Source organism: Nyctibius grandis, chromosome 9 (genome assembly GCF_013368605.1).
Source record: "Nyctibius grandis isolate bNycGra1 chromosome 9, bNycGra1.pri, whole genome shotgun sequence".
Taxonomy (NCBI): domain Eukaryota; kingdom Metazoa; phylum Chordata; class Aves; order Nyctibiiformes; family Nyctibiidae; genus Nyctibius; species Nyctibius grandis.
Window position 1 is genome coordinate 3,536,500 of NC_090666.1, and position 144,179 is coordinate 3,680,678.

Below are 144,179 nucleotides of genomic sequence, written 5' to 3' on the forward strand. Positions count from 1 at the left end.
ACAGATGGGCAAGGAAGATGTTTGGGAGGGAGAGGCTGTGAGATTTGAACTGAAGCTCTCATGCACCCAGAGACAACAGAATAACCACCGAGCTGGAGGGGAGTACCAGAACAGGAGAGAAAGGAAAAGGTCTGTGTGGAAGGAGGGTGAAGGAGATGCATCTTAAGCTGCTCCACCAGCCTTTTGAAAGAGCAAACATTCAGCCCAAATGTAAATGCCTCTTCACAGTCAGTCTAAAACTGAAGTGCATAAATCTAAAACTGTTGTTTGAAAAAAACATCTTGTTCAGGGGGGACTTAAACCATCAATTCCTTCTTTGCCTCCCATCTTAAGCATCCAGAACTGCTCAGTATAAAGAGCTCTCTGCAAGAAGGCTCTGATGCAGTAGGGAGGCTATGATCACATTTGACGTATGCATTCAGAGCTGGGCTCCTCTAAGAAATACAGAAGGACCAAGAACTCTTTTTTAACAATATTAATAATTACTTAATTATACAGTATATAAAGCAATATTAATACTGCCCAGTTAAACCATGATGCACATTAACTGATGTATTCAATAAACAGTAACACTGTAATCAGTTCTGTCCTCTGAATCTCTTTCTGCTCAAAATAAATGAAGAGAAAATGTCAAGCAGGAATAAGAGACAAAGCCTTGGAGAAAGCATTATTAAACTCCTTATAAAATATAACACCTATCTAACATAAAGGTGAAAGATCACTACAACTAGTCAATAGCAAAATAAGAACACGCTCAACAATACTCAAATCTCAATTCTGTTTCTCTGCAAGCACAATGAACAAAAACTTCTTCACGTCTGGGAACATTTAGCACAAACTCCAAGGCCCACTAAGCATATCTGAAAGACCTTTCACTTTTTTCCCCCCTCAGCAAGAATGTATTTTTCAAAGTTTTAACTTGAAAGAAATCTGAAAGTACAATACACCGTAAAAAGGGGTCAGTGTTAGGAGACACTGCTTGAGAACAGAAATCCAATATGGATTCTACTGTGCAGCTGTATAAAATCTAAGCTGTGAAGGTGAAAAATTAGTGTTAAAAAACCTCATAGCCCTATAGACCAAAGCTGTGGCTTTTCATACTTGGCTGCTTTTTTTGTTCTTGGTGACACATGAGAAAGGATAGGCTCCCATTCCACTGACAGGGCCCCTCGCACTAGCAAGCTCTGCTCAGCCCCAAGCCTGTAATCAGCTGTGTAGTTACATACAAAGTCTGGTATTTTATATCTAGAGTTCAGCGGCACAGGGATAAAAGCATGACAGTGATGATACAAGCAAAACCAGATGAGCTGGTTCAAATCAACTTACAAAAGAATCCAAATGTCTTTGTCTAAATGTTCAAGCTAAACTACCACATCATCAACTCCACCACTGATGTAAACATAGAGTAAGTGCCAAACTATGAGCAGTGAATAACAGAATTTTACCTTCTAGATGAGATTTTAGTGAACAGCTGCCACACAACTACTGCACTACTGTTTTTGAGAAACCAAGAGAGAAGGTGTCAGCTACTGGCAGTCCTGGGGTTCATTTCTCACTGAGGACAGGTCAGTTATAGAAAACGGCAGCAATAACTAACTCTTCTAACTCAAATTTAATTTAAATGCAGTCTCTGATATTACCATAACCACTCTAAAGTGCCTTTTCTACCATTTGCAACAAAGACAGAACTCACTAAACGTCACAAATAGCTGATATTTACTTAATGCTACTTTATAAATTAATCAACCTCTTGCAAATTATCAGCTCACTCATTCAAGATTCATGAAATTAAAGCTGTATTTACACAAGGCTATGCCACATTGCCTGGGTAAGAGGTAAAGCAGTTTAAAGAAGTGAAATTCCCCCCACATTTTGTTTTTTTTCTGCTTAAAAAGATTCTACAATACTTTGAGGAATGCTTAAACAGATGTCTCTGTTTATCCTGCACCCAGGGCTAAACAACAACCAGTTTTTCTATCCCCCAACATTCCCTCCCTGAGGGAGACTCATGGGTTGAAATTTAAATAGATTTAATAAAATAAGAAAACCAATATCAATACTAATATAAAAGACACAAAATTATACTTAGCTCATAGAGTGGTGGCAAGTCCCTCCAGGGACAGCAATTACTGATGAGAAGAAGGAAAAGAACAAAGCAAAGAACCCCACCCCTCCCCAGCAGCTTTCCCATTTATAGTGGACCTGACGTTAATGTTACAGAACACACCTGAGGGCCAGACTGGGGCAGCTGCCCTGGATTTAACTGCTAATGGCCTTGATCACCATCCCACAGCTGGCCACAAACCAAACCAAAATGTAACAGAAAAGTGATTCTAGAAATTTTATCCCTGCAAAACCAGGACAGCAGGGAAAGAGACATAATACGCATGTATGCTAGAAACATAGTCAAGAGAAGAAAAAGCATGTCCAACCACTTGCGTTATAAAGACTCCTCAGTTAACTACTCAGATTTCCTGAGAGCTCACACTTCAAGTGAGCTCTTTTTCAGTGCTCAAGGCACCCGTTTGAGGAAATACTGCACATATGGAGATAGAGACGCAAAGAGAGACTTGAAAAGAAAAAAATAAATGTATCCTTCATAATGAAATACTCTTCCACTTCAGCAACCTCACAAAACATTTATGCTAATCATGGATTATAACACTCTGCTGATGAAAATCAGAGATTAAAAATAACTTTCAAATATGCATCTATACTCCAAATGTTATTTATTTTGTGCATCTGGAGAAATGTTCTGTAGAGGTATGATCACAGCCACCAGATATCTACCTTTGCATGACCGTGATGGAGTGAGCCATTACACCTCAGATTATTCAGTGAAAGTAACGTTATCTAAAACTTCTCAAGGATCCAATGTGATAAGTGAACCTGAGTCACATGTTTATAGAAATTATTTCATGCTAGTAAAAAAGAAATCATAGAGTTCCTGCTTGGGTAACAAAAGCAAACAGATAACGTCAGCATGAACCTGTCCACTTCCCTGTTCCCAGTCCCTGCCTACCCTGGATGGACATGCATACAGCCCACCTGGAAAACTGCAAAGCTCCTGCCCTTTCAGAAGGAGGAAAGGAACAGAAATTCCTGCCTGCCTTGCTACAGTGCAACTTTATGGCTTGTCCAGAAACTGTTTTCTATCAGCGATAACTCACATTGACAGTGGGAATTGGCTAAGTCACATTTTATTCAGCCTTGAATAAAAATTCTCTTTCTCTGGAGTCTCAAACAATACTAGTTAGGCAGCTTTAATAGGACTGCTGGTGATTGCTCCATACAAATTGACACCTATCTTGTAAAAACTGGCACAAAGAGGGCATTATGCAAAATACCTTTATATTCCTCTGTGTAAAATACTTCAGGAGAATGCATTGCAAATGAGTTATTCAAATAGCAACAAAACAAAAGTTAAATACTTCTATTTTTTAATTTCCTGGAAATGAACTGATATGGGACACACTGGAAGGAATTCTACAAAAAGGAAACCACTTACATAGCAAGAAGCATGTATTTAATGAAATGCTTTGCAAAGATACATGAATAAAGCTATGTGCATGACTTTCTTTAGGGATGGCCCCAGCTGTTTATTTTTTTTTTTAAAGGAACAAACAAAAAACGTGGAGAGCACAGATGCAATAAAGAAACAAAAAAACTAAGTAAGTTTGTACCCACATACTTTACAAAATAAAGCATGTTGGCGGTACGAAACATTCTATATACTGTATGACCAACAAATAAATGCACTGTAACATTGTTCTCTCAAACACCATAAGCCTAACAGCTAAGCTCTGAAAATGACATCGGCAGCAGGCATCTTTCACCAGCCTCCTACAGAGTCATTTAGCACCATCACTTTGTTGTCGTTTTTGCCCTGCCTATCTCCTTTCTCAAAATAACAACAGAAGCATAGCACCTTTTAATATCTAAAGTAACAACAGGAATATTAAATGCATCCCAACTTCCAGAGATGAGGTAGCTCATGCTAAGAAATGATGGAACTTTCTTGCCTTGACAGCTCAAGGCCAATAAGTCAAATTACTGGTGATGCATGTCTGGATGTCAGCTAAAACCAATGAATTTCTAAACCTTCTGTCTCTTTATTAGCAATTGGTCTGGTACACATGTGAATGATCTGCAACATACATAAATTGGCACCACATATAAGGCATCTGTATAATTTGATATGTAATGGCTTCTTAGATGGGCAAGTATTGGAAAATCAACAAGTATTGGGTTTAAGATGTATTTTGAAGATTAAGGATAATTTAATAGAATTACACAGATATATTGTGAGAAGTGAAGTCTGGCCTTAAAATTTAAGATATAGGACACCCCTACCTAAAACTCGTATTTACCCCAGTAGTATTTTTACTTCATAAATTAATCATGGCTATGGAATACTCTTCTGAGCAGACATAGGAAAGTGCAGGAAAGACAATGCCAAATTAAGATGATCTTGTCTGAAGAGATTTTTTTTTTCTACAAAAGACATAGGTTTCTGTTAATGGCTATCCTACTGCCAAGCACGGGAAGATAAACTGGGGTTGAGGGAGTAGGTATGATTGAACTATAGCCAACGGTTCACAAAAGTGCTCTACTTTTCTGTAATACAGTATGCATCCAAGCAAAAGAAATAATCCTTAGAGCTTTACATAGTCCCACATTAAAACTATCTGTTTAGAATACCTGTAAATTTCAAAATATTTTGAAACAAAAGCAAGGAAAAAGATTCATATTACTTTTAAAAGGTGGTCATCAATCCTCTTAAAATTGTACTCTGTTGTACTGAAAAGTCGGTTTCAATTATTTAAAACGTAAGGTTTGTAAGTAAAATAAATACTCAAAAGGAGGCCGGGCATTTAAAAAGAACCGTATGTACAATGCTGATCCAATATCAGCCATTACTTCAAGAGTCTCAGGAATAACTTCAATGAGTCTAAGTTCATGTGTTTGATTGCTGCTGTTGCTGGGTAGTGTGTTAATTTACCCCCTTCCTCTTACACAAAGCAAACTCGCCCAACTTCAACTCCAAATTCCTGGTCAGTACTCCCAATGTCCACCGGTGCAATGTCTATGATAGGTAAGCGTGCCACGTTCTGCGTTCTGTACTCAAAGACAGTCTTGCCCACATTCCCATTACGTTTCTGGAGAAAAGAAAAAAAAAAAAAAGACAGACTCAGGCCAGAGCTCATGTCATAAACAGCCTGAACTCCAGCTGGCGAGTCAATTGTCTGCTGGTTCAGAAGGATCTCACCATACCTTCACTGAGCAACACACCCCTGCCTGTACAGCACCCTGGTTATTTAAAAATGTTGCTTTTACACTGATGAACAGACCCGTCAGATTGACACAGCAAGATTTCCCCCTCGAGCTGGACTGATTTTTCTTTATATTATGAAATTCTCCTTTATACATTAATACGTTCCTGCACACATATTCTTGGGCTATATTACTTTAAAGCACAGAGACTACTCTAATATATTTCAAATGCAAAACTAATTTTAGAAATATTTTGCCAGTATCTTAGATTTGGCTGAGAATGCTAATGAACATGAAAAAATTTACTACTTGCTGGTTTTTATGCCCACTAAGAATTTTTGGGGGGATCATTTTCCTTTTCAACTCAGTCAGTCATAGTACCAATGAGTTTCCTCCAGCGTATTGCTGCAATAATCTTACCCAACTGTCAGACAAATGCTTGAGGTTATCTGACCTCTTTGTGTGGTTCCACACAGAGGAACACAAATACTGGAAAATGCAAAATGGCGAGATATGCGTCTCAGTATACTCACTAATAACTACTAATTTGTAAATATCCTCTAAATAGTGCAGACTTCTATTATATGAAGCTAGAATTGTAGTAAAATACCTGTTTGATCACTTAATTCTACAATTCATGGTGAAACTGCAGCATTTTAATTACCCCATTCTATGGATTTTTTATAAATTAAGGAAGAACTGAAACCATGAGAAGACAAAAGTCCTTTTTCTCCATTACAAATGACAAAACCCCAAACTTACAGAACAGCTGTCATGCAGAACAGTGTATCTGAATCGGCTGTTTCCCTCCGCTTTGATCTCCAGGTCATTGGCCCCTTTCAGAATTACAGCTTTTTTCAGGTTCTTAGTCTGGTCATCCATGTACCCAACACTGTTTTTGCAAAGGTAAGTGATATTCTGGGAAGCTTCCTTTGATAGAAGGCGGAGGAATGTCATCTGAGTGACAGCTGTATCCCCGTACACAAACTGTGAAGATAAACAGATCAACATATATTACATGAAAAGTCATTAAGAGTTCGTGAATTTTAGAAATATCTGTCATTGCCGTAACCCTTTCCAGACATGACTAGCAGGAGCCCTATTACATAAAATCTAAGAATGGTTTCTTTTGTAATTTGCTGCCAGTTGAGGACAAAGAAATGTAGACATCCTGTAACAGGGATCATTCTGGAGAATTTTGACTGTAAACCTCTGCAGCTGAACAACTGAAAGGCAGTCGGGTCTCCACAGACATGCCAAGTTTTGGAATGAATTCTGCCTTCTTTCAAAAAGGGATTCAGTAGGAGCTAAACTTTATGTATGAAATAGTGCATTAAAGCAACCTCAAACTAGATGAGAAACATCAAGCACAGAGAAGCCCTTTTATAGCGTGCCTGCTATATTGCAACTTTAGCAGCTTGTTTTCTATAGGCTTTGTATTGTATTCAGAAGCATCACAAACAGTCACAGTCTGACTATGTAAAAATAACTATAGATTTGCATATGGACTTTAGCAACTAATTAACTTACACAGAAGTTTGAAAAATATTTTACGATGTGCCACTGTTTCTGTAAAAAACAGAAGCAATTTTTCTACCAATAACAAAAATTCTAAAATTCCTGAGATATTTTCCCTACCTGTGCAGGTTTCATTTTATTCATGCTTTTATTCATGCTTCATGGAAATAATTGCAGCATAGAAAAAAACAGTCACAAATGACTAAAAATGTATACATTACTCTGAAACTGGTGAAGAAAAAAGAAAATCTTATGCACTGACACTGCCGTTTTTTACAGAACGTGTTATCTCTGTTTAGCAATCTTGGACATATTTATTATTTAGAATCTGTAAGGAGTGCATATGACTATTACACAGATCATACTGTTATCAAATCAAAAATGAAATATTCTTTTATAGTATTCCTGAAGATAATTTCTTCCTCCAAAGAGCATCTGACTTACAAAAACCCTACGTGTAGCTTTGCGGGCAGCTAAATGTCAACTGTGACATCTTGGGTCACGGCAAGTTCTCCGGAATTTAATAATAAGTGAAAGCATCTCAATAAAAGCAATCAATATCACATCTGTTCTCAATATCACATCTGTTCTCAATTGCTGAAGTTCTGAACTGTCATCAGGAATTCAACTGATAACAGCACTGTTATTTTTACACACCAAATACTTACTTTAAAAGGTATTTAATTGCTTCCTATGAAATAACAATTGAAAGTATTTTCCGTGCTTTTGATTTGATAAACTAGGAATAAAAATGGCACAAGTCTGTTAATCAATTATATACTTTGCATAGCATAAACTTCTGTTATTTGGCAGGATCATTAAGCCTCCTTTTAGAAGTTACCACAGAGGCAAAACTGACAGAAAGCCGAATGGAATTTTCATCTGCCTGGAGACTGATGCACTCAGCACGGGGCATTCTGACACATACAACAATCAGACTTTTTTAAAACACAGATTCGCTGAGAGCATTTATAAAGTAAGCTTTGTAATTTTTAGCAGTAAAGAGCTTTGTGAAAAAAAAAGGGAGAATTCAATTAAAACAGCGGTGATTTAAATCATATATTAGGGTAAAAGTATACTTTTTAAGGACAAGGATAGCAAGTTACTGAAGTAGACCGCTAGAGAAGTTGGAGTTTTTGGGATCAAGAGAAATAAATCTCTTCCAGCAATGGTATACTTATAGCCAATCCTGCCTTAGATGCACCTACATTGTTTCTCCCAGGTCTTTCCTACAATTACTGTATGATAACAATCAATTAAGTATAAGCCAGTCAATCAATAGTTACAATGTTCTGACCAGAGCAGAATCTGCTCAGAATAGCAGATGAAGTTCTAAACCAGAAGGAAACAAGCTTCATAGAAGTCGATTCTTGACATTAAATATATTTAGTTACCTGTGATCCCCTGTTCATATCAAGGCCGTACCAAACAGGCTTTACGTCAGATGACCTGCTGGCCCACCACGTTTTAAGTGGTATAGTAGATGGGTTTGCAGAAATACAGGTCTCTCCAGTTTCCATGTTGCAATATACTTTAATAGCATCTTCAACACATCCCTGGTTAGGATCAATCCAATATTCACCTACAAAGAACATAAAATGTGATTCCGTTACATTATTAAGATTCTTGAAATAATTGGGGAGATATAAGCAAAAGTATGTCATGACAGTACAAAACACAAGGAAAACAGGCACATGTTTCACATAACCTGACACGTATTTTGATGTGTGCATCAGGTATACACTCTGTTACTTCAAGATACAAGCTGATCAGTATTTCAAATATTTCAAAACTGGGGAATGCAGACTAGAAAGCTGCTTAAGTTTAAGGTTGTTTAAATCCATTGCAAAGCTCCTGGACACTCCAAGTGCGTAAAGAACACACAATGGCTAGAAGACAGTTCTCCCTACATATGAGAAACCAATGGCAGCCCCTCCTAATGTTGATGTTGGAGGCTGGTAAGGCCTGCTGCAAATTATCCCTACCTTCCAGTCTGTTCTGATTTATCACTGGTAATCCATATAAATTAGGGAAAGTCCTAAATGGCATGTTAGTGCATTACCACCTACGAATTGCCACTATGGAGCAGCAGCAGAGAATTCTGGATGGAAAGCACAGGTTATCAGCCCACAGGTAACGCTTTGAACTAACAGCAATTAAGTAAATACTCACAACTGGAGTATCAGCCTAGCTTTGCCATCATATGAGTGGTACTCCATGGTGAAAACACTTTCAGAAGTAGTGTTCCATGAAGTATAAAATATTTCAGATTTTAAAATACATCTGAATAAATACTGAATAAATAAACACGGGATATATTAGAATATATACTTAATTGGCAAGAAGTTGTTTTCAAGCCCCTAGTGTGAATGTCAGTTTAGACCACCAAAATCTGTATTACACTTTTTTTCCAGTGACCAAGTATCTGCTGGCAATAAGACAGAATCACACGGTACATATAGGAGATGGTGTGTTTATACACACCGCTGCTCTTGGATGGGTGGCACAGCTTCAGGTCATCGCAAGTCCGTGCTGGGTGTTTCTTTGAACCATCTGGGCTGCGCATAGTCTCAATCTGGCTGCTCAGTGACTTCAGTGTAGCATGGACTCCTGGGTCTGTTTTATTATGGTCATCTGGGGCTGCTTCATCTTCAGTAAACTCTGGTAGAGGATCTGCCATAGCATCATCGTAGTGCCCCATAATGTCACCAATGGCAGCAGTGAGATGGCCTGGAGGTCCTGGAGGGCCAGGAGGGCCAGGTTCACCTGGTGGACCCTAAAGGTTAAAAAAAAAGAAAAAGGCAACAGAGGCACAGCAGAGAAAATGCTATGCAAAATGATAGCAAAGCCAGCCACTAAAAAAGCAAAACGTCACGGCCAGTCACCCTAATGTGCAGGGAAAATTCAGGTACAGATAAACAATTCACATCTCCAGGAACAGGGGTAAGAGATTAGAACTGCATGTGAGGTATTCTCTCTCTGCTTCGTGCCCTCTCTGCCCACCTTGCTCAACTTTGGCTTACTCCTGATTTCGGACTTAACAGCTGGAAAAAGTCATCAAGGAATGGCCTCCTCATTGCATTTTTCTAAGCCATCTGTCCCTCCGTGTTCAAATCCTTGCCTAATAACTTTATTTCTCAAAATTCCCAACAGCTGTAAGTGGTTTTTAGAGCATCTAAAATTCCTGCTTCCCCTGAGTCGCCTCAGGCACATTTTCAATTAGTAAAGCCTGGACAGAAAATTTGGCACTAGAAATATCTTTACATTTATCCTGCACAGCGCTGAGCTTTCTGGCCACAGGTATGAGAAGCAGGATCTACATCATCCTTACTTGGCAGAGCAGGTGTTTTCCTGAACGATCTGAATTGTGACACTTGGGGAGGTAACTGAGTCTTGAGACAGAATGTATCTGTTAATAAACATATCTCCACCTGCAGGCTCTGTCAGCTCTTCTTTGGCAGCAGAAAGTCTGTATGTAAGATACCTTCATTGTAAGTTTGATGCTCTGATGCATCAGATGGTATATCAGAACGTGGCATTTCCTCTGAGAATAATTACTGCAGAATTCACAACTAGTGCTCCAAATGTTTTCTACAGAGCACACACCCAAACTAACACATGCTGCATCTGACGAATGAAATCTTAACTTTTATTTCTTGCTTTGTGGTTCCAATTTATAGTTGCATGCAAGCCACCATGCAAAGCAAAACTGAAGTGACTGGTATACGGTATTTCTTGTACTGTCTCACTACACAGATGAAGGATCTGGGTACACGTTATATTCTTATGCTCTACCATCGACTATTCATTCAAGTCTTGGTGCCTCAGCAGAAGTGGAGACTCCAATAATTGGCAGAAATTCAAATGAAATAGGGTGAATATTAGCACACGATAAACACAGGAAACACCATATATTACAAGACAAAAAAACAGCAGAAACTGCCTTCTCTGTCTTGCTCATTATTATATTCCACCTTTACTCCATGTTTTCCACTTCTTCCCCAAAATAAGCAATACCAGTCTTCTAACTCTTCACCTGATCATCCACATCACCCTTTTCTCAAATCCCTCTAATTTTCTAACTTCTCTTCCCTGAGATAGCATAACTTACATTTTATGACTTAGGGCATTGCGAATTGGTAAACGTGGAATATGTCCGGGGCAGTTCGCAAAAATTTAGGACTTTCTCCACGATGGTCAAACTATTTTTCGTTAGTCGCAAATCAGCTTGCAGTTGATGTCTGTAAACCTTAGATCAGGCTGAAGGTCAGCTGAGCTGAGTGTTAGAGTTTGGGCTGTTTGTTTGCACTGAAGGATTTCCTTAACGCAAGGCATGATGGAGTATGCTGCTGGCAATGGCTGTTCTAATTCAGTGCCACCTTTGTGGGACTCCTGACTTTGAACTACTGCTGGTTCCAGATACACCGACTGACCTATGCTTAAGCCTGAGGTTTTGGGACCCAATTTGCCAAATGGCCATGTTGAACTGCAGACCCAGCAGGATTCAGTGAGCTAACTGCAGAAGTAGCCACAGGTTGGCCTAAGGAGAGCGTAGGTGGATGAGACTGTGATTGTCACAGGTCTGGAAGATGAAAATGAGTAAGAAATGAGCCCTTTCAATACAGCGTTACACTGGCTATTTATTGGAGAAACTGTATCAAATCTTACCATTTGTCTTGAGCTCACGGATGATTGAGAAAGTGATGCAATGGAGTGTAAAAAATCTCACTATTTGAAGGTAACCTTTTCCCTCCATATTCCCATCAACTTACCTCAGGTCCAGCTTCTCCTACACTCCCTCTAACACCAGGAGGCCCAATTGGCCCAAGTGGACCGGGACTTCCATCTTTGCCAGAAGGACCAACTGGACCTGGAGGACCCTAGAAAATATAAGAGAAAGAACGAATGTATTTTAGCATTTAATGAGAAAGCCCCACCCAACCTGGCCTTGAACACTGCCAGGAAGGGGGCATCCACAACTTCTCTGGGCAACCTGTTCCAGCATCTCACCACTCTCACAGGAAAGAATTTCTTCCTAAGATCTAACCTAAATCGACCCTCTTTTAGTTTAAAACCATTACCCCTTGTCCTATCGCAATAGGTCCTGTTAAAATGTTTGTCCCCACCTTTCTTACAGACCCCCTTTAAGTACTGAAAGGCTGCAATAAGGCCTCCCTGGAGCCTTCTCTTCTCCAGGCTGAACAACCCCAACTCTCTCAGCCTGTCTCCACAGCAGAGGTGCTGCAGCCCCTGATCATCTTTGTGGCCCTCCTCTGGACTCGCTCCAACAGCTCCATGTCCTTCTTATATTGTGGGCCCCAGAGCTGAGCGTAGAACTCCAGGTGGGGACTCACCACAGTGGAGTAAAGGGGGAGAATCACCTCCCTCGACCTGCTGGCCACGCTTCTTTTGATGCGGCCCAGGATACGGTTGGCCTTCTGGGCTGCAAGCGCACATTGCCAGCTCATGTTGAGCTTCTCATCAACCATCACCCCCAAGTCCTTCTCCTCAGGGCTGCTCTCAATCCATTCTCCGCCCAGCCTGTATTTGTGCTTGGGATTGCCCCAACCCACATGCAGGACCTTGCACTTGGCCTTGTTGAACTTCATGTGGTTTGCACAGGCCCAGCTCTCAAGCCTGTCAAGGTCCCTCTGGATGGCATCCCTTCCCTCCAGCATGTCGACCACACCAGATAGCTTGGTGCCATCGGCAAACTTGCTGAGGGCGCACTCAATCCCACTGTCCATGTCGCCGACAAAGATGTTGAACAGCACCAGTCCCAATACTGAACCCTGAAGAACACCACTCGTCTCTGGTCTCCACTTGGACATCGAGCCATTGACCGTAACTCTTTGAGTGCAATCATCCAGCCAATTCCTTATCCACCCAGTGGTCCATCCGTCAAGTCCATGTGTCTCCAATTTAAGACAAGGATGTTGTGCGGGACAGTGTCAAATGCTTTGCACAAGTCCAGGTAGATGACATCAGTTGCTCTTCCCTTATCCACCAACGCTGTAACCCCGTCGTAGAAGGCCACCAAATTTGTCAGGCACAATTTGCCCTTAGTGAAGCCATGTTGGCTGTCACCAATAACCTCCTTATTATCCAGGTACCTTAGCATAGTTTCTAGGAGGATCTGCTCCATGATCTTGCTGGGCACAGAGGTGAGGCTGACTGGCCTGCAGTTCCCCAGGTCTTCTTTTTTTCCCTTTTTGAAAACATGGGTTAAGTTTCCCCTTTCCAGTCAGTGGAGACTTCACCAGACTGGCACAACTTCTCAAAAACGATGGATAGCAGCTTAGCAACTTCATCTGCCAGTTCCCTCAGGACCCGTGGATGCATTTCATCAGGTCCCATGGACTTATGCACCTTCAGGTTTTCAAAGATGGTCTCAAAGAAGGAAGTTTTAATGCTGTTCTTCTGAAGTTAACCACCTCAGCCGATATACCTTGGATCAGCTGTATATTTTTTCCTAAACCATTTAAGTGGGTTCAATTTCAGGTCCTATGCAGACTGGATTAGCTGCTGTACGCCCACACGTATACAGACTCAGAGATATACTGTCACTTGGGAACATCCAAGGGAGTCATATTTCTCCTTTACTTTTAGATGAATGACATACATGGGGGTATGAAAGGCAGAGTATCAATTAGCAGAGCTACCACATATATGGCTTTGCATCAGATGCAGCAAAAGTGTCTGTAAAAAGACACTGCAGCCCTGTAGTTACTCTGAACTGACCTTTTTATCTAGCTATAAACTACACTTATGTCAAAGCTTTACCACATTAAACAAGGTAATGTCTTGCAGCAAAAGACAGTAGGGTAATCACCATATGATACTGGAGTCAATAAAAGCCAGTGAAAGAAAAGTGAAGAAGAAATAGAAATCTGATTGTGGAAAAAAACAAGCAAGAAAAACCTTAAGCCTGAAACATACTCACCCGAGGACCAAATGGACCTGGAATGCCAGGACTGCCCTGTTCACCAATAGGACCCTGAACAGAAGAAATTATTGTATCACTGTGACATTTAAAGCATAATCCTTTAGTTTTAAAGAATTAGTGTGTGACATACACAATTCTGTATGAATAGGATTATAATACACACGAACAACGGGTAGTACCTTTCCCTCTTACAATTCAGTTTCATTCTATTGCTTTCTTTTGTCACAGAGTAACAACCGTAATCAGAATTTAGATTAATACAATTTGCTGGTGCTTTGCTGTATATAAAGTTGTTTCTGCAGAAAAGCCTTGCTTTCATGACACTTAGAATCAGATTGGCTTACAAAAGACCAACTGACAGCTATTATGAAGTGGAAAGACACTTTGCGTGTTGGGTTGTTTTGTTGACTCTTTTACTGCATGTTGAAACTTCCAGCTCTTGCACAGGATCAGTGAACAAATGTAGAAAAATTAAGTTTTCCACAGCATTTCTGTTCAATTGCCACTGAAATCATGAAGTTATCGGAAATATTAGCAAGAGATACTATCACAGTCCCCATGGGATTTTGCATTTGATTCCTTGACTGTGAAGAGTTCAAACACTGACAAAAAGCATTTCACACACTAATGTGCTTATCTGAAACTATCACCTTCAGTTATCACCTTGTGCTGACAGGTCATAGACTGTCAGTGATCAGTCACTGCAGGAGTGGCACAGATGGAACAGGAGTAGGAGAACACATATCTTGCAAAGCACAGGTTTGCCTCATCATGCGATAGTATGGTAAAATTGCATGAAGAATATTAGCCAGGCCACTCACAAACACCTTGTGGGAAAAAAATAACTAATGTTTGCTTTTTTCCCATTTTAAATAACTGTGTTCCTGATACATTATTTAACTACCAAGGAAATAAAATTATAGAACAACTTACAGGAGGACCAGGAAGACCTTGAAGCCCAGTGAAACCCCTGTGTCCTTTCTGGCCCCTATCGCCTCGATCTCCATTGTCACCTTTGTCACCACGAGGTCCTTGGGGACCCTGTAAATATCAGTGATGAAATGTAAAATTCTGAACTGGAAAAAAAAAGCCAACCTCAAAAACCCCTCATTTGCTTTTAGACACTGCATTCAGACCTCCTTCACTTCTAAAGCTAGAGAGAAGGTAATGCTAGGGCAGCTCCAAGAATCTTAATTTTTTACCAAAGAATAAGTAAATAATTACAGAAAACTGGGTTGTGCTTAATTATAGTTGTGGTAAATTTAGTCTACTTAGCTTCATAATACAGCCAAAACAACCCTGTAAAAATGACACTAAACAATTTACATAACAGAATTTTCAAGACTGAGAAATTTCTTTGCTTTACTGGATATGGCAAATGATTTTCATAGATGAGGTTGAAATATTGTGGATCTCTCACAGACTCATAACAATAAAACGTATTTTCAGTATCAAATCCTCCATGTTGCATCTTTACTTCTCACAGCTCCTTTCACCTTCACTGTGATTAAAGTACAAGTGAAGTTACATTCCCTAACTACAGACAACAACGTTCAGGCTCCCCAGTACAAATAGCTTGGTTCTATTACCGTCACAATTTCATTCTTGGTATTTTTTTGGTAGTTTCAGACTTTTCATACTAATTCAAGAATCATTGTAAAAAAATAGCTTCTGCTTTCAATTCTATATTTCTCAGTCCAAATTGCATGCTAAATTTCTCAATGCTAGATTCCAAATAGTTTATCAATGGCATCATTATCACTAACTACTCAATAAACTTTTCCTGTCTCTCATATGACATCTGCTTAGGGACAGGACAACATTCTTTTGAATTTCCCAAGTTTGCAATTAATTTTTTGTTCCAAGCTTGGACTGTAAAAGAGTTATGTAACACAAAAAGATGGGGTTTGTTTGTTTTTCCTTTTGGACTGAAGTCAGAATCTCATGAGTTGAATTAAGGCAGTTTCATCATAGCAGGTGATTTTGTTACATTTCTGCCATTTTTATCTAGAAATCTGCCATTTTTGTTCAGCATTCAGTTCTTTATCCCTTATTTGAACTGTTAAACACAGATTCCATCCAATTGCTAACTCAGGTCCTACCATCATCTGGACAGCAACACACTCCAAATAAAGAGGCTTCCAAAGCATTTTTTATTTCTCTGCAATGTATTTTTAAATAAAGTGTAGAAATACTAGTGTATTCAAACAGATTGGTACAGCTTTGCAGCTCAGAAGACTACCCGCATCCACTTGCAGTCAGAACCCCAAAGGTTGAAGCCCTTTTCTAATTTGGGATCAGTTTCTCATACACTTTCCTGCAAAAAGTATCTCAGATAAAACCACAGTGACCATGGAGAACTTACAGGCAAACCTCTCTTTCCTGCACGACCTGGGGGACCCATCGGACCTCGAGAACCCTACAAAGATTGCATACAGAAGATATGTGAAGCAATGCATACAGAATATTTTTTAATAAACAAAATATTAAAGAAAAAAAAGTCTCACTTACAGTTTCACCTCTTTGACCTGCATCTCCTGGAGGGCCAACAGGACCTGGAGTTCCTGGACCCCCTGGGGAACCTGGTAAGCCTGCAGGGCCAGGTTCACCACGATCACCCTGCAAAACACAATTTCAACACTATTTATCTACAGAGGACTGGACTAGACCAATGCAACAGGACTCTAGCATTGCTAATCTACTTTCTAGCAATTACAATCTACAAAGATATTCCTTCTGTAAGAACTCAAGTCTGAATTTGTGGAGGCAGGTGTTCTTAGCCTTTACCCAGGTTTTCTCAACTTTGAGAGGTACTACTTACTCAAAGCTGTGATACACTTTCAGAACAAGTTCTCCATTCAAGTTAACTGAATGAAGAGAAAACCTACGATAAGTCAATAATAAAATGGAAATTTCCAGAAGTTACTTAAGAAAACAATATATTCTTACACGTTCTCCAACAGCTCCATCTCGTCCAGGAGTACCGTCATTACCAGCAGGTCCCTAGAGTTATGGAGTAAAAATAGGGCTATTGATTAGCTCTGTAATCTTGCATTTCTATAAGAAGAATGAGAAAGTTATTCTTCACCTCTAACTTCAAGTCGAGGAGAAGAACCACTAGACTGACTTTTTTTGCGTGTTACAAGGCTCTATACTTACTTCTGGACCAGCTTCACCTACAGGTCCAGTGGCACCTGACTGGCCAATAGGTCCTGGGGGACCTTTATCACCAGGTGGTCCCGTAGGACCTTGTTTTCCTGGTGTACCCTAAAAAAGATGAGAAATATCATATCAAAATTCTAATCACAAAACAAAGCAAGCACAAAAAAACTGCTGCCTGCAAAACACTACTCATTAATCCAGAATGCCCAAGGCTGGTGGTATATGGACTTGATCGTTACTTACTGCAGGACCTGGCAGCCCTGGCATGCCTCTTTCTCCTCGCTGTCCTGGCATACCAACAATGCCTCTTTGACCAGTAGTTCCTGCTGGACCAGGGGGGCCATCTGGGCCCTGAAATCCATGAAGGATAAAACAACGTTACTATCATTTCAGTAGCAATAAGTATAAGTAACAATGAGACCAAGCCTAGAGTTGGTCTGGGGAGAATTAATCACGTCAGCCAGAACGTACCGGCTGCCCATCTTCCCCTGCGTCACCCTTGTCTCCAGGACCACCAGGCGGACCGGCTGGCCCTCGATCTCCCACGCGGCCATGAGAACCAGGATCACCACGAAGACCCGGGGGACCTTCTTTTCCTGGCTCACCAATAGGCCCAGCAGGCCCTGGAGCTCCCTAAGAAGATTAAAACACCTCGTTACATTGGACCCTTTTCTGATCAGGACAATTAAATTCTAAGGACTGCGATTTGATTAACTGTAAATATGCACACTCTAAGGAAGGCCCAAAGTGTGAATGAGCTAAGACCTGTTATCATCTCATTTATGATCAAATAAATGAGATGAAATAAACATCTCATCAAATTACGTCCAGCTCCACCCACCCCGCCAATTTGCAATTCCAAACTCCCTCCTTTAAAAGACACACTTTTTTTTTGTTTCTCTCTTTTTTGTTTTCTTTTTTTTCACCTCAGGTGTACAACACTGCTAGAAAACTCACCCTTGTCCATTCTTTCCAATATCATCAAGCTAAAGTCCATATTCAAACTTTTAATTCATGTGGTACAAATTAGTGTTTTAACAGACTTCTGCTAATTTCTCAAATACTTTTAAAAGACTTCACATTTATATTATGTTTTCCATAAACTTTACCTTTTGATACGGTAAATGACTGCAAGTTATTTTTGTCATCAAAACATAAAAGGCATATGAAGAGAGTGTCACAGTTTTCTGTGTGCAGTTGAATCCTCACTTGTTGATCCACAGCTAATTTTTTTTTTTTAGTGTTTCTGAAAATGTTTGGACATGAGAGATTTTGTGGGGTTTTGTTTGGTTGGGTTTTTTTAAATTTATTTTAATGGATCTTATGAGTAACTCCACCGATGAGATAACCCGGCAGAGGCTTCTTCCTTTTCCAAAACTCTCCTAACTTCAGTCACCACTGAAGACACAAAAAAGGAAGTAGTACAGGAAGATATAGGTTGTTGTTTTGTTCCTGTAAGCAATTAAGTCATTAGAGCAACCTGAACAGCTCAAAGCCTACTTAACTCAGTGAAAAGTCTTGCATTAATTTGGTCACAGACACTGGATCAAGCCCAAGACTAATGAGTTTTATTTAATGAAGTTGGATGTAAGCATGCAGTCACAGAAGTCAGTGCTGACAAGCTGTTCTCTTCTATAGCATCAGGCCATAAACACTGCTTAACCTTTCCTGCTTGATTTGGACTTCAAGTTTTCAACAACTGGTTTACAAAACACATCTATTAGGAATATGACAATTGACTTACAGTAGGTCCTGGAGGCCCAACTCTTCCAGCAGATCCTGGGAATCCAGTAGCACCCTAAAAAATCATTTAATGTCAACTTTATTAAAAGAAATACAGCACTGGTTACTTCAAATGTTCTCAGCTGAATTAATGAGCAAATGTTATAATTACAGACTGTGAAAAACAAGATGAGATGAGGAATGACACACACATTACATAAAATTTCAGTATTAGATTATCTGCAGTCAGGTCACAAAAAACAAAATCTACTTACAGGTGGACCCTGAGTTCCTCTACCACCTTTCAGGCCAGGAACACCTGGAGGACCCTAAGAGGAAAGAAGAAAGAGAGGGGTGATAGTGAACACCCAGGACATTTTAAATAAGAAAGATCAGCCAATGCCACTGGTTCTCTGATGATGTTATTTATACTTACTGGTGGACCAGGAGACCCAGCAAGACCCTGTGGTCCTGGAGATCCAGCATCTCCTTTCTGTCCAGGTTCTCCAGGTTCACCTTTCACACCTGGCTGACCATCAGGGCCCTATAAGAAATAATATTTAGAAGAGACATCAGGTCAGAGAATACTAAATCTTTCCATCCCACAAAGTCATTTTGCAGGGAATTTCTAAAAGGCAAAAAATAACAGAACAAATCAGCCCAGAAAACAGTGCATTTGCTCAATGGTTCAGTTCAAGAGAACTGTAACAGTTCAGCACAGTCTTCAGAAGATCACAGATGGGATTTTCTGAAGTCTGTGAAGTCAGAATTTCCATTTAAAATATTTTCTTATATAACTCACATTTTTCTTTCCTTTAGATTTTCTATTTTTCTCCGCAGCTATTACACACCTAAAAGCAAAAGGGACTGAACAAACATTGTCTTTTCTAGTCTGTTTTTTCCCACTGAGGGAAGCAGGTGCCTGATTCTTTGTGAAAGGTCTGTCACACAGTATTTAGGCTGTGGGAAAGTTTAGAGTATTCACTGAAAAACTCACAAACCTTCCATTTGGTCCATCAATTCGTTCCAGCCTTCACTACTCATAGAGCAAATCTTTGCTACCTTCAGTAGATGACACTTTATAATTTGCCTCATTTTAATCTCAAAGGAGCAACATAGCATATTCATGAAAATATGAAATCTGTTGAACAATTACATAATCTTATCAACAAAACCACTGCTCAAGTGCCTAGGGTATTTATTGGCCCTTTTCTTTACTTGATACACCGATGGGAAAAAGAAACAGCTCTTTTTGCAACAAAAATGTGACTCACGTTCCAGAACACTGCAGTATTATTCATAATGAAGGAAACTAAGTATGTCAAAGTATGACTAAAGGAAGCTCATTAGTGTTACAAAACACATACCGGAGGACCAGCAAAACCAACAGCGCCAGTTGGGCCATTTTCTCCTCGGGAACCCTGGTCAAAAAAATTAGAATAACTCTATTTAACATAAAAGTCTTTCTATATACATTATAATTTGCAGATAAATAACAAGAAAGGATGTTAACTATTTGCAGTCATAAATGGGATTATATTTTTGATCTATTAATCAAGATTAAATGATCTTTTAATCACAAAATAAACAATGTTAACTATGATGTTAAGATCTGCCGTGTGTTCACGACTATATGTAAGCTTTCAGAAATTAGAGATGGAAGCCATGTGCAAGCACTAAAACCACAACAGGAGAAATTCTGCTCATAACCACTTCCAGTGATAGCAGGATTAGCCGAAGCGCACATACTTTATGCAACTCACCATTCCAACCAGATAGACCGGGGAAAAAAAAAAGAATAGTTCAAAGATGTATTCTTCTACAAGGTCAGAATGGGCTATCAGCTGCTTCAACTGAGCTTTCCACAGAACGTTTGTTTGGAAAAGAAGCAGCTGAAGGCTGCCAAGCTCCAGCACTCCCCAGAGGGGTGGAAGCTATTCCAATTTACACTGGAAATAAGTCTGTTCTGATTTATGACAGACACATAATCAATTCCAAGCAGTATGAAGGATCTAGAAGGGCTGAGCCTCTAATTCCCTAATCAAAGTCAATCCTTAAAATCACAAATAGATCAAAGATGACAAAAGTTAGCACAGATATACTTCTGTGCTTTGTCCATCTAAATATTTGTATGTGTACAGTCATATCTGGTACAGGCATCCTTTTAAAAAGATGTAAACAATTAGAAGTGGTGGCATACTTTCAGGAGTGAGGTAATTCAGGGTAACTTTATGTAAAGATTGCCCTAAACCAAGTGTAGGACAGAGGAACAAAATCTGCCAATAGTTTTGCAAGCGCACAGCATCAAGACAGAACTACAGATTCTGGCTACAAAGAAAGGGGAAGAAAAAAAGGAAAATATATCAGTAAATGAGACAAAACCTGGAGTTTGGATCAGTGTTAGATACTGTTAACTTACGCCAGGCAAAAACCAAACATGTTTACTCACAGGGTTTCCACGGGAGCCAGGAGGACCAACTAGACCTCGAGGACCTGGTTCACCCTTAAAATAAAATTAAAGGTTATTTCCCAAGTAACTTTTTAGACAAGTAGCAAAAGTGCCAATAAAGTATGGTAATATTAAGAAAATTCAGTAGGGAGTGGCATAAAAATCTGTTTACCTTTTCACCAGTGGGACCTGCTGGACCTGTTGGGCCTATTGGACCAGGGAGACCCTTTTGAAAAAATGAAGATAAAAGGAAGTTAAAAAAGTGATGCTTCAAAACTGTTAGTTTAAAACTTCTCATATGTTACTATTTCCATACGCTTTTTCATTCATTTAAATTCTTCTCCTTTATCTCTGAAATATTGTTGGGTCTTTTTTACCTAAAATTTCCTTGCATTTCCTCTCCCAGTGACCAAAATCCTCCCTCTCAGAAGCCTTGCTTTCATTCATTCTCACTTTCTTCACTAACTTCATCCTCTACTTTACGCAGCATTTATGAATAAGGCCAATGATAAAAAAAGCCCCGGATTTATTTTACTCTTGCAGAAGGAAATGATGTCCTTTCTTCCCCACTTGCACAGAAGTTCTCTATTTGTTTTATGCTAGTATTTCATTGCTTAAATTAATTTTCATGTGTCCATCATCACTTTTGAAGATTAATTTATATCTTGAAAACTCTTCAAAAGTGTCCTTTTCCTCTTCATAGGGCATTTACGCAAATAGGTTCCAGTATCTCCATTCAGACCCATCAACTGCACATAATAACCCTGCAGCACTATTCATATTACCTTCTTGAATATTTAGATATCCCAATCACAATTCTCTTTCCCTAGAAGCAGACTACCACAAACTTGCACCAAGTTTATCTCGAACAAAATTCCCCTTCCCTGAAAAATCTGCACTGTAACTTTTGTTCAAACTGAAGAGAAATACAAAAAAGACAGCATTAACAAAGGACACTGCATCACCATCAATGCTCTAGTGACCAGTAGCAGAGATATCTGCAGATATCTAGCTTTAGAAGGGGGACGTACATTTAGTTCACCATTACTTTATCTGTTCACAGTTACTGTAAGCTACAAACTTGCCTTCCAATGACTAAGAACTGTTCTGTATCTTTGGATACTATCTGACTTACAAACAAATTCCAGCTCACAGCTGCTAATTGTGAGTTAGTGTTGCTGTATGCTAGGGTTTCTCCAAAAAACTTCTCCTCTTTAACTAGAAATTTAGTCCAGTCAGAATCCTCATCTTTCCTATGTATCTCAGATTTCAAAATGCCTAGCAGTTAGTACTCCAACTGGTTTGCAAAACCCAAGGATCTCAGATAGATGCGATTTATGTAAGAACTGACTCCAACAGCTTCTGGGAAGAAAATATAGTCAGTGAAGATATAGCAAACCCACTACATTTGGGATTATTGGACAGCTGGTCTATGCAGAACTGTGCATGCAACCTGTCTTGAACATACTGGATTTATTGCATGTGAGCAGAGCAGCCATGTTATTTATGCACAGGAGGGTCAAATCTTTCCACAAGTGTCAGCAACTTACTACCCATATGGGGCTCAGTACATTTACAGGAATTTTCGCCTGTGAAACTCAGGACAGACGGTGGCCAGCTCAGTCCAAACAATAAGGAGGCATCTGCCATTGTCCAAGAGTCAGAACTGGTGGGTTTGCTTTTTGGCTATTGATCTCTGCCTGTCCCTTTTTTCATATTTTCATTATAGTCAGCTTAGCTGAATCCCAAATGAACACGTTACTTCTGGGAATCCTTTCCATTGACATTCTAACTCCCATTATTGTTTATACAAAACACAGGCTTGGAACACAGACATCCCAAAACATTGTCTTGAAAAACTTGAAGATGAAATTTGGAGGGTATGGGGAATGAGAATGACTGTCAACCCATGGTATTTTCAAATTGAGTAGTGTCTAACTCTATGAGCTGAGTACCTCTAGCACAATAAACAATGTGGAGTGTGGAGAGTAGGTCTAAAAAGAGTGATAGATTTACTTACTCTTGCCCCGTCGTTACCAGCTGTACCTTCAGCACCTTTCTCACCTATGCCGCCCTATGGAAAATACCCAGAAAGTCGCAATTATGACACTGAATGCTGAGTAGTTCATACCCTGGAACAACTACAGTATTAAGAGACAGGTGATTCTACTCAGCACAACAGAAATAACAGGACTTACTCTATCGCCCTTGGGGCCAGGCGTTCCAGCGATCCCTCTTTCTCCAGGCATACCTTGAAGACCCGGTGGGCCTGGATCACCAGGTGTCCCACTAGGGCCTGGGCTTCCCTGAAACAAATGAAGGACAAGTTGTTGTCTATTCATCTGAGAAGAATCTTTGTCTCTAGGCTGCAGAACACGCTGTGCCTGTGTTGAAGTCTCTGGGGTACAGTTTTAAGTAATAATTTTCTCTTAAATTTGGACTTTATTCATGTCCAAATACTTTCCTTTTCCCATTGTGTTACTCAGGAAGTTCAGTTGTAATACCGCAGTCCTTCCAAATACATTACTATTTACTCAGTGCATACTGGGTATGAGAACAGGCAAAAAAAGAAGCTTGAGCATCTTTCTGATTTGACCTTGATGCCACATGGGTCTATTACACAAACTAGCTACAGGTAGATGTTGCCAGTGCAGAGATGCTTTAGTTATGCTTTGCTTCTCACAGCTCATGGCCGTTACAGGTCCTGCATTACTAGAGGCACCGCCTACCTGGGGTGACCTTCCTAGCCCAGTTATATGGGCTTTCTATAGAAAGAAAGGCATGGAGTTTTCAGTATTTTCTTTTAAACACTCAACCCTGCCAAGTCTCCTCCTGAAAACTGACATGGTTCTTAAAATGAAGCCATTGCCAGAGAGTTTTCTGCAGTTCAGAAATGGCTTTGCCCTGTTCTACTGAGAAACACAAAAACCATTTTAAACTTCAGACCTATAGAAATTAACACAAAATGTGATTTCTCAACATTTTAGTATCTTGAAGGTTATTAATATTGTTATAGTGGAATAACTTGTATGTCCTCCTAGAACCCTTATGTAAACAAGATACCTTTCATGAACAGATAGCCCTTTTATAGTAAAAAAGCTCTCTCTTTTATGTTCATGCAAATGAGTAGAATTACACATTACATCACTGCTGCAACACAAATCTCCATTCAGCTTACCTTTGGACCATCAGGACCATGACCTCCAGCCATACCCTTTTCACCCTGGAGTCCTGATGCACCTGGTTCTCCCCTTTCCCCTGGATTGCCACGTTCTCCCTACAAAATGGAAAATTACTACTTATTTAGAAGTCAGGGTACAGCTCTGGTAGACCAAATCCTAAATACACCATAAGTGCAGCACTGCTATTTGATCAAAGAGCCTGTGAACAAATTCTAGGAGAACTGATCAAACAAAAAACAGCTTTATGCTTTATTCTTAAAGGCAGGGGAAATAGCATGTTGCTCAGCAAACTAAAAACTGTCATTTCACAGCTGTAAACCAAATCACGTAGCAGCTAGTACTCAACACCACTTCATGAGCTATGAAACCATTAAAGGTGGTAGGTTTTACAGAAACGATCTTAAAACTTATCCATGTTTATAACCATTTTATTGGGGGGAAAAAAGTCAAATATTCACTTTAGCTGTTAAAGTCCATATTCTATATCAACTTTCAACATCAGAGAACTGTTATGAATGTTTAAACTCTGAAAGAAAATACTTACCCTGGGGCCCAACGGACCAACAGCTCCAGGATCTCCAGGAACGCCCTAAGCAGAACAGAACTGACCATTAGAATTAAAGCATTATTCATAGCCTTATAGTTATAGAAATTAAAGATAAACGTTTTCTTTTCCAAAGTACTGTGAATGTAGATGGCTAGTTCTGAATATTATCTGTCCATGACAAGAGGAGATAGGCCAGCTCAGTCCAAGAAGACGGTCAGATTCTAGTAATTATTTCATCCAAAAGCAGTTCTCAGCTTGCAGAGTACATCAGTACATACTTTGAAACAGAGTGGGAAATTAAATTACAAGGAGAAGAAAAGGCAAAACTACTTTATGAAGCGAATTTTTGTTAAATTACACAGAAATTACCTGATCACCTGGCTTTCCTCCCTCACCTGGAGGACCTGGTGGCCCAGGCAAGCCCTGTTGAAAAAGTAAATAAAATGGTCACTAACATGACTGAAAGTTATGAAAATCCAGATTTAACTAAGACACCAAGAATATGAATGTACTATTATACTCAGTACAAGAGTATGCCCTCAGAGATCCCCACACGAAATAGTAACATGAACATTGCAACAACGTGTTTTCCCCGCTTTGAATGAAACGGCAGCCCTTCTTTAACATTTGCAGGACATGTGCAAATCAGCCCTAAAAATAAAGTTCTCTATAAATAGAGATTGACTTAATACTTTATTACCAAAACAATTCTTTTGCTCCATATCTGGACATCTTTGGAAAAACTCCAAATTAAAACTGAAAAACAACAAAGGTTTTCTCAAGGGATACAGGGCGGGTATTCAAGCCTTTGCCATTTCAGTTTAGTGCACAGCTAACATGAAAGCTAAGTATCACTAATTATTCTGAGCATCATTGCCTTAGTTCTGAAGTTGTGTTTTGTTAAACATCACTTGATTGAATTTCTCCAATTCAAGTTGATAAAGAAATGGCTGGTTATTTTTTTCTTTTTAAAAAAATGAATGCACATACCTGAAACCCTGTAGGACCTGGTGGGCCTTGTTCTCCTCTTTCTCCTGCCAGACCCTACACAAAAGAAAGTAGTAAGTATACAGCAGAGGAATATAGGCAGGCTCCACAATTTTTCTTCTTTCCGAATCTGTATATTTTCGATCACGTATTTGTTTATTATACATTTTTACTTAGCCCAGGCCAAGACATACCCTATCTAAAAGATGTAATAAGATGTATCTTATTTCTTTAAGATCCTCCCGCCAAAAATACTGTGCTGACAGGAAACACTCGGTTCCATTGAAACCAAGGAAGCTAGGAAAATGAACTATGAGGCAATTTTGCTCCTTGCACTATTTTTCCTAATAGTCAGTAAAGGGAATCACACTACTAATATATATATTTTTCAATACAAAGCTCCCCATTTTTCTAGGAAATTTTTTTCTTTAAATGTTCTTGGGATTTTTTGTTTGAAATCAACAACTGGCAGGAGGATAGATAAAAATCGAAGCAGAAAGAGTAATGAATGGATGGGGCGACCGGCAGGCAGGCAGAGTGGTAAAAGTTGACTTACTGGTGGGCCAACAGGACCGGAAGGACCAACTTCACCATCTTTACCAGGGGCTCCCTAAATTAAAATGACATAGGTAGAAGTCTTGTATAGTGACCATATAAAAGAGAAAAGCATAATTTTCTGTAATCACTGCAAGTAACCGTCACACTCACTCTCTGTCCTGGGACACCTGCATTGCCTGCTTCTCCAGGTTTTCCAGGATCACCCTAATTTGCAGAAATAAAAATGACTATTTTTAGATACTGTTTTCATCCATTAAAATATATGCAAATGTTTAAAGCTAAACAGGTCTTGGGTACCAGGTGCCATACTCACACTACTACCCTTTGGCCCAGGAAGGCCCATGCTGCCTGGCTGGCCTCTGATTCCTATTGAACCTGCTGGACCTGGACGTCCGTCTTCTCCAGGAGCACCCTACAGAGATAAAGCATTTTCCACATTAAATTATAAATATATTTATTCATATGAACCTATTTACCCCTGGAAAACATTTGTATATATAAAGAAATAACATTAACCTGGTTTGGTGCTACAGTTATCAGCCAAAATGTCTTTAAAGCAGACAGCTTTAGCCATACTGCTGGATTTAACCAAATACTACGCAATTATTATCACTGAGCCATTATGTACAAATACTGCATTGTTTCCTTAAAGAGACAGTTAGAAAAGATATTTAGTTCAAAATGGTTTAAAAATATTGCAGCACCTGCTAAACAACAGATACTGCTACACAGAGAAAACTAAAGGAACATTATCTGCACTAATTTGGGAGTTGGGAATCTGAAGTGAACAGTTAAAAGACAAGATGAACCTTCAGAAATCAAGAAAACTCAAATTAATAAAAGTAATTTCAATGAGTTGGGACCTTTGAATTACTGTGGCATTAACTGAAAGGACTAATTTTTGTGTTGCTTACCAAGGGGCCAAGTTTTCCTTCAGGGCCTTGAACACCTGGATTTCCTGTCAGACCCTAAAAGCAGGAATAATATTGGTGTTAAGGTTGTGCATACATTTCTAGAACAACAGCGAAATGTAAATAAATCCAAAAGATATGCTCAGCTACTATCATAGTACAAACTTCTCTGTATCAAAGGTCTTCATCCTTGTCTTCACTTTACAGCTTCAGCCCCCACTGTCTTTGATCTTCCCCTTTCCTAGTCTCCCTTTTCTTGATTTTACACCTCTTGAGCTTCTCACAAGCTCATCTCTATTCCTGTCAACATTACCCAGTGATCTGTATCACATCTTATACTTGCTGCTCCCTTTCTCTCCTTTTGTGATATTCCAAATTCTCCTCAAATATTTTTCCTGAAAAAAATCTCCAGACGACATGCACCACTCAACTATGTAAGTTATCAATCATCAATTTAATGAAGGTTGGCCTTCAAATTCATGTTATCTGTGGCAACTACGTGCTTTACGAGCACACTTCCTTCAGTCACATTAGCTGGTCTCAATCAGGGCTATTTCTTCTTTTTTGAAGACAAATGGAACCTGTGCTTCCCAACATCAGCAGGAAAAATAAAGGTATTTGGGCCTTTACCCTTTAAACAGCCCCACTGAAACAAGTCTGACCTTGTGTAACAGCTTCTTCATTCTGCAAACTTCATCACTGCCTTTTGAAAATAAAAAATGCCATGGTTTATAGTGCACTGCTATTAGTTCCTTACCCTTGCACCTGGGAGGCCAGGTTCACCAGGACGCCCAGGATCTCCCTGACCTCCTTTAGGACCAGAAGAACCTGCTGGACCACGCTCTCCTTGGGCACCCTAGAAGGATACCAATGGGCTACTAGTTAACAGGTAGAACAGCAACAGTAAGAGAAGGTTAAATAAAAAAGGAATCTTCCATTAAGGACCTATTTTTGCAAACAGAGTTCCAAATCATTAATACTTTCATTATTATTACTTTTTTCCCAAATTATTACTTAAAAGTTCTCTCTTCCATAAAGCAAATTTATATAAGAATTTTAGAATCCCTGTATTTTTACAAAGAAGTTAGGAATTTACAGAAACCTAGACAAATACATATGTGAGTCACTTCCCTGGAAGTGTTACAGCAGTTAAGGAAGCCAAAGACAGATAAGCCCATCTGTTCAAGGGACAAGTCTAGAAAAACTATACCACACACAAAGAAAAGGCAATTTTTCAAATAGTTACCTACTATAGAGCAATACATAAAGCAATATAGTAGTAGAACAGGTCATCGTTTCATGTTTCAGCATGAGGGAGCATTCAGTCAGGGAAAAGTGAGCAAAGCTGAACATCACAGGACTTGAAAGTGACTTTTCCCAGAAAAAAATCTAGTCTCAAAACATTCAGACATGTTTTGGGCATTTGTCAATTCCTTTTGATCCTGCTTCCAGTGATTTTGAGGATCTGCCTATTAGCCCAGAAGCAGACGTTTTTAATGGAACACTTTCTTTCTAGATATCTGTATGTATGAAAATTTTTAAAATTACCCATTAAAAGATGGACACTTTATTTTCACTTACCTTCGGTCCAGGCAAGCCATCAGAACCTGGAAAACCACGGTTACCAGGAGCACCCTAGGAAAAGCCAGATATCCAAGATGATTATCTTAATTTTTACATAACTTATTGCAAATAAATGACTAGATTTATGGTTTGGGGGTTCAGTTTATTTCCTTACAACTTTCTTACTTCAGTACTTTAAACTTGGGTTTTTTACCACTTGGAGTGGTAAAAATATCAATGTTTCACTCATGCATGTTGAACAGCTCCTTCAATGTGAACAGCCTCATTGAAAGCGAGATGACCATTTGTACAGGGTCAAGCAAAAAACCTGCAGATTAACTCATCATATCTCCATCATTTCTTCTACCATACTGTCCTGTGCTCTGCATCCACAAACGAAAATATCCAGTGTAAACAGTAATGCGCAGTATTAACTACTGTTAGGAAAATAGAGTTTGACTACACTCACAAGGAAGCTGTAAGAAAATTTATGGTTAGGTCAAGAGGTTTTTCAGCTTAGCAGCATATCTCTCAAGACATATTATTCCTCTGGATTGCTTACCCTCTCTCCAACAGGACCTGGTGGACCTACTGATCCCGGATCACCTCGAGGACCTCTTTTCCCTTCTTCACCTATAGGGCCAATGGGACCCTGGGGACCTTGTGGGCCCTAGTGAAAGTAAAATGTTTTTTTTAAAATCATTGTTAAGCTTACCGTTTCTCAGGTATATTGAAACAGACTTTCTTCTAAACATCGTAAACATTTTTCCAAATAAAGGAGAAAAAAAAATAGTTAGGTTTTGAATCAGTTAAAAAATGCAGCCTTTTGGCATCAGCTTTTCTCTTTTACCATGTTTATAAGCTAATATTTCAGTAAGAAGTGCACTGTGAATAAACTGTAATTCTGCAGTTTGGCTGTACAGTGCTTCTTATAATCACCTGTTTGCTCCGACACGATAATTTGTATTTATTATTATGAATCAGGCAAGCTGCAAAGGATTCAAAATTCAGTGAAACTCTAGTAGAAATTACAGAATCACAGAATCACAGAATGTTAGGGATTGGAAGGGACCTCGAAAGATCATCTAGTCCAATCCCCCTGCCGGGGCAGGATTGCCTAGACCATATCACACAGGAACGCGTCCAGGCGGATTTTGAATGTCTCCAGAGAAGGAGACTCCACAACCTCTCTGGGCAGCCTGTGCCAGTGTTCAGTCACCCTCACCATAAAGAAGTTTTTCCTCATATTTAAGTGGAACCTCCTGTGTTCCAGCTTGCACCCATTGCCCCTTGTCCTGTCAAGGGATGTCACTGAGAAGAGCCTGGCTCCATCCTCTTGACACTTGCCCTTTACATATTTATAAACATTAATGAGGTCACCCCTCAGTCTCCTCTTCTCTAAGCTAAAGAGACCCAGCTCCCTCAGCCTCTCCTCATAAGGGAGATGTTCCACTCCCTTAATCATCTTCGTGGCTCTGCGCTGGACTCTCTCTAGCAGTTCCCTGTCCTTCTTGAACTGAGGGGCCCAGAACTGGACACAATATTCCAGATGCAGCCTCACCAGGGCAGAGTAGAGGGGGAGGAGAACCTCTCTCGACCTGCTGACCACACCCCTTCTAATACACCCCAGGATGCCATTGGCCTTCTTGGCCACAAGGGCACACTGCTGGCTCATGGTCATCCTGTTGTCCACTAGGACCCCCAGGTCCCTTTCCCCTACGCTGGTCTCCAACAGCTCTGCCCCCAACTTGTACTGGTACATGGGGTTGTTCTTGCCCAGATGCAGGACTCTACACTTGCCCTTGTTATATTTCATTAAATTTCTCCCCGCCCAACTCTCCAGCCTGTCCAGGTCCCTCTGAATGGCTGCGCAGCCTTCCGGCGCGTCAGCCACTCCTCCCAGTTTTGTGTCATCAGCAAACTTGCTGACAGTGCACTCTAATCCCTCATCCAAGTCATTAATGAATATATTGAATAGAACTGGTCCCAGTACCAACCCTTGCGGGACTCCGCTAGACACAGGCCTCCAACTGGACTCTGTCCCATTGACCACCACTCTCTGGCTTCTTTCCTTCAGCCAGTTCACAATCCACCTCACTACCCGATCATCCAGACCACACTTCCCCAGTTTAGCTGCGAGGATGCTGTGGGAGACCGTGTCAAACGCTTTACTGAAATCGAGATAGACCACATCCACAGCTTTACCATCATCTATCCACTTTACTATCATCTATCAATTCTCAAAGGAGCAGACAGTCTGTGGTAAGGAAACCATTACTTCATCTGTACGTTTTTGTCAGTTACGACATGATCATTTAACTAGTGAGAAAGAAAAACTAAAGATTGGTTGACAAGTCAAACTAACTCTTAACTTTGCAGAATCACTTTTCTTCCAAAATTCACATGGTTACAGCATGGAATTAGCCATGTTCTCAAATAATCTTTCACATATATTAATTGTAGGCTAAACAGCTATTCATACTGTAAGTGTATTAATATTTATATTATTTTAATGTATAAATATAATATATATACACATAACTGCATAAGTATAAAAGGTATTAAATGTAAGTTTAAAAGAAAAAGGACTTTTTTATTATGATTAGCACACACACTTGTGTGCTCTTAAATGTCCAGAATCATATGGATCCATTTCATATGAGATGAAGAAATGAGAATACACTCATTCTGGGTGCTACAGAATCCCCAGTAGATGCACTAATTGGTTTTTCTGACCTTGAGTCCTGTAAGGACTATATTGGTTAGGTAATTTATAACATCAAAGGACTTGCTTCACCATTCATTGTTAGTACTGTCTAGCCAGGTGCCCTGTGCTTTGTCTTCCTCAATAATTACTCCCATGATTATGAGGAGTAATCCCATGATTATGAGCATCAGAGGTGTCTTGAAAATTGTAAGAATCTATTCAAAATACTCATAAAAGCCTTTGTGATTCCTTTTCATCTTACAAAGCATATGGAGACTTACAGGTTCACCTTTGGGTCCTGCTTCTCCCTTGAAACCCGGGACACCAGGGTCTCCCTGAAAACAAACACAGGAATAACACCCATAAGGTTAAAACTGCATAGATCATATGATCATCTTGGATTATTCTATGAAACAGAAAAACATTTCCCAGTTTAGTAACTAGTGGTAGACAATAGAATAGGATGCATATAATGGTTTGTCTTTGCCCTTAGCGTGCTTGTTTATTATGATGTTATCAAGACAAAAACTTAAATGAGACAATTTCAGGAGATAATCATTACTGTTTGTGCAAGTTCATATAGACACTCTTCTTTCTTAGACCTTTAAGAAAGCAAAAACAGTATTTTGGACACACAGAAGATTCACACGATCCAAGCCTCAGCATACTCACTAGCATGCTATTAATCTATTCAAAGGAACCCCACTGCTAATCACTCTCTTAGTTTCACAGAGAGACACAATTGCAAGACGTTACAATTTCCACAGAGACAAAGACATCGTTACCGGCTGGCCTCGAATACCAGGTGGGCCGGTACTGCCTTGTGGTCCTGGGGAACCGGGTGGACCTGATAAACCAAGGGGGCCTCCAGTGCCTGGAGATCCCTACAAATAGAAAGAACAGAAAGCACAGTAAGGGAATATAATAAAAATAAGGAAATAAAAATAAATTCACTCACATAATTTCTTCAAAGGTGATATGATTACTTACCGTAGGGCCCTTAGCACCTGGGGAACCATCTGTCCCTTCGGTACCCTAAAGATAACGTACCAATCGTTAAAATTGATTTTAATGAGGAGTGTATCGATAACAAAAGAGGAAGAATATAGTTATCGCATCCACTTTACAAGACCAGACAAAAAAGGCTATTAAATAAATACAGCAATATACGATCCACTTGTGCAAATGCTAATATGGGTAACAAAGCGTGCAAGTTAATGTGATTTTTAATCTTTAAGGTCTTATGTTTCATCTTAAGATTTAAAGTACTGCTAGGGTTGAGACTGTATCAGGCTGCGTAACTTTCAGTTTTCCAAGTTGTTTTAATTAAATAATGAAAAGTTATTTTCAACAAAATAAGCACAAAACAAATGAATGAGACCTTTCCTTTCCTTTCCTGGGAAAACAGCAATTTGAGCAAAACTCAGCGTCTATCAAGTGGGGGATTAAAATTTGCTATAAACAGGCAACATGCACAAGCTGAGCACTGAGGAACTCAATTTAATGTACTTACAGGAAGACCTTGTGATCCAGCTGGGCCCTGTGGACCTGTTTCACCTCTTTGTCCTTGAGGACCTTCAGGACCACGAGGACCCGTTGGACCTGCTTCACCCTAAGATTTCACATGAGAAAACAACTGGAGATTATTTTGCTCTAAAAAGTAGCACTTCAAAGTAACTGAGGAGCAATATTGAGTTTGTAAGAGAAAAACAATTCAGGTTCTGAAATAGTTTATTCTTAAAATACTTTTTGCTTACCTAATTCTGCTTCTTACTACTTCTATGTGAATGTAAATTTTAAAAGTATAAACAGAATTTTTCCTCAATGTATACAAGGACAAGGAAACATCCTACAGAAAAGCAGCACTATATCCAGTGGCCCAAATCTGATCAAATATTTTAGACAGACATCTGCCTCTAAAATCCCAGTATGTATTTGTAATTTGACAACTTTTTTTTAGCTTTGTTAAAAGCTAAGGCTTAAGATTTAGAAATTAGAACACATCTGGGGTTTTTTTGTACAGTACAGATTAACTTAGTGTTGCAGCACTATATTAAATATAAAAGCCTTGTAAGATTGGACTGGATGCTCCAATAAAAAAACTACTCCTGGCATCTCCTTTGAATTTTATTTTTTATAGGAAATTGCCTTTTGGAACTGATGGCTGTTAATATCACATCTTCATAACTGAAGTCCACATCTTCACTGTGCAGTCTGCTATCTTTTATGAGTTCAAAGCAGCTATTCCAATTTTACATCATCTGATGATCAAACTTGAAGATAGCTTCTCCTTTTCAAAAGCTTTCATTGATTCAGCATATGTCAGCTTCTCCAAACATTTATTTAGGTATTAAGTAGTGCTTAGCCATACCAAAACATTTTATGATGTGCACTAAAAGGTCTATTATTTAACTGTATACATTACGTTAATACTCTTATTAAGACTTGTTTCCAAAAAACTGTTTTGGGAATGTTGCCAGCTTCACAACAACACAAAACATCTGCTGAACTTGGCACCCTGACTAATTAAGAGTTTCTTATTGTATAATGTTTTCCTATCATGTTTTAGGAGTGTAAAGGAACAAAAAGGAGCAACTGGGTGGAAGGCAAGCATAAGAAGTACAAGAAAGCTGTATGAGTTGCCTTTCTATTTTTTTGCAGATATATTCTCAACGCTAGGAAAAAAAAAATTGAGCGCTTTTTTGAAAAACAAGAGAGGAAAGTCCCACAAAGACAGCGCTGCAGCCAGTGAAAGTTTTCCATTTCAGCCCAATCACACAGAGCCACAAAAAGCTGTAATCATCATTTGCTCTGTTGTGATGAACTGTGGTGCATCTCTGTTGGGGTTCAGGCATTTTCCTTTCCAGTCTAGGTCATCTCAAAAAGTGTTCTGGTCCGAAACTGGAAGTGCCAGCACTAGAAGGTACTTCTTCCATGCTGTCTTAAAGCAGTTCTCACAACTTCGTTTGTAATGATGCATCTTGTTATTCTTTGAATATACTGGACAAGATTCCTCAGGCACAGCATGACAGTCATTTTATCATCTCAAGCAAAAATGAAAGCAAAGGAAGTACACTAACTGGTGAATTGCAATTGCTTCATTTGGCTTCTGATTTCTATCTTCTGTCTCAAGGTCTTGACTAAGATTGATTTCACAGCAACTCTTAGGAACCTGTACGTATGTCAGCCTGAACTCTGTGTAGTCTAGTACACATTTTTTAATTCTGTGTTGTTAGACATATTAAAAAGATATTTCTATTTTATTTTTTACCTTTATACCAGGAGCACCTGGAAAACCTGGAGAACCAGTGATGCCAAGTGGGCCCTATAAAAGACACACACAAAAATCTGTAATTCTGCAGTTTAGATCACACAGATTAGTACCTAATCACTGGGTAAATACAGTTCTGTGATTAAATGTATTTTTTAGTCATAAAACATTTGTTCATAACAAAACCAAAATAACTATAAATATTGTTTTTCTAAGTGATACACATATATTTTATGGAATTGTGGTGCAGTATTTTAATAATGTATTTACTGACTCCAGCGAAGTTGCAGCTCTTGATTCAGCTATTAATGCACAAACTGCAATGTACACAGTTGACAATTATAGCAATTGTTTTTCAATTTCAGTTTTTAACAAAATATTATATCCTCTTTTTGCATCTATACTACTGTGGTATGGTAATGAAAAGATCAGATACTTGGTTAAGTGATCACAATTTGTCCTACAGAATGTAGCAAAGAAGAGTTTCAATTCTTTTAAACTTAAAATAGCAATCTAGGAAAAAGAGAAAGACAAGCCACATTTCTGTTGAAATAAGTAGGTTGCTAGACCAGATTTTTGAGTAAGCAACATGACAAGTGAAAATATAATTAAAGGCTACGCAACAACACGCCCTGCTTCCTACTCTTCTGCCCCATTGAGATTCCCAATTTCACAGCCAAATTCATTTGCAAGCTTTAAAACACAGATTTTGTATCAAATTTTCAAGGCTGTATAGACAAAGATGTACAGTAGAGACAGTTAACTGCTTGGATCTTTGTTCAGAGATAGGCAGATATTTCTGGAAAAGGAAGTGGAGGAAAGGCTGGGTTATGCCACACCACGAAACACAGCGCAGTGCAGAGGTACACCTTCAGCTCCCAAAACCAGTATAGCTCTTCTCAGATAGCATCATACCTTGAGATAGTCCATGCTGCATCTAAGCACCACAGTATTGATGTGGCTATGCTAGTTCTGGTTCTAGAGCCAACCTCTTGGTGCATTGTGCTGCAGAGTGTAGGTGCACCCCATGTGGTTGCGAGGGCATGAAGGCTGGGCAGGGGTGCAAGCGGCTGGGGCTGCACTACATGGCAGGCTGTCCAAACTCACAAGAAAGCAAACTCCAAGTGTATACACTTGCATATAGTTGTATGGTATGATGCAAACCTTGTTTTGCTGAACAGAAAGACTTCCAATTAAGGGCTTTAGAGTAAATTTGTAAATTGTTTCCACTTTCATAATGCCTCTTGTGCAAACAAGACACTCAACAGAAGACCCTTCAATGGTATTATAAACTCTCTGGACGGCGGCACACAGTGGTTATAAACATTCACTACAACTCTGTTCCCAGATGATTCCTCTTTATCTTTTCCTGATTTTCTCTCTTTTTGTAAAATATGACGCATACTGTGAAAAAATGTTCTATGTAATGAAGCTCTGCTGACAAACTTAATAAGAACAATCTGTCCCACTGCGTATTAATTACAGACAACATTTCTGCCATGACCTTGCACTGGATTTTTACAGAACTGATGTAACAGCTCACTAAGTGTATTTTTGAGAACCTATGTCCCAGTTTATCAGATCACAAATACATGTCTGCCAAATCTCTCTCTTGTTGCAGGAAGAATTCCAGAATTATGGTATACCACTGCACTGACCCAAATAACAACGCATTTCATTAACACTTCCTCCAATGAGAAACATATGCATTAAGTACCAGTATTTCCCTTGTAACACTACATGGGATTTTACCAAAAACGTTAGCCAACCAACTACCATGTCCACTGAACCTGACCTCATATTTTATGCCAAAGAAAAACTTCAAGCTTCATGTACAATTTCATAGCTCAAGATCCAGCTTTTTTTCAACTTTATAATTGTTTTTGATACTGAAAAATCTTTTCATTGTTTGAGAGTTTCTTCTAACAAGTTACCCTTCTTTCATGATATACAAAATAATTGAGTTTTGCAGCTTTTAGACACTTACACTCATTTTTTGACTTTCTATTACAGTTAATTATTTCTTAGTGACATTTTTAATAAAACAGTCTGTTCATTAAGATGGCACAGGTAAATGAATTTTTCTCAGGACATATCACTATTAAATAAAGAGTATGCACAGAATGAAATTTTAATTGCAGGCAGGTGTGTTTTGGGGTTTTGAGGGGGGGGTTTGGTGTGGTGTTTTTGGGTTGGGTGTTTTTTTCTTTTCTTTTCTTTTTTTTTTTTAAAAAATGTTGAATGTCAGAAAGTGGTAAACGTTCAGGTTGGCTACGTCATCAGGCAGAAACTGTCAAGCATATCCCAGAAGCAATGCTTTCAAAAAAAGCAAACACAAAAGAATACCACATTTTTTAAGTGGAAGTTGGCCTTGCACAAATAGTACAAAATCACCATCAGTTTTCATTTGCAAAAGCAACACATAATTAAGTGTACTTATGGGAATAATCCCACTGGCTTCCTAATACTCATGTGAATTCACTCAAACGCATTTTGCAAATGCACTGTGAGACTGGATTGTAGGATGAAACCATCACCCTTTGATACACTGACATCCACAGTTCAAACCGCCACAGTCATCTTCAGCCCTGCTGCAATCCTGTGAGAACTTCTACAGTCATGCACACCAGCCTTTCTCAGTTTGGCAGACATAGGCTGCTGGGTTTTCAGTTCAGTGTGTCACTGTCCATAATTAAAGGGTTATCTTTTACACGTTTTGTAATGGATCAATTGCAGGTCGCAAGTTCTGCTACCAGTGAGTAGCATTTCTTCTTGCTGAGAATGAGTACAATCTCATTTGCCAACTTTGTATGTGAAGGAAGATAACATGCAATTATAAACTGTTTTATATTACAGTGCATATCTTTAAGACACTTATCTCCCTACAATATGCACCCCACTTCATAAAAGCAGCAAAGCATCACCACTGCAGGGAAGATGCCACTCCACTGCAAATTAAAGCCTTTAGATGAAGCAAACTACAGATTATAATTTCTCAGAGGAGAGCACTAAATCTGAATTGAGTAGAACTAGGAAGCACTTACAGATAATTCCAGGTGCACTTAACTGTTACCAGCAACTGCCAACAATTTTTTGTGCTTCTTTCCGTAGTGTCAAAAGGCAAGTGGGAAATACAAGGTGAAAAAAATAGATGATTAAGAAAGAAACTTACCATTGGCCCTGGCTTCCCAGGCATACCATGCTGGCCACGTCCACCCTAGATATGAAAACAGACAAGATAGAATATTGATAAGAACCCTAACTAATTTTTTAATTTATTTATTGTTACCATTTGTGATAACAGCCATATTATACTAAAGCAATCAAAGAAATGCTGGATTACATAGCCCTCCAAATACTGGCATAGAAATCATCTGGAAGAGATTATGCTCCCCTTCAAGTTAATGGATTTCTCTATTTTCAGAGAGGCCAATATTTTAACAGTCATTGTATGGAGCACATAACATAAATGGAGCACTTAAAAGTCATAGGGAGAAATGCCAGAAAAAACAATACTTGACACTGGATGTAAAGCAACAGAAAGAAATTTCTACTCAAATATGATCTCATGTCAAGGCTAATCCCTCTTTTTGCTGAAAAGCAAAACATTTTTTAAGAAGACAGCTTTATTACCTGGAATTAAATTATAAGACTTAATTTACACTGAAAGTCTAAACTTTCATTTTAAACTTCTTTCCAGACAAAATCAATACATATTATTTCTAGTTCAGTAATTTTTGGTGAAAATAGCCTCCCAAGAGAAATTTCACAGAAACAAAGATGACATTTTTGTATCACAGAAAAAAGTGTTGTGAGGGTATTTGGCCTTGTGGGCAGCTCTGGTATGAGAAATTACCACACAACTTATCACTCACTTTTTAAAACTGCTTTTGAGTTTTGAAAGTTACAGTAAAGGTCTCACCCCACAAAACTGCTCAGTCCTAACTTTCTTAAGCTACAGCAGAACTCAACACAGAATTGACTAACAGTCACATGAATAAACACTTTCAGGCTCAGGGATTTCAATTTAAGTAAAACAAGGGAAGAACTACAAGGAGAGAGAAGGAAGATCCTACTTACAGGAACACCCTGTGGTCCAATTCGACCTCTTTCTCCTGGCATTCCTCTAGGTCCCTTGAAGAGAGAACAAAAAGTGCATTATTTAGGAGCTCATCACAGCAGAATAACAAAAAGGGCAAATCATAGTTCACTTGATTTTTCCCGCCATAGTGGAGAGAACACATGCTACTCCCTCTTTTTTTTTTTTCATTTTCTTCTTTTTCATAGAACCATTGAATCGTTATGGTTAGAAAAGACCTTTAAGATCATCAAGTCCTCCCGTTAACCCAGCACTGCCAATTCCACCACTAAACCATATCCCTAAGCACCACATCTACACATCTTTTAAATCCCTCCAGGGATGGTGACTCCACCACTTCCCTGGGCAGCCTGTTCCAGTGCTTGACAACCCTTTTGGTGAAGAAATTGTTCCTGATATCCAATCTAAACCTCCCCTGGCACAACTTGAGGCTGTTTCCTCTTGTCCTATCATTTGTTACGTGGGAGAAGAGACCAACACTCTCCTTGCTATGGCCTCCTTTCAGGCAGTTGTAGAGAGCGATAAGGTCTCCCCTCAGCCTCCTTTTCTCCAGGCTAAACAACTCCAGTTCCCTCAGCCGCTCCTCATCACACTTGTGCTCCAGACCCTTCACCACCTTCGTTGCCCTTCTTTGGACTCACTCCAGCATCTCAATGACTTTCTTGAAGTGAAGGGCCCAAAACTGAACACAGTAGTCGAGGTGTGGCCTCACCAGTGCCGAGTACAGGGGGACAATCGCTGTCCTAGTCCTTCTTGCCACACTATTCCTGATACAAGCCAGGATGCTGATGGCCTTCTTGGCCACCTGAGCACACTGCTGGCTCATATTCAGCCAGCCATCGACCAACACCCCCAGGTCCTTTTCTGCCAGGCAGCTTTCCACGTTCTTTGCTTTTTACTTTTTTTTTTTTTAAACATACTTGACTTTTCTTGTGCTTCACATAAGTTTTGCACTGCATCGCTCTTCAGTGATTTTCTGCTCAGTCTCCTTTATTTACTTTTAACAAGAACCTGATTAGGTTCATTGACACCATAAGCATGATAAGGACAGATGGTGTGAACAACAGTTAAAGAACCAAGTTATTTTTTTTTCCTCCCGCAGCTGTAGCTTATCTTGTCCTATAGCAGGAAAGAAGTAGAAGCTTACATAAATCCTTGCAGCCTCACAGGCTTGCCGAGTGGAAATTTAATAGACTGTAATTTCTCTTTTCCTGTTAAAACAGTATTTCCAGTTTTAAACACATTAGAATTAATTCTGTATATACTCACCAGGGTCAATAATGCAATCTCATTTACTATGGCTCATTCACAAACTAGATTCCACTTCAGGGATACTACATTCTGCATGACACAAGATAGTGCTTCACAGAGAGATGTCATTATCTGATATCAGACAGGTGCTTTACTTCCAGAAGCACTGCTGAGAGTCTATTTTTTGTCATGTTACACTGCTCACAAGTATTCAGTTGTCCAAAACCACATCTGAATGAAAACTACTCTGAGAAAAAATTTCTCCGTTTCACTTCCATGTCACGCATGCTTATCCTCACCATAACCTCCAAAATCCTCTGTCCATGTTTTTCTTAGCTAGTGCATTTCTGACCTAAATTATTCCATTTCTATCTCAGAGCAACCTAAACCAGTCTTTCTCATATCAAAATCACTCCATATGAAGCATCAACATGTAAGCAAAATTAGTCACCCTACACTCACATGAGTAGGTAAACTTGAATGTAGGTAAACCTACATTCAAGTTTCTGTTGAGCTTTCTGATTTATCTTTATTATCTAAGGCTGTGAATTGCAAAGAATAACAGCTTATAGTGGACCAAATTTACTGTTAGTGTAATAGGAAAAAAAAGCCTTAAGTAAGAGAAAGCTCAGCTTCGTGACACCAAGTACAGATATTAAAACCTTAAACGTCCTATTGGCAATAACATTTACAATCTTAAAGCCACTTCTGTAATATCCAATGCACGTGACACTCACTAGAGGACCCGTTGGACCCATGGCACCTGTTGGTCCGGATTCTCCCTAGAAATGGAAAAGAAATGACACAATTAGAGGAAACAGGTTAGAGGAAAACGGAGTTACATGTTTCCTCCCTGTCCTTCGTGCTTATGTTAGACTTAAAAGGCAGATTTGCCCAGTCACCTGTGTGCAGCGAGGGCACTGTTCCCCACGCTAATGGGAAATGCCATATTTACGTATTCTCAGTGAAGCAGATTTAACTCCTACCTCTTCTAGTTTACAGCCCACACCACCCATTGCACTGTTTCTACAAAGTCTCCTGCTGTTGTTGTGTCCGTAGAAAGTGGTAGGCAATCTCAGGAAATAAATCTTCTCTTACAGAAACTCTCCTTAACTACTGATTTGACATTTAAATTTAGGTTTTGGAAGATTCACTTCATTTACTACATTTTTAATCTAAAGGAATAGTTCTGTGCCACCTGTGATTACCACCTACACTAGGCCAAAACTGTTTTAGCATAAGCACTGATCAATGTGGAAAAGCGTGGAAAAAAGTTTCTATGCTCTTTTAAAATAATTTTTAATCCATCTTGAAAGGATTGTCTCCAGCTGGCTACTCTGTGTTACCACTGCTTTGAGCTGAAGTTGTAAAGGATGCTGCAGTACCAGTGAGGGTCAAAAATTCTAAGAGAATAAAATTGTTAGGTGAAAAATGGTTTGATAAAACATATTCTCTCTCCTCTCCAATGCCTGTTTCTTTTAAGCCAATCTCTAGTATGGTAATCCCAAAGAGGAGAGTCAGGTTTTAGTTATGCATTGCTTTATTTTATTTTATTTTAATTTATTTCAGTCTAGTTTAGTTTATAAAAAAATGTTAGAAAACTCTTTTTCCTCTCTCAGCTTGGTCATATAAAGCCAAAAAGAACCACAAACTGGCCAAGTGGAAAACTGCAAGATGTGCATGGGCTCTTCGTTAACAGACTTTGTTGTCTTCAGTATTACATAGGTGTCGTAGACAGACCGCAGTCAGCTCACCTAGTGATATCTTACAGGCCTAAAACTGAGCCCCAGCTGAAATTGTGACTGGCATTATTGAACTCTCTTCCTGTATAAAGCCCAGACATGTCACTGTATAGCAGTTTATATGTATCAAATGTACAGTAAAAATGGACAATTCCACGTAGCCTCTCCACTCCATGTAAGTAGCACTGACAGAAGAGGGTACAAAGCTGCATTCGAAAGATTTACTACCTTTTATTATTTTGACATTATACAAAACATGCTTAAGTATTTAGTTCTTTGGGCCATGAAAATACCTTTGCTCCAGCTGCTCCAATTTCACCTTTTGGACCGTCAAGTCCTTTCAATCCCTGTAAGAGTTACAAAAATATGGAGAAATTATATTTATATATGTACACACAGAGATCATTCCTACTATTATTGTTAAAATAACTCAATACTAAAGTGTTAAGAATGGATCTGAGGCGGCAAGAGCAAGAAAGGAAAAAAATAAAGAAGAAAAAAACCAGATGGAATAAAGTTTTTAAACATTTCCTAAATGGAAACCATTTGTACAAGGTACATTTCCTTGGATTTGGTTTCCTTTTTAAAACAAGAACATTTAAAAAAAATCCTAAAACAACAAGAAGGAGGCTCTGAGCCATAGAAAACCTATTTATTCCTCCTCAAAGTAAAATTCTGGCCAGAAAACTTGGTAATTTGTAATCACTCCATGTTGCAAACGTATCCACCTCTCAAGTTCCCCACCCTAATGCAAGACTTGCCAACAAAGTGAGAGAACTGTCAGGTTTGTGCCTCCTGAAGCTTGGCAGGGCTCATGCAAGCTCCTTCCAGATTCCCAGATCATTTGAAAATGGAGTGAAGAAAGCACTAGAGAACATAATAGAGAGGTCAGCTTAAAGGGGAATAGCGCTGACTTTCTGCAAGGCCCTCTTTGTCTCGAATGCCAGTGATTCTGCTACAATTGGCAGGTCTATAGTGTAGTCAAATTCACCATAAATACAAAAAAAGTTGAGTGTCTTTATACTGGAACTGCCTGCAAACATCATCTATGAGGAGAGTGAAAACCTTGCCTCTTACCCTGTGACCCTTGAGACCTGGGAGACCAGGAGCACCAGGAAAGCCTCGAGGCCCCTAAGTAGGAAAAAGAAAAAACAAAATCCTGATTTCTGCAGATAAATCTAGCGACAGTGCTGCTAACAGGCCAGAGGGTTGCAGCATTAATACTAATACTCCTAACACTCCTTCACCTCGGTGACGTAATATAGCAAGGCACAGCATTTGAGAGGGTGACAGAAGATACAGCCTAACATGCTATGAAGTTAGACGGTCTCAGCATTATGCACATTTTCACCGATATTAAAAGCTTTATCACTTACATCGGTTATGATCAAACCTCAGATTTCAACAGAAGTAATCAAATAAAACCAGTGGTAGGTCAAGTTTTGAGGCTTATTATGAAGAAAGTTTAATTAAACAGACATCAAAACTCACAGCCATCATTTAAAATGAAATAGAAAGACCAAACTGCAAACTGTACATGTTATTTCAGAATATGTCAGTCAAGTAGCATGATAAACAACTGCTATTAAAATACATTTTGCAATTAAACCAAAGTTGCCTTGCACTTAATTTCTTACCAAGTTTCCCATTTTCTTTTTTCAGGAAAGACTAAGTAATGGAAGAGAGCTAGATGCCTCATGTTAGAATATTGATCACATGAATTTATAATGGAAATCACATTAACACCTTCATACTCTCAGGTAACAGTTCAGCAAACTGTTTAAACACATCATTTCTTCCAAAAAGTACATACTTTTCTGCATGGAAAAAAATCATACAAATACATTATAGAAAATGAAGCATCATGAAGCAACACTGATATTCAGAGGAGAAGAAAAACCCATCTGAGATCTCAGCATTAGAGAGAACTTCACATACAGACAAGCTGTTTCCTTATTAGCATCATGGTACATAAGAAAAGTCTTTGTCTTCCCATAATCAATTATATGGATAATGTTTGATCATAAAGTTCAGTGGGAAATTACTCCAGAGTTTGCAGACTCCTAAATGGAAAATTACTTTACAAAGGTATGAAATTTCTGAAATTAATAGATTAGATTTCTTGAAATTATTTATACTCAGTAAGTTTCTCAGTGAACAACGATCTCTGTTGTCATACAAGGTCTTGCATGTAAATTTGAAATTGTACAAATTATGCTTGTTTAGATTCACTGTAGCCCATAAAAATGATTTATTTGGCCTGTGCTCAGTGGTATATGTATATCAGTTTATACAACCAGGGCAATCAAATGATGAAGGACACACATGGGACAAGTCATATGGCAAGGAGGCAAATCATGTACAAAGGAAAACAGCCGTCAGGTATCTCCGTAGCAGTGTATGGGCCTTGTCATTGGTCAACACGTGGCACACTTCTCTGATAAACTATCAGGGTAATCAACGGTGTTGTCTACAGTGCTATGCAACTGCAGCAAACTCTTAACGAGATTTTTGTGTGTGTGTGTGTGCAGTTGCAGTACTTCTTTCCTTCATTAGAAAGTCTTCTAAAAGACTATTTTATTGAGCAAAACAGCTTGACCTGAACAGAACAATACTCCATAGACTACATTAGCCTCAAGCAGCTTACAAAACATTGTCTTTTATCCATAAAACTTAGGAAGAAAGCTTAGGAAACAACATTGCTTTGTTAAAAAATCATTTCTCTCTCCAAGAGATCGTATCTCCAGTTGCTAACAAAATTGCCAAACAAGAACTGCATGCTTAAAAGAAAAGGAGGCAGTTTAAGAGATGATGTGTATCAGGTGGCTTCAGTTCTGGGATTTATCTGTCCCCATTTCAACCACACTACAGCTCCCTTCCAGGTACAGAAACTTGATTAGTGACGGTAGAACCCTTAATATGGGCCAAAATTATATAAGATGACAAAAAGTTGTCATTTTATCATCAGAGATACTTGTTTTCTTTTTTTTCTAGAGTGAACCATGACAAGTATCCTCTGCACTACAAGTACATATTATTTGGAAACTCCTTAATCACATATGCATATTGAATAAATATATTAAAATAAAGTATATGTCTATGATACAATCTATTCTTCCCCTGCCCTCAGACTGACTGTTTTAAATGTAAACAGTGCCACCTCAACCTGACATCATTTTATACTCTCTGAGCACTACCTGCACGTGATCGTGAATGACCATGTGAAATACTGGGAAACGGAGTACAACTTGTAGGTACTGTCATCTGTTTTACATATATTTCATCTATGAAACAGCTGAAATATGGACCTGTGAAATAACTCTCAGGATTAACTCAAGGACGTTTGAAATCACCGGTTTGGTTCTGAGCTATTGTACTCATCTGGATCATTGAGTAAGCTAACACAAGTACTTCAGAAATTGAATAGCAGAGCTTTGCACGCATTAATAATTGCACTAAATATTGAGTGCAATACATAATACATAAGTATGATTATCTTGCTAAAATGTAAATGATCATGCTCTTACTGCAGATCCTGGAAATCCAGGCTCACCGGATTGTCCTGGTCTACCAGGTTCACCCTAAGGAAGTGGAAAAAAAGAACACATGAAAGTAGCAAATGTGAAAATTAACTTATCATTCTTCCATTCAAACAAATGAGGACGTTCATACCGGGATTATAAATCTTCTCTTTACTGCAACAGTTTCAGTGATATAAATCAACTGCACACATGACTAACAAGGTGCATTTGACACATTAGTTTTTGAAAAGGTTTTAACAAAGAATTGCGGAAAACCAAAGACTGACTATGAAATGCATCTCAGCATCACCAGACAGCGCTGACACGTAGTGTGCCTGGGAAGTAACGCCGCAAACTTCCGTCAGCCTCAGGCAGGAAGGCAAATCACTTTAATTTTCCATAGGAACAGCAACCTAAAACTGCCTGCATTGTAGCTTGTTACTTCTTCTGTTCAAAAGTTTTAAAATGTGTATAATTTCAGTCTAGGTCACTGACTATTTTCTGTGTGATGCAACAGGAAAAAAAAATATGGTAGAACCAAATAAGCCTATTTCAAAGATTATTCCAAGTCCTCCAGAGTCACAACCAAACCATTCCTTTATACGCATCAATCAGTTCAAATACACCCAGGAGTCTGTGTTGCAGGAATATGAAAGGCTTCAGAAAAATAGGTTCAGGACAGAGAGAAGGTAAACTGCTTCACAAATGCAATTACAGAAACCCATACACACACTGGAAATGGAGGAAGTTCTTAGAGCAGTATCAAGATTCCGCTTCACTGCACTGAGATTTAATTGTTTTCAAAGATTCTTATAACTCTGTACAGGTTAAGGGGAAAGCAGCCATTACACAAGCTATGGTAATTTTGATACTAAAATAGCCAGCATCTGCAGTTTTCAACTCATTTTCAAGTTATACGTTACAATTCAGATGAGTTTAGTGTGCTTTGCAAACAAATAATACACATCTACTGGTAAATTCTTAGGCTATTGTTGTGCATATATATATCCTTATGCAACATGTATAATACATACATCTTACATATATGTGTACGTACATGGGTAGAGTCATAAAATCAGTTATGAATAAATTATTAAAAAGTTAAAAATTTTTTAAATACTAAGATTTTATTGTTGAGATCCACGTGAATGTTTTCACTACAGTTCTTCTAACTCATCATGTGATCCCAAAGAAAGGAGATGCCTCCAATTGCCCTTCCTAACTGGGGTATATTATTATGTTTGATTTCAAGAAAGACATCTCAGCTGAAGAACTGTCTGAGGCAAGAAATAATAAAAAGCCAGTGCTTAAACCTTAGGTATGATGGAGATAGGAAGGTTTTGAAAAGGAATGCTAAGATTTATAGTTATGACACTGCACTTAATGAAGAGCATGATTACAGAGAAAAGTAAATAGATAAAAGTAGTTACAACAGGCACATCTGCTGGTCAGTCACTGTCTCAAAGATGCCAATATTTGTTTTATTAAAAATAAAACAAGATGCAAAGAATAACAAACTTACATCTTCACCAGGTTTGCCCGGAGGTCCTTCTGGTCCACGAGAACCAACTGGACCCTAAGAAATAAATATATGTGTTGAGAGGTCAATTTAGCCATCACTAAAATATCCATTTGCTCCATTTCAAAGTCTGGTTTTATAAAAACAGATGTAGAAAAAGGACGATTTAATGCCTACGCACACTTGCTTAATTTTGTAGTGCTCTTTCTAACCATCCTGCCCCTAAGAAACCTGCACTATATTATATAAAAATATAGGATGGATTCTTTAGGAGAAAAAACCAACACATTAAAAATCACAGTTGCTGTTGTTCCAAATCTCTAGCTCTTGCTTTTACTTTCGAAACATTTTATCACCTCCAAAAAATAAATATTCTCACTATCCTTTGTATAAGTTACACTATCAGGTATGGTTTTACCAGTGCTTAACCATCCTCAGGTCTGTGTTGGAAAAGTTATAATGATTATACTATAATCACTATTATGCATGTTCAAAACAATTGAAATTCACTGATTCAGGACAACATGCTCTGAACACCACAACTCTTGACTGAAGTTACTTCATAGCTTCCGCTGAGACAACACGAGAAGAACATCTGTTCTCAAGTAAGGCAGTATAATGTATTGTTTGCAATTTTAGTGTAGAAATGTTTGTATTTACCATAGGTCCTGGATCCCCAGGTTCACCAGGTGGGCCTGTGGGGCCAGCACCACCCTAAAATTAACCAAAGATGAATACAGTTACAAATTCCAAAAAGTAAATATATAAGAATATAAATTTAAATCCACGATCAGGAAAATCACAGCCCATGGGACAGTATAGATTCTAATTCAGAACCAGCTCACATTTCAAAATGAGTGAAAGTTGGATACTAAAATCCCTCAAGCTTTAGATAAGTTCCGCGCCATACACAAATCCCACTGGAAACTTAACACCATGCCAATATTGAAACCAGAACAGTCACCATTACCATTGCTCTTCCCTCATTAAAACATGTGTGTTGGGTTAAAACCTTGCTAAAGGTCTAATAAATTGTTCTTTTTGAGTTAATTTCTGTGTATAGAGTACATCTGGAGCAGAGCTCTTGAGAGCAGCATGTTTAGATTCTCCTCTAGATGAAAATGCATTCATCCATGCGTCACTGAAGATGGACATTGCCTCAGAGATGCACACACACACCAGTTACTATGTGCTTTGCCTTCATCTCTGGCCAATGATCTTAAACCCCCTGAGGTAAAGTACGTACTTGTTTTCCTTGGAGACCTTGAGGACCTCTTGGACCCACTGGACCCTACCAAAAATATAAATTGTTACACACTGGAAAACACCCTTCCTCAAGTAACATTCATCCCACACAGACAGCAAAATGGCCTGACAGTGACCTCCAAGATGACATTGCTGTGGTCAAACCCTCTGAAAAGCTTTTACTCAGAAGACTAATGTTATGAAATACAGAAGTACAGAGAATGGAGATCTTCAAACTCAGAAAGCCACAGCAGTGTAAATTCATTAGCAGCTGAAAATAGGGGCTTGCTTGCTTTCTGGAACCTCACAGTCTCTGGAATTAGTCAGAATAACCGGGTTGCCTGCACAGCTCCACTGGAAAAAATGTAAGAACAGAATAGAGTTGGGGGGAATAGTCTTCCCTTGAAAGGAATCTCATTACTCAGATTAATCTCATAATGGAATCAATGACAAAATAAATTCATGCTGCTGTTCTCAGCCGTGAGCAGCAACAAGTGGCAATGGAAGGACGTATTTTCATGATTCATACACACCACCAAAACAGCTTCCAAACAGCTGTGGTCTGTTACAGAAAATTCAGATTTCCCCTTAAAAAGTTTCATGGGGTTTTTAGGAAAAATCTCGTGCTTAATTGTACCTTATACCACGAAGTAAACATAATCTTGTCTGAAAGTAATTCTCTTGCTTCTAGCAATACAAAAATATCTATAGCAGACAACAACTTGTATTTTGACAGAGGCTCAAGATTTATGTCTTTTACACACAATTCATTAATTTGTACTAATTATTACAAAGCAAATGTAGAAGAGTTAGTAACAGGCCATTTAAAAATTCCAACCAACATTAAAAACAAAACAAAAAACAATGGTTCAGCTGAATGACTGTCAGTTACTCAGTTTACAAGGAAATGAATAAAGGATATCACAGAACATGATGGATCAATCCAAAGACAGTGAGCGCCAATTGACTTTAGCAGACTTTGTGTAAGGCCTTAGAGAGACCTAGGTATTGAAAAATACCTTAAAAGATATATTAATATTAAAACAAATCATATTTGAGAATGACAGAAGAAAAGGCAGTACGAGAGATGAAATGTCTCAAGACAAATTGAGTGAAAGGATTAAGCAAAACAATGGAGGGCAACAAAGTAAGTAGGACAGACTTGTGGAACAAATCATTGTATGTGCGCAGAGCAAATACACTGAAGAGAGACATTTATAAAAAAGGAAAGTTCTTTGAAGAAATCACTGCAAAAGTTAATCCTAAGGCAAAACACCAGGTTATCTTTAGAACCTTTGAAATTGTATTGAAACTGAGTTTGAAGGTTACCAGTGGGGACTTGGAGGGATAAGATTCAGGCAGGCAAACTCACGGACAGTTCTGAAGGAGGGAAGGAAGACAATAAGAAGGCTAGAGGTGGGGGAAAAAAGTTTTCACTTTAACAGAAGAATATTTTTTCACTTTTTTCCAGATACCGTGCAAAACTGCACTAGAACATATGTAGATCCAGGTTCTAGAGGCATAGGAAGTTGAAGAGGATGAATTCCCCTTTGGGTTTTCGCATATGCACTCCACTTCCACCCTGTTCTCCAGTACAGGGCTAATCTGGTCTTACCACTGCACCAGGCATCAGTCCCATCTGACTACCAAGTCCAGACTTCTCATCCAGTCCTGCCATCTGAGCTGAAAAAGGCTGAAAAAATAAGACAGGTGATTTTAGTTGTCAGTCATTTTGATGGTTCATAAGGCAAAAATCCACGTAACCACATCTTCATTATTTACATTGGCTTTGCAGCACTAACAACGAAATTCTTGTTTTAATCATTAAAATAAAAGTTGTCCTTCCTGTAAATTTGAGGTGATTTAAGGCTTCAAAGGCCCATTGAATGCATCATACTGTCTGCTTACTGTACTGACTTTATCTGCACTTTAATATTAAACAAATGGGAAAATGATCTAAAAGGACAAAAGCCTCCCATGAAATGAATTACATTTCTTTCACCACCTTCAAATTTAAATCACACCTCAACTTCACCTGCAATATTCCTTCATGTCTTCTAAAGCTTTCTTTTGTTTTCACTTACTGTGCTTCAAGTTCAGAAATATCTTAAGGTAAACAGAAATGTAGCTGATTTTATGACTGCAAATTAGGATTTTTAAGTGTGCTGCTCTTATCCAGTACAGTTGAAGGCCACTGCTGTTCACACCAATTCACAGAGACAAATGAGTTAGAGCAGGGAGAAGCTTCAGTGCTCTCCTTCTTCTGCCAGCACATAGTTGAAAATCAACAGTTTTATTTTGCTTCATTCAGAGCCAGATCCTCACTTGTGGCAGGCCAGAGCTTACAGTGTCTGAGAAGAAGCAACAGCACAAATGTGCATTCAAGTCTTCTAAGTTTGTTCTGCATCAGACTGGTCCCCAAACACAGTTTCCGCAAGGCTGGAGATTGTCTAACTTCAGAGACAGGAATACAAACCAAAAATGTCTTTGATCTCTGGCCACACCTATTCTTTCATATTTTCTGTGGAAATCTATGAAGGATGGCGGTCTAACGCCCATCTTGGTGCTTCTGTGATTCTAAGGGATTCCTCTGTGCTGAAGATATTTACTTGGGCTGAATCTGCTGGATTCAGAACTATTTGGAAAGGTGGTTAAGTCAAGAAATGCTGCCCAAACTTGCAAGCTCTTGGCCTAACGTGAATATTTCAGCTTATTGTCAGTATAACTCTATTGTTTTCAGTAATGTCGCAGGAACAATGGAGTGAGAAATCAAAACAGATTATCTTCCAAACAGCAATAAATGTGTATCTGAAGATACTTGAGAAATTCAAATATGTATTTCGTTATCAGTCATAATCACCGTTCCATAGAATTTGGCGGGGGGGGGGGGGTGTGGAGTCTTGCAGAACACCTTGTCTGTATCTATGGCTAGTTAGCACTGCTTTTCACAAACAATTCCTTACTTAATCTTCTCAGTGTCGGTCTGAACAATTCCAGCAAGAAGTAACTTAACCATACTTTAATTTCTCTCATTAGTTATTCTGTTATTTATAATTAATCTTCTTTTTTTCTTTTCTATATTCCTAATTTGGTACACCAGTTTCCCTCTACCGTTGTCCAGATCCCTTAGGTTTAAGTCAGGTGGAAGCAACAGAACGTTATTAAGAGTTTTAGATTTGGGCACCTTGACTTTTCTAGATACTAAAACCCATTGAGAAAGGTGTGTCCTTTCCAAGGTTTCTCACGTTCAACTTGTCCCCGTTTTTGGCAGAACTTGCACTGCTGCTAGCTGCTGTCCCTCATGACTGGGAGACAGGAACGATGGGCACAGCATTCTACATTCACTGAAGCAAAGAGAAGTTACTCTTTGTATCATGTGGATCTGGCCCAACAATCACTTCACTTTCTACTAAAGCAAGTGTAAAACTTACCCTGCTTAGTCCATCTGGTCCTGGGTGGGTAGGATGCCCTGGAGGACCAGGGTCACCAGGCTGGCCAGGGATACCAGGTTCACCATCAATCCCTTGAGGACCACGAGGACCCTAGAAAGAAAATCAGAAATGCCAACAGTGTGCAAAGGTATTCATTAAATTCACTGTAACTGGCAAACAGCTGCCTTGTTTGTGATAAATCTGTATTTCTACAGAAAGATCTTCAAACAAACAATACCCCTCAAGACCTGTTCCTACCTTCAGATCAGAAGCACTGGCTAAAATCAGTCATGAATCCAACACACAAGTAAACTGCAGTAATTTCTCTCTCAGGCTCTTTTAGAAATTCAGGCTTCCTATCATTCCATACTAGAGTATACTATTCCTGAAAAACTATTTGGCTTTGAACACAATATAGAATATCACAAATTTACTTCTAAAACACATATAGCTCAGATTAGCGTACATACATACACATGCTTAGGGAACTCCAGCGTAAGGCTGGATTTTTACAGCCTCCTGACATCATGAATGGTTTAGACAGCTCATATTATTGCTGAATTCTCAACACAGTTACACTGCCAAAAATGCAGAGTAACTCCCTTGGTGTCGATGTTAACTCTAGCTAGTATTTGCAGAATAGGCTAGGAGGCCATCCCATTGCTCCCATTGTGATCAGTCACTTTTGATTCCTAAACTGCATTCATCTTAACTCGTGTCAGAACTAAAATTAAATACGGAAGCAGTTAATAAAACATAAGTGGAAAAAAATCAATAGCAATAAAGATATACTTCAATCATAAATATAGACTTTAAAGTGCTTGTCACCACTGCTTCCTTCATTAGAATAATAAAATGCTTGACTATGGCGAGGCAAAATTTTATACTGTATAATAACTTTTCTATTTTAAGGATCCTTAAACATAAAACTTTGGAAGCCTGGCTCAGTGAGTCAGCTTTACAAACACAATTATAACCAGACACGTTGCTTGTATTTCCATGAGATGGGGACGGTGTTTCCTTGCAGCCTGCGATACATTTCAGTGGAATTTATGTCTGAACTAGCATGGTTTGAACTGGTATGGTTTGCATGTTAAAGAAAAAGCATTCCCTTGGGAAATGGTTACACCGAGATAGCACTGACAAGAGGATTCCTGTAAACTCCCAGTGAATGAGCTAACTCGCTTAATTCTCAATCTGTCTTTATGGTCTGAAACTCCCATAAGTCTAGCAATCAGGGGAAAATCTTTTCCTTATCAGACATGCACGTACACATACACCTGCTCGCAGAATGAGTTGTGAATAGATGGCATTCTGAAACAAATGAGAAGATTTATGCATGTTGGATGGAAGCAGAAGGTTCCAGCAGAAAACTTTATTTTTAATATTTGTATTATAAACAGAAGTACACACTGCCAAACCTAAAAGTGCATACTGTCCAAAGGAGGAAAAGAATGACTTATGTTCTTTCCTTTATTCTCAAACTAAAAAGAAAACAAAGCTAAGCATTAGCGAAAAAAAACAGTTTTCTATAAAGAATTAAGCAAGCTTCTATACAATGACTACTGATTTTCAATATCCAAACCAAGACACCTTAACAAAGTCTGATATAGAAAAAGGTCTTTTTTTTTTTCGTTTCTTTTAAGAAAAGGACATACTTTTTGGTCACCAAAAATCAACGTGCTTCAAGAGCACACTGCAACTCACCACCCAAAACCGAAAAAGTCCCCGAAAAGCATGTTTATATTTGTAGGTGGCAACTAACCAGTGGTATATAACCAATTTTTGGAGTTTTTAATAGAATCTCGAGTATATATTTTCTTTTATATTATTTATCTATTTATATATATGTTAAAAAAGCGCTTTCATTTTCTTTCACCAGCTCAAGTTCAGCGAGTTTTGAAAAAAAAAAAAGGGCAAAAATTCTCACACAGGCCACGAGGTGGCACCGTGTAAACACGGAATTGACTCAGTCTGGCCCGTTGCTGCTGCTGCTGCTCTGCAGGAAACTGGTACAGGTTTTGCCTGTCATGGAATAAAAGGACATGCAGATCGTGGTAGAACACTCTCAAACTACTACCTGTTTTAACTGCTACTACAATTACAATCGAGTGTAAATCCATATTGAAACAAAACATATCAATGCTTCTGAGGATTCTTAAGCTTATTTTCTGTCTGCAAAAGATCATTTGTAAACACCTGAAATTGTATCAGGCTCCAAAACTCCCCCCTGCCAGATGCATTTTGCAAATACAAACATGCTATTCCCCAGCTGTTTCTCTCTCATTGTTACACTAACAAAGAATTTGAAGTAAAAAATACACTAATACTCCTGAACTCACTTCACATCCAAGGGTCCCGCTGTTGTAAAAAGCAGAGATCCAGAGCAAGGTTGAGTTCCTTCTGCTCACTAGTCAGTAAGAGCCCATTTAGAGAGCAAAAAAAAAATCCAAAGAAAGAAACAAAAGGCTTGGAAACATGCTTAGTGGTTTTGTAATATCACCAGTCAGTAATTTATTTACCCAGAGTAATTTTATCAAGGGTGCCTGTACAAGGTTACCTGCTCCATGAGGTATTTTAAACAAACTGCAAACAATGTGCAGAGAGGTTTTCGTAACATAAACTGCAGGTGTGAGCTAACATTTGTTTTCATAGAATCATAGAATCATTTAGGTTGGAAAAGACCCTTAAGATCATTGAGTCCAACCATAAAGCCAGCACTGCCAAGTCCACCACTAAACCATGTCCCTAAGCACCACCCCTACATGCCTTTTAAACACCTCCAGGGATGGTGACTCCACCACTTCCCTGGGCAGCCTGTTCCAGTCCTTGATAACCCCTTTGGTGAAGAAAGTATAAATAAAAAATCCTGCACTAGCAGTTACTCTGTATCTAAAGCAGTGCTCTCTGGTCTCAGACCTACACTCTGACATACACACAGCTCACCAGAACCTTTGACATAACATTTTCAAAGAAGCTGACTGGTTCCTAGTCCCTTGATATTCCTTGAAAACAGTATAATAACCTGTGTCAAAGGAACTCAAAGCTACCTGCAGCCTTTTGGTACTTTAGGTGATTCTAGCCATCACTCTGTAGAAACATACAAGGGATGCATGGCACAGAATCAGAAATTATTTAACATCTCATTGGTAATATTCCACATTAGGAAAACACTTCAGACGTCTCTATAAACAGTCAAGATTCCTCTGTGCACCACAAGATTTCACAATTACTCCCAGAATTCTTTTCAGTATCTTGATACTCATTCATCAGACAAACACCTTAAGGTGATCCTGAGAGCAGCAGCAGCTTGGCCTCCATCTCAAAGAGGCTACACACTTCCTCCACTGCCTTAGAAGAAGTGTCATTACCATCTATGTATAACAGGCACTCACTGGAGGAACAGCAGAAAGGAATCAGTTTTAGGCCTATGCCTAAACTCAGTATTAGCTTGCTCTCTCCTGAGGGATAGGAAAATATCCACATAGAAATGACAACAATATAACTCTTTAAAATCTCCTTTTAGCAGCTTCTGCTCTTTGACCTAGCTTTTTCAACAGGAACGCATCGTCTTTGGTATTTTCAGCAGTCCCTTTTGGCTTTTCTGTGGTTCTCCACAGGCAGACACTGAAATTCCCTTATGATGTCTTTATTTCCACTGAGCAGTCTTGATTATATTATTCACCAGCATACCAACACATGTAGTCACACATTAACTCCTGCTAACTTCCTGAGCTTTGCCTTTTCTGAAATACTCTGAGCCACACAGCTCACACATGCTTCTGATGCACAGCAGTAACCAGCAAAAAGTCAGCGAGTTCTTAAATAGGCGAAGGTGATGTTCCAGTTTTGTTCTTCCTTTTTTTTAAAAAAAAAAAATCCTGGAGAAAGCCATGCTCTCAGACACTGCTTTGGGTAACTGTTGAGAAAGTATGGCTTTTCATGGAAATACTGCTAAACCTCTGTCAGTTATCTCAAAACATTCAGATTTCAATCTACCCAGGGAATGGGGAGATATAAATAGTTTTCTGTTTGTTACCTGATTCTTGGAAAATACAAGGAAAGTTCTGGTAACTCTAGAAGAGCCATCTAACCTTTTGAGGTTAGTCCTCATTAAGTTATATTTAATAACTCACAGGTCTTCCCTTTGGTCCTCGTTCTCCTCGTGGTCCTTGTGAGCCTGGAGGTCCCTAAAAGAAAGATTAGAAATATTAAGTACCTTTTAAACTAGCTAACAATTAATAAAGCTCTGAAAATATGAAATGCAATGTTGATCTGAAAATTAATTTGTGGCTATTTTTTTTCACATGATCATAAAGAAAACAGCTACGATCACCAAGTATTCAATATTTCTTCTCAAGTGTACATTGCTTGAAGGGAGTAAAATCAGGATGCAGAGATCTCCAAAATAGTTCCACCTCTCACGTGCTCCACAGATAATTTAGCAAAGGTTTTCTGAATGCTGGAGGCTTTTAACGCAGAGATCGATGTACAGGTTTGAGACACCCTTTCTGCTAGTCCAGAACTGCTCTCTGCTTAGCCACAGTGGGGAAGCATACTGCAGCTCCTTCCACTCCTGCTAGAAAAGCATTCCCTGGCATAAACCTCGCACAAAGGTCCTCAGACATGCATGTACTACAAGCACACATCCATTCACTTAGGGCATGGGCTGACCTGAGAGGGAGTAAAAAATCCCATTAATCTTGTTGCCTCCCCATATCCAGCAGCTTTGCAGACAATCTCCACTAGAGGCATGAAGAGTCCTCCTTCACATCATCCTCACTATACAACACAGAAATGGCAGAAGTGGAAAACGTTATCAGAAGATCAAAAAGTACTCACGGCTGGTCCTGGGCGGCCTCGTATTCCTGAAACCTAAAGAAGGCAATATAAATTGAAGTTACCACATAACATTATGGCTATATTTGTCATGAGTACCCTACAGAAAATTAGTTATTGGAAAGTAAATGGCAAGAGAGAAAATTAAAGTATCGGGCAAGTTGTAAGGCTTTTGGGGGGCGGGGGGGGGGAATTCCACTCGTTATCCCTTTCCAGTTTGGAGTCTTTTTTAAGCAATATCAGCAAAATCCTTGAAGTATCATTGTTATTCTAAAAATGATGAAATAAATAGGTGAATTACAACTATCTAGTCTCAACTTCTCAATTCTTTCGTTTGTCTTCATGCTAGAAAGGGATAATAAAGATAGAAAGTGACAATTTCTTTCACCAGTTTTCTCAAGTATCTCTATACTTTCCAAATACTAATTTACCATTAGACCGCCACAAAATTCTAACTATAAAAATAAAGATTATGACAGATTTAACTCAATAAGATTTTTTCCCAAAATGCAATTGACAGGAATTTCTAATATAACAGATGTGAAACAGCGTAATTAAATCCCATTCATTTCTTTCCTAGGATATACATTTTTGTTGTATTTCCATAATGACTGCAATTCTGCTTTAAAGCACTAAAAAGTACACTTCTAGGGTGTGCTGATAAATGACCAATAAAAATGGACTTACAGGTGGCACTATTCCAGGTTCTCCTTTTTGTCCCTGTAGGAAAAAGATACAAACACATCAGATGGCAGAAAACAAGTGAAAGTACATTTAAAAGTACCAGTTTCACAAATACCATCCCTGTGACTGTGACAAACGCTAAGACTTCTCTAAGGATACAACTGAGACTAAATTAAAGTACCTGCGATAGCTAATCCATAGTATTTTTAACGACAATGGACACCGATTTAATGAAGGTTATAAATTAACAGACTTTCTCTACCTGCACAACATACTAGCTGAAAGAAGAGTCAAACTAAAAAAAACCCCCATGATATTTAAGTACTAAAAAACATGTTGTAGTTCTGTTATTGGATGATTTGATTCATGTGAAATGCAGAGCCCAGAGCAGCATTCAGACTCCATTTCTTCAAGGTATTACATTAAAATTCATATAACTAAATCTGTGGACATAAAAAGCCTGCATGCCCACCTGCAGCACAGGGACAGAATACCAAACAATACCGCATAGCTTCAGAGTGAAGGACACAGCATTTGCCAGTTGACTTTTCTTTGAGCTGAATGTGTTCACAACGATCACATTACATAAAATAACTGGGTTTAGACCTATTGGTGGTAACTGTTTTATTAAGAAAAAAAAAAAGAGGACTTTGTAAAGATAAAAAGTTTCCTGCCTTGTTTATCAAGTCATAATAAGCTGGTTACAGTCCATTTCCATACACTACCTCTGCATAGAGAGCTACTCGGTTTTAGCGAGTGTATTAAAAATTATTTCAATTATTTCTTGTACCTGCTTACTATCTTCGAAGCACATTTATCAGAATGTATTTTAATTTCTCCTGTAAGAACAGACCTTCTCTTTGTTTAATTGCATATGATGAGAGATGCTGCCCACAGAACGGTGGCCCTGTGCAAGAACACATCGTCCCAGTTCTTCATCAGTGCCTGGACCGAGTGTCCCTTTTGCGCACTCGGGCTCGGGCAGACCCACCTCCTGCAGAGCCTCCTGTCGTAAGGGACCCTCACAAGTACTCGGGTGACGGTTGCCAGCATTTTACTTAGTGTGACTTGATAGCCATGATGTTATGAAAGCTGCCTTGGGCACCCTGAATTATTACCACAGTGAAAGTAGAAAGGGTGCCAAAAAACTGCTTTCAGCACAGTTTCATATATTTAGATACAGTTGAGGAGTATTTTTATAATTGTGCAATCCTCCAGTGATTTAGACGAAACCCCAGTTATTCATGGTCAAGTATATGAAACAATTAAATGCAACAGCAAAAGTAAGAAAACCAAAATTCTTATTAAAAACACTATTTAGATCACAGAGCAGTGTAAAACGGTTTTTAAAACTTGAACTTGTCAGTATAACTTTGCACTGGAGCTCCTCACATCAATGCTCTGGGTACCAGCTAGAAGGCAGAGTAGTTTTGGGGTAAGTTGGCCTAGCACTCAAAGGTGTCACTGAGGCTCCTGTAAATACACCTGCCCCTCAGGTGTAGCAGCACAGAAGACAGGCTGCAAAGCTGACGTACCAGCTATGTGTGATACCTCAGTGGCTGCTCCAGCCTACGGGCAGCAGTGCAACAGCTGTCTTGCGAGCGACACCTGAATTAGGTGTCAGTCGAAGTTAACACAAGGACTTCTAGACAAGACGCAGTAATGCCTTGCACCATAATACAGACGTGCCTCCTGCACCAAGTTTTAACAACGCCAGCAGGAATGATTAAGAGGGGTTGTGCTACCTACTGCACGCTGGGCAGCTAAGTCTCAGCAAAAAACAAGCTGAAAGTTTCAATAGTTTGGCTTTTAATGACCTGTGGTCCCTTCCCTCATTTTGTGGCACTGCTAGAGATGAACCAACCAAACTCCTCAAACCAGAATTCGTTTTATATAGACAGCAGGGATCTGCAGTCAAGGGATTCTCTATATTAAGACCAGGATTTTTGCCTGTATTGCAGCATTTTTTTCCATGTGGACCGCAACCTCCCTAGCCATTAAGGAAGGCCAAGAGGACAGAATTAAGTGTTTTTAACAGAGCTCGTATTTAATTTCTGTGAAGTGCTCCAAGGAGATGCAAGAGATTATTTTAACAGTTGTAATACATTAAAAAAAAACCCACAAAAGTAAAGGAAATCTTACCTTTCTTCCTCTACCTATTAAAAAGGACAAAAAAAAAAAAAGAAAAGAAAGGAAATTAATGTTTTTACTCTGAGAGACAGAACACGGTAAGAGTTGAGTGAAGGTGTTACAGCTAGAGCCATCCCCGATCCTGGATGCTCGGAAGATGGTGTATCACCTACAGGGAGCGGGGGAAGTTCCCAGGGACATGCATACTCCCTTGCTCAGGCGTGAGGAATCAGAACGGTTTGCAGTGACGTCCCCTGATTCTCAGCCTTTTTCAGCATTGCACAGAGTAAGAAAAAGCACTTTAGAAAAGAAGAATATCTTGTGGGGAACTGTCAGAAGCTGGCCTAATGACTGACAGTGAAGTCAAAGGAAGTTTTATTACTGACTTCAATATAAGCAATGTTGATGGATCCACAACATTACACGGTATTTTTCAAAAGATAGAGCTGATTGAGGGATTTTTGACCTTTTCTTGTTTGAAAAGCACCTGCAATATCATGTGCCTGAATTCAAAGCCATATAACCATGCTCATGTCCACAAAAATCCTTCAGAGGAATGTTTTATTAATATTTTGAATAACAGTAAGGAATTCTGGAATGTATCCATACTGCTTTCGTATTTGTCGGGTGTACCTTGTTGGCGTTGGCCTAATGCCTCCCACAACACAGCAGGATGCAACCATCTATTTATTAATGCTTGCCACATCTTGCTCCATGGCTTAATTACACAAGTCCCTACCACATGCTCTTTATCACTACTTTGTTCTATATTAAGCTAATCAATAGCAATTATATCTCCTGAAGAAATTGCTTTAATTATTATATATAGAATGTAGTTCAAATAATGCAATACACAGTATTAATGAGCATTAATTGCAAGTGAAGAGATTTTCTCTTAGGAAAACTGAGGGGGGATTGCTTCATCCAAGTCTCTCCAGGAAGAAGAAATGGACTGGAAAAGACACAATCTTTAAGGTATATCACAGAAAGTATGCCAATAGGGAATTAATAATACTTCATGCTGATTTTTTTTCCTGTGTCTCACAAAAGGATCACACGTCCATGTTTCCACTTTGGGGAAACAGTTCATACTGTTTACATTTTACAGTTTACATATAATGTTTACATTTATTCATCTATTGGAGGGGCCTCGATTTGAGTGTTTTATTACAGCATGCACTTATTATACATATATTTATATTAATGTTTATTAAGATCTATCAAGATTTATTAAGAGAGATATATATATAAGATATATATATAATAAATATATATATCTTAATAAATCTTAATAGATCTTAATAAACATTAATAAATCTTAATAAATATTATATATTTTTTTCTTAATATATTTATCTTTCAGTTCCAGATGAACCACAAAAACAAGCCAGAATTATCCTCCTTGAAATATCAAGATGGAATTCAGATCAATCTTTTAGTTATAAAGCCATTTGGGCATATATCAGACTCATAGTCAGAAGAAAACTGTTTCCAGAGCCAGCTCAGGTGCAACCCAAGATGGAAGATAACTGCCAAGTATCTACTCTCTTCAGATTTAAACTTTCACTATGGAAAAGCTATTAGAAATTTCAGAATCATGAGGTTCCTAGTTCTTTGGGCTGTCTCTCCTTTTAAAAAAGCAAACTGGAAAGCAATCTTACCAATGGTGGTGTCGAAATCGCGTGTTGTGTGGGGACACACAGGACAGCACTCTCCTGGGGGCACCTGCGGGTTCTCACACTCCAGCACATCTTGACACTGGATTTCATCGCAAAGAATAGCTCCGTTGTCACAGACACAAATTTGGCATGGTGAGGGCTTCCAAATATCCCTGTTCAGGTACATCTGGCCATTCTGAGTGCAGGCTATTTCTTCACCGTCTTCTCCTGGGATAGGAGAGAGAATATAGAACACATTTTCCAACCGTGAAATAAGAGGAGGAGTAGGTCTGGACAAGGAAAGAGCACACTTGGAGATGAGAAGCAGCATCACATACACAAAGAAAACAGTCCACCAAGCATAGCTGAAGTTGATATTAAGGACTTTTAAATATCAGTCACCTTAGATGCCTGTCTTATTTTACCACCTTATTTCTTGATCAGAAAGAGGTAAAACAGAGTCGTCACGGAGTGCACAAACCCACCACAGTATCAAATTAACACTGCCTCATGAGTCTTTGGATGTCATTCTGCTCAGTGGGGTACTAGCTCTGCGTTGAAGAACTCCTGCCATGCGCCTGCTCTCTGTAACTCTCGTGCACAGGGCGCCAGAGGGATCTGACTGGGGGGAGGAACCTGTGAGACACCCCTACAAAACAGCATACACTACCGGCTCCCTGCTGCAGGTACCTTACACAGCCAGACTTACAACAGTGTTGAACAGACATCGCGGTGTTTGTTGAAAAGAAGAAAAAACTCATTTATTCAGGTCTTGGTGTAAGGTAATACCAACACAGAGAATCTAATCTTCCAAACAGGACATTCAGTCACTGTCCAGTGGCAACAGCAGTCTCCATTGCAATGGTACTTGCAGCAGTGTTTCCAGGTGAGTGAAGAGAGGCTCCTCAAGCTACTCATTTTGCTCAGTTCTTATAATCTAGCTGGTCATGGCCCTACATGATTACCCCAGCACATGCATAAATTACTGCTATGGATAGATATTAACTACACACAAAACACCTCTTAAATATTTTAACTATATGTGACATCCTATCTTATGTGGCCATTCATACAGGAATAGCATTGACTGACTATACGCATACATCCTACGCTCACACATTTGTTTGGAGGTCACTCTATTTGATTGAAGTAGCACATGTCATTTTTAACCTAATCCACTCCATTTACAGAAGGTGTACTTTCTCTCGTCTTTTCTTTCTTTTCCTTGAATTCCAATTTAGAATTAATTTCTTACTAGTTATTTAGAAATCCATTCAATACAGTTTTTGCTGTCTCCTCTCCAACCAATCTATTGTCACCAAGGCAGAACAACTTCTCTGGGTTGAATTTATAACTTAGAAATTTCAAAAATTTCCCCATTTGACTGATGGCAGCATTTAAGGGGACATAACTATCTGTTTAGGTACTGTCCTATCCATACATAAGTCTATGCATTTGTTTTCTTTCTACTCAGTAGGCAAATACTCCAAATACCTGCATTATTTTTTTAATCATGAGGTGAGTATATCTCAGACTCTCCCCTAAAAATAAAATATGTCTGATAAAGAATTCAAAAATCAAGTAAAGTGAAGACTTTTCTTTGGGTAGCCAATATTTTACAGAATGCCTTATCAGTAAAAAAAAAAATTTTTCCACTTTGGCCCAATGAACATTTCATCCTCTAAAGGAACACAAGCGCCCACAAAAGCAACGAACTGTCCCCAGGCTGTTCCTAGGCAACAGGTCACAAACCTGTAAACCAAGAACCCCAGTGCCGAGATGCCCTCATCTGAGTCACACACACAGTCCAAAATGGTTCTCCTGACCCCTGGGATGCTGCAGAGCAGATTAATCTTATCTGGGTGGGAGTTCCATCTGACCACAGAAATCTTGCTATCAAAAATGTCTCTGAAACTGAACAATCCAGTTAAAACCATTATCCAAAAACTCCCAAACAGCCCTAATTTCTAACTGATACAAGACTGCTAACAGGGGCAATTTTATACATATATATACATATATATATATAAGGACATATCCCACTAGTCAAAGATCACGATCCTTATTTTTTAATAAAATCTGCTATTAGCATAAAAATTAACAGCTCTAAGCAAACATGCAGTTTCACTGTTCTATGCATTTCTGTCCTAATTTAAACCAGATGTAAACAGAAAATCACAAAGTAATAAATACGAACAGATTTGGAATTTCAGCTTCATGCCTTAACTCAAGCCCAGTTACTCCATCAATGTCAATGCTCGGAGAAATGGAGCAGATGTGCCATTAACTGTTGCCTGCCATCGCTAACTTTTGCAGCTTTCTAACAGAAACTGGAATCCAAATTTATACCAGGTCAACTCCTCTCTTCCATCGGTTCATCACACCTGACAAAATGACTAGAAGGGATGCTGCAGAAGCTCAGAAGGAAATGTCTTCAGTGTGAAATAAAGACATCACCCATATGTTCTGTACGGTCCATTTATGACACTGTGAAAATCACTTTCCAAACTGCAGATCGTATTTGGGAAAGCACTCTTCTCGCTCCTCCCTTGTGTGCATGACATAACGCTCTGTCTGACATATTTAGCCTTTTCCCCCCAGATGTCTGGCGTATGGTCTATGTCTTCCTTAACGTATCACCCGCAGAACTTGTCCTGCTGTTCAGAAGAGCAGCAGTTTGCATAAATGAAATTTCTAAGTTTCTGAGCCCAAAGTCAGCATTCTGTCATAACTTCAAATAAACCACATAGCAACTGCTTTGGCAAATCAGAGCTGAGCCAGATGGTGACTAGCTTCTGCCTGGGTCCCGCTCAGCGGCTGAGAAAGAGGCAGACAAAGGCAGGGGGAAAAGCACATACCAACTGCTGGAAGTGTACTAAGAAGTCTGTTTTCTTATCAGATTGCAGACATGCTGATAATAAAAAAACCCCAAACAAAAAAACCCACCCCACAATACTGCCAGAGAACACATTTTTAATTTTAAATCTTTTACGTTTCGTGATTTCTAGCTTTCCTTTCTGCTGTGACTGCATTACACTGAGAGAGTAACCTGAAAAGAGGAGCTATTTCAAAGCCAACTCATCCCACAAGCACATTTTGTCACTGTACTCTCAGGCCCGAACTGCAGGCACGTTACCCATCAGCAGCAAAGGAAATTGTTCTACCATTTCCTCCCTGGTTTGGAAATCTGCAAGTTTTTTTAATTACAGAGACAAAGTCACAAACTCTTTATGTTGCATGTTCTTTCTGTCTCTGCAGTTGGAACACAAGGTGCTGAATGGCTTGAGAAGCAGCTTTGGAAACTCTTAATGTGGCAAAAGGATCTGCTAGCCCATTAACCGGTTCCTTTCTTACTACCAAAAAGTACAACTCTAACCGGCATTGGACCTGACCAGAGAGTCTACAGGGTTGTGAATCCATTGAAGTCAGTGAAAATCAGTTTCAAAGCAGTCTGCAAATATAAAAGGCAAGGTAGAAGATATATTTAAGGACTCATTCATTCAAGAGCTTGCGCAAAGAACCTTTGTGAAAGATTTCAGTAAAAAGCACAGCAAGTACAATGCAATTGTTCTTCTGCTATATATTAATCTGTTGGAGTATCAGTTTTGCTTTAAGGTACTATTTGATCAGAAGTCAGTCAGTCAGTTATAGATAATATACTAAATCCTCATACTTCACAGAATCACAGAATGTTAGGGATTGGAAGGGACCTCGAAAGATCATCTAGTCCAATCCCCCAAGCTACTTGCAGGCTATGCATCAACTGTTTGGAAGTAAAAATCACACCATGCACTGACATACCCAGGCTCAGTTTTGTGACAACACTGAAATTTTACTAATTACTGGGGGGAACCCCATCCCAGCCCAGCCCAGCCACTAGATGGCTGTCAAAGCCCATCACTCAGCACAAGCACGTATCAAAGAACTTTACACACAGTAAAGGGGTGCAAGGCACACCCTGCTTTGGGCATTTTATGCTCAGCTTGTTTTCCTTTCAAGTAAACCTCTCTCAAGGTTAATTCCACTCCTCCACAGGCCAACAACAGGACAAGCGTTTCAAAAGACAGCGCATGAAACCATTTCAGTCTTGTACCACCAGATACACATAATTTTGAAAGCAACACCTGGAAATTCACTGCTCCTTGGTTTGTTGGTTAAAGTTACTCCACATTATGCACCCTTATTGCTTTCATTGACTGCTGGTTCGCATCTTGCATATGAACAAGGAAAGCAAGGCCTCGGCACGGAACCAGGTAGAACAAAAAGAAAGAAAGAAGGAAAATTACACCATAAAGAGAAAATTAAGCTGGGGGGGAGGGAGGAACACAGTGTCTTGAGCAAAAATATTTTAAAAGAAAAGGGTGAGAAGGGAGAGAAAAGAAAGACTACTCTACATGTACAAACAGGGAGGCTTGCTGAAGCTGTCATCCTAAGGTCTTAATTTTCCTTGCAGAAACATCCCCAAAGCCCCAAACTATACTCTCCTGTTCCCCATCTCTGCTTATGGACAACTTAATATGGAAGCAGTTAACCACCATCACTTCAGCTGAGGAGATGGCAGGTATACGATGGAAGCGAATACATCTCTCAATGCCCTGCTTGGAAAAAAAATGGCCCCAGCAAAACTTGCAGATAAGAGAGGTCTTCTGCAGACATTAACAACTTTGGTTCACAGATGAAACAGTAAGGGAAAGAAAAGGATCTGACAGCAAAGCAGCTCCATTTCATTGCATTTTTACTAGTCCTACCAATGCGATAATTAAAGGAGCCTAAAGGCTGACAGACCCGCAGCAGCAGAGAACATAGTCTAACAAAGGCAGAAAAGATGATGACTGGTACTGAAAGCACTGTCTGCCGCTTTGATGCTTTCTTCTGCCAAGAGGGACTTCTTGATGCATACTGTAACCAAACCCCAACGCTTTGACATTGCTTAACATACAAAGACGGGAACTGAATCGGTATGGTTATTTAACGAAAAAGGGCTGGAAACAAAACAGCTTGCGCAGGTAGCTTCTCATCCTCTTTGTCCTCCCGATGCTAGCTTGTGAAAAGCGTAAAGAAATATAAGATTACATAGATGCCGTGGTTTTTAAGTTTAAAAAAATGTCTAGAATATGAAAAGCTGAGTTTCAGGTTATGAATTACAAAATTTAATCCTGCTGACTCACAAAGCCGAGGTGCAGAAGTAAATCAAAGTGAAAGGCGATACGTGATGACAACCATTTTTCAGATGCACTGTTGTGCATGTGTACAGACTGCCAAGAGAGGGACAAGAGGAGCTTGGTGTTAATAATCTTTGATTGTCAGCCTGGTGCAACAGTAATGTAGGGCTTGATCCAGTTCCCGTTGAATCAATGGAAACAACCTCTCATTTACTCCAATAAGAATCAGGCCGCCTGTTTTGTTTATCTTCTGTTAACTTTTTTTTGAGTGGTAATAAATAAAGTATTATCCAAATTACTGTTCCATGCAAATTATAATGTAAACACCAATTATTTTGAAAATCAGATACTTTTCAGGAGTGCTGATAAATACAAAACCTATTTTGCATTTGTTGCACAGAAACAATTCTTCTTAGTAATGACTAACACACACAGTTTACATAAATAATTTACACTTCCATACCTGAGGATGAACCTGGAATCCCTCACTGATAAAGGCTGAACTGATTCACAATTCACTTAATATGAACTATTTGATTGTCAAAATGAAATCAAATTTGCATTCAGAAATTTCCATTCAGGATACATCACACATCTCAGTGAAGTTTAGATAACAGCTGCAGTACAACAATGCACTTAAATCCAAATAACTCCTCGTTCTCTTGGAAACAGTGACCACTAACAAGGTCTGTACCACGGTGTTAATTCACTAAGGGTTACAGAAGATGAATGTTCTCTCAGTGGCTTCAAATTCAGTTTAAGTCTCCCCGCACAGCCGAGGGAATAAGCAACAGATGACATGCACAGATTCATCAAGAGTATTATGCAGAGGATTTATTCATTATAGGACTGTCTAAAAGAGTAACTAGCACAAACATTAATTGGTCTAAACCAAGATGACTTTCTCAAAGTTTGTGGCTCTGTGTTGTTTTATGCCAGCCGAAGGTCAGGATGAACATTTCATTTTGCATTTCCCTTATGGTTTCCTAAGGAATTTACACTTATGTGATCCCACTGGCTGCACTGTGACATCCGTGTCCTCAAGCCCATTTGATTCCAGCCAGGTTTGACAGAGACCTTGTGAGAGACCCGGTGACTAAGATAATTGTGCCCCTGCAAATTTTGTGAACATACACAGTTAGGAAGAGAACGGAGTTCCAAGTTAGTGCCCCACCAAGGTTCTCTTATAAAACAAGTAGATAATAACAAATCTCTTTCATTCTACTTTTGGGAATGTGCACAGACATACAGTTTAAAACACAAACCTGTAGGAAACCAGGTTTCATCAGAATTGTTCCTTATGAAAAGAGGTGGAGGTTTTTTTAATCCATCTTGCATAGCTCCTGCTTAAAAAATCCTAGAGGATAATTTCCAAAGTTGACAAGAAATAAGTATTTTTAAAAGCATTCCACTAAAAGACATTGAATGGTCTTAATTCCAAATGAGTTTTCAATGTGATTGGCTGGTCAATCATCTAGACAAGGAGCTGAAACCCTTTGTGCCTTGTTTCAGAAGTATAAAAGTCCCAGGGTGTTCTCCTAAATGGTGTAGATAATCTTAAAACATGTATTTTAGGACTGGAAAATTACAGACTCAACTGTTTTTCCTGCATAGTCTACAAATAACATTAAGTATGAATAAATACTGCTAAGTATCAAGGTGCAAGTCAGCTCCCAAGAAGAGGCTTAATTAACTGTTGAAATTGCCATAGCAGCTAACCAAAACCTTGCTGAAGACACACACTTTGTGGCTGGCCAGTCGTTTCTGGCTGGCACTAAGGGGAGGGCATTAACCCTCTGAGATTCATCAACTGAGCAAATCCAACCTCCAAGCTCTGAACAACAGTCCAGAGTCAGAAACATACCCCGACTCGGGAGAAGAGGTAATCTCCCAGGTAAAGGGCGCTCTGAGTTTGATCTGGCAACTGGGCTTTGTCTCTTCTAGAAAATTGTGCCAAAATAAATAATTCTGTTTTCCATTCAGCACTGTGCTTCCAGATTCGGCTGAATAGGGAAAACTGAAAAGGAAAAACTATGCTTAGGATACCATTAGACTCCCCTGAATGAATTTTAAATTAATATCCTAAGTATACGACTGCTTCTCCACTGTTTCCTTAACTGGACAGGGCAACAATACTACAGTACATTTGGATGGTAGTCCATATTTCCTCAACTCACAGGTCCATGTATTTATGTCTCCATCAGTGCAAACAGGAGTTTTGATTGCCTTTGTATGGATAAAGTTAATTTCCAACACAGAACAATCAAGAACAATGTTTTTTATTACAAGATTCAACACATGCTGGATACAATGGCAGAATATACTTGGATCCCTTCCCGTAAAAAGGGTTTCTCTTGCTGGTCCCACAGCACTATCCAGTGTTTATTATACTGTTCAATTTGCTAAGAGCATCTGATGATGCTGTATCTGCTTATTAACCTCACTGTTCCTGAGCTACTGAACAAGACTCAACCCTTCTAAACACCTCGTCTTATGCTACAGACAGAGCTGGGAACTGTGTGGCAGCGACACTTTGCTGAAAGATTGGTCAGGCTGGTCCTTTTGGTTGCTCCACAGTCTTGGATCTGCATACTTCGAAAGCACTGAGTTAAACTAATTCACTAGAGTTATCCCATGAATAAGGTTGGATGTAAAAACATGTTTTTACTTTGGTTCACAAGCAGAATGGCTGGACATGTTGCTTGGTGCCTGTGGGAGAACAGGGTGAAGGAGGGAGTTTGAAGAGCCCGATCTGCCAGCAGTGCTTGTACAAATACCCTCAGATGACAGCAATCAAGCCTCAAGCGGGAAATAAAATCAATTCCAAATGTCTAAGGCTGTGCACAGATCGTAATGGGGAGGCATTCAGGGCATGCCTGAGAAAACACTGTGGCAGATTTCAGCACTTGGAGCAAGTCAGTCAAAAACTGAAGTCTGCAGCAGGGTGCCTGGTCTCTGCTGGAGCCCACACGGCCACAAATGCCCTGCTTGGACTTTGTCATTGAAGGTACTTACAGTGAAGTCAGTTCAGCTATAGCCACCTGTACCACAGTTTTCTTCCTGACTCAGGGCAGAAAAAGCCTAAAAAGAGTGCTTATCATGGCCAATTATTATGTTCTTATTATTTCAAAAGAGGCTCGAGGCAACAGAGATCATTTGTTTTTCTAAGCAAAGTGTTGGAGCACATTCTTGACTCTGGGATGACATTTTTAAGTGGAATCACTTTCATTTGCACGAAGACAGGCCGGTCCCACAGAAAGAGCAGATTCTTTTGGTGGGGAGCTTACAAAGAGAACGTGCTGCAAGAGCGTTTCAGTTAGTGGAGGCAGTAGGGCCAGGGCTCAGCACTGCTGAACTCACAAGTTCAGCAATACAGGCGTTGTCTTTAAAATTAAAACAGAATTAAAACTGCAATTAGCACTTTTCCCAAAATGAAAGAGGCTTCATTCTGGACGCAAACACACCCTGATGGTGGGAATTCTGCCCAACCTGCTGCTACTACAAATTAAAGCAAATCTTATCAGGACATAAGGAACTGTGCCTAATGTAGTTAAACCTAAGTCTAAACCAGCAAGATTACAATGAAAATGTAATATTCTTCTACTGTCTACTTTGGCTCGCTGTTCTGGAATCCATGAATGTTTGAGTCTTTCCAAAATCCAGCCTTGGACTGCTGTGCATCAGTAAAAAATAATGCATTTTGGCTGTGAAGAAAATTCTCTCAGCTGCTTCCTTTGCCAGTATCAGCGAGACATGGTTTCCACTCACAGTACGTTTGGATTCCTGTAGTAAATCTATCGGCAGTTCACAAGAAGCCATCTTGGTTGTCCAGCCAGCCAGAAGCCGATTGCCCAAGCAACAAGCTGTGCAGGGTAAGATTGCACTGTGTCAGCCAGATTCTGAAATAACCATTTCTTATTGGTCCCAGCACCGATCCTTGAGGAATGTCACCATTATCTAGCCACCAGCTGGACTTTGAACTGCCAGCTATTACTATAGCCCCACCAGGTTTTCATTCACCCCAATTTGCCTATGGACGCTATGGGAGATGGCATCAAAAGCCTTGCTAAACTAAAGGTAAACAGCATCCACTGCTCTTCCTTTGCTCGACAAGCCATTTATCTCATTGTAGAAGACAATCAGATTTAACCAATTCAATAGCAAAGGGAAAATTCATTAAATATACAGCCCCTAACTGCAGTCTGGTCTTCTCTTCTATGCACCCATCTATCCAAACTCTTACAACTTCCACTGTTCTAGTTTCACATATGCTAGGATACTCAAAGTCTAACTGATAGAATAACCATGCACTGCAAAAGAACTGGTTTGCCTTCTTTTTTGTAGGATTTAGCTCCTTTGAAGTCAGACAAAAAGCGTATGGATGTCTTTTCTTACTACATCTAAGAGAAACACGCTTGCTGCTGCCCAAACACCCTCATTCTTTAAAGCTATACACATCAAAGTTCAATAGAAACCTATCATTACACATTGCCTTTCCACAAAGCGTTTCTACACTGCGGTTTGCAAAGTGGACTCATGTAATCCCCTAAATGCATCCTTGCTGGTGAGTATCACTCTCTTTTTCAACTAAAAATAAAGATTTGTAATTAGTAAGAAAATTCAATTCCATAATTAAAAATCCTTGCATTCCAACAGCCTCAGCATTTCAAACTGAAGCAAAAACTACCCAGTGTTTGGGTGGAGTAGGAAGGTATTGCTGGAAAGCTACACTCATAATATGTTGTTTGTACAGCAAAGCTATTCATTTGCTGAAACTCTAGGCCTCTGAGAAATTAAAAAGGAGGAATGGTAAGCAAGAAAGCCTGCAAAGGTTCCAGAAACAAAGCTTCTGTTTCTTTTCTGCTACCATTACCTTTACCACACTTCAGACAGCTCAGTCAGCAACTTCTGGTTTCAAGATGACATGGAACAGGCTTTGGCAGCCCTCAGGGTATCCTAGCTGTTCTCTGCACGGCATCAGGGATGAAGATTATAAAGGAGCAGCCTAGTTTTAAGTGTAATCTAAAGCCAATCACGCATGTGTGCATGAGGAAAAGACAGTGATTTAGGTGCATTTCATGCCCAAGAGAGAGTTTAACTTCTACACAAGTTAAACTTACTTATTACTTACAGATACAGAAGCCATAAGCAGTTTTCTTCTTTCAGTGCCTAAAACTAATGTCAGTAAGTAACAAGTGAGAAGAGCTCAGTTCATTTCAGTAAAGGTTAGGAATGAGAAAATCCTTGAGACTGAATATAAAAGACAATTAGCACTGGTCAGGAATGTTCCTAAACATTTTTTTTTTTAAAGCATTGAATTACTGAAATATCAAGGAAGGTGCTTTTATTAGACACATCCACTCGAAAACTCTTCCTTTCATTTTCAGGATGTTTGAAATTACCTATCTGAGTCAAGAAAACACTGGGTTTTGCTAGAGAGATCTTTATACCAAAAAAAGCCTTGTAAAAAACAGACATCCAAAGCAAGCTGAGGAAAAATGTTTTCATTGACATGACCTGATTCTATCTTTTTCATCATTACTGAGTCTTGAGACCTCTTTAAAGTTGCCTCTATTCATCCTGACTGGCTAGGGAAAACCCAGATATTTCTAAGTGGCTTTCTCTCTGGCATAGGCTCGTGGTTATATACTGCAACTCCCAAGACGGCTTCGAGTAGACTCTCACATTTGCAAACCAACATACTTTAATTTAATTCCTGCTAGAAGAAGAATAGAGCTAGGCCAGGGGAAGAATATGCTTACTCCGTTTTCAGAGTGTTGTGTAACTTCATTAAATTTAAGAAGGAAGTTTAAACAAAACCCAGTTTCTTATTTTGTCTTTATGCAACAGTGGGAAATGGTAACATTAATTGTCAATGTCAATAAGGCATTAATGTTGTTAAAGCATTATAAGAAAAATCCAGTGTGAAAGAAGAATTAGAGGTTATCTTTGCCTATATGGAGACTACCTGTTGCTGCATTCTGCATTTGAATAAATATTTTTATTTCAATTTCATTTTTAACTTGGCTTTTTAACTATTGTCCCACTTCTTTGCCCATACATATTAAAAATGAGCATAAAAACAGACACAAAAAAAAGTCAGCAAAGAAGAAGTTCTATCCACCCTGTCATTTAGATGCATAACATCAATAAATGTTCTTTAAAAAGATACATACCATCCATTACTTTGCTCTCCTGCAGGATTATGGTTTCTGGGACAGAGGAAATGAAAGGCTTTCCTGCAGGCTCTCCTGCTCTTATTCATTGGATATCCCTCCATACTTCAGGGATGAAGCATTATGAACTTTTGTCAGGCAAATAGTCCATGCTAAAAATGTTTTGAATGAATTAAATTAAGATTCAAGTAGGGATGTGTAGTTTAAACCAGCCGTCATCACCTCCAGCTACTGTTTGCTTTGAACTTAATCTACTTTATATTTCCCTTAGTTCCTCCTTTCAAAACTACTTTATCATTTTCAGATCTTTTTAATTTTATCCTACTATTGTTTCTTTGATATGAGCCTTTAAAGTCCAAGAAGGCAGCATGCAAGTTACAAGAACATTTTTTTCCAATGCAAAGCTCTATGCATACTGACATCTTTTTGCAGCCGCTAACTCTCACAGCAGTTAGGAGCTGCAATCAGGTGCATGTAAATGCAGAACATACAGAAACATTGCTCATTTTCACTTTTATAAAAGAATGAAAATCTGTATGGCGTTGAGAGAAGCATCCATGCTTAAGTGATGCAACTTAGATATTAGGCTCGAGATAACTTTTAGGGAATAATTCAGGGTATGTGGGCACTCTAGTGTGACTATGTCCTATTGCTGGTGTAAATACTCAGTCTTTCATTGCACTCAGAAATCTGTATAAACAACACAGGGAACCCTGACTTAGAATTGGGCTCTTATGTGACCAAACCTGGTTTGAAGAGGAAATCACCAACTGGAAGCCAGGAATCCTGCACATCACCTTCAACTCAGTTTAACAGTGAAAAGGTGTCCTTGTTTACTCATCTCCAAAATTACATGATAGTAGTGCACACCCAGCTGAAAAAAAAAAAAAGGACTGCCTTTTTTTATTATTACTTAGTCTTCAGTGCTATTAAATGATAAGCCTTTGGGGACAGAGCCACTGGCATCAATCAAAAGACACTCATTAATGTCAGTGGGCTTTAATCCCGCGCAAAGCATTGTGTTACATTTAGAGGCACCGAAATGTCAGGATGCGTCGCATCAGTTCAGCTCCTTATAAACAACTTTCAGTACAGTTTTTTTCTCTCTAATGCAGTAGGTCATTGGATGTGACTATTTGTGGTACAGGAATTCATCACCAATCACATCTTTCACACAGTATCTAAGACTGCAATACAAGCAACAAATAAGAACAGTCCAATTACTTCTTTCAACCTTACAGTTTTCATAAAGCACCTAGAGGTCCTCCTTAGGGCCTGTGGGCTCTACTTGAACAGGGAACTACCACAGGTTTTGCATTTAAACAACAATCTGTGATTGAAGAAGCAGCTTGGCATACAAACATGATACAAATCCATTCATCAGCTCTCTTGATATTTTTAATGGGATTCCCTCGAGAAGCTCAAATAACGTTTTACTTTGTTCAGATAAACTCCAGCTTATCACAAGTGCATCATTGCTTTTCAAGGTCTTACTTTTCCCCAAAGAGCAGCTTCATTTCCGATCTTTTTATGTTCCTACGTAATTTCATTTTCTGAACCACAAAAACCTTCCACTTCATCTTCTTCCTCCAAACCCAAAATTCCTCCTCTGAAACTCTGTTGTCTTTCCCTAAGAAAAAAACATCTTTCCTTTACTTCACCACCTTACTTATCTTTGAGTGTTACATCAATAAGATACCTTAACAATTTCCCACTCAAGAACTGCTCAGTAAAATTTTGTAAGCATCAGTAACTCCATAGTAAATCCACAACACCTCATCCTATTAGAAAAAAAAAAATCACTGCCACTCGACGACTTAGGAATAGACAACCACTTGCCATTTTTTTACCATCAGTTTAGAAGTAGGAATCTAGTTCAGCAAAGTACTAAATACACTGGAACATGCTCTCGGTAACAACAGTAAAGTCCAATGCTCGTTAAGATCAAGAGGACAGGAGTGAGATAATTACCTTGGTTCTTCAAAGCCTGTAAGATATTTATGTTCAAGTCCTTTAAGAGGTGGCTTTACTGCCCAAATCACTACTCCCATTTCTGTGTTAAATGAGACTGGCACGTCTACGTGCAAATTAACAGGCTTTGTTCTCCCTGCCTACTGAAATTCAGTTAATCACTTTGGGATGCTGGACTTCCTTACGATTATCAAGAGCATCGCCAAAGGTACTCATATTTCTTACACTTGAAGAAAAAGGCTGGAAATACAGCGTTGCATTCTCAGCTGATTCAAAGATTTACAGCTCTGAAAAATCAGTAGCTGTCAGTAAACTGGATCTTCCCCAGTTTACGCCAGCTAAAGACTTTGACTTTCAGTCCCTCAATCAGCCTTTGTTTTTTACAGAGGTATCTATCATTCTGTTCTAAGAAAGTTCCCAGAGCATTAGAAATAGCTGGCATCTATCTACAATGTCCACCAGAGGTTTGTGATAATTTCCAGAACACAGTGTCCTATTGCTAAATTTATTCACACCAGTGAAGAAATGTAATATTGCCGGTGTCCTTCCTCACTAACTCCTTCTCCACCAGCGGCCTGTGCTAATGTAGCCACTCCCAACAACCTTTAATGAAAATAAGGCTAAATATGTCATCACTACATTATTTTTAAACTATCATTAATCCTACCAGGTTAGTAGGCTCATATCTAGAATCAAACCCATTAATAGCTTGTTAACATGATGCCATTTTTCTAAAATACAATGCACTACAGGAAATAAGGAATTATTACTTCAGACATTAAAGATGCACACTAGTGCTTTTTTTAGGAGAGACAGAGCACCCTCAGGGATGCGTGTCCAATAATGGACCTACAATGCATGTGCCACACAACTGAGCTGCACACACAGAAGCAAGATACGCACAGCAAACCAGACTGTATCGTACGTGCAGTAAGACCAAGCTCTGTATCTCATGCCAGGCAGAATTGTCATGCGTGTGTGCTGCGCCCAGACCTTCCAAACACTTCCAAACACTCGATGAACAGCCAGTGCTCAAAAGCAGCTTTCTCGCTGTCTTCAAGTAGAACGTAACTTCTGCCTTAAAGAAAAGAGTGATCTAAAAGTGAACCGCTAACACACCAATGCACATCTCCTCGGTAGAGTGCTTTGCTGCCTGGCTCTTTGCGAAAGTTCATGTGAGAGTTCAGACTTTCAGTAATGTTGCAAAGTATACTAGATGCATGTAATAAAACTAATACAGAATCATAGAATTATAGAACGTCCTGAGTTGGAAGGGACCCACAAGGATCATCGAGTCCAACTCCTGTCCCAGCATAGGACAACCCCAGAATTCACAACATGTGTCTGAATACATTGTCCAAATGCTTCTTGAATGCTGTCAGGCTTGGCGCCATGACTGCTTCCCTGGGGAGCCTGTTCCAGTGCTCACCACCCTCTGGGTGAAGAACCTTTTCCTAATATCCAGCCTAAACCTCCCCTGGCATATCTTCTTGCCATTCCCTCAAGTTCTGTCACTGGTCGCCAGGGTGAAGAGGTCAGCGCCTACTGCTCCACTTCCCCTTGTGAGGAAGTTGTAGACCGCAACGAGGTCTGCCCTCAGTCTTCTCTTCTCCAGGCTGAACAGACCTAGTGACTTCAGCCGCTCCTCGTACGGCGTCCCCTCTAAACCCATCACCATCTTTGTGGCTCTCCTCTGGACACTCTCTAGTATCTTCATATCCTTTTTATACTGTGGCGCCCAAAACTGCACACAGTACTCAAGGTGAGGCCGCACCAGGGCAGAGTAGAGCGGGACAATCTCCTCCCTCGACCGGCTAGCAATACTATGCTTGATGCACCCCAGGACACGGTTGGCCCTCTTGGCTGCCAGGGCACACTGTTGGCTCACGTTCGACTTGCCATCGACCAGAACCCCCAGATCCCTTTCCGCAGGGCTGCTCTCCAGCCTCTCGTTCCCCAGTCTGTACGTACACCCAGGGTTGCCCTGTCCCAGGTGCAAAATACGGCACTTTCCCTTGTTAAACTTCATGCGGTTGGTGATCGCCCACCTTTCTAATTTATCTAGGTCTCTCTGCAGGGCCTCTCTGCCCTCGGGAGTGTCAACAGCTCCTCCCAATTTTGTGTCACCAGCGAACTTGGAAAGTAGTCCTTCAAGTCCTGCGTCCAAATCATTAATGAAGATATTGAAGAGCACTGGCCCCAAGATGGATCCCTGAGGAACCCCACTAGAGACTGGTCGCCAGCCCGATGTAGCCCCATTTACTATAACTCTTTGAGCCCTACCCATCAGCCAATTGTTCACCCATTGCACTTATTGCATTATGTGTTTATCCAGCTGTATGCTGGACATTTTGCCCAGGAGGATTCTGTGAGAGACAGTATCGAAAGCCTTACTGAAATCCAAAAAGTTTACATCAGCTGGCTTCCCTTGGTCAACTAGGCAGGTAAAAAGAAATCAAATTTGTCAAACAGGACTTTCCCCTCACGAACCCATGCTGGCTGGGACCAATGACCGCACTGTCTTCGAGATGTGTTTCAATAACTCCCAGAATAATTTTCTCCATAATTTTGCCAGGCGCCGAGGTGAGACTAACAGGCCTGTAGCTACCGGGGTCATCCCTGTTGCCCTTCTGGAAGATTGGGACAACGTTTGCCAACTTCCAGTCAACTGGGACCTCTCCAGATTCCCAAGAGCATGGAATAATCATTGAGAGAGGTCTCGCTCTCAGTCATTGTGAGGTCACAGCATCAATATATTTTATACTCCTAGATCACCCACAAGACTTTTTTCATACCTTCAACAGGCCCTTCAGAGCTGACTTGGCAACACAGTATGAATTAATTCTTCTCTACTTTTATTCACCAGGGCCTCATTCAAAGTTTAAAGCAAAACCATCCAAGGCTTATGGTCTCCTAACATCTACCTGTTGTCATGAATCTGACTATTACACATGACAAAGACAACAGAGAGAATTGCATTAAATGAGCAAAAGAGAAAAACAGACAAATTTTCACAGACTAAATATACAGAACCTCACCCTTAGTTTATATGAACGGGTACAGGTGCATTGAAGTTAATGCATCACCACTGATAGACTCTCCCCCTGTTTGCAACAGCTCTTCAGCACAGTCATCTGCTGCACCATCTTCTAAACAAGTGGATGAGTAGCAATTTTAAGAGCTGCAGAATGAGATGCACGTCTAAGTGTGGTCCTCTGTGTTGTGTCCCTGAAGAACTACCAAAACTGATGAACTGGGAGAATATAAAAAGGAATATAGCTTTTTGCCCCTGGCACTCCTGTATGTTACAGACGTTGAAGAAGAGAGCAAAATATTTTCGTAGTGATAAGTTTGACAAGAAAAGATAATAACCACCTTATTGGAAACAGATGGTTTACACTGCTATGCTATAGATAAAGTTGTGTCAGCATTTCCATAAAAGGCCTCCCTGTTTCCAGAGGTTTCAAGCTTGCAGGCAACATTTCTACATCAACTAACGAGATACAATCCCCAGAGTAACCTGGAAAAATTGGGGGAAAAGTCATTCTTGGAGCTAACATTGGAAAAGAGAGAAGGGAGGTGTTTGTGGGGGCAGACTGACAGAGAAAGTGATAGTATGCCAGCAGTTCACTGACTTCTACCAGAAACAAGTCACTATGCAAGGTCGTATCTCAGTCTGCTTCTGCGGATATTTATGGCACAACTGCAGTGACTTCACTAACGCAGAATCATAAAGCACATCATCTCTGTCATGTACTGTCATATATGTACACATACTGTGTCACATATGTACAAATATGCATATACAGTATATATTTTTATGAACAGTTGTAAACCAAGGATAAGACCCCTTAGAAACTGAAAATAACGCAGATAAAATAGTTATTTGTGATGTATGTAAAAGGTTAAGTCCTAAAAAAAAAAAATAAATCTTTGTATAATGGATGAGCTGTCACAGATTTCACTCCTGCTGAAACAAACCTCAAATTACAAACAACATTCAGATACATTTCAGAGATCATTAGTTAAGCTTTGTCCTTCCCAAAAGTATTTAACCCTGAATGCTGTTCTAAATATAGAAATTAGGGTTCAATGTGTGCTCCTCACTACATAAAGGAATTTGTGCAAAGAGACTTGGAGGCAGAATTTGATCAGGAACTGATGAGTATCTATGATAATTTAATGCACGTACACTAACTGTATCTATGGCAAATGAATGGATTTTTTGGATCTATGTTAAAAGTAGATATAACAATGCTTCTCTTCGTCACTCAGTTCTGGATCCAACCCAGAATTTAACACCGCAGTTTAGATCCCCCTGATTCAACAATCACAAAAAATTTTTTTAACCTCATTAAATTTGGATCGGGCTCTTCTTTGTACGCTTACACAATTCACATCGACTAGCTCTCTGTTCTTCTTGTGCTAGAAACTCTGGGGTATTCAAATTACCTCTTACATTTTGATCACAAATTCTTTCTTGACAAGGAATTTGCTCACTGCTTGACAGGGGACTTTTTGACAGGTTCTTTTTTTTGTGGTTGGTGGGGTGGGGTTTTTTTAACTGTTGTGGAAGGCACTGAAAATGAATAATAAATCAAACACTGCCAACATGACATATTAAATTTGTATCAGATGCTGTGAGCTACTGCAGTTACTATCATATATAAAACACGAGAACGTACAAAGTGCAAGAAAGGTTACGCCCACTTAAAGCTAGGTAATAGTTTTATATATAAATATTATATATACTTTTTAACATACGTCTATAATTAGATCAGTTAAGTGTCTGGGAAATCCCCCAAAGAGGCAACCTTTAGAAACTTGAAGACCGTTGCTTTGTTTTTGAGTGAATGAGAAATCAAGCAGAGCATTGAGCTGGGTGGCATTTTGGCAGGGGCGTAGCCTCCTGTACAATTCGGTACTAGTAAGTGTGAACACAAGAAACTGGTATAAATTTGTGTTTACTTTGGGGCACAGAGTGGATCTTCCCTGTTGACACACCGTAGGACAAATGAGGAGAGTTTACTTCCCAGATGAGATGCACCCCACTGTGCACAGCTGATAAACTGCCATATTACACAGAAATCGCTATGATTTGATTTTAATGCAATACTGACCAATTTTGAAATCCAGTAATTTAAAACTGCTATGGAGTATTTTTTGCAGTTTTTCTGATTTACTTTTCTTCTACCAGGAGCAAGTACATGAGGCGAAAATGTGCCTTTCTTCAACGTCAGCAGTAAGTCTGACTTAGTGCTAAAAATACATTATGCCAAAATAGAGACTACCCCTTGGGCACTACAAAGTACACCTTCATTTTTTTAAATTATCTAGTCATATTTCAGAAGACAGTGATTCAATAGACTTGTATCAACAAGGTTTGGGGATGCAAAATACCCTTTCAATGTATTAGAAGAACAACATAAGTTATGTTGTTTCACGGCTGACCCACATAGCACAGTTCCACATGTCTGACTGCACCATTTTAACAAAGTAAGTTATAAATAAATTGTGTTCAGAAGCAAACCTCGCTTTGAGGCATTCCTTGGATATCCACACTTGAAGAACACAAACCGCTTGGTTGTTTCAGGGCCCCTTACACTCTTGATATTAAGCAGAGCTGCGTAGTTTACACTCTATACAGTCTATAATTAAAATATAACTTACAAAAGCACATAGCTCAGAGGCTGCTTGTACTTTACAGAATCTTTCCAACAAATCAGAAAGGTAACGCCAAGTGAGCTCAGTTACAGCATTAATAAAGGAGTAATAATAAATAAATAAATAAGAGAAGTCAATTCTAAAAAATAATCTTGTGTAGCTGCTGAGTATCTGGCCATTGAAACTCATTAAAAATCTTAATATTTTTCGATTTTGAATACAAAACCCAGAAATACCTCCACTTGTTAGTTTCTATTTGTTCATCAGGAAAATACACAATCCCTAAATATAACAATGATATTATTTCATGGAGATGGTTGCAAATCATCAAATTGAAATTATTACAATGTAAAAACATTCTTAGATTAAAAGCTTCGGTTTGGTATATATCAGATCTGCACACTGTTAGAAATGTCTGTAGAAACCATGTTCTACACAATGACTACACAGCATTTTGTAATTACATTTCAAGATTTAATTCAAACGATATTTCAGTTAATGGTCTTAACCTAATCTTTTCTTCATTATGTTAGTAGGACATGCATTGCTCATTTTTAAGGAAATGATATTAAATATGTAATTAAAACTAAGGGTACTGATTGGATTCTCAACATATTAAATTATTTGTCTCAAAAATAATTTCAATCCTCTATAATTTCTTACTTGGTTTGCTTATTAAACTGAAGTACATACTTTTGTGTATTGCATCGACAACTTAATGTAATTCACTTGAGGTGTGGAACTCTTCTACATATCTGCCTGAGGACTTGTTTGCCCCATTAGAAGTTCTCTTCATTACATGCAATTAGAGTGAAGAAACAAGTTACGAAAATGATAGAAGGCAGATGTAGATCACTGGAGGCAGATCTCTTGTGCAATACCTGCGCATTTGTACCTCATCGCACTTGGTTTGGCAGCAGTTTCAGGACTCATACACAGGCAAAGAAAGTTATTTGTAACAGAGCTGATCTGTGTACATGAAAGTAAAAAAAAAAAAAAAAGTGAACTAAAAAACCCCAGTCTAACCACCATTACAGATACAGCCCTTTTTCCAGAGCTGGCTAAATATCACTGAAGGACATCCACTAAACCTCACTGAAATTAACCGGCATCCTGTCGTTCTCTGTAAGAGGCACTGCAACCTGCTACGTTGGAACGGGGTCAGCTCCAGATCCCTGGCCAGTATCACGTAATAACCACATTATAGTCAGCCTTCAAAAAAACCAAACAAACAACACTAGGATGTGATTTCTAGGACATGAATATTGAGATAATGTAACAATTTTCAAATTCTAAGTAACAGAAATCACTGTTGAGCTTTAATTTTATTTTTTTTAATTTTTAATGCTTTTATTGAGGCATGAAAGAATAACAAAGATCATGTCATGGTAGGAATGGAACAGCGGCTAACAGAGATGCTACATTTCAATATACGTCTTTTTAAATACTAAAGCAAATGCTGAGGTTCCAAGACTTCCAACAACTTGCAAACAGACAAGACATTAGACCCCACAAGACATACTAGATCCCACTGACATTATCAAGAAGCATAGATGAGAACCAAATGTCCCCAAGAACCTCACCTTTGCCTGAGAGACCGCATTTTCCAATATATAGATGAGGAACCATCAAAAAACTAAAAGGTACCTTAACAATTCTTGAGAAACTAGAAGAATGCAGCACACCAAGTTTTTTAATAATGATGTAATCAATAAAAACATACTTGGTCAAACACAGAATACTGGGCTCAAGGGTAAAGTGGTGAGAATGAATGAAGTGTGATATACAGAGGGCCAGAGGATAGGTGGTCTTAACAGCCACTTTCACATCCAAATACAAGAATCCAGTGAATAATCTTTCACACACTCAACAAGGTGCTACAGAAATTATTATTTTTTAAATATATATCCATATTTACATTTGGACAACATGATTTGTTTTTATTCCAAACTATATAATTTTATAGGGACCTGTACTGGTGCTATGGAATAAGTAGTTCACTTAAATACTTCAGAAGAATTATTCTTTAAATACTGGAGAAAAGTTCTGGCATGAAATCCATGGCTTGCAGATGAACATCGTACTGCCTTCTTCATAGTGGTGAAAGTCCCTCTTCAAGACAGACCGACCATTTAGGTTTAAAAGGGGTAAATACACAAGAACTCCCAATTTTTTGCATTCAGTGTTTATGCCCTATATATTTATTACCACATGTAGAACCGAGCAAGGTTTATTCCATGTTTGCCTTCTGAAACCCCTGCTTCCTCCTGACTCAATATATACACCAGTCTTTGATATTAAGCAGTCATTCAAATAGCGTGAGATCCAGCCTTAACACATCTATGTCATAACTCTCCTTTGAACATGTGGGAACTTCCCAGTGTCCACAAAGGGGGAAATTATTTTAACTCAGCACCAGAGATTCCACCTCAGATAGTAAGAGAGGGAAGCAAAACTTCACTAAATCACATTAGACTGTGAGAACACATCCCCCAAGATTTGAAATCAACGTAAGGTTTGGGGACACAACAGGATGTTGAAAAAACCCACCAATGACACTCCTATGCATTTGCATAACCTGTGATTTCTCTGAATTCCTTAGTACACAGGACACCACGGGATATCTAATTTGAACCTAATTCACAGTGGCTAGCAAAGCAGTCCTAAACGATAAATCCTCTTCTCCTGACAAGTCAACAGAGAGCAGCAGGGAAGGTATTTTAAGGACTGTGGAAGAAGGTTCTGCCTGCCCAAGCAGATGGAGTTTCTCCAAACACACCTGCACTGTGCTCATAGCATGAGCTCTTGGGCCTGGGGGCAGTTCAAGCACAGATCCTACAAGGCCAGAACAGCGCAGAGCCAGCAGGATGCTGAGCCCCATGCTACAGCAAGCCAGCAGGAGCTGCTGAAGCCACCAGTCACCCTGGGGAGTGCCTGGATGCCTGTACCAATGGAGCAGTTTGAAGAGTCAGCTCACTAAGCTTTATGAATTAACCAGTATTTAATGACTAAATTAGACTGATTATTTTTTTTTTCCTACTACAGATGCTTATTACCACTTTGGTATGTAAAAGCTTCATTATATAAAACTGGTTATTTTCAAGAAAAGTTACATTTATTAGACTGTCACCGTATGCTTTGCAGGATATCTTCATCTCAAAAGCATGAGTTAATGAAACTGTGAAACACAGAGGTACACAGATATTTATTTTCAAAAAATCCAGGAACCAAAACATTGTCCTGTGATTACTAAGACCCATCGGAAACTTCAGAGCTCACAAAGCAGTCGAAAGAAACTTGACAAGAATGAGACACAGATAACTAATGGCTTTTCCAATCCAAAACAAAGCACTTATTGTCCTCTAAATTGCACTACTGCTGCCCATGCTGAAATAACAGATGAGTCCATTTCCAAACCAAACCCTAAAATCTGGCTTCATTATTCTTCAATGATTCTCTCACACTTCATGAAGATCTGTTCTGAAAGCTTTAACACTAAAACTGAATGCTCTAACACAGTATTCTGAGAAGTAACTAAGCTTTGTTTAAAATAGCATAATTGTGTTTGTTTAAGGTAAGATTAGCTCAATTTACAGCATGATTAAACTTCTATTCAATTACTACAGGTGTATTTTTTGGCTCCCAAATCCCCACTGGTCCAAAAGCCACTGTACAGCTATTGTTTCATTTTCCTTCACTGAATGACTGGTAAACCCCTGACCAATACCTCCAATAAGCACTCTTACATGAATTTCCATCCTCACAGAAAGCCTGCCAATCTCGAAAGACAAAAGAGCTTCTGTGCCACATTTTATATCTATTTTTATATCATAGGAGTTCATTTTTCTAGGCTATGAGGGGTAGTTTCCTGCCAGATCCACCCACTCATACTGCACCTTCTCATAGTGAACACTTCAAAACACCCAGAGGAGGAATTATGGTTTAACAAATATCAAAGCTCTTTACCTAAGAAAATTATTGATCTAAGTTTTGCAACCTGAAGTTCTACCACACAATCCATTTTCTGCTTCTACATCAGCTGTTTATATCAACATACACAAAAGTACATCTCTGCGGACCATTACTACTGCTCAGGCTTGGATCTTCTCTTCAAAAAAAGAGAATTCCTTGTAGTGGCATACTGCCAGGAGATGATGGCTAAGAAACCAAACTATTAACACCATTTTTAGCCTCCATTTTCCTTGTTCTGCCTATAGCTTTAGATTGCTTCAGTTACCTCATCACTAAGTGTAATAAATATATCTAGCAAAACTCTCCCCCAGTACCAAAATATTTAGAGTAAAATTTAAGAAGTTGACTATAGCAAGAAACTTACTTTCTTTTTTGTATGAAGGAGCTTGAAATATCACTTTGAAAAACACTCTGAGCCATAAGCAACTTCTATGTTAGAGGAATGCTCCCTCAGAAGTAACGCATGACTTGGGGTCAGAAAGTAGGCAGCATCTATCAGCTTTTTTGTACTGCAAACAGGTGGTGAGTGCTTAAAATTTACACGCATTTCTACTGACTACAGCACATAGCATATTTTTAAACGGTTTATTTCAATTTATTTGCAATCTTCGTGTCTGCTGGAAAGCATAATGAATACACGCTGAGATATCTAACAACAACAAAACAAATCACCACTTGCCAGAACAACTTCAAAGCTCTTAGACGCATAGCAAAAATCAAAACGATGCTGCAGAAATTTATCTTCCAGCCTTTTCTATTTACAGCTTACTAGCAGCACTGCCTTTTAAGTGTTCTCTCTCATATGCTGTGTAGAAACACATCCTGCTGCTATCTACTATCTCCTGGCACTTGCTGCTAATCACAGCCAGGCTACAGATTCTGCCATTTCATCCCCAGGCCCCAGGTCAGCCCTCAGGGGACGGTGACAATCCTACCTCAGGGAACCAGTGACTTGACCCTATAGCACTCCTTTCCATTGATGAATGGTTTTGAAACTCGAAGCAGTTGAATGAGACACACACTTGCACTTAACAAGCATGTTGCTCAAGATCTATTACCCATTAGGAAGTTTTCTCTCAACTGCTTTTTAAAAGTCATTTTCGTACTTTAGACATCTGTCTTTAATGGCAAACAGCATAAAGTAACATAAGGTTTCTTCTCCCTGTTTTAAACTAAACCAAGTATCACCTCACTCTTACAAAGAAATTCTGAAAATACAAATCTGAGGCTAAAACAGAATTTTTGAATAACCCAAAATAGTAACTTCTGTTGGCAAGACAAACACTGATAAATCTAAATTACTGACATAGTACATTATTTAACTGTTTACCAAGAGATATAAACGTGGACAGGGTATAAAAAGCTGCAAAATCTCTTCTAGGAACTTTCTCACTTGGAGTAGCACTTTACCACCACATTACGACGAACACTGCTGTTCCAGTTGTCCTCAGGTGAGGATTCAGTTTCTTTGCATGTTCGGGAGTCCGTGACTTCAAGGAATGTGAGCCACAGTCTGAAATACTAGTTTCCCTTTTTCTTTCCATTAATTAAAATCCTCCATAAAATTTTCGTTTATGACTTATGCATTACATTATGTTATAATATCCTGCTCTGTGCTGGATAGCATATATAATAAACGGAAAACAGACACAATCACTCTGGGATTTCATTCATTCTGAATTTTTGATGGATTTATATGCATGGAATTTCTTTCTGTCTTTCAAATAGTCCAGTCTGGAAATGTACCAGGTTCAACATACTATACCTAACCGATATTCAGTATACGTTCTTATCAGTTAAAAAAATGGACACCGTAACAAAAGAACAGGCCAGTACCAGCTTAGGATGGTAGGCTGACATTTTTAAAATATTCCAATATTTGAGAGTAGACATCAAAATGTTTGTATTAGAAGTATACAATATTATTGTTAATCATTCTTCTGTCCTAGCTATCTTTTATTTCTCAGAGTGTAGCAATATGAAGAGGCATGAAAGACAGAAGCAATTCATTTAGCTGTGTGAAACCAGCTGTTTGTATGTCACAAGGATAAAACATATTTGAGACTGCTGTACAAGGAAAAAAATTTGGGACACATCGTGATCAGTGTATAGCAGACTGGAAATTTCCCTCCAAGAAAGAGAAAAATAAGCAGGTTGGGGGGATTCTTGGAAAAGATTTTTTTTCCTTGTGTTTGGATGGTGGTGTTATCATGGCCACCAATTCCCAGGAATACTCAATTCAAACACATTTCTTAATTTAATCATGCAAATACCTTTCCAATTAGTTTTACCTTGTAATCTTTACAGTCATTATAAATATCTCTACCAAACTTGAATTCACAAAAATCATCCATATGGCACTGCAAGCTATAAGAAAACAAATGAATTGCATATGAATTACAGCACATGTTAAATATACACAATAAATTACATATAAATCAATATGAAGATGTTTAAACCCAAATTATTTACATAGTTCCTTAAATCTATTTCCAAATGGATTTCTTATAATGTCAATATACAGAGCACAGAAATAATATACAGCCGCTCACGGTAACACCACTAAATTGCACAGTAATCACAGAGTACTTCTAGATGAGTAGTAATGGTAAATATCATCTTACAAAAGTCTCCATTTCCACTGTGCCTCAGTATCAATTTTCTCAGCCAGGTTGTGCCAGCCTATAAGAACTAGATATATTTTGAACTATTACCTTCATGCCAGGAGGTATTCATCCATACATCTGGAACACGGACAAATATTTGCTTCTACTTTCTCAGTGAGGCAAGAGGTATAAGGGTCTAATGCTCAAAATATGGTGTTCCCTTGAGCCGTGGGCAATTTACCAGGCACCTACATAAGACCTCAGCAACAAACAGCTTCCGAGGATGCAAGAAGTACTAGAACAACGTATTCCACATAGAAGACTAAGCACCCTGCCCAAACTTAGATTTTAATAGTTCAGTATAGTTTCAGTCTCCTCCAATATTTGTCTTGCTCTGCGTATTAATCTCTTTTAATGATTAATAAGTTATAGGCTTTCTCCCAGTTTATTTGGCAGAGATTGTGGTAATTCTCTCAAAACAGCAACCCTAGCACAGCCCAGTAAAATGGTTTTGAACCTGTTGTCTCTGGGTTAAAAAAAAAAAAGGGGGGGGGCCCGTGAAGATAACTACAGCTATGTATGAAGTGCATAAAATGCAAGATGCAGCAGTGTACCCCTGCTGCCCCAGGTGTCCTGATAGTCCAAGCCTCATCCCTGACCAGAAGGCATCAGAGCCCCCTTCTAAGCCGTCCCCCAACATTTCTTCCTGATAAACACTGGGGTACAAAATGAAATGGGCAAGCCAGGATTGTGGAAATTGGCCTTTTGCTCCCAACATGGAACTAGGATGTAGTTAGGACATGCACCTCGGCCCCCAGTTTAAAGAAACCCAGAGAAAAAGTAAATATGTTGTTAGTAGATTTATATTGCTCTACAGTACTCTGCATCCCCAACATTTTTAAGGGCTCACGTTTTAAAAAATGCTGAAAAACCATCTTCCCAGGGATCAGCTGCTCTGAGAAAAATCTCTCTGTATTTCCTCTCCTGCAGTCACTGCACCTCCGCTCCCCTGCAGTTTCCATATATTTTGTATCCAGAGAACTAAATAAATATAGAGAGATGGATAAGGCAAAAGTCCTGACAGTGATAATTACTAACCCAAACACGGAAAAAAACAAAAATAAAATCTACATTTCATGTGTCTCTATAATTGATTACATCCCACCATAGTACAAAGGAACAAAAGCACATTTCCCAGTATTTTAATACATATGGGAACCTGAGACATAGCCAGGATGGCTATTGCATACGGAAATAGCTTCAGTCTTCCAGAGTTCAGAAAACTATTCTATTTCTTTAAAAATATCTCCCAAATCCCAAGGCAGATTAAATCCAAAAAGTGTGGAATAAAAATCAGTCTGAAGGTGCAGATTAGCACAAAGCTTGGTGAGATTCATTTTCAGTCCTTGGCCAGAGTTTATTTTCCTTCCCATTTACACTCAACAAATCACTGCTTCTGCATTTTCTTTCTTTCTATTTCATGCTATTACCCTGACTTACTCAAAATAAAGAAAAAGTCCTGATCTAGGCTGTGGCACCTGAAATGGTGCCATTCACCACAAGAAAAAAGCATAATCCAGCAGCAACACATCATTCAGCTCAGCAACGCGTCAGCTGCTTGCTTGGCACTGTTCTTTTTTAATCTCAAATATATCACCAAACTAGAGTTTATGAGGAGCAGAGTTTATGGCTAGCAAGCACCACCAAACAGGTGGTAAGAACACACGATTTTCATGGGCACATAGAGCATTAACTGACACCTAATTTATAAAGCAAATTAAATGTGCATCACAGGAAAATGCACAGTAATGCCAGATATCTATAGAAACCCATGCTGGAGTTTAAACAGCCCACCAGCTGGTTCTGCGGGAGGGAGCTCCACAAAGCATTTAATCACATATGCTCCAGTGTTTCCTAAATGTGGTGTCTGCATGCTCACCACGCAGCGCGTTTGGAAAATGAAAAGCAGGCACATGAGGCGCATTTTCCTGTCAGTAAAGCGATGTCCTCCAGTTTGCTGCCTGTTAAATTTCAACTACTTCAGGTTCTCAATTTTTAAAAACTTTTAGGACTTGACCTTCACACATTGAGTCTTCCAGTGTCACTAAGCACTATAGACCATATGTAAAAAGCTCGCAAGTTTATTGACACGTGGCACTTACTGACACAGAATTGTACATGTTACTAGTCACAGAACTTACTTAAGTCAAGTGGGTCATGGGTGGCAAAATTCCCAAAAAAGGTCCCTTGCAAATGGACCTACATGTATAGATCTTTCTTTCTGAAGAGCAGTCTTCTATACATGTAATTCTTTCCACTGGAGATGAAATAGCACAACTGAAGATCACATCAGTTCCCTCCCCTTCTTTCAGTTTATAACAATAAAATGTATTGTATTTGGAGCTAGGAACAAACAACTTACAATTTGCACCTGGCTTGCATTAAAGCACAAATCAATATATTTGTAGCAATGATAATAAAAGGAGATGGGTTGACACAGTTCAAATAACTGTGTGTCTTTACACTGTTTTAGAGACCACTACGAAGTTTTTCCTGTGAAGACATGTTATTTCACATCAGCGAACCAGCACAGTACCCAAGAAGCCCAACACCACAAGCCACAGCGTTCAGCCCATGAGCTGAAAACTTCTAAGCCCACTGGGGCAAATCGGTATGAATCCCCTTTTCACCTATGGACTTAGTTCATATATAAAGGATGGCATATTTTACAAAAGACTATCAGAAATCATTGTTCCAGTGCTTACTGTTCTATCCCTTCCTATCTGCACTAGCTTTACACAGAAGGAAAGGTCATCTCCTATTCCTCATTTCTTTACTGCCAACCAGCGTCCCAAGCCCTGACGGCAGCTTTCAGAAATCACCATGTTACCAAACAGGAAAGGGCAGCCAAATGGTTTTAGCTAATGTGGTCTGGGCACATAAGCAAGAAACAGCTGGTAGGAAGAGGTCTTTGAGCTGATCTATAAGCGTAGTTAGGACCAGCAGACAACCCTACTTCTGAAATAGAAGCCACAGATTTGAGAATAGTTTCCTAGAATTTATTTAGACAAATATCCACTAGACCATCTCTCTCACACACAAAATAAAATTAAGGTATAGTACAGTACCAAATGACTTTTTCAGAGAGTATTTCAGACTGGTTATTTTAAAACTCTTGAACCTTATTTCTTAGCTGTCATCTACCTCTGAAGTCAGGTCAATATCGTCTTTTCTTACAGGAACAGCATAACTGAACAGATTTGGAAATCTCGAGCAATGGTACAAAAAGCCATTCTATATTCTAAATTCTTCCTATTTTGAGTAAATATGTATCCTGTGTAATTCAAAACATCAAATAAAGCGTGTACATTACAAATAAAAGGCAAAAGTTTGAAAATCTGCATTTAGAATTAAAGTTTAATTTATATAGAGTTAATAAATGACTATACATTGACTAGTCTTAACATTCATGGCTTTCACCATGACTCAGGAAATCATCTATTTCTCCTGCTATTCATGAGTAGAACACATTTATCAATTATAATAATAAAACTCCTTTCAAAGAGTGTTATTAAGCATAATTATTAAATGGAATATTAATATGAAGTATAATTTTACCTATTTCTACCTTGCATATCAGCCAAACATAATGACAGCTGTCAGTACCAAGGAGTAATGTATAGGGGATTCATTACCCATCTATTCCCATGATTTCATGATGAGTCTGAAGATGCATGGTATTTTTCTTAAAACTATAGATTCTGGGTCGTATAATTTATGAGGATTTAAGCTGTCATGAAAAGAAAGATAATTCTAGCCCCAAGCTTGCAGAAGAAAGCTTTAAAATAGAAACTAACTTAAAAAAAAAAAGGGGGGGGGGCTAAAATCCTAAAAAAATACAGAAGGCAACTAAAAATCTAAGGTTATGATTATTTTTTTTTTTTTAACATGACTCATGATTTCATAGGGTTTTGGATTGGAAATACTGATACATTTCTGTTCCAGTAATTCCTTTAGAAGCACGTATTCAGGACTGCATACCCTTTCTAACCAAATCTCAGCACGTTCTTCTGTCTCTTGAATTTCAGTCCCATTCATTCCCTAAAATATTCCTTCACCGTCCCCCAAAATTCTCTATTGTCCTTTCAGAAAGGAAAAAATCACCTCAAGCCCTGCCACTCTCTCCTTCTCTGTCTAGGCTACCAGGTTTCAAACTAGTCCTACCCTGTTCATGTTCCTTACCTGATATAATTGTGGTCAGTTGGAAAAGAATAGATACAGATTAAGAGCAAATTGTTACTTTAAAAAAATAAGTATCTTTATATAAATACAAATTTGGTTTCTGTGACTGGGAGCAGGGAAGTTATTTTTAGTTTTCATTTTGGTGGGGTTTTTGTTTTTTTTTTTTTTACAGTGGGAAAACTAGTATTAGAAAACACACTGTAAAATCCCAATGGAGATGAGATCAACCATCACTCTAGTAACACTATCTCACATGGTTACTTTACAGTAAAATCCAGGCTGGTTTTCTACACCGGCATGAGTAAAAGCGTATTAATTATCTAGCGGTGAAAACACATCTTCTTGGCACTGAGGACAAAGCTATCTTTTTGTTCACTTTGGCACAAAATCAGTTTCCAAATTGATTTCATCCCATATTATTGAAACAGTTCATAGATTCATTTAGAATACACAAACTCGCATTTTGGTGGCTGATAATAATCCAAAAGCACCTTTGGTGTTTATTACTTAATTGGTGCTTAATTATTTAATTATCAATACACCTGCTAACCATTAAAGCACTGCAGTTTTAAGCAGCTGAAACTAAGGACATCTATAAAAACAGCCTCACTACCATTATACACAAGTTTATTCATTAATTTCCTGTTGTAGAACTTCATTTTATGTCAAAGACTGAATCAGAGAAGAATATCAATCTAAAAATCTACAAATTAAGGAAAAACAAGAGTGCAATTGTTCATAGACAAGCATATATTTGCCTTTTACCATAAACTCAACAGGGTTCCACCTGAATCCAAAGTCTAGAAAAAGGTCATCTTAATTTCAAAACTTTCAGGCTAATTTATAGGAAAGTTCTGCTAAAGGTGAAATAATCTCTCAAGGTGTTCCTGAATTATATGTTGTCCCTTGCTAGAAGCGTGTCCTTAACACTGTATTTCCTCATGTCCTAACATTCAGCTTTTGTGTATTGTCCCAACCTTCTGAAAAAGAGACCTTTCTTACATTCCCACCACTGCAGCCCAACTCATTGACCCTTTTTGTGCAAGAAAAAAATGCACGAGGCCAACTGTAACCAATATATTCCATAACTCATTACTGTAGTAAAAGACACCCGGTACCCAGAACTTGTGCACTAACGCTGCAGTTAGCTGACTGCATGTGCTAAGAAGCCATAAGGAAGACCAAATATGCTGGCCTGTTGCCATCACAGTAGTAGCCATGTGGAGCAGCAGAACGAAGCATGGAGTAGAAGTTTTAAAACTCTGAATTCCTCCTCCTTACCTTCATATGAGCCTTCCCCGTGTGAGAGGCTTTTTTACTCTACCTACCTTGAATCTTCCTTGCTTCGTTTTAAGTTCTGCAGCTTTTAAGGCTGTGGTGGCTGGATCACACCTCCTAGCAAGGTCTGAGCCACACTGAGAATATGAGACTTACATCTGAAAAACGTGTGATGTGGCTGGATACCCTGTCTCAGTAGATCCAGGCCCCCGCCATAGCTCACAGGGGAGGAAAAGTCTGATCAACAAGACTCCAGCAAGCTGCCATTGCGTTTCACTTGCTGAAAGGTGTGATGAAACTGCTGCAGCATCATTTCATTTGTGAGTCTAGTGAGTACAGGATGACTCTATTTCAGTGACAGGGCTTCACAGTCTCTACAGGAATGACAGCTGCCACAGCCTTCCTGCAGGCATTTCGCACACAGTACTCAGTAAATCTTAAATATCCCTCTAAATATTTAAAACAAAAACAATAAAAAGCAACTGGAGGCAGCACAAACTCTTATGGCTTCCTACTTCAAACACAACTGGTACAGCTAAATCCTCACGGATTTGAGTACTATGCCGTTTTCAGCATACTGGGAAATCCCAGCTAATCAACGCCGCACATGTACACAAGGCCTTGCAGAACAGTGTTTCATATGGGCTTGTATATTTTTCCTCTGCAAAGCTGCACACACATCCCCTTTGGGCACGCAGGACCGAATACGTATAAACCATGGAGCTGAGGGAAGGTCTCAGCTGTACGCTCAAATGCAGATTCTGCACAGAGAAGTGAGCGGCCAATGCAATAACTGTGCACGTGTGTTTATAAACCAGTCTGCTAATCTTCCCTGCACATAAACAGAAAACATCCTCCCCACATTTTGGCTGCATTTAATCTATTGTTTCTGAGAGGTTACAGTCTTCTATATATAAAATATGGGCTTAATAGCAGTCACCTTTGGCAACAAGCGTCCTACCCAGTCATGTTTTAGATTTGTAACAGCTCAGTTTTTATAAAATTAAATGAGATCTTCATGAGCAACACAGCATTAACTGTATTTTCATGACATTAACCACATCTACTATTATCAGCATCAGATCGTTCCTTCTTTTTGTTTAGTTCTAGTTTTCCATTTCAAAATGCTTTATTAGTAATCAAGTTTAATTAACTGCACACGCGTTTCCCCATTTCCAAGAAAAGCCTAACATCAGCATTATTTCTATCAGAAGCATGTAAACATTTTCCAAATCCTATCTTTGCTCCCACATCCTCCTCCCACAAAACATCTACATACTCACACAAAACAACATAAAAGCATCCCACAGCTAATAAATTCACATTTACTCCACTTCAGGAGTACCAAGCATTCATCGTATTCATTGATCCAAACACATCAAAGGGGACACTCCTTTTTTGCATTATCAAGCAGTTTGAACAGTGTACCTTCCCCCCTTGTAGAAAACAACTCAATTATAAATAAAAGGGAGCACAGGTATTTTGCTGTAAAATCCTTTCCAGGTCACGAGAACAGAAAAAGCTCAATGATGAGTCCTGGCCTGCCAGGGGTCACATGTTCACTGTCAGGTTCTGGCAGGTCTGCACTACTCACAGTCAATTTTCCTCAAACTGAAGTCCCGACATGCCAGATACGCTATTTACATAAGGGAAGGCCATCGGGTTTACTTTCTGCTTGAAATACATCCTGGTACAGCTGAACTCTGGATTCCTGAGTCCTCAGTCCTGCTCCTGCTCTGGCTTCTGGCTCTCCTGCTCTAGACATCTACCTTGTAACCTGGGCTCCTCTTACTTGGTCCTTTGGATGGATACATCCCTGGCTTCCTTCAGTGACTGCCCTTCACTCTCAGAAACCGTGGTGCCTTGCTCTGGGCTGCATTTCTCACGACATGTTACACAACTTTCCATTGGTTCACTGTTTTCCTCTCGATATAGATTTAGCATATGCAAGTATTAATGTACTTGTTTTTATTCTGTAGCTGCACCATTGTTATTAGTTGTCTAATTTTCTAATTAATGCTTTACACTCAAAGTAAATTTCAGGTAAAATACATGCTTCAGTCAAGGAATTTCTTGGCATTTTATAAGATTCAAAATATTGCACTAAATGCATTAATAACTTAAATGAGTCTGTGAATTACCCTTCAAAAACCAATTGCAGGATTGCACATGACAAAAATAAAGTCTGAATATTACTTCAAGTGTAAGGCAGCCACAAAAACATATATAGACAACGCAGAAGGAAAACTTAGTGCAGGCACACATTCATCAATATATTGGGCTTGATTCAGTTGCTTAAATACAGGTCATGTAGTGATATTTTAGGTGCCAAAGTGTGCAAGACCTCTAAGTAAAGCTAGCACAGGACATACAGGAGGAGGACCCATGCTCTTCTGGACTAGCAGCTGAAGGCAAAGCAGGACATATTACAGCTCCTCAAATGGCCCTAGATGCCATTTAGGCAACTCTTATGTCCCAGATCCAGCACAGCATGTCAGCATGACCCTGAAGGAAACTATACACTTGAATATTTTGCTGGACGGAGTAAAAATAAGTAGGTTGTACTGACTGGGAACACTGATTCAGTGCTCCTGTGTCCATACAGCAATTTACCTCAGTGTCCATAGACCCAGCATATCCAAAGCGGGTAACAGCCCCGTTTAATTTTACATACTCATGATATTTAATTGCCCAGCTTGCCACAAAATAATAAGCTGGCAAGAACTAAACTTATTTGCCATTTATTATAAATCTACTGAACAGTTATAAAATTCAAAACAATTAAAGTGTGATAAAACCACTATAAATAGATAAATATATGCTGTTTGCATAACCACTTCAACTGAGGTAAAAATAGCAGGAATTCACTTGTGGCTGTATTTATTGACCCTCAATTTATTTACAGTATTTAGGGTTCTGTCTTGACTTAGAGAAAATGTCTTTGCTAAGGAGTGCAAATGCCTGCCTGCATCCAACAGGCTGTCACCTGGTTTCACTAGCAGGTTTGGTCATGCTGTTGTATCCAGGATCACAGCTGGCACCAGTTTGCAAGCTTCGTGCAGCTTTTGAATAACCTACACACAGGGCTGGGAGATTTTTAATATTTGTAGAATAACTTGTGTTTTGGTTTGACTCAGCTCCAGTTTCAGCTTGCACATGTCTGGCTTTGCAACAACCTGATGTCTGAATTCAAATCGAATTATTAGGTAATCTTCTAGTCATAAAATTATTTGCAGCCTTAAGCCATGCTTTCTCTTTTGTTGTATTAGAAACATGAAAATCATTTACCAGGTATTTAATTTGCATAATTAACATAAACCATTTGCTGCACATTTTAATGAAGTTGGAAATATTTTGCTGATACATAGTGCCTTCAGGAGGTAGGGCAGAGTTTGTTAGCTAATTCTGAAGTACTTAAAAGCTCTGATGTAGCATCACACATAATGGAATCAGGGACACAATTCGCAGATACCATGCCCAAAAATTACTACTACTAATAATACTCAGATTCCTCTTTTGAAATTTATTTTTTCCTGCTGATTTCTTTTTCTGTTCATTGAACGAGTTCGGAGAAGGCAGACTCTGCTAAGTTTGCTGTACAATCTCTTCCTAAGGAGATTAGGATGCTTACCTTTGCATTACATAAATTCTATATTATACATATATTGTATACATATTCTAAAATATTTCAAATGTGTAAAGATAGTTTGGCCATGCTATATTTTTTAGTTATGATTAATATTCTGCATGAAAATTATTTGTGAAATCCATAATTTAAGGAGATCTTTTTCCATTGTACCATGGAACAGTAATATTTTAAGATGGCATTCAATTTACGTAAAATATCTGAAAGACATAATTAATTCCATCAAAGGCTATTAAGTGCTTTGAAGTTTCAAAAAAACCCTAGGTTATATAATATTACTTTGTTCCTATTTTACAGTTGAGGAATGTGTAATATTTGAAAGTTGTCCCTTGTTTCTGGTTGCTCAGCTGGAAAGACTTCTTTAATTATTGTTTTCTAATGAAATGATGTACAACTACCACTCAACCTGAAGTAAAAAGGGCAAATAAATTGCTCCTTTCAAATTCAGGCCTAAGTGTCTCCCAATTTAGAACACTGAAATCTTTACCTCTCTGAAATAGTAGGCCTATTCATCTTGAGATAGTTTGAGGACAGCTACTCACCAAGTACATTCCTTCCTTTTTTCTTTTTGCTGGCCAACTAGAGGTCACTTCTCAGAGATTTGACCTTAGTCTGCACTACGTTGGAAAGATAAAATAATTTCTTTTTTTTAAACTAGATTCTATTTAACACCTGACTTGTATAAATTAATAGCTTTTATAAAATTGGAAAGCATTTTCAATATCAAACTGAAATTATTGCTTTGCTCAGTTTACTCGATTCTTGATAGCAATACTGAATTTGGTGTTAATGTGGGAGTTGGACTCGACAATCCTTATGGGTCCCTTCCAACTTGAGATATTCTATGATTCTATGATTATTTCAACATTGCTTGCTTAAACATATATTGTGAAAAGTCCTGCAGTTATGTTCCATGAAAATAAATTTGTTCCCAGAACTTGCTAAGGGTGATACTGTATTCCATCCACCTCTCTGGCCACGTCTTACAAACATCTGAGGGAACTGGGCTCACTGTCCTCCGATTTTGACGTAAGGCGAGTCCATCTAAGATAGCAAGCTGAATAGAGCCCACTCCTATATTCCTCAGAAGTCTTCCCTACTCCACTGAATAAGCAGAAAGCAAAGCAAGGGCACTGCAAATAATATTACCAGAAGACAAAGTTTACTTCTTACGTTTACATCATCTGCCCGGTTTAGTTCCAGTTTGTATCTCGCACAAATTTGACTTCATGTTACTTTTACTAAAAAAAATTAAAAATAAAAAAATTATAAAATAAATGAAATGGACTATAAAAGTATTAATTATACTGCAAGAATGAACGACAGCAAGTTAAATTTGCTGAGTACATTTTGCTAATCATTTGTAAAAGCATTTTAGAGGTTTTTAAGTGAGATATCTATTACTTACAAATACAGCTACATCACATGCAACATTAACAACACTGAAAGAACACATCCAACCACCTACCTTTTCATCCACTGGAAAAAAATCCATCAGTTTTTTTCTAAGACACTCCACAAGTTTTTTTCAGTTTTACTAGAAAGTAACCAACCCATGCTCTTCACAGCCAAAAGTCTCTGTAATACACTGCATGTCATATGTTGTCACACTCAACAAACTAAAGCTGAGACTGCCAGAAGACAACGGCTAAGCAAAGGTACTACTTCAGTCTGATTTCTTCTCATGACCTAGCAATGTCATTATCAAGTCCAAATAAAAACGTCCAGTCCCCATGGTTTTTCTACCTCGTCTTTTCTTCAACACAGTTCTTTTGCAAGGACATTTCATCCTTTGGTGTGTTCGTTTCAGTTGAAAAAATGGCTTCTTGGCGCCTCAAAGCTGCTTAGTTTTAGTCTAGGCGGAAACCACTGTTTTCATACTTACACACATACTCCACAGGTGGTTTTTAAACTTGCTATGCACACTTTTTGAACAGATTTTACTCTTAAACACTACGTAGTAATTTTTGCTTATTTCTTCTACTCCGTAATCTTTTGGCTGATTATCATTAGTCCCCTCCATATCTCGAAGAGAAATGTGATTTCTCCACATTAAAGCTCTGTCTGCATAGTCACAGAAAGGGAATCAACTGTTACACACACAGTTACTTAGTTACTTACGCTGCCTTGATCACAACCAAAGAATATCACTTACAATGGGAAAGCACTTTTTTTTTTTTTTAATTCAGCATTTATCTTGACTCTCCAGCAATACAAGCCATAACCCGCAGTCTTTTTCCTTACAGTGTAGTGACAAACATGCCTCAATTCAGAAACGTTTCCAAATGAAGAGCGACACTCCTTACATTCAGATTTAGAACTCGAAGTTCTCACGCTTCTAGCACTGGAGTCAAAGAAAGTCCTAATTAGCTATAATGATAAATAAGCAAATAAATGAAACTTTGTACTTTGAATTCATTTACAAATACACAGAAAGTGAAAGTCGACTTTTTTTTTTTTTTTTTTTTTTGAAAGGGACTTGCCACCATTACACCCACAATAGAGATACTCATTAACACAGTGCGACAGTCCCATTTCCTCACGTAACTGATAGTGGGATATCTGGTTCACCGGAAAAGAAAAAGCAGCAGCACAATGTACGAAAAGGCAATTATGGAAACTGATGTGATGCCAAGCCATTAAGTATTATCAAATAGATGTCTTCTCAGCTTCAACATACCAACTACATGAGACTGCTTTAATCCATAGCTATAAAAATAAACACCACAGACCACAAAGATTAACACCGTTTCCTGCTTCTCCATACTGGCTAAAAAATATTTTGATTGTACTTTTGTCCAGATCTAAAGCAACTAAAGAAAATGCTCGTCAGAATGGAATTTTAGAAAGCTGATGTCAGTGTCATACTTTGTACTTCCATTTTCCCAAACTGCTCTGGGCTTTTTCAGTTATGCTTACCGACTGGAAAAAAAAAACAAAAAAACACAAAAAAAAACAACAAAAGAAAACAAACAAACAAAAAAAAAACAAACACCAAAAAACCCACACCACCACAAAAAAAAAAACAAACCTGAAGAGAATTATTTAGAGAAAAAAACCCAAACATATCATATCTCATTATGATAATCCATTAACTGCAAAAGTAGGTCATGCCATTAATTGACTTCGTTTATGTACATTTCCTTGGTTATTTTTGTTCTGGAACACCAGGTATATTATTAACTAATACATAATATTAAACAATAACTTACATCCAACCACATTACTTAGGTTTGAGCCAATTCTAGAGAACACTAAATAGCACAGAAATCGAAGACCTTGAAAACAAAACAAAACCCCCTAAGCTTTAATGCCAATGCATGCTGATTTAGAGCAAGGCTGAAAGGCGGACTTCCCTTTTCCTCTCTTTTCCCTCCCCCCGCCCCTTCCTCATTTCAGTAAATGTCTCCTCCCAACATGAGACTTGACTCTTCCCCCACTCCAGTTTCATGGGTTTTGAATTCTTTGGCCCTGTGTCCATTTTCTCCTGCCTACATAAACTTCGAATCAAGTCAGCAATACTGGAAACATCCATGGCAGTGCTCTACCGAGGACACTGATCTTCCTGGCTTTGGGGGACAGCAGCTACAGAGTTTGTGGCAGAACTGAGGGTCATTTATCTCATTGCTTTGAGGAATACTTAGACACGGAAATCAGTTAAGAAATTTCCCAAAGGTAAAAAGTTTGACATCTAAGTACATTTTTTTCTAGTAAATAAAGTTTGCTGAAATGAGCAGCTTAATTTTTCAAAACAAGTTAAATTCATTTTATACTATTTCCTGCCTCTTGTTTGGAAATACAGCAATTTAACCACAAGAGAAAGAATTTTAAAAGCATAAATTATTCTTAAATGTTCCCATAAAAGTTGGGAAAGAAAAGAAATAACATCTCGCTATGCCAACATTCACAAACGTCTTGTTTTTCTTTTTAAATTATACACCCTCATATTCATTCATTAACATAATAAACATTTTTTACTTTCATCCCACATATGCATACACAGATTCCTTTATATGTGCTTTATAGTTTCCCCCACCCTACTCTTAAAGACGTGCCACGTATCAATCAGGGAACATCTATACTTCCAGGAGGTGACATGATCTCAAGAAGTTCAAATAAATACAACTAGCTTATCTGGATGTTAATCTTATCAGCTGCTTTTCTGCCTCACATAAAATATGGGAAAGAACGACACGGATATTCATGGGCATCCCAAAGCTTTATTTAAATAATAAAAGATTTCAGTCAGGAGAAGACAAACCAGACTCCTATGGCTACTTTAGGTAGTATTATTAGTAGTTTTGTCAGTATCATAAGAATCTATTTTATAGCAACACTTGGAGACCCGGTGAGGACTTGGGTAAGTCCTGAGGCATCAAGCAAAAAGATCTGGTCCTCTCTCAAAAAGTTTACAGTGGTGTCAGGGGAAATACTAAGTAATCTGCTACAGATTGGGAGTTAGTACACTGAAACTGGCCTGTTTCGTTGCCCATAGTCTTTGTCTCTGACACAAGCTTCACAGGGCTCTAAACCCAGCCGTTTTCATGCGTAACATTAAATGATATCGCATCAACTGACCGCTCATATGAGGTCAAAACTGGGCCCAGCTTCTCACTGGGAGGGAAGAAAAGGTCTCGTTCACATTCTCCAATTAAGACATAAAGAACTGTGAAACTGCTCAGTAGCAACATCCCAACAAGTGAATGGGGCCCTAATCCAAGTCTTAATTCAGACATTTCGGGCTATGTTGGATGAGGGCCCAAAAAGTAGCAAACGACGAATTGTTACATTTTTATTTATTGTTTTTCCAGTTTAAAAGTGTGTGCATTGTGGGAGTTTCTCCTATCCCCAAATTACAGCCTGGAGGTTAGGGAATATTTCCAAATTTATGGATGTGCTTTATATGCAAGGTAAGTCTTAGTAAGGATAATATTTGCCTTGCACGATTGCTGACTACGATTAACATCAGCTACGCACACCACAACGAACGGATCAGTATCACGCTAGAAACCCTCCCATCATTAATACACACATTATGATTTTGCAGACAACAGAGAAAAAACCCTCATGTGGCACACCTGGTGTCTGGATAATGTTGCAGACCTTTGGCTTGCATAAGTTATTCCACTGAAGTAATGGAACCACTGTAACTTAGACCAGATGAAGATCCATTCCAAGATCTGCCTCTTCCAAACAGAAATGCCATGACAATAAGTCAAATCATCTGACTTGACAGTGCATTTTTTCATGCATTAGTTACCCGAGTGTGACATCGCAATCAAAGGAAAAATACACTGCAAAATCATTTGGTGTTGAAAAATAACCCCAAAGGATTCACTACAGATGTGACCAGTTTCACTACTGCTCAACTAAGCCTTTCAGAAAAGTGCTGGGCGGGAGTTGGCATCAAACACAGCGTCTAGAAAAACAGAAAACCCAGTTTGGTGTTGGGGTTTTTTTGGGGGGTGGAGAGGTGGGGGTGCTGGGTCTTTAGTGTGCGGTTTCGGGTTTGGGATTTTTTTTAAGGCAATAAGGTCAGGAGACAACTCCTCTCCACTGGAAGCATCTTGTTCCAATCTCCCTGATTAATGTGCATCAAGAGTCCCATTTTTATATCTCCATCTACCCTAGCATGTCAGTAGCCAACAACCCTCAGGTTAATCTGGTGCCAAGAATAATGTTACTGTATTTTCTCTTAGCAAAGTCAGAAGAATAGTAGTCTAGAAAGAACCAGGGAGACAGAACGAGGACTGAAGTGGGATATCACACCATCCTCTCCCCTAAATTAAGAACTTAGCAATCATCCCAATTACATTATAATTTTATATTATCACAATTCAAATATGGCCTTTGACAAGTTTATTTACTGGAAAATTTCCACCAAGGGATAGTGGATGAGAACGTAAGTTTTGAACAAATTTTTCTAAGTAAACTGAGCTAATCCTAAACTGACAGTTCGATCCTGATCTCAGAAAGTTAAACGAAGCCTATTCCCTTGTCCATTACATAGGTGAATGAAAGCAGACCCCTCCCCAGACAGGGAGACCTTCTAGCAGCCTTCCAGCACCTGAAGGGGGCCTACAGGAAAGCGAGAGAGGGGCTTTTTACTAGGGCATGGAGTGATAGGACAAGAGGTAATGGTTTTAAACTGAAAGAGGGGAGATTTAGATTAGATATTGGGAATAAATTCTTTACTGTGAGGGTGATGAGACACTGGCACAGGTTGCCCAGAGAAGCTGTGGCTGCCCCCTCCCTGGCCGTGTTTAAGGCCAGGCTGGATGGGGCTTGGAGCAACCTGGTCTAGTGGAAAGGTGTCCCTGCCCATGGCAGGGGGGGTGGAACTAGATGATCTTTAGGGTCCCTTCCAACCCAAACCATTCTATGATTAATTGGGTTTTTAATCCTAGCTATGCTGGAAGAAGGTTTTGCACTTGAGGTCTGAGACTCAGAGCACCCAGGAAAACGTCTGCAGCATGCATTGACGACATTTTGCAACCAAGTTCTGGTTTAGAAACAGGACTTTTCAAATGTCCCAGTGTGTTCAGTTCTGGGGTTTGGTCCAGATCCAAAACTCCGGGCTTGTTTAATAAGAAGATTCCAGGCAGTCCACAGCTGACCCTGGCCAGTTGCACTGGAGCTCCAGATTGCTGACGTGGAGGAGGAATATTGTGCAGGGACTGAGTAAGTCCAGATGCTTCTTCTCTCTTTAGAAAGGAAATTATAGTCTATAGAAGAGGAGCTTGGCACAGCCAGCTTTCTAAGCTAGGAAATTTCATGATCTGTTGGAATATATTAACATGTACATTTTTAACTCCAACAGAGACATAGCTTGTTTCTGGAACAAATGTTTGATAGGGGCTGAGTTGCAGGGCCTAAGGGAATGCAAGGGCCTGGATGATTTCATTTCCCCTCAGCTAAGGCAATTGGCAAACATGGGTATGGTTTGCTGCTTTTTTGCTTTTATTGTTATGAATTGTGTGGATAATTGATGGCAGGTTGCCTAGAGCCTGGGATAGGCCTCCTTCATGAAAGCTGAAGTAAATAAACGGTGGCTTGCCTTTATTTCACTGGTTCTGTGCTGATTTCAGAAACAACAAAGACCCGCTTAGCATTTAAAAGTACCAGCCTAAGAGAATGGAGCAGGCTCGTTACACGCAGCAGCAGCCTGGATTTCATCCTTGGATCAGTAACTGCTCCTGGGTCTCAGCACTGACTCCAGGCACAACCTCTTCAGGTGAAAGAGATTTTGATTTCCAAGCAATTTTCCTAAGACCATTCCCAACCTCTGAACTTACTGCAGACCAGAGGAAAAATAAATAAAACATGTACATCTCCTGAGAGCTGCATTATTTAAAAAAAAAAAAAAAAGCATGTTTCATTCCTCATTTTCTCACCCAAAATTTTTCTTGTGCAAATAAACCTGTTAATATCGCATTCAAATACAGTGGTTATCATCTCAGTTATACACAAAATCTGCGCAGGTGTCTCTCCCTCAAGCTATTTTAATGCCTACTTCATGAAAAGTATTTCCACTACATATAAAAATCTAAGGTTGCTAGTTCAGTGCCGAGTCGTACAAGAATCGAACCTAGTTACGTTTCCACTTCACAATCAGCTTAGTTGTGGGAATAGAATTCCACTGTTTGAAACATTAATTTGAAATTAATCACTTTGTTTACTTTCATGCTAATCTGTCAAGTGTAACAGGAAAAATGGACATGTTTATTCAACACTTCCAATGCAGAAATCAACTCAGAATCATAATTATGACCGCTGATCAATCATCAGTTTTCCAACTGTTTGTTTCACAAATAGGAATCGGTATATATTAAATAAATCAGTTCTCCCTTTTTACCCTCAAATAATTCACCTAGAATAAAAAGAATTTTGGAGTGAAGGAGAAATTAAGAATTTGGGAATCCCCAGTTTGAACCAGTGCTGGAAGGTGACCACCAGAGAGTGAGCTGAGGCCGGGTGGGGTGCGAGGAAGGAGCAGAAACACAATGATCACTGTTCATCTTGCTCGGAGCAAGGAAAGCTGGCATGTGAAATGAAGAAATTCAATGTCTTAGGTCAAATAAAAGTCAATTCCCTGTCCAAAACGTGTTTCTCAACCTAAGAAGGGGGCAGCTCAGCAGTGGGGCTGTCCAGTCAAACGCAAGTCCAAATCCTGTTCCACTGCCCTAAGTAAACGTCACATTGCCAGAGTGAAGTTCCCCACCATCATCCTAATCATACTTCGGAGCAAAACTGCTCCTTCTGAAGTCTCCTCACAGGAGAGTAACAGGCTCATGAACAAGCCTGGAGCAGGCAGGAGATGTTTATAAACACAGATCAATTAATTTCTTGATTTACTGAACTAAAAAATATCAAAGAATAAATCCATTTTGTGCTAAAATTTCCTATAATTGGAAAATGAACATTATTGTAAAGGTATTAAAGAGCAACCTAAAGCCATTCCTATTGTTCGTTAATATTGTCTCTAGTCAAAATATGGAAATAGCCAACCTCACAGCAGTGCTGATACAGATGATTTATTTCTTTCATGGTGCAGATTTGAGGGAAGGCACGGCAGACAGCAAAACTAACCATACATTTCCCATAAATAGCTATGTAATTTCAACTTAGCTGCTCTGTAAGCTCTATAAAATCCCTCTATGAAGTATATTTTCTATGCGCACCTCATCGTTGTAGTTGGCTGGATTTAGGTAATTATGGACAGTCTGAGGTCAATATGGAAAACAGGCCTCATTCATTACTGGCAAGCTGTCTCCAAAAAGAATACACCCTGAGGAGCCCAGTGATCAGGCACCGAGGCAGAAAAGCCAACTGGTAAGGTACAAAGCCTGCATTTGCTTCATTCAGAACATAATTACTCTTCAGAATATCTCAAGGGCAATAAATTAAATCCCAGCTGCACATCTGGTAACAAACAACGAAAGAACAGAATAGCATCCATGTAAATCATCTCTCTGGTAACAGAAGCATCTTCTGCCAAATAAGACAGCATATGAAAATGTGTAACAGTCTTTTGCAAGACATCCTCCTGCAACTGAGTTATACAATTAAACATTCCTGACGTAAAACAGGTGTCTACAGCTCACTGTGAAACACCCATATCCAGAAGGTGGTCACTGTGTGAATGATCTGCAGGGAGGACCTTCCCTACCAAGTGTTCCCTGTCAGTATCCACAGGGAATATTCAGAATCATCAGACAGCTGGAAATAGAAGCCTCATTGCTCTGTGTTTCCGTTCCCCTACCTATGAGCAGTGCAACATCCTTAATGCATGAATAACTTGGGCATAACGCATTGGTATGTAGACTGTTTTGGAAGGGGATGCCATTTTACTATGCTGGAGCAATAGGATACTTTCAAAATAATCCAGAAATAAAATCCATTTCAAAGTCCACATAATACAGAAATATTAAAATATGATTAAGGAGGCACTTTAATAGATCTTGAGAAAAAACTCTCTTCAACTTTCTATTTCCTGTTTTAAATCTCTATCAGTGCTTGGAGAACAAAAATGTTATTGCTGCCTTGAAATTTTAGTGCCAGGTCACACAGGTCAGAAGAGCTTGTAACACTGACTCAGAGGTGCATTGCACAGGAGCTAGACTAGGCTTCACAGAGTCTCCCAAACCCACTTTAGAAACGTATTCCCTTTGAATCAGACCTCAAGCACCAGAATTCCTCGTATTATCTTTTTCTAATATTAATTTCTTACAAACATAGGTAACACCTTAAACTGAGTGGAAAGCTTTCCTACACAACCAACAACTGATTAATTTCAAGTAACTGCCGGACTATTGACATGTTATAAAAACAGAGAATTCAACCGCACGGTAACTCAGAGAGAATGCTCCTTAATCAAAAAAGCCACATCAGTTTGGATCAAAGGGAGTTGTAACATGTTTAGTTTTTCTACTCTCTGTTCTGTTCTTAATATTCTTATGCAGCCTGAGTAACATATATACCAGCCTGTTCAAGGCTTCACCAAATCTTTCATTTTTATTAGATAAGGGATGTCCAGGCCCAGATTAAACAGGACACGTTAACGTACACACTAGTGACATTTCCTTCTGCAGAAAGCTTCTCTGAGTAAGCACCGTCTAAAGAGCTGGTGCAACGTATGACTTGAGCTTTAATCGCATATCACACACCTGAAATTTCACAGGCTACGAAAACCTGCATTTTGCAAGCCCGTCAGACTCTTCATAATACAGCAGTGAGTGGATTAACACAGGTGCTGGAAAACTCATTATGCATTTAGTTGGACTGAAAGAAAAACATCGCCCTTCAGGCATTTTGCGTGAAGACAATTCCATTTCCAAAACTAGAGCTGTCTGGTAGCAGGTTCCAACATGTTCCCACAGGATGGGAAGACAAAAAAAAAAAAGAAAAAAAAAAAAATCAAGAAAACTACTGTAAGCTAGAACAGAGGCAAAAGGCGTTTTGAGGAAATACTTTGTGTTCTTTGGTAATACATCTACCAGTACGGTTAATGGCTAAATCTGCAAGTTCTCCCAGCCCCAAATCTACTACTGGGCTACAAAAATGTATAGCAGAGCTATACATGAAGAATGGCACACGCCTACATCATCCTTAGGAACGGGGAATATGTTTAGTTCATTAAGACTTGAAAGAAACATTTCAGGTGCCTGAAGAGACTGTGCTGCATTGCACAAAAAATAGTAATATAATTGCTATAAATGGGCTGTGTAGGTCATCTGTAATGATGTAACATCTGTAATGATGTTACATCATACATAATGATGTAACCTGTGTAACCTACAGGTTACACAGCAATTGCTTTTTCTTTTTAATATTTGTAGTCCTGAAAAACTGACTTCGCTATTCCTACGCAAACTGAAGGCTTTAGCTAAGTTCTTCAGTGTGACAGAGGCTATTGTCAGCCAGAACCATACTTAATTTCTTTTATTAAACTTGCCTTAACCACAGTTGCGTGATACCATTTGTTGTTATCTTCTCAGAGCAAGGCTAGCAGTACTAGAAGCATTTCTTTTACGGCACACACAAAGGGGCAAGAGAAGCTTCTCCTGCATCAGCTCCAAAATCATTTGCCAAATCCCCATCTTACTTATTCTAGATAACTCCAGGGGGAAGACAAGAAAAAAAAAACAACAACAACAAAAAAAAAAAACAACAAAACCTAGATCACCACCCCTCCTGCGAAGAAACTCACCTTCTACATACTGAGACAATAAAAGAACTAGGTCTAAGCAAGTTCTAGCCTCAAACTTCACAGTTTGTTAGATACCAAAAGGACTCCTAGTAATTAGCTATTTGTCTTGCCTGACTATGACAGAATGTCCTAAAGCTAGCTCTGCCATTTTCATAAACAGTTATAAGTCAATGCTATCTGCAAATGTAGGAGCATCAGTGTCCTGGTATTTTCATTTCAGTGTGAACTGCATTACATTGTATAAACAAATAACTTAGAAAATTCTAAGTATTGCAAACTTCAAGGAGGAATTTCAGTCTTTCAGCCTCCAGAAGGGAGGAGATTAAAAAAAAAAAAGAAGAAAAAGGAAAGAGAGAGCATACACACACACAAGAATAAGATGGAGAGTGAATTTAGCCATCTTATAAAGAAATAAAATCCAATTCAGGGAAAAAAAAACCATTCTGATTTCTATTTTTTTGTGATCAGAAGTATAAGTTGGTAGTTCTGACAAACAATCACTGGAAACTAGTTTTAGTAAAAGTGTACCCTTTTACTAAACCAGCCCCAAACCTATCATTTAAAGTCAGAAGATGAACCACTCCATCAATCCTAACCAGATTCAGTTTTATTTGGTTATATGGGGAGATAACAGGGATCCATTAAATCCATACATTTCTTTCTTCTGTGAGGGTGGAAACAAAAGGACAAACTGGAAAATGGACTTTACACGTGGGCTCAAGACAGCCTATACTTACACTGTAATTCATTATAACAGCTGCTGCAGTGTGTCTCACAGCTCTCTCCAAGAGCAAAGCCCTTAAGTAACTATTTGATGAAGCCATACACTCCTGGATCTTGAGACTTTCCCAGCTCGTTTGAGTATCAGCTGGTGACTAGTAAATCCGGATAACATACTATCCAACAGTGCATGCCTTCATTTCAACTCGTCATCTTTCAGCCCACAGACCAGCTTTATCTTAAAAGTAGTGATGTATTTCCAGCTATATTTTCAGACTCACGTTCTTCACAAGTTTAAACATTTAACCTATGGGATAAGCAGGCTCTTAAAAAAAAAAGGCAGCACAAAGCAGAATGTTTTAACTCCTTTTCTCAAGAGAACTCTACTTACCAAGTAGTCCCAATGAAGCAATCATCAGGGCTTTGAAAGCAGGGACGTTTGATGCAGACATGAAGAAAAGCAGCAGGATCTTGCTCTCTTGTGTGGCATTTTGAAACTCTGTGTCATTAATTGCTCAGTTGTGATTCCTGTCCCAGTAAAGAAAGGCAGGGAACTATCACACCAGAAAGTTTCTTCTCATGGCATTGAGTCAACACTCACTGACATTTATAGGACTTAGAGTAAGCCACAGCTGTGTCTGCAGAAGCCTTCCCCTTCCAGGCACAGTCACATTCCCCCCAGTACCATCCCTCCAGCCTAGAGCTCCTGAAGCATTCTTCCAGGCAGAGCTACAGATTAGGATGTTACACACGCCAAATGTTAAATCACTATCCAGTTTAGGCATGCTTAATTCTACCCCAAAGTTAAGTCTTTACTGAACTTGTTCTAGCTTCACGTAAAATTTACCAGGAGTTTGTCTACCATACTAAGCACACGGATCGTCTTTAGAATCCCGAAAGCCTTAGCTTGCTTGTTGTTCGGCACTAAGATCTTGCAGTGACCTTTTCTGCATCAGATTTGAGCACAGAGTAAACTCAAATCAAAGCCACTGAGATTCTCCTGGTTCTCCCTGAAACCAGAAACTGGGCTGTGTATGTGGGTTGATGTTGACTCATGACTAGAAGCAAGCATCAGTCAAAAGCACATGAATTTGGGCAGAAAGACAGCAAAACTCAGCATGGTGGTCAATTACAAAAAGTTTGCATACCTCTAATACTCCAGTGATAATAGATGTGAAAAACACTGCTCATATGAAAATAATCTCTATGTACACTTATTTTTTTTTCAGTATAACTGATAAAAGATTTCTAAGATAACTACTCTTTTATTACAAGTATCTCACTGTTACATCATTTTTCCTAATTAATTCTTACTGCAGATGAATAGATCCTGATGTTTGTTGCCCTCTTTCAGATGAAAAACTGAAATAATTAATGTCTTCATTCATTAAGTTAGTTAGGCAAACATAACTAGGTACCAGTCATCTCATTACAAGAAATAAGGCTATTAATGTGCTTCAAGTTAGGTTCTAAAGTACTCTCCTGAGTAGGAGATTTAAATCAATAATATTTACTTTCTGTGTTCATTACATTCAAACACAAACTAAACTGCCTATCTTGCACAGTGCCTGTAAAATAGACAAATTCCATCCTGCAGAGGTTTCCTAGGAAACCAGGGAAGGCTCAAAGAAACAGAGAACAGCTGGAAAAAGAAAAAGAAAAAACCAACACCCAACCCCAAAGAACTAAGTGCTCCATATGCTCAATTTTAAAACCATTAGAAAGATATCACTAATAAAAACTAGAGCAGTACAATTCACACTGGTTGGCCCTGGCATTCTTCATAAGGGCAAACATGCACAGCCTGAAGAGAACAAGATGTAACTCTTCTCTCCCCATCATCCCACACTGCCCCCAAAAAACTAAAAAAAAAAAATCCCAAGTAGTGTGTGAACGTTTTGATACAATGTGGTAAAGCTGCGAAGTTTTGGTCTGCACACTAAAAGGATGGCCAGCCCCACAGAGGTGTGCCTACTGAAACCTTATGGCAAGCAACAGCTTGTGTGATTCACTGTCTAGAGATTTCTTTGCTTAGGAGCCAGATTCCACTTCTGAAAGTAGTCAACTATTCAACATGAAAATCCATGCAATTCAAGAAATATATTATTAGCACGATGACTCAGTATGTATATTACAGTAGTACCCTAAGGCTTCATTTGAGATCAAGGATGCTTTGTGCTCAGCACTGCACAAATTCACAGGAAGGTCCTACATTTCGCAGTAACAACATAAAATCAAAGCACGCCCAAGCTACGCAATCTCAGTATCCAGGTTTAGATAAAATTCTCTACCACTAAAGCAAACATTTCAATCAGAGAAAAAAAAAAAAGAAAAATAGGGAAAGGCCAGTTTGTCTAACCTCAGTCCTAATTTTTGAAGTAGGCTTCCGGCACTCTGCCAGTCATTAGTGTAATTCCAATATCCAGTGCTGTCACAGCAGCCATACTGTCATGTTGGCTCTTCCTTTCCCACAGGGCTCCACTTTCCATGTTCTGCTTTGCTTGTTGCCAGGTTCGATGCCTCTTACATCAGGTTCTTCCCTTCCTTTGTTGCCAACGCATGTCCCAGTATTTTCTGACTCTTGCCAAAGCAAGCATTTAAACATCTGGAAATCATCCTCCATTACTTTCACCAGCGAGATGTGTCTGCCTTGCAATGTAGTTCCCATACAGTGGGAATGTCTGATCTCTTAAGACATCACACTTTGTGTATATATATATATTTATATATATATGCACTACATATATTTAACACACTATATATTACACTATTCTACAATGTAACATGCAGTAAGTTAGAAACACACATGAATTTCTTTTAAAAATTTAAGCATGTATACTGGTAGGTTTACAGCCCCAAACATTCCTGATTCGAGAGAGTTCTAAATTACAGATGTTTAAAATAAATATGGAGCAATACATTACATTCAGAATTGTGTTCTTTTTCTAGTGCATGCAATTTGAAATTGAAATATATTAATTTTTCACTAAGATTTCCTAAAAAAAAAAGCCTTTAACGGACAAAATGAGATTCCAGATGTAAAACTGGGAGTCTTTTGTACGATCTGCCTGTAATGATGACATCAAAGTGCTATGATTTTAATACTGGGTCTATGAAAGTCTTAACTGCATCTTCAGAAGTTGTTGCTACGTGCATTCCCCTTCAATACTCAGACAGCTCTAGATGGTTTTAAAGGTTCAGTTTTATAAAATGTAGGATGGCTAACCAATCAGATGCTGTGTGACATAAGATGCAAAGTATGCACAATGCAACAATCTGCCTTGTAAGCCCCTTGTCGGAAACATTGTTTTAATGCCTCACATGCCTAAAGAAACGCTGTCACGGCTGATAATACAGCATGTGAAAAGCTCTTCAGTGTTCTGCATGAGTTAAAGAAAATACACCTTCAACACTGGAGGTTCTTTAACTGCATCATGAAGGTAAGAAGCTGATTACCTTTTCTTTCAGAAACCAATAGATTTTCAATGCATGTATTAGTGTGTTGGTTTGGGGTGGTTTTTTTGTAATAAAAGAAGCCACTCCTTCAATGGAAAATTAATACAGAGGAAAGAGATAACTACTTTCTGTCTATGCCTCTGAAGGAGTGGAAAACAAACTATTTCTGCTCCTTTTCCACAGTCTGAAGTCACCATAGGGCAATAACGCCTCAGTCACACAGAGCCAAGGGCTCCTCAAGAAGTACGAGCCCCACCTCACACCCCACACCTCTCTGGAAGTTCCTGCCTCTTTTGCTTCCCTTCGTCTTCCTTTCTCAGAGCTTTGGACACACCAAGGATTATTCAGTCTGGCAGGTGTGCACATGGCAAAAACCTTGAATAAAAGAGATTCAGTCCTCGGAATATCTGTCCTATTCAAGTCTGGGTCCTCTAAATTTCCATTTTACCATCAATTTTTTTCCATAAATTACCACTTAGGCCAACATTGGACTTGATCACTGAAGAATGAACAAAAGCCTCTCGTCCTTTTCCTCATGCTTTTCTGCCTAATGGATCACAAGAACTATATTTTTCTTTACCAAGTCCTACTGTGTGACAAACAGCAGCATCGTTAGTTTTAGCCTCCTCTGAGCACAGAGCACAACACAAACTCTCTTATCATCACTCCACCCTACGCTTTTTTAAAGGTAATTCTCCTCTTTGTCTCTTACCCATATTTTTGCACAGATGGCAAGTATTTAACTCCTCATTACCACCTGTGAAGTTCATTAACATCCTGTTTCCTTCCTGATCTTACAGAAGACACTCTGTGAAACCGTGAGATTTCATCCACAATAAAGATACATTACTCTTAACCAGGTGCATTTATTTAATTTTCCCACCACTCACAACAGCAACATTCAAGTCAATGCTAACTTTAAGATGTCCTAAGACAGTGAACCAAATGCTTTACTAGCAGTCAAATGCTTCTACATCGACACAGCATAAAGCCATCAAACAACAGCCTTTTCAAATTATTGGTGGGGGAACTCTGCAATGTCTTCCCCTGTAACAACAGCCATGTAAATTATAATTCAGCAGTACACAAAATGAATGAGGCTAAAGTTCTCCCTTAGGGGACACAGAGATGCTACAGTACCCTCTGCAAGTCTGACCCCCAAAATATTTTGGAAAGATCTGTTCATCTCTTCAAAGACCTGAAATCTAATAGATTTGCAAGCTTCCTGATGAATAAATGATGAATTTTCCAGAACTATAATAAATGACCTTTCCTTGCAGAAATAATACCTGACAGCTAAAGACACCTTCAGCCAGATCGGTATCAGCAGTCATGCTGCTAGGCAACATTAAGCCAGGACAGCCTCAGAACCACAACATGCTTTGCTAGCTGGAGCCCTCAATGGTTAATCTCCATTCCAGTTGATTCAGTTGGCAGGTTTCTATGGGCCTGATCACAACTACCACAGAGAACGCTCTCCTTTCTTGACCTTAACTTCTTGTGCAAAGCATCACTACCACTGGGACTAGGACACATGTGAAGATAAGTGACGTTGAAGTATATTCTCTTTTTCTGATGGGAAGAGGAATTTCAGGAAACCTCCAGGAGTCTTAGAGGAGGAGTGAGAAGACCCAGCTACTCAATGGTATTTTTCCTAACAGGAGGCTCATCATTAATGTAAATGAGAAAGCCAAAGATAGATCATACTTTATTTTTAAAAGGAATATAAATTTATTGATTACATGATTTGTTCACAATAATTATAATTCATAATTCAGGTAACTGAATGTTCATAACTCAGGGTTAACCTGATTTCCCTAAAATAGCACTGATGGCTTAAAGATGGCTAAATGTTCCCTATGCCTAATAAACCTAATCATGTGTCCTAGTCTAAAGGAAGTTCCTCTTGCCAGGGAGATTTCAATTATTTATCTCAGCAATGTGTCATGGGATGCTCTTACCCAGCCACTAAACATGCAAGGTTTAGTACTTGGAAAACTTAAGGCACTGCAGCTGAGGGAAAGAACCACTTTAAGAGAGACAGAAAATGAGACAACCATAATTATCATAGGATAGCAATCACTATTGTATTACAGCACATTTTCATTACATCAAAAGATTTGGTAGAACCCTGTAAACAAAATATTTAAGAAAAGCTGAGCAGAAAACAGGCAATCAAGCAAGCACACCTTCTGTTCACTGTTTCTGCTTTCATTTGTCCCTTTAATATTTTTCTCTTGGCCTATTGGGATATTTAACAAGAGATAGGAGACCTCAGACTGGTAAGTGATTAAAAAAAAAAAGAGCTCAGTCAAGGTCTTCTATGATCTCTAGGAGAGAGAGGACTGCTTTAAGCAAAGCCCTCAGCATAACCTCTGAGGTTACCTGTAGTAATACAGCTATCCAGGGACAGGTCCCAGGAGCTGTCCACAAATGAGGAACAGTTTCTTCCTGGCTTTTAGCCTGTATTTTCATTACCATTTCAACATGCAGTATTAATCTTGGAACAACTGGGGCAGGACAGACTCATGATGATACCTTTTATCTCCCTTAATCTCCTCCTGCACTACACTCTCATTGTGCCTTTAATCCTTCACTTCAGATGGTCAGCTTGCTAAAGGATGCTGGCAAGCATTTCATGACCAAAGAGTATTTGGAGAAGATACTGTATGGACCTTCTCAGCCAGACACCTACTGCACAGCAGGGAACAGGCCTCAGTGAGACAGTTTACTCTTCTGTTCCTACTCTAAATGAGTTCATGTCCAAAACGCTGAATTCCTGCCAGCAGTATCAGAGTAGCTGCTTGTGTTTCTATTCAGCCACATTATCCAAAGAACGGGGGCACACAGATTCAAATTAATTCTTTAGTCCTCCCATGCTACCGTTACGTAGTCTAAAGGCTATAAATGAAAACTAGTAAAGACATAAAACACTGTGCAAGTTTTTCAGTATAAAACCAATGCCATTATATCATTCTCCCAACTCTCCTATTTACACAAAGCTGCAGAAAAATACAAATTCTCCAAAACTCCAATCAAGTTTCAGCTGGCAGCAGCATGGCCAAGGAACAACCTTAGACCAGTTCTCCAAAGACAATACCTGTCTTCAGCAGCTAATAAAAATGGAATCCCAAGGGTCTGCATAAACAGAGGTTCCCTGTACAGAGAGTATCCAACCACTGGCCCTCTGACAATCATTCTAGTCTTCGTGCTTATATAACACACGAACTTTCTGCAGCAAATGCGGGTGGGATAGTGGAATAATGAAATTGTTTCTCACTACAAGAATAAAAGACAGCACAGCAGGATATGAAAAATGTATCTTGCTTACTCAGAAAAGATAATTGTAAGTAACAGTTTGGATATTTTAATTACCACAGCACCAACGGCTTATCAGCATCTAAAGCTTCCTGTATGCTATTGTTTTCATAACCATAAAGCAACCTATAAAACAAGAATTTATATGAACAAATTGTTGTGGCACTTCCTATAGACAGTATCACTGGTTTGTCCTCTATGGTAGTTCAGCAACAGCACTAACTTCTCAAATCTCTTGGAATTTAAGTCAGGAAAAGCATAAGTCATAGAACATAATGTTGGAACGAGTCCAGAGGCGGCCACGAAGATGGTCAGAGGGCTGGAGCACCTCTCCTATGAAGACAGGCTGAGAGAGTTGGGGCTGTTCAGCCTGGAGAAGAGAAGGCTCTGGGGAGACCTTCTAGCACCTTCCAGTACCTGAAGGGCTTACAGGAAAGTGGGAGAGGGACTTTTTACAAGGGCAAGTAGTGACAGGACGAGAGGGAATGGTTTTAAACTGAACGAGGGGAGATTTAGATTAGATATTAGGAAGAAATTCTTTCCTGTGAGGGTGGGGAGACACTGGAACAAGTTGCCCAGAGAAGCTGTGGCTGCCCCCTCCCTGGCCGTGTTTAAGGCCAGGTTGGATGAGGCTTTGAGCAACCTGGTCTGGTGGAAGGTGTCCCTGCCCATGGCAGGGGGTTTGGAACTAGATGATCTTTTAAGGTCCCTTCCAACCCAAACCATTTTATGATTCTGTGATTCTATAATCTGTGACAAAAAACATGGAGAAAAGGTATAATTTGTACACACATAATGTAGTGATTACATTAAAGATGTAAATGTACACAATGTCACCTTTGATGTACCTCTCATCTTCAAAGTGTTACGTGGCTTATAAGCCATTTTTCTCCAGATTGAAAGTACCTGATTTCTGAAGCAACTAAAGAAAACTTACTTTATACTACTGAAAGAAACACATTTTCCTCATTCCCTTCTCATTATGCTTTAAATTAATACATCAGACATTCCAGTTCAAATTATACCTGACTTTCGGCATGTGACAGTCTCACCAGAGCTTTTGAAGGGCAGTTTAACAAGGTGGGTCTGTTGCAGTTTGAGATTTCAGGCAGCGAGTGCAACAATCTTTCCTCGTGCTCTGAAAAGTTCAAACTCCAAGAAGCCTTTGTCAAAAACTGAAATTCCAAGTTAATCTGATTAATTTATTCATTTTACACTAAAGGATACTTGTTTTTGTCCTGTGCATTAGATTAAGAATAGGTTCTTTTGTCTATAAAATAAGTTGAAGTGCAAGCCCAGTCTCTCTCTTCAGTGACCCAACTGAGAATCCATTGGATTGGCACTTTGATTTATTCTTTCTGAGAAGAATTTTTGAGAAAAAAATTTATATCATCAGGACCTCACACACGAAAATGTGCAGGGTCACAAAGACAAACATGGATGAAACAATCAGTGTACATATAAGGATAGATCACATGCCTCCAGTTGGAATTTAAACTATTTTTTATTATTACTCTATTATTTTTTGGCACTGAGTTCGTTGCCTTTCTCTGTATATGGAAAAATAGTTGCACACAGGCCATGAACATCTGCTCAGTTTTTTTAAAGGATCATAGTGTTGCATGAAGGTCTGCCTTCAGAGTTTCTGCTTCCCCACATGTACACACAAGAATCCCTGTGTTTCTTTTCTCACAAAGCACCAAAAATCAAGTAATGTGGTGAGCTGACCAGTTCTAATTCTAACCACAGAAAAATCACAAAACTTCCAGTTAACCCAGATAGAAATAGTAAATACTACTTAAACACCAGGTGCTGCTCCTTAAGTAGGGGTTTCCTAGGTAAATTTATAATAAATTGAGGGGTTTGGTGGACGTTTGTTTCTTCTGAAAACTTCTAAAGAGTTAACAAATGGAAAAAGGCTTATTTTTATGTTAATATACATTGTCGTTGAACAGGACCAATCCCGCAATATTTCACACAAGCCAATCTGATAGAATGTTATCATATTGAAACAAATTGCAAAGGATGAAAGGACTTCACCAAGAACTGAAGTGTAAGCGTGCCAAAACATGAATGAGAGCACGAAATGACCATTTGGTTTCTATGGCAATAATCTATATTTGTAAACGCTGTGGCCAAAAAATGCCTGCACTAACAACCACAGCACGCAATTATTCTTCAACCACAAAGTATTTTCTTAAAAAAACAAGCTAATGAGGATAGCTTAACATGACCCTCGATTTTACGTATTCCATAATTTTGAGCAAAAGTTTACTCTGTCTGAGCAGGAGGAATCTTCTTGAGGATGGATCTTGTGGAAATTTCTGTGTAAAGTCTCCTTCCCACACTTTCACAGGCAGGGGAGCCAACCACAAGTATTCAGAAGTCATGAGTCAGTCCCCAAAGAATTGTGACCTTTTTTTTAACAAATAATGGATTCTCATTTTCTGCTTGTTTAGAGCTATAATCACTTCTATTTGAGTTATTTCCTATGATTAGACCCACAAACATAGATACCTACACGCACAGACACACACATGTGCACGTTTTCTCATTTAGAAAGTAGAGGTACACATAAAAGTGAATGATCTTGGGATCTGGAACTTTGGGGGGAAAAAAGGAATCAAGAATGATAAGATCCTCGCTAAAATTGTGAGAATTACCAAAACAGATTTTGTTTTTCCCCCTTTCATATCATTCTCCTTAGGAGCTTTGAGGACTCTTTACAAAGATGAAAGATCCATAAAAACCAAAGAAGCACCTGGCATGAATGCTCAATAATTCTCTTACCTCCTCATAGCTACAGGGGACTTTCCCTTGCCATCATATTCCCAACTCCCTGTCCCAGTGAGGAGACTGTGCAATGCAGTAACCTCTTTTATCCCTAAAGAATGTCTCTAATAGCAGTGAGGGGACAATAGACACATTTAAGAGTCCCTATTCAACCAGCTCAGCTGTTTCTGTCTCCATTAAGGCCAGTCCATTCACTCCCTTTTGCATGGTTTCTAGACAAAGTGAAAGACGTTGAGAATTCAAAGAAGTCAAAGAGGACCATGAATTCAAATGGCATGACCATTGTTTGGTTTTGCTTGCTCATGCTGTGGAACAAGGCAAATTAGATACTTTTAAATCAATACCAGGGCTCACACTGATCTCAGCTGAAGGAGGGTTGACACCACAAGAGTGGGACAGGGAAGGATAAATCACCACAAGATTCACAGACATGGGTGTGTTCCAGAAACTGATGAGAACTTAAAGACAAGTGTAGGATTGCAGTGAGAAATATGGGAGATGGTAGCAACAGACCAACACTGCCCACGTGCAATTTGTGCAGACAAATCCTCTTGAAGGAGGCGAGTCCCACAATTTCAGCTCTGATTCAAGTTTGCCGAGAGATTTTCCACTGAAGGTGTGTTTCTAGTTTTCTTAAATAACTTTTTTGAAGGAAGCAATCACATTTACACTCACAAGTGGATGGGAAAGGATCTCAGAAGCATGCACTGCTTCTGCTAGTAGTTTCCTCTATCCTGAGTCCTAAGGAAAGAGGAAAGATTATACAGTGTGTGGAAATCTCTACGCCAAAGGTTCAGGGCTTCCAAGTATTCAGTGCTTAAACAGCACATCATTTCAGCCATCTTCTGGGCACTTTTTAGCCCTACCCCATTTCTGAACTAGTCTGGGTGCCTACACAGAAATTAAAACCAGGATCTTTCAGACTTTTTAGGATTTTGCAGCGCTGACTTTCTTCCTAAATAACATCTAAATAGACACATTTAAAACAGCCAGTCTTAAAACGACCAATTTTGCAGCACTAGGTTTGAAAGCGTCTGTTTTTCATGTTGTTATATGCATTTTAAGTGTGTGTATTATACAGCACTACTAGCCAAGTGTTTTTGAGCAAAACAGATCAATCTGCAATGGTTCCAAGAGAAAAAAATGAATATAGAAACTGGCATTACTTAAAAGCACAGCAATGGTAAGTGCCAGAAAAAAACTGTTAAGCAGTATGTTTGGTTTAAAGAAATATTACAGTTCTTTTATTAAATTTTATTAAACCATTTTAACTGCTTTATTATATTCAACTTATCTATCAATATCACTCACACTCATTGTGGTAAATTCTGTAACATACTTCCGTAAAAGCTGTTTCTTTCTTCCGCTGTGGTTGAGGTTGACAACCAGTATTTAATCCTTCTCATTTTTTTTCCAAGATTGGCATGAAAAATGACCGGTAAAACAGTTTTACGTGCTTTCTGAAACTCTGATAGTTTTTTCTAATCTCAGCTTCCTGAAGTGCCCTCCTTGCTTCCCCAGATACCTGCAATGTGTGTTTACCACAGCACTTATATTCAGGTGACACATCTGACCAACTGAATGGGGAGCAGTGAAACACCTGTATAGACAAAATCACCTGCAGTACAATACAAGGTACACTGATCTTAGATCTCTGCACAAGTAAGTACTAAAGCCAAGACAAACTAAGGGTAAAAACCTCCCCATTCTGCAACATTTGCGGGCTTCAGTCAGGAACTAAATCAAAACTGAAAACCCCTTGTTTATGCAACTAAACCAGACCCACATGCAGGATGTGCCCCGCTTCTTCCCCACTGTGAACCATCCCTCACAACACACTCAAATAGCTTTGGGGTTTTTTTGGTTTTTATTTTTAATATACTGAACATTGGAGAAGCAGCTTCCTCATATGTATGGTAGACAAAAGCTACTACATTCTCAAACAGGAAGATGAATAAGTGAAGTAAGTGCAAACAGATGTCACTAATTTATTACAACGTATTTTGCTCTGACTTACCACGTACCTCTGAGTTTCCTCGGCCATCAGCATATGGGAAGTACATCCCAGAAGGCGTTGCTACAGTACTGGCTCATCCCATAATTTCCATAATAGCAACAAACTAGCAAATGACACATAATAACACCACAGAAATCTCACATAAAAGTCACCTTTTGTTAAAAAAAAAAAAAAAACAAACAGGCAAAAGCTATCATTTTTACTAAATAGATATCAAAAGTGAACTCGATATTTTCCCAAGTGTTTTCTTTGTTACTATATGCATCTGAAAAAATGTATAATATATGCTGCCCTTTATAGCAATTATATGAATTATACTCCCAAGATTATACAAAGTGCCCCCTCTATGGGACTTCTTACACAGCTGTGCATAGTCAGGAGAGTCTCATTTTGCTTTGTAGAACAAAAGTTTCAGAACTGTTGCACTGTTTTATTCATCAGGCTTTGACTCCTCCTTGCTTGTGCAATGCACTGTATTACCAGAGAAGTTCAGTTACAAGAAAAATTAAACTTTTGAAAATACGGGATAAAACAATTGCAAACTGTATTGTAAGGTAACGTACTAGTCCCTTTGTGGGGCGTTATTTGGAAAAGAAGCCAGTGTTACACAGGAGAAGCCTAGGAAATGTGTTCAGGAGTACAATAGCTACAGACTGTCCCACAAGCAGTCTGCTCACATTTCAGGAAACCAACGTTACAGCACGACATCCATCCAGGCTGCTGAAAGAGTACAGTCGCTACACATTCTCCTGACCATCAATCTCTCTCTTGCAGGCATTGAAGTGATATTAAATAGAACCGGAGATAAAGCAGCCTAAGAAAGTTCAGGTTACGCGGGTCAGGTCCGCCGCTTGCCAGCCCTCCTGCCTTCAGAGCGCCGGCTACAAACGGCCGCGGCTGCGCTAAGCGAGCCCCGGGCGGTGTGCCACCGCTGCCTGCCCCGGGACCGAGCAGCCCCTCCGGCAAGAGCCGGGGGAAAGGAGACGGGAAAGGAAAGAACGGCGGAGGAAAAGGCGGAGGGGGGGGGCGGGATCCACGTTTCTGTATTTCTCTAAAACAAAGAATGTGAGAACGCAGACGTAAATCGGTGCAAACGACGCCGCCCTGCGCGGCTGCTGTGCTCGCTCCCCCGGCGCGGGGGGCCCGGCGCCCTCCCTGCCCGCCGCCAGCGCGGTGCCGAGCGCTCCTCGGGCGGCGCCGCCCGCCGGGCTCAGCGCGGGCGCTCCGCGGCAGCGCCGGCCCTTTGCGCGCTCCCCCGCAGCCAGCGCCGCAAGCCCCGGCTTTCACAGCCTGCCTCTGCCTTCTCCTCAGAGGGAAGCCCACAGCGCGGACCTCGCTCCCCCCTTCTCAGGATAACAAGACTTTCGCTTTTACACTCTTGTACCCCAGAGTTTTCCATCCCACTCACTACCCCAGCCACACAATAAGCACACCGCATACAAACAGGGGGGATTATGATTTTTTTTTTTTTTGAGGGAGAGAGAGAGAAACTCACCACCGTCATATTCTTCCTCTTCTTGCGCTTTTATGGTTACAAATCGCCCTAATAAAACAGCAAGGATGAAAAAAGTTCTTGTTTGTACCCAGATTGCCATCATGCCTAGATATTAGACATGTATCCTCCTGGCAGCAAAAAGTGCAGAAACGTAAGGTTATTTTAGCACCATGAAGCCAGCTGGGGAGTCTTTCTGCCTTTCAGCATCAGTTCCAGGACAAAGTCTGCGAGCCCTTTTTTTCAGCACCAGCTCCAGTGCAGTCTGCTAACACTCCTTTCAGGGGATGCAGCTTTAAATAGGAAGAATGCTGCCTCCACTTCTCTTCCTGCCCCTTTTCAGCTTGTTCAGGCTCCGAATCATCCACTCCCTGCCAAGCAACAGGCTGATTGATGGTAAATAACCGAATCAGCGCTGGCTACACTCTTCCTTGAACTTTTCTCTTTACGAATACACTTGCAGGATATTTTCCTGCTGCTGGGCAGTGCGTGTGCTCTGTCAGGACCATTTATTAAGAAAGCAAAGCATAACTCCGTAAGAAGCTGTCAGGAAGAGAAAGCTCTGCTTTTCACACACCCAGCCCACGCTTCCTGGGAATGGAGGGCATAGCCCCTTTTGGAGCCGATTCCCTTATTAGGAGCTTGATACCTTCCAGCCTGCCGAGAGGAGGATTTCCTCCTCTGCCTTGATAACTGTCCCCTGCCTTGCTGCAGCTGCGTTATCAAACACGCCAGTCCCTTGAGAGGGGCCACAGAGCTACCAAGGCAGCTGGTTTCAGGAACCTGTAAATAACCGTCTTTTGCCACAACGGGCAACAATCTTTCTCAAATGAATTCTTTTCTGAATAATCTTTCCTCACACGCTTGGTGTGCTCTGTATTTACTGTCCTACCAGTTGGGAAGGCTATCACAAATCTCTCTAACACCAGAATGACAATCCAAACTATCCAATTAGCTGCTTTTCTCCAAGGCTCTCCACCTCTATTCCCTGGCAACTGGAAACCTACCTAAGCCCCAGACTAGTATTTAGCTCTTAACAATGCACCTTAATTAGCATTCTAGTGTGGGCACTGAGTAAATCTCTCTTCTGTGGATCACTTGCAACTGGGAGTAGGATGCTAATTTTTTTCTTTCCACAGTGTTTATGGTCTAAGGAGCTCCATCACTAATCCCCTCATTTGCTAAGAACGGGGTTGCCTATACCTGCTGCAGGGAGATGCAGATTCATCTGTTGGAAAGTTTTCTATTTTTAGCCATTTCAGCTTGAGAACAATCCCATTTGAAGTGGATACAGTGAGAAGTAAACCTCTTTGCCTGGATTTGTGCAGGTTGTCAACACTAGCCCTCTCTGGTTATCACAGCATGATTTAGCACTTCTCAGCGACGCAGCATCCTAAAGACTGTGAAGTTTTCTTCCGTCTCTTCAAAAGAGCAGCATGGCCAGAAGAGGAAAGGTAACCCAGAAAACGGTATAGCACTGCAATGCTACATCATACCTACTCTAGTAGCAAAACCAGAGATTAACATAAAAATATGCTGAAAGACAACAAAATCAAAATTCCCTGCTCTCTTGCACCAAGCAGCCTTGACACAGCAGTCATACAGTGAAACCCATACAGGAGTTTCACTGCAGGAGCGTAATATCCCACAGTCCCTGTTGCTCAAGAGTGGTAGCTATGAGAAAGAAGAGAAATATTGAAGCTGTGCAAGCCGCTGCAATTTTATTTTGAAAAGCAATCATAATCAGTGGTAAGTATCAGTTGAGAAACTCAGAACTGGAAAAACAAAAGTTAATGTTTGTTAACCTGCCCAGCCATAGGGGAAATTCTGCTTTTACAGGTTCACGAGTACTTGCACTGGTTTGCTAGTCTCAAAAGTCATATATTTCAGATGTTGTACTTCAGCAGAACCCCAGGAGATCTCCCTTGGAAAGATGATGTTACATGATGCTGGCCAGAAACATCATCTGCTTTAGATGGTATATCTAGTTTAGAACCAGGTCTGACCTCTGCCCTTTGCACTGTTCTATACACACATTAGCTAAGAGAGAGCAGCAAACAAGCAAGCTTACAGCCATAACCCAGCACACTGCCCTTGCTAAATCATCACATGAAATTACATAATGCAAAACCACAATATACATTAGAAAAGGAAAATAACACATCTTAAAAACCACACTACACAAGGTTTCCCACGGTTGGAGGTATCCTGTCACAGTATTAAGTACAGAAATATTAATAATTTAAGAGGAGAAAGGCTGAGAATATGGACGGTGCACAATATTGAAAAGTCTCCTGTGCTTGTTGATGAAAAACCATTATGACAGACAGGTAGGTGTTTCTCCCCCCTACTAACTGAGGGGATTTATGTGAAATTTCTTATAATAAAGCTGACAACGCTCAGAGAACTCACAGCTGAAAGTCTTCCATGCAGCCTGAGGAAAGCTAAAATAAAACCACAGCAAATTCAGGATCTACCACAGAATCACAGAAATGGCCATACGCTGCTAAACTTGCCTTTATAGTTGCTAATTTTGTCCTCAAAATTAGATGACAAGTTCTCACACTTATTTCCCCAAGTCTTAAGTCTGCAACAGGTTGGTACATTCCTAGTGTATTCACAGCAAGAACGAGCCTTACCATCTTATAGCCTCTGAGAAAAACACCGGAGCAAGAATACTATTGAATTATGGTGACTTTTTTCCCCCCCGATAGCTCATTGAGAAAAAAAATCAGAAGGACCACTTTTACCATTTCCAGTTGAGGTTTTTCTGAGGAGTCACAGAGATTTGGAAAGATACCTTCTGCCATTTCAAGCCTAGTCTCTCCTTTGGAGAGATTCCTACAGCAATATCTAAAAGTTGCCCTTCAAATCTATTTCTGCCTTGGTCTCACCAACAAATTATGCCAACTAACCAAAACAGACGAACAACAGAGAAGAGAAAAGGATGTAAATTGCTTAGCAAATCAATCCCCTTATACTTCCTTTCACCATGGATGTGCATTTCAAGAGGTTTTCGATTTTATTACAAGCATTGTAACTCATCATTAAATCTATCATTTTTCATTTAAACAAATTCAATTCCAGTCCTAAGCTATTTGATAGCATCACATTAGATACAAGTGAGAGAAATTCTTTAATTAGTACCACTGCAAACAGACTCCGACTAAGCAATTAAGAGTGGGCAGATAAATAATTCCAAGTATGCTCAGTGTCACCTCCCCCTCCCTCCTCTCAATAGGGGAGGAACCAACATTACATAGAATAATACTGTATATTTGTGCAGCAACTTCTCTCCAGCCGTTTTTCACTTTTTCCATTGTTTTTAGGATTCTGTAAGAACAGAGGAATGTGGAATTTAGCAAACTAGCCTAAGGTCATACATTGAGTAGAAGTAAAGCAGATACAGACTTTTTGGAACTCATTTCTCTTCTGTGCCAAGGAAAACTTATACAAGATGAAAATTCCTTGGGAGGAGAATCCAGGGCCCTGACTCCTGGAGCTGATTCCCTTCCAATGCACCTTCAATCTACTCCTTGCTTTCTACATCAAGCTTTCGGTATGTAACAACCCCAAATTTCACAGAAAGAACCACTGCAGGAGTAGTAGGACTGAATACTCTCATCTTTCTCTAGTTCCTCTCATTAGAGCAATAGATCTGGAAACACAGGACACAAAACCAGTCTCTTTCTACTAGCAGGTGATTCTTTGAAAGTGGGACAGTCTCAGCCCCCAATTTGTGCTTGATTTCTGACTCCCAGGAGATGAAAAAGTAATATGGCATGATTAAAAGATCACTTTCTAATGCTTCATGCTTCACACTAGAGCAAACAGATGCTTTCAAGTTTGAAGGATCGTTGTATCATGAAGAGAAACAACAAAACGAGGAAAATCTTCACACAAAAGCAGTGTGTGCTCCTTTATGATATGCTCTAAAAAGTCTTAGCGAAACAACAGCTGTCCCCAAAGCTAGGACAATCTTAGAAATGTCAAGATACAGTAACTCTGGAAAAAAAAATACAACTAAATACTCCCTAATATCCAGCCTGTTGATATCCATTCCTATGTTTTAGTCAACAAGTAGGGACTGTACGTTATCTGACCTAAAAATCACATGTGAAGTTCAAAGTTACTCAAAATTCAAAGAGCATTTTGAGTGACAGATGAAGCTAGGGAATACTATTAGGTAATTGTGAGGACTCAGAAATATATTAAAACATCATTCACAGCCTTACACCTTTAAACATCTCCAAGTCAGGACAGAAAAAACAAACCATTATTAGCTGAGGATGATTCAGAACATGCATACATATAAGTAGACAAAATGCCAGTGTCCATGAGGGTCCCTCTTCAATAGCATTCAATGACCTTTCACACTGTTACATACAGTGCGACAGTGCTCTTTTAAATTAATTTGTACCAGGCTGACAAAAAAAATGCCTTCATATAAATGACCAAGCTATCTGCTACAAATAAGATGCTGGACCAGTCTTTTAGCAGCAACAGGAAATCAGTGGAATCATGGAAATTCATAAGAAGCTGTATTTGAATTCAAAAAAGTATCTGTTCAAAAATGAGCAAGATTTTCAAAAGCAGTACAGTTTCACCAAAGTGAGCTTAAGTCAATCTGAGAGTTGCTATCAAATTTTATGTAGGCAGTTAAATCTGTGGTAAGTGCTGTTTGAAATTTCCACCTTGTATAAGTTCTTCAATCACACACTTGGCTTAAAAAAAAAAGGCAGCAAAGTGACATACCACATTTTTAACTCACAAGAATATAGTCCACATAAAATGTTTAACTCTTATTTCTTGGAATTAACCATTAAAATGAACACAACTAAAATAATAAATGAGAGAAAAATAGTTCTTTTCCTTTGAAGTGTGTTCACTTTGCACTTTTAAGACCCTTTACTGCATAAGAAATCAGTTTTCTTGTTTTATACAGGTCTTTCACATAGTAAAAGGACAGAAAATTCCGTTATTTAAAATAAGAAAATGTAATAGGAAACTACAGAAATTGGCAAGAATATAAACAGAGGAACACAATACTACTTTTAAATCAGATCTTTAAATGGTCTAGATTCCAAACTGCATCACCTCAAAATCCTAATCTTCCTGCTGAGAAATCCACAAAAAAACCAGTATCAGCTAGAAATTTAAACACTGCTACATCAGTAATGTTACTGCCCATTTGCAGCAGAATGTTCCCATCAACTTTTGGGTGGGAAGGTTTAACAAATGAATTTAAGTCCCTATAGAGTAGAGGGAGGAACTACATCTTTCTTGGTTACTTTCAAACTTTGTAATGTTGTTTCAGTTAGTTTTAATTTAGGGAAATAGGATGATACTTTGCTTTTAAACTGCTAGTGTGGGGTCTTGGATTATGTCAATCACTGTAAATAGGCTTTTGCTATGGGCAGTTCCAAACCCAATAAACTCAGTAAGGTTATTAGCACTGGCAGCCTTTCCTTCAGAAAGCCTCAATTAAATTAAACTCAACATTAGTCTAAGCAAAAAATCAAGAATAATTTGGGAAAGTCTTGCATGAAGTCATTCTATAAATTATACTTATTTTTTACCTAGAACAGGAAAAACAGTATCATTATTTCATTGTTCATTACAAATCCATTGTCAGACTAGTCTTCATTCACCTAAGAACTTAAACTGATTAAGTGAAAACATAAAAGGGTCACAGCAAGCTACCCACTTAAATAGCAAGGGCAAATGCTAATCTGTAATTTAAATAGGCCCCAATTGATGATAGGCCTCCTCCCCTTTTTTTTAATATTAAATTAATTTACCTGGGGACCTTAAGATAGTTTACTTTGCACTTTTTCATTTACTGAAGGTCCATGCAAAAGTAGAGTTAAAGTCCTGTCCAACAAGCAGATCACATCAATTATTTTTCTGACCCAGGGAATCAGAGAAACCAATGGGACTGTAAACAGGGAATTTGGCTGAAAGTTCATTTTCAGCCATCATCTCTTTTAGGCATAGGCTTGGTATAAGCTGTGTTGAGGCTCAGCGTTACTTAATCACCACCTCAAAGCTTTATCCACAGTTTTAAAAGAATACTACAGTGTTTGTTTTAGACTCATTTCACTGGCATTCTTTTATTTAAAAATCTGTGTCTAAGACTACGTAGAACTATTTCATCTTATTGCCCCAGACACCAGACCACTGAACTGTGCTTTAACATGCTCAGTGCAGCCCCAAGCACAAAATGAGCTCTTTGGTAACTTGTCATCGTGTCCTAGTATAACATATCATGTCTTTAAGAAACAAAATACTGTATCTGTCATTTCGAGTTTGAATTGTGTTAGCTAAGGGAATGATTAAAATCTTATGTATTTATTTTGTCCATCACTCGCCAATTGTTTTCTTTTCCCTATCATTATACTATTTTTCTTTTTTTAAAGCATTGATCTTCAGCCTTATAGTTAATTCTGTGGAATATCCAAAGCTGACAGTAATTTACTTGAGACAGATCTGGAGAATAGAGCATTTAAGTCTGTAGCAAAATTCTTACCAATCGTAACAAGAGTAAGAAGTTCAGGATGCAGTCTTATATACCACACTGCTCCCAAGTTACATCTTATTTCCTAGCAAAATAAAATGCTGAAAAAAACTGTGCACACTATGTGCCAATTAACAGAGTTGGCCTACAGATCTGAACTGAGAATGGCTAAAGCAGCAGCAGCACTCCAGGAAGGACTTTAGAATCACCAGGCTACTCACAGTAAATGTATGTTAAAATTAATCTTAGAGGAAAAAAATATACAATGTTCCAAGGAAAGTTACTGATCAAGCTCTACAGATTAAGTTGCCAAATAAGATAAATCCCAAGGTAACCAAACGTACTGGAATTTGTCTGTTAGCTCAAACACGAGACTTTTCCAGCAGTTGCTCTCGGCCTCAGCCTGCTGGCTGCCAGGGAGCTATGGGGGAACCACCCTGGGTGGTCTGCAGAAGGGAGTATCTTGAGCAGAGGAGGCACTGTGCAAGCCAAAAGTGGAGATGGGTCCAAGGAGAATTTCCCTTCTCAGAAGGGAAACACTGAGGGAAAGGGCCACTGAACTAAAGAATTTTTTTTTTGCCCCCTACAAAACCATATTCATTACTACATCCACATGAAACAAAGTGCCTGTGACTTTACACACACTATAAGGTAGGTCTAAAGGGATCCATTTACACAGGATATTGTTTCCCATGTAAAAAAACCTTAGCAGATGTTTAGTGAATGTTTGATATAATGTCATACATCAAATCCATATTTAAATCTCCATTTTTAATCATACTGGTTTTGTCCTGGATAGTCAAAGAGCATTTAATTTTACTTACCCCTCTAAAATTGGGAAAGGCCTCAGCTCCAATGACAAAAGAAACTTAGCTTGCTCAGAACATCTTACTGGAATTGCTCAACTTTTTGTGAGGTAATCTTCTTAAAATACATTATTTATATCTTTAATTCATATTTTGTAAGAACAAGAAAGAATAAATAGGTTTAATAATTTTGGGGCAAGTATCCTTGACACCTTATCAAAGCAGTAAGACACTGTGGTGAAGCATTGGCCCTGTTGAAGTTAGCAGCAGTAGTTCAGCTACTGAATTCGTGTTTTCCCTTGGGATGGATATTTCTACCCCTTTCTAACAATCTTTTCATCACACTGTTTGATTAACTAAGAAAGTTAATAGATAAACAGGCACCCTACTTGGAGCACTGAGCATACACCCTTTTGATAAGTGGTAGTGGCAGCAGCACTACTAGTCCCATCCAATCTGTTGTTTTCAAAATAAACAAACTATAGTTCAAATCCTCAGCACAAGCACACATTCATACTACCTTGGTGTCCCTGGTCATCTTTTACCATACCACTCTGTCCCTCTTGAGCACTCAAAATAATGAGAATGTAGAATTGTGCAATTTTTTTGAGGTGAGGAACAAAACCAGGAAAATGTGATTTATATACCGACTATATTCTCTCTCAAAAGTGAGTCCTCTTCTGGAAAACAGGATCCACTTCTATCAGACAATAAGGTCTGATAAACGGAAACCAGGGAATGTATAAAATCTAATTTGAAAGCATTTTTTTAAAAAATCATGAAAAAGCAAAACTTGTCATATTTTTAGTATTTTCCATGTTGACACATACATTCCATTTCTCTTTCTTGAAAGCAGCAAGGAAAAAACTGTGTTAACATTGACCAAATTATGGATGTTTAATAGAAAAAAAGGGAAGAGCAACAACAGCAGAAGGAAGTAATAGAGAAAAAGGAGCAAGAAAGGAATCAGCATTTGTATAAATCAAGGATGTAAGACTTTAATTTATGCATCACACTCACAGAAAGCTAAAACAAGAAAAAAATTTGTCTAAGAGACCTATAAGTCTCGCACTGTGGGTGTTGGTGGCACTATTAGAACTATAAGCCCAGGACATTGGATAAATGTCAGTCTAGTTGCCTGGTTACTTATGCTACATTCAAATACAGAATGCAAAACAGACTTACTAAAGAGAAAGGTTCATTCTGCCTCCTTCACTTTTCCATTTCCTTTCCACGCTGTCTTCTTTCCAATATTTTGTAGCTTTTATGAGCTTTATTGCACTATGATTTGAATACATGTGTGGAGCACATTTCCCACTGCCTTTAAAGATTAAGTGCTAATTGAAAACATAGTTTACTCAGAAACAATCCATCAAGTTTACATTTATTTTTTTGCTGTGAAAAAACACGTTAACTGAGCCTTTTTAAAAAATTTATTTCAGAACTTTTCATGAGGTAGGCTTATTTTCAAAGCTATGGCCCATCAACAAGTGGATTTTCATCTGGTTAATGGGCTGAAACAGATTGTTCCGAGGAATACCTACCCTCCATATTCACTGGCATGTTTTATTTTGCCTCAACTGATTGCTTTCATGATGTATTTCAGGAAACCAGCCTCTTACTCTTTTTAAAGAATGATAGCTTAGATGAACCTCAGATGTTTTATAGAATAGTTATTAATGCTTAAAGATCGTTTTACATTTCCTCAGTAGCATAACTCATTTGTTTCTCAAAGATCCCTATACCCTAAAATTCCCATGGTAGGTAAAAACTTATAAACGGTCTCCTTATATCTCCTGTTAGTTATGTCATTTCTGACAGCAGCTAAAATACTTAAACTTGGTGGCACTGCAGCACATGAACACCACCTCGCCTTGTAACCCTCGATTCAGTAATGGGTTAGTTTAAAACATAGTCAGAGATAAGTAACAGCCACAGTGGGTGACCGGACTTCTTTTTCCCCTCAGCTAACAACTGTTTGATATCTGGGAAAGATTTAGAGTTCTTGTTAGAAAGCAAGGGTTTGTATAAAGGATTTATATTTCAAGTACTTTAAAAGTACCATACTATGTCACATATACTCTCCTTCAAATCTCCCAGGACATTCATTTACATCCGCATTAGTTCAGCACACAAATCAAGTCTAAACACCACTACGCAGAGCAAAGCCCACACAGACCGAGCTACGGATAAAAAAGCCCCAGACAAAATGTGGGCAAAACCCACAGATCTCTTTCACTGTGCCTATTTCCATCACCCAATGTGTTTTCCACGTGCACCCCCTGACCAAACCTCCAGTCACGTAGAAAGACACTCACCAGCACGGTGTCCCACAGCAAACTGGTGAGCAGACTCCATCTACCTGCGCCTCCCACAGCTCAGCAAAGTGACACAGCCCTGGTCCTACAGGCTGCTCTGCAGGTGTGTGACAGAAATCCGTATTTTTAACACTTTCTGTGCCCACTTCATTCCATGTCCACTACTTTATAGTTCTAATTGCCAATATTCAAACTTTATCGGACTAAGCTTTTTTCACTTAATCCAAGCACAAACATATCCACAAAAACTAAGTATAGGTATGAGTTAATTGCAACTTGCATTTCTTGTAATCGTGCTTGTTGGTTAGACACATCTCATACTGTGTTATCATTTTGATTATGGTATTCCTAACAATCTTTCAGGTTACTTTCAAAAGGATTATTTGGCTTTGTTTATTTGATGTGACCTCACATGGTATTGTCTCTTAAATACATTCCCAATCACATATTTATTAAGAGAAGAGGCCTAAATAGAAAGTACTTGATGTTCCACAGATTTTACGATACCAGGAATGAAATGTTTGATTGTAATTGACTATTTTTATGCTTATATTTAAACATCTCACATACTGTGTAGAAAACAGATGAAAATGCTGTTTCAGCTTCGCCTGTATGCTTCCAACATTCAACACTGCAATAATTCTCCTATGAAGAGCAAAGTTTAAACTGCACGAATGATTCTTTCAAGCAGGATGGAACAGATGCTTTTGCTTAGTGTTAATAGAAACTTATCTTTTGCAACCGGAATACAAGCTTTAAATATCTATTATTATTATTTCATATACACTTATAAAACTTGCAATAGAAAATGTGGCCATTCATACACACTTTTAGCGAAGGTGGAAGAATTTTCCAGTTTTTTTATCTGCTTCTTGCAACTACTTTTAGAATATAAGAAATTGGCACGAAATCCTAGCCCTATTCTACTGAGAATAAAGGAAAGTTTTTAATATAAAATCTTGACCTCATTTATTTGCATTCAAGAAGCCTGCAACAATGTCCCTCTGAAGAGAAAGCAAACACTTACATGTCAGAGGTAAAGTCCTGTCATTAACTAGACACTGATCCCAGCCTTATCCTGTAACACTCTCTTAGGAATAGTTGTCAAAACTGTCACAAACCCCACTGGAGTCAGCAGGGCTCCATGCAGGTGTTGACTCAAGGGTGTGGCAAAGTCTTTTAAAGTCACCAGCATTTAGTCAAATATTCCTAGGACTTGGACATTCTCCACGCCTTGCTTAGTTTACTTAATGTATTTTCTCTTTTTCTTTTTTTAGCCCTTTTGACATCTTAGATTCAGGCTTGTACACAGGCTCTTCTGAATAATCTTGTAAGAGTACTCTAATATATAGAAAATACAGAGAAGGAGAGGAGAGGGAAAAAGATTACTCCTAACTTCTCAGTGCCACAAACTTTTAAGAACACTATTTATACCCTTGCAACAGAATTTTTAGGCCCCTGAGAAATCACCTCTCAAACTGTGTAATAAAGCCGTTTCCAGTGAGGGTGGGACCTATAGACCACAGAGGGCTTGTTGTACCGCAGCTTCAATGTCTGTACTAGAAGAAACTCAGCCCCCTGACCTGCTAAAGCATGTCCTTGAAAAGGACGTCCACCATGGTCGAAGGCAAACAACCTGTGTGTCAACAGTGAAATAAACAAATACAGATTGTGTAGACAAAAAATAAGGCAGATGGAGCCTTTTACATCCTCCATAACCACAGACTGTTATGAAACCACAATACACTGTTACAATAGTCTTGTAATGGCTATTTGAATGTTTTCTGCTAAACCTAAAACAAAGAATTTTAAAAGGCCAGCATCTTACATACAGGCTACAACAGACCATCAGAAGATCAAGCTGAACTTAACACACACACAGACTAGAGGAAGTACTTAGGGTGGCACACAGATGAATATTTTCTGTGGCAGAGAACAAGTCTGTGTGAACAGGAACACAGCTGAATCCTGCACCTTTTACAGGACCTAAAGTATCTGAACTTCAAAAAAAAAAAAAAAGACATTACCCCAAGTTATACTACATAGGAAAGAAAAGAACAGATAATTTAGAATGATTCCTTTATTTTCATCAAGTTGGATCATTTTCAATGACATATTTCCAATAACATACTCCTTCAGTGCTTATTGATGTTTTTGAAACTCTAGATATGTGTTGTACCCAAAGGAACATTAGTTTCTACAAGAGTGGATGTTCCAGTAGAATCCCTCCATCCCTCTAAAGACTGTTTGCAATTGTTTATGTCTAAGCTTTATTTAGTGCCACATTTTCAGAGTCAGATTCAAGCCAGCACTAAGTGCCCTTTCTGAACACAGAGGTCAGCAAACATCAGAAAAGCCAAAGACAAATGCTGCTTTTCTAATCATGGTGAGAAATGATTCAAATAAACTGCACAAACAATTACTGTAAGTGATATTGAAACTTAAGTCTCTGATACTTAGCAGCCTTCATGGAAATCATTCTCCACTGTCTATAAGAAGGATATTCCAAAAATAGTTCTCTCTTTTGTTCACTCACATTTATGCAGGGGCTACTGGAAGGCTTTAATCCTATAGCTGTCTACAATATTCCTCCCTAAACATACAGATGCCCAATTCATCTTGACAAATGAGCTCTCTAATGTTTTGTCCTATTTTTATTTGAAAGTGAATTTATCCATATTATTGAGGACAGACATAACTATAGTTTAATCTTCTGCTTCTTTAGCAAACATCCATGATCTACACTAGGCCTATGAAACTTAGTCCTTCTGCAAGTTCTCTCCATTGGTCCTGGAATTCTCAAAATTAACTATTTCCACCATCTCTGAAAGCAAAATTTATGCCTAAGGCACTTCAGTAACTTGTCATTTAGCAATCTAGCTCGAAGTTCTCTGTGAATACCTTTTCATATCCTTGTAGTACTGTCACAGTATTCCTTTAAAAGCAAATGTACTTTTAAAGTAAGAGCTAGCAAAGGATTTCTGTAAATATTACTTTTTCACATTCAAACTGATGAATGCAGAATTTCTGTGAAATGGGTCGGCATTGTAATTATGTGTATGCTCAGAAACTTAAAGGACTAATTACAGAACTTGTTTGTGCAAATCAGGTAAAATCAGCACAATTCTTCATCTGTGCAATCCTCTGTTGCCATTGTAGAAATCAGGAAGAGTTTAAATGGTTAAATGGAGATATATATTTTTGTAAGAAAACCAGCTGTGTGCCAGGCTTGGAAAATTCAGTCACTAGCATTCAAACAAAAACCAAAGTATTTTGAAACCCCAAGGTCATCACTGCATCTGTGTAAGTCTCATTAAACTTAATAGACATTGCACACATTTGTTGAAGGCAAAACACTCTCCTACAGCTGCAGCTCTTCTTGAATGACTGCTCATTTTCATGGCTTTTTATGACTGTAGACCAGATTACATTTTAAAATGGCAAAAACTGTAGTATGTTTCAACAGACTAATCAACTTTTTTGGCTTTGGGCTCGTGTTAGCTTGAGGCTTAGTTCCGAGTATAAGATATGAAGCGGCAAACTGGCTCACAATGTCGCAGCTCCTCCCTTGTCTACATGCTGCCAGGGGGACAGTGAGGGACTGAGGGTGGTAGTTTAACATGTGCCAATTTGAAGGAGGGTGCATCTGAGTTGTGCAGACTCTTGCTCTCTGAGCTTTCCCACTTGCTCAGAAAGAGGAGATCTGGGCATGAGCATAGCGGCTCTCCTGTCTGCACCTAGGGATAAAATCCAGGAAAGGCTCATGCAGCAGCATAAGGTGTTGGACACAACTGATCCCTTGTTTGGCAGATGTACCTTAGGACTCGTTTTGACCTCTTGCTAGGGTTTCAAATGCATCACTTTAAAATGCTATGAAAGCTGCTAGGGCTTTCATAGGAGGTCAGGGCTAGTACAGAGCCAAGCAGAGAATGAGGGATCCATGACTAGTTCCTCGGCGCAGCCCTGGGAATTGGTCGCAGGCTGATCTGAGACACAGCAATACAACACTCCCAACAAGGCTGAGGAGTGAACTACCAAGGAATCATTAGTCCGTCTCCTGCCGGTCCACCCTGCTCTACTGCCCTGCCCAGCTGCACATTGTACATTACATGTAAAGCCATAATACTTCTGTTCACATTCCTTTACCACCTGCCCCGTCTCAAAGTATTTGAACATTTGCCAAAAGTGAGTTATATCATTATTTCTAAAGGAAATAGGTGCTGAATATGTAGTATTGCTTTTTCATACCATTTATTAACAATATGATAAAGTTACTTAATGTAATCCCTGGCCACATTAAGTCATACCTAAATTTTCTGTCACAGTGAAACATGCTGACAAAGATAATTATTCCCATGAGAGATGTGTTCCATTTTATGAACTGGGCAGCTGACAGGATCTGTGGGGTTATGAGAGACTATGGACAGCTTAGTAACTTTAATGAATAGCAATTGACATTTGTCTTCTCTAATGAGCAATGTTGTATCAATGTTGTATCATGTAATAATACTTAAAAAGTCATTACTTGACTAGAAAATTCAATTTCAGAACTTTATGCTAATTTGTTATTTCTGCAAATGTATAAATTGAATGCCAAGACATTTTGTTTAACAACACACAAGGTGAGATGGTGTGTATCCACAAAGTACCTGCAGTCTGTATTTGCCATACACATACCTTGTTTTCCACTGTGAACCCTCCACTCTCCATCCACTCCTTTCCAGCTGTATCAGCGTTCTGCCTCACAGCAATGGTTGCAGCTAAAAAGAGGCAGAAATGTGTCCTGATTTCTGGCTAGTCAGGCACTAAAGAGTACTGCAGTTGCTAAAGGAGGCTGTGGCACAGAAACACAACTTCCCGACTTTGCCACTAGGGATTCCTAAACAGTGTTTTTTATTTCTACAACTAATACTGTACAAATGACTTCAACTTGTATTCCATGCCAGATGGGGATGCAAGGTAAAAGACCAGGGAAACAGCAGGACACAGATTAATATCCTGGCTAAGAGGGTACTGGATCTGAGAATAAGGCATGCATAAGTGAACACACATGACTAAGATTCCACCTTGGAGGCATGCAGGAGAAGGGCTAAGAAAAAGACAGAATGGAGACATGTGCCTCCCTTGAGAATGCACCTGAGCCAGCACAGAGCCAAGGCTTACTGCTCCAGACAGCTCCCCTGTGAAGGCTAAGTGCAAGCACCCAGCTCAGGACATTCAAAGGTCTGCAAATTCCAAGGAAGGCAATTCTGGCCAGGTTAGGACCACTCTATTAAATTATTTATTTTATAAAATCCAATGCCTGAGAGTCTGCTTTGGGAAACATAGTTCACTCCAAAGTTCAAACTCTGACACTGGACACCAGACAGAAGGTAAGCTAAGTGGGAATAAGCACAATGAAACTTTGAAATCTTAGCTAAGTGGTATAGAGGATCAGGTGTGCACATATAATCCTTTAGCTATAAACACATATAATCCTTTACCCCTTGTATCTCTTAGACATAAACCATTGACCAAGTCTGGGACTAAGTTTGGATCCACACACGCCTAGACTCCTCTCTTAGGAGTTTAGAAAGCAAGGGGGTCCATTCTGAACCTCGTGACTCAATGGAAGGGTCTCCCTTACCTTTCTGCACCTCCAGTCCCTGTGTCAATCATTCTAAATCGATTCTGACACGATTTTCCCTTTGTATGTTTCCTTCACGTAGTAAGTAATAGAGTGAACCTCGCCACTGAACTCTGTTAAGTCGCACTTTTATCTAAACTCCCCTCCGTGACACAGCCTGCTGTCTCCTTTACATAGTCCTCCTTCGATGAGACCCTAACCAAATGCACGACTCACTTCACAGTGGTGGCCCAAAAGCTGGTTTTATTTTACAGCTTTGTAATTCTCTCTCAGACGTTAATCTATTTGCTCCTCCCTCCTCCCCCTCCTCCCTTTTTCCCATAAGAACTTAAAAGTCTGTTTTCCCAGCAAGGCAAGGCTAATAAAATAATAAAGCGAGTAAACAGATTGTGAGCGAAGGCATTTTGGAACCAAAGAAATTACAACTTTTCAAAAATTAAGTTCCTGTGTATTTCTCGAGCAATGCAATGCTAAAAATATTTTTTTCTGACTCTTAGCTAAGTTCCCCACAAAATACAGAGGGAAGCTGGAAATCCAGCATTATGCTAAGCAGAATCTCACTTTGCCCTGAACAATGAGGGTACTACAGCTGCACAGTCACCTCCTAGGAATCCCTCTTGCCAGAGCATAAAAGCTGCTGTTTCATTCAAAAATTCCCCACTGGATTTGTAAATTCTAATAAGAGGTTCATGTGACATGCAGGAGTGCAGGACTGATTTGAAGAGTGCTCAAATTTACTTAATAATAAGACTGAAAGAAAGTAATTCCGATTAAAACTTTTTTTTTTTAAGAGTACTGAGATATGATTTAGTTGAATAGGAACATAATATCATCTTAAGACTAGTTATAACTATTCCCAGGTTTTGGCTATAGAAAGTGAAATTACATCAGCAAACCAAACCCTGATGTGTAGGATAAGTCACATTTCAGTCTGTTTTCACTTAATTAGAATTTTTTTTTTTTAATATTTATGGGGTTTAGAAAAAACAACACAGACAACCACTGCAACTGGGAAATTATTAAAAGGCAAAATGTGAAGAGGTTCTGACTCATTGGCTAGGTATTCCTGACTTCAAGAAAGCTCTGAGGAAATAATGGTACCTTTTGTAATTTGCAGAAATAATGACATAAGCCTTGTGAAAGCACATCCAATATATTTCTCAAATTTAACACATGGTCTACTACTTGCCCAGAAAAGGAGTCTGTATTTTTAATTAACCTGGTAGACATATGTTATGTGAAAAGAGAAAGTGAGAAACAGAGTGAAAATCAGAGAAAAAAAGTAAACAAGAGAGACAGAAAACTACAGCCTGCTTTCTGTTTTTGCAGTTGGTTTTTATTAACATCCAGTGAAGAGATGGTTCCAGAGAAAAGCAACATGGTTTAAAATGCAAGGTATTAATAATAGCTAAAAATGTGACTTCAAAGCTTTTTCATCTTCGGAGGACACGCAAAAGATAATAGAAAAATATTTTCTGAAAGCAGATGAAGTAATTGCAAACCTGTCGCCTTAATCATTTGCCTTTAAAAAGTAAAAGTAATCTTATTTGTAAAATTCTTCAACTGCAACCAGATGAACATGTCACTGAGATGCATCATGTCACCTCAAAGACTACGACACAGTGGCTGTTGCTGAACCAAGAGGCTTCCATGGGTAATTCAAGCAAACAAAGTCAACCAAAGTGCCGTGGCATAAAGATTATGTTGCCTAAGTACAAGATCATGTCCAACTGCTGTAGCTGAAAGAAAACACAATTTAGGTGGACATTCCTTGTGCTTGGTCACACTCCTTTAAATATATTAAGAGGTCCTATTTCCCTCCTCCAAGTTCAGGAGAGTTGAGCACGGAAGTTTGAGGGGGTAAAACAGTACTGTGTTTGGGGCACAGTACATTTTTATCTACCCAAAATTACTTTTGAAAATATTTGCATATCTGACCCAATTCTGTAACTTGCTTTATAATACTGCGCAATGGTATTTATTCCATCCAATGGTATTATTCCCTACCTACTTTATTCCTTAATTTTCATGCTTTGGTACCTGTGCTTGGGTCTAGGACAAAAGTATTTCAGCTTCTCCCAACACACACACATATACATAAATCAGTACAACAGCCTGGAAAACGGGCAAGGATTTTCTGCCCACAGCTGATAAGCTGATGCATACTAAAAACTCCAGCTCTCCAAGCCCAACACTCTTTCCTTGATCTTTTTATCCTTCCTAAAAGTCTCAAGCCCATGCAGTGAACTGGTATTCATACAGCAGTTTACCACGTACCCACACTACTGAAACACTACAGTTAAACAAGCTTATTAGGACAAAGGCAGGGGAAAGGGACCAAGAGATAACAGAAGCTCGCCCTATTTTAGACAAGAAAGGAAGATACTGAAGAGTGAAAATCCTGACAAAAACTGAAATCAGTAGCAATGGCTTTGTTATGCCAAAGGTTTCACCTAATGTTACAGCATATACTCACAAAAAGAGCCTCCTAACCAGGATCTATATGCTTTTTATTTCTACACTGTATCGTTTTAATCTACTCTTCCCTCCTCCTCTCCTTACCTCCCTACTGAATTTTCTCTCTCCAAAGAGAACTCTCCAAAGTTACTTTGGTCACAATTTCCAGAGAAAAGCAAGAGTGCAGGGAGAAAGGGCCACACTTCACTACAGAGAGTATGGTGAATGCACAGTGAGCTTTGAACTCTGCTACAAGTGATCATTTTTTTTTTTTTTTGTACTTCAAAAAAGGAAGGGAGAGGGAGGAGGGAAAAAAGGGAGACAACTCAGAAATGCCTGTCTTGCATCCCCTTTCTCAGTACTGCTCTCCTGGAAGGAAAGTATTGCATCAGTAGAGAAAACCACTGAACAAATGTACTGATTTAAAGAACATTTAATTCCTTACCTTTGTATGGTGCCCAGAACTAGTCACTTTACTCATTTATGGGACAATTTCCACACAAAAGCTTTGTCCCAGCAATTTCATAACCTTGAATCCACCCATGTCTGAAAACCCTGAGAACAGTACTGTGTTGTTATTAATCCATGTGGACTAGTCAGCCACCTACTTTGCAGTAGAGAAACTCGGACACACATAGCAAACATATGTTTCTCTCTCCCCTTGATCCTGATTCAGTTTTGTTAATATGGTTCAGTATTACAAGAAGCCTCATCGAGCCCATAATCTATACTTGATGCTCTGTGACAACTTAGTTTCAGTCTTCTCTTTGTATCTAAGTTCTTAATTATCACTCCCATTACCATATAAATTGTCAGCTATTATTATTAGCTCAATTAGTTCTAGTAAAACTGAGCCACAAAACATGTAAAAATTCATCTTTCTTTTCAAAAGCCAAAGTTTCTTTGGAATGAAGAGCTTTTCAAGAAATAAACATTTACAATCAATATCCACAATAAAGTTTGACTTAGATGGAGTCAAAAGATTCTCAGGTTATTGCCAATGATGTCCATAACAATCCTCAACCTTTTAAAATTATTTTAGTTGCAATGTGGAGATAGTTTTTAACATAACATCCAAACATCTGAAATTAACTGATTAGCAATTAACTGAAGGGAAAGCAAGCAATAACTAAGAACTACATATAAAAAGCCACAGATGATACATTGGAAACCACATTATGGGATGCCATGACAGATCACAACAATCCAGATGGAATATCAGCAATACCTTGATTGAAGCTTGACAATGTCAACAGATGAGATAAGAGAGTTTCATCACTTTGCCTGTATAGAAAACTTCAAATACTTAATTTGCAGGATAAATGCAGTTGATAGCACATAGTACACTATACAAAAGTACTCCTGTCCTCAATACTGCTCGAGGCTTCTATTTCAATTACCTTCCACATTCAGTTTCCTGCTATTTCAATGGTTTTCAGTCACTGCAAGTCTAATTGATAGTACACAAATCTCTTAGAGGCAGCCCTCAGTTTTACCTCATTACACTTGGTATCCTAATGTGGAAGGAGAAATGCAATTTAATCATATCCTTGCTCTTTAAAAACAGTGATGAACGATTCTGCCCTGACACCGTGACATAAGAGGATGTAACATGGGCAATTATATTAAAGGCATTTCCAGGCAGAGAAATCTATCTGTCCATCATGTAAATACAAAACATAGCAATGGTGCAATGCTGTTTTCTACATTGTCATTTCATTGAATTTGTGTCCTGTTGTATGGTTGTGTTACATGAAATCATTGTGTAAAAACAGACGTAATTTCTCTTTTTGACAAATATGTAATGGATTTTTAATATATATTACTTACATTTACTTTTATTTGTATTCTTTTACAAACATTTTTCAATAGATCATCCTCCTGTTCCCCAATACTACTATTATTGTTCTTAAATAGATTATCACTTCAATCTGCCTTATTTTTAACCTGGAAAGCCAATTTGGCTTTTCTACAGCTCTGAGGGTCTGTGATCTTAAAATGAATATGATTTATACCCATCACTGACTGATTACATCATGAAACTATGCTTCCAAGGAAAACTTTATCTAAGATATAGAGGTTGGAGAAATTTGATTGTCTGATGGAATTTCTTCCCACCTATGCTTGTAGAAGAGATGCCTTTTCACATTTGCAGCCACACATAACAAAAGGAAACAGCTGTGTGCCATCTAACAGGAGACTCTAAATGATCAAATATTTTGCTTCCACAGCAGACAGCAGGTTGATCCTCTGACTGCAGTGGAGCAGTTGACAAGCATTTGTGGGACTTAAACCATGTCATTTAAGACATGGCTCGGGGCCAATGCAAACCTGCCTGCTTTCATCCTCAGGAGTGACAGCTGTATTTTTACTTCAGGGAAAGAAGAAACTGCCTATTATACTTACAGTAGATGGGTTGCCAAAAATTTGACCATAGAGCTAATGAGATGTGGAACACCACAAGACTAAGGAGAATCAGAGAATTAAATGACTCAGGAATGACTCATCTTTCTTGCTCCTTGTGAAGTATTTTAAAATTCTTCAGCCTTCAGCTGTGCATACTAGTGTCTGCACAGACAGCATTTTACTTCAGCAAAGTTGGGGGCGGGAGAGGGACCGTGGTACATTTTTTATGACAGGCTGAGGGAGCTGGGGTTGTTTAGCCTGGAGAAGAGGAGGCTCAGAGGTGACCTTATTGCAGTCTACAACTACCTGAAGGGAGGTTGTAGTGGAGTGGGAGTCAGCCTCTTCTCCCAGGCAACTAGCAATAGGACAAGAGGACACAGCCTCTAGCTTCGCCAGGGGAGGTTCAGGTTGGACATCAGGAAGAATTTCTTTACAGAAAGGGTTATTAGACATTGGAATGGGCTGCCCAGGGAGGTGGTGGAGTCACCATCTCTGGATGTGTTTAAGAAAAGACTGGACATGGCACTTAGTGCCATGGTCTAGTTGACAGGGTGGTGTCAGGGCAACAGTTGGACTCGATGATCCCTGAGGTCTCTTCCAACCTGGTTGATTCTGTGATTCTGTGACTTAGGAATGGCCATACTAGTCAAATTAAAGATGAGCATCTCACAGGTCGCATCGGGACACCAAGAAGAATGGAGTTCAAAAGGTGAAAACTATTATTTGTAGTTCCTGCAACTTTTTCCCAGGAAGTAGCTGTGAACATTTGATCCAAGTCATTAAATGTAGTAATAAATGGGAACTAAAGAAATTAAGATAAAAATCCAAACTTCTGTTACGTTCGGTTATACGTACAACTACAATGCAAGCATCTCTGTATAAACACAGTACAAGGAACAAAGCACTGTTCAGTATCAGAACACCGGGATTTTATTTTGGATTGTTCTATGGGTTCACTACACTTTGGCAAGTCACTAACTTTATGTCTTAGTTTGCACAGTATTAAGAAAAAAATGATGGCATATTTTAAAAAATCATTGAGTAGATATTTTGAGGAGTGATCCTTTTTAAATTTTTAAAATCATTTATATGGAGTAGGATTCCCCAAGAAGAATGAGAATCAAGTGTTGATATCTCTCTGAAACACAGTGCACTGGGGCTCTTTGTTCCCTGGTAACTCTATATTTCTGAGCCACACCTTTCCTGCTAACACTCTGCAGACAGAAGAGTTTTCCAGTTAATTTTCACCCTTCTTCACAAATTCAGTTGCTTCTAAGCCACAAACTGAATTGATTAATCTCATCTCACTGATTTTTAAGAAGCGTCCAACTTTAAGTGCTTCTTTCAACTTGGAGATGTCTGTTTGGCCCTAGTAGTTAACATCTAAAGTTCAGGCACAAACTAGTTTAAAAAGGCATATTGTTCTAGCACAAGGTGGAACAATAAATCAGAAAGAAAATATCCCCCACTGCTGTAAATTTCTAGTCAAACAGAAAGTTGAATTTCTTCTACTCAGGCAAAGCAAAAATTAGAATTTCCAGATGTTCTACCAAAAAAAATACTCCAAATTCCCCACACTTCTGAACATTCATTTTGCAGAAAAGCAAAGACACTTAATTTAAATCTTTGTACGTGTTTCTGGAGTTCATGAAGCTATCTGAATCACTGATAGCCTACCAGGGACTCGCAGCTGGCAAGAAGTCCAGAGTCCTTAAACAGCAGCAGCATAGATTAGTAGTTACATGGTAGAATAGTTTGAAGGCATCCTGATCCTTACAGACAAAATAAGGAAATATATATGATAAAATATAATTTAATTGCATCCAAATTGAGGGCATTCAACCATTACTAATGTTTTTAGCAAACATTTATAATCCAGCTGCAAGGGTGTGAAACTAACAGAGTAGACATGCCAGGCTGCCACCAAACAGCAATTAAACAAATGAAAACAGACTGCAAAGGAGCTGGGAGGGTCTGAGGATGAAAAACTCAGAGTTGGCTGCAAAGCATCTTATGATGTTTCCCAAAGCTATTAGTTGTGTTTAAAGACACGAAAAAAGCATCCAAGGAAAACACAAGAATGAGGAATTTAACCATTGAGCTTTCTACATGAAACAGGCTATTTGGAAGGGTGGATTTTTTTAGTGGTTGTTGTTGTTGTTAACTATAAATAACTAATCTAATGCCAGCTTGAACTATGTTTCTCTCCTACTGCTTAAAAATTTTTCCAATATCCAAATTACCACTGTCATATGTCTGCTTTGCAAAACGAAGAAAAGGAAGGTTATATATTCAGACACTGGTAAGGCAGTAAAAAAAATCTTTTTTAAAAAGCCTGAAAGCTTAAAATACCATCCACACTGTAAAGGCAACTGTGTAAAAACAGATCTGCAAAGCAATAGGCCTATTTAGGTGTTAGACCTTCCACTCTTAGAGTCTGTTCCTTTCTTATCTCTCAGAGTTGTGCAAAGCAAATATGGAGGAAACTAAACTGATTTTCCCCTTATTTAATTTTCAAATAATTTTACTAATGTGCTTTTTAACTCCTTTAACAAAATAAAATTCAAAAAGAGTATTTTGAAAATTCCACTATACACTCATAGTCTAATAACAAACATTCTCCATTTAGTCCAGTCTTGAAGTAATATCAAATGAGGGTTTGAAGCTGAGAAGGAAAAAAAAAAAAAGCAGATAGAAACTACCTTGTGCCAACTGCAGAATCTGAGGCAAGTCATATGGAAATTCACAGTAATTCACCAACATCTCAATATTCCTTTTTTAACAAAACAGTAGTTCTACATAGCAACTGAGGAACGGTAACCAGCACAGCCACTTTAGATGCCCAAATATCCCATTCAATCAAGATACTTCTTCTGGTGCAGAATTAAAAATTGTTGAATAGCTGTAAATCACATTATGATGCTTCTTTGTTTGCATTTCAGAAAATCAGACCAAACTAGTTCATCTGGGTGATACAGATTTTCTTTCCACTTAAGAAAGACATGACAAAATCAACTTCACAATTCAGATTTAAGTGCTCTGGTTCTGGGGTACCAAGGTTTCCTGGAAAGTCTGATTGCCCTGAGTTCTTAAGATTAAGCTCAAAGACAATCACAAGTGAACAATTAGACATATTCATTTCAGTGTACAAAAAAAAAAAATCCATTATTGAGTTCCATATGTTTTTACAATGACATGGATTTGCAGTTTTCATTCCCCAAAATAGTTGCATCTGTCATCATTTATGTTCCTACCAACGTAGTCTGGTATTTCAGAGCGGTTATGCTTCTCCACAACTATGCCCAAGTGAAGGAACCGAAGAAAAAACAAATGAGGGGTGAAGAACTGTATTTTGAATGTTTGAAAGTGGCCCCGATTATAAAGGTACAAAACTTTCTAAAAAAATAGCCC

The 144,179-nt window shown here is 39.0% G+C and overlaps 1 protein-coding gene across 1 annotated transcript; it reads right to left on the reverse strand.

The window, feature by feature from the left end:
* Window positions 1-3,455: 3,455 nt before the first annotated feature.
* Window positions 3,456-120,889, reverse strand: COL5A2 (collagen type V alpha 2 chain). The gene is made up of 54 exons (XM_068408235.1): window positions 120,642-120,889; window positions 60,920-61,144; window positions 59,271-59,284; window positions 57,132-57,164; window positions 56,448-56,480; window positions 55,742-55,795; window positions 51,606-51,716; window positions 49,790-49,867; window positions 48,176-48,220; window positions 47,590-47,643; window positions 46,933-46,986; window positions 45,417-45,470; window positions 42,967-43,020; window positions 42,183-42,236; window positions 40,885-40,929; window positions 38,878-38,931; window positions 37,970-38,014; window positions 34,798-34,851; window positions 33,040-33,138; window positions 32,517-32,561; window positions 32,312-32,410; window positions 31,808-31,861; window positions 29,382-29,489; window positions 28,838-28,891; window positions 28,014-28,112; window positions 27,260-27,313; window positions 26,659-26,757; window positions 26,496-26,549; window positions 26,344-26,397; window positions 25,791-25,844; window positions 25,170-25,223; window positions 24,798-24,842; window positions 24,250-24,348; window positions 23,270-23,377; window positions 23,092-23,145; window positions 21,244-21,297; window positions 21,072-21,125; window positions 19,990-20,043; window positions 19,059-19,166; window positions 18,898-18,951; window positions 18,645-18,698; window positions 17,372-17,533; window positions 17,144-17,251; window positions 16,898-17,005; window positions 16,688-16,741; window positions 16,250-16,357; window positions 16,104-16,157; window positions 14,672-14,779; window positions 13,736-13,789; window positions 11,565-11,672; window positions 9,277-9,568; window positions 8,187-8,374; window positions 6,037-6,261; window positions 3,456-5,159 (listed from the first exon to the last, which is right to left on the reverse strand). The coding sequence occupies exons 1-54, from the start codon at window positions 120,742-120,744 to the stop codon at window positions 5,013-5,015; spliced, it is 4,491 nt and encodes a 1,496-aa protein (XP_068264336.1). The 5' UTR covers window positions 120,745-120,889; the 3' UTR covers window positions 3,456-5,012.
* Window positions 120,890-144,179: the final 23,290 nt, after the last annotated feature.

Bases quoted from the DNA above. Each gene is read 5' to 3' on its own strand.
- COL5A2 (XM_068408235.1), bottom strand. From the start codon at position 120,744: ATGATGGCAATCTGGGTACAAACAAGAACTTTTTTCATCCTTGCTGTT. The intron at 47,644-48,175 runs GTACGTACTTTA...GGTTAATTTTAG, and splicing joins AAGGTCTCCAAGGAAAACAA to GGTGGTGCTGGCCCCACAGG. The intron at 18,699-18,897 runs GTAAGTAGATTT...ATGATTTTTTAG, and splicing joins GAGGAACTCAGGGTCCACCT to GGTGCTACTGGATTCCCAGG.